General features: G+C 42.4%; 2 protein-coding genes across 2 annotated transcripts; both read right to left on the reverse strand.

Moving 5' to 3' along the window:
* Positions 1–12607: 12607 nt before the first annotated feature.
* Positions 12608–72484, reverse strand: MBTPS2 (membrane bound transcription factor peptidase, site 2). Its single transcript, XM_059680264.1, has 11 exons — positions 72239–72484; positions 64781–64929; positions 62604–62835; positions 53512–53615; positions 51254–51381; positions 40565–40683; positions 38786–38966; positions 22483–22577; positions 21280–21475; positions 16769–16844; positions 12608–15451 (listed from the first exon to the last, which is right to left on the reverse strand). The coding sequence occupies exons 1-11, from the start codon at positions 72311–72313 to the stop codon at positions 15229–15231; spliced, it is 1578 nt and encodes a 525-aa protein (XP_059536247.1). The 5' UTR covers positions 72314–72484; the 3' UTR covers positions 12608–15228.
* On the reverse strand, positions 44551–46397 carry YY2 (YY2 transcription factor). Its single transcript, XM_059680537.1, has one exon. It carries the CDS (start codon positions 46372–46374, stop codon positions 45589–45591), a length of 786 nt encoding a protein of 261 aa, XP_059536520.1. The 5' UTR covers positions 46375–46397; the 3' UTR covers positions 44551–45588.
* Positions 72485–138731: the final 66247 nt, after the last annotated feature.

A 138731-nucleotide genomic window follows, 5' to 3' on the forward strand; every position in this document is an offset into this window, starting at 1 on the left:
CTTTGGAGCAGCGGTCGCCAACTGATGGTCCACGGACCACTGGTGGTCCGTGAAGTCCAAAATGTTGGCGACCGCTGCTCCAAAGCATGCTAGAGGTCCTGCCAGGCTCAGGGGCACGTGGCTGAATCCCTTGGGTTGCACCTCCTCTGGTGCATAGCCTTTCTTCCTGGGAGAGGTGGCCTCTGCTTCTCGGGCGCTCACCGAATGTTCTGCTTCAGGAGTGGGATGGTGGCATGTGGTCCAGCAACAGCTCTTGCCAGACCAGGAGAGGAAGACCTTTGTGTCCTGGGGCTGCTCCTGACTTGGCCACATTCCCTGCTTGGCTCCAAAGCCAGATTTACCCTTGAAGCTCTGCTGCTTCCTAGAGGGGGGGGGCCTGGGTGTGTTAGTGGGAAGGGACTTAAAATAGCCACCTTCTTCAAGTCAAAGTGGGCAGAAGGCTAAAACCCAGACCCCAAATATTTCCTGTTCAACTTCTCCTTTTATCCTTGAATGTTTCCATGAATTATGTAATGATCAAATAGCATGACAATGCAAATGCGTTTCCAGCGCACTCACAGGACACCGAAGGCTGATGAGCAATCATCTGATAAGTTCATTCTTACCATAATGTGATGAGTCACTTTTATTTTCCTCAGGAGGAGAAAAACATTGCCGAACTTGCACTAAAAGAGAAGACCTTTTTCTCTATGTGCCTAAAATGCACGTGCTGCCATGCTTGCAACATGTGGAAACTCAAGTTCTGCCTGTCTCCCATTGCAATAGTACAGAGCAATTATGCTCATTTATCTCTTGCTCTCCAATAGCTGAGGATAGGAGTAAACTTGGAATGTACTAGTACAAGCATAAGAAGGGGTCGTTTTCCATTTTAGAGTATCCCATATCCATTCACAAGAGAGCTCATTGAGTACTGTTAGGAACTAGACATTATGAGGGTGGCCCTCAAGGAAGTTATAAACCAGGAAAGGAAATCAGACACATGAGGTCATAGGTGAATGTCATGGGCACAAATATTTATAAAACTTAAGTAGGACACATGCTACCAGAAAGATAAACCTTGGAAACATCATGCCAAGTTAAATAAGACAGTACGAAAGGACAAAAACTGTATGATTCCACTTATATGAGGTCCCTAGAGTAGTCCAATTCATAGAGACAGAAAGTAGAATGGTGGTTGTCAGGGGCTGGGGATATAGAGGAAAAGGGAGTTAGTGTTTAACGGGCATAAAGGTTCAGTTTTGCAAGATGAAGAGCTCTGGAGAGGGATAGCGGGGATTGTAGCACAACAATGTGAATGTACTTAATGCCACTAAACTGGACACTTAAAAATGGCTAAAATAGTAAATTTTGTTATGTATAGTTTACCACGACTAAAAAGAAACACTTGAGGAGAAATAACAAATAGCGGTGTAACATAAAGAACACAAGCCTTGGGCTAGAAGAACCTGCGTTCTCACCCTTGCATTTCTACTGACTGTGTGACCTGAGCCACGTCATTTAACTTCATTAAATGTCCTAACCTACCAGGTTGAGAAAATGATTGCTATAAGGTTATTGGGAGAATTCAGAGGTAATGCATAAAAAAGCCTTACCTCTTAGCTTAATGTATGGTGTGATATAAAATAAGTTGTTGTCGTGGGAATAATGAAAGACTTCATAAAATGTAAAACAAGCATGTGAATACCATATTAGGAAATAACATTGAGCGCCTACTGTGTTCTTATCTCAGTTTACAAAGCAAAGGTTTGTAGGTATTATCCTTGCAAAGATGAAATTAAGATACGGAGATATAATTTGCCTAACCCCCCAAAGCAGCTGTCTTTCAAATCCTTCATTCTTCCACTCATAGGAAGTTATGAAATAAAAAGGTGTTGAAATTAGAAATAGAATAAAATAGAAAATAAGGAAGGTGGAGATGATCAATAAATGCAGAAGCTTGTTCTTTTTTAAAAATAATTTTATTTTGAAATAATTTCAAACAAAACTTTCAAGAGTACAAAAAAACTCCCTCGTATTTTTCATCTGGATTCAACAATTGTTACCATTTTGACATATTTGCTTTATCCGCTCTCTTTCCCTCTTCAAGAGGAGTACAAAGAACTCCCTCATAACTTTCATCCGGATTCAACAATTGTTACCATTTTGACATATCTGCTTTATTTTCTCTCTGAACCACCTGAGAATAAGTTTCAAACATGTCTTTACTTTGTCAGAGAGAAAAAAACTTTTCCTCTACCCTCTCAAGTTAATGATTTGCGACTTGCAAATTAAGCTAACACAAGACAGATTATCAAAGAGAAAAAACAGATTTAATTACATACATGGGCCAGAAGTTCACAAAGAAATGTGACTCTAGGAGACCTTAGTATTTGAGGCTTATCTACCGTATTAATAGGTGATGGGGAGAGATATGGTGCCCTTCTAGCAGAACAAATGACTTCTTAGAAGGTGGGAAAGAAAGGGCACTTATGGGAAAAGAAATAACTGTGAAGATAAATGGGCCTTTAGAATAGGTAGGTGGGGAGATATACTCTTAAGGTTTTCTTAATTTTCCGAAGCTTCCTGTTTCCGCTTCCTTGTACCCCTTTTACCTAAATGCTGGTATTCCTGAGAGCTCTATCCTAAGACACCTTCTCGTTCCTTTTAATTCTTTTTTTAAAAAAATATATTTTATTGATTTTTTACAGAGAGGAGGGGAGAGGGGTAGAGAATTAGAAACATGGATGAGAGAGAAACATCCATCAGCTGTCTCCTGCACACCCCCTACTGGGGATGTACCCACAACCAAGGTACATGCCCTTGACCGGAATCGAACCTGGGACCCTTCAGTCCGCAGGCCGACGCTCTATCTACTGAGCCAAACTGGTTAGGACTCCTTTTAATTCTTCTACATTCTCCCAAGACTATCTATCCAATCCATGAGTTCAATTACATATTTGGGGTACATGAGCTTATACATCATATAGCCAACTAGTTTCTCCTAAGTTTCAGACCTATACATCCAATGGCCCACTTGAAGTCCTCCCAGGCATTCAAACTCAAGAGTTTCAAATTGAAATGCTCCTTTACTGATGTCCTCTGTTAATGGCACTGCCATCATTTAATTGTCCAAGCCAGAAACCTGAAGTCTTCTTGACTCCTTCGTGACCCGAAACTACGTGTAACCATCAAGTACAGTAGATTCTAATTTTGAGGTTTTCCTCTACTCTTTGGATCTCTACTCACTATCCTATTCTATATCACCACAATTTCTTGCCAAGATAACGGAAATAGTCAGTCTCCTAACCAATTTCATTGCCTCCAAACTTTCTCCTGGCTAATCCATATTTATCCTTGGCCAAGGTGATCTACCCAAAATGCAAATCTCATTGTGGCCCTCTCTTGCTTGAAACTTCAATGAATTCCTATTTGTGATTAGGCTTAAGTACATACTCTCTTTAATGTATTTCTAACATTTGGCCTCTGCTAACCTTAGCTTAACCTTTTGTCACCCATGCCTGCAACACTAAGTAGTACTCAGTGTATATTATTTTAAAAATAAATAATATGATGTTTTTTTCTGATAAAATACAAGAGAAAAATTGTCTTACTTACTGCTGTATCCTTAGAAGCCAGAACAGTGCCAGGAACATAGTAGGTATGCAAGAAATATTTCTTAAATGAATGAAAAAAATAAATATCAGTTCCAATGACTGTATGGGGATGAGCAATGAAATGGAACCTCTTAAATCCAATAAGCATCACTTAGAGTAGCACCTTTAAAATAGTCATACGCTAGAATTTGGCAAGTGTAAAAACTAACTACAATGATTGCAGAAAAAAAACATTTTAAATGGGAGGGGGGGAAAGCACGTTCAACCAACTTCTTTGAAACTGATAATTTATTATGAATAGAAAAAGTTGTTAACATTTTATAAAAAAATAAAGTATAAGTTTATAGTACCCTCATTACCTCTTATTTTCATGATTTTAAATTATGAATAAAAAGTAATGCATATATTTAAACAAATAATAAACAAGTAATCAGGGAATGTAGTGTTCCATATTTAATCATTATATAACTAAAAGAGATGAAGATACTTATTTTAAAATCAAAACATCTATTCCAAAGACACTTTTTTTAACCTTTAAAGACTAATATTAGACAATATACAGAGAGAACTAAAGCTTGAAAATCTAGAGAAGCAAAAAATATTTTATTAAGAAGTTGATAAAAAAATACCTTTAGATAATGCTATATATCAAGGATAATCTCCAGAATGCTACTCTGTATTGTTTAGGAATGAGAAATACTATTTCAATAAAAATAAAAATACTTAAAAAAAATTTAAGCACTCTATTCAATTAAAATACATGAGATATAGTCTCAATTCATTGTATTACTGAATTGAAAAAGTAAAGCAATAGTTGCCTCTTATATAAATAAGGATGATTTCTCAAATGAGAGAAATTTCACTTATTATATCTATTCTCTCCAAAGGATGTAAATTTACGCCTTCTCCTGGATGGTATGCAATATGCCTGGCCCTAGCCAGTTTGGCTCAGTGGATACAGCGTTGGCCTGTGGACCAAAGGGTCCCAGGTTCAATTCTGGTTAAGGGCAGATACCTTGGTTGCAGGCTCTTCCCTGGCCTGGGTCCTTGTCAGGGTTCACGCAGGAGGCAACCAATCGATGTGTTTCTCTCATATCAATGTTTCTCTCTGTCTTTCCCTCTCTCTTCTATTCTCCCTAAAAATCAATGGAAAACTATCCTCGGGTGAGGATTAAAAAAAAAAGCCTGCTTAGTTATTTGGAGATAACAAAACACAAGGTTATATCCCTGTTGTGTACCAACATCAAAATATAATTCATGTAGATCAAAGATTTGAATGTTTGAAAAATATGAAATCATAAAATTATCATAAAGTTGTTTGTGAATGTTTATAAAATCTTGAGACTTTAAATATATATTTTATTGATTTTTTACAGAGAGGAAGGGAGAGGGATAGAGAGTCAGAAACATCAATGAGAGAGAAAAATCAATCAGCCGCCTCCTGCACACCTCCTACTGGGGATGTGCCCGCAACCAAGGCACATGCCCTTGACCAGAATTGAACCTGGGACCCCTCAGTCCGCAGGCCAACGCTCTATCCACTGAGCCAAACCGGTTACAGCATAAAATCTTGAGAATTTAAAATCATATCACCAAAGGCAAACATAAGGCAGAGATTGACAGACCATGATATATAAAAACATAAAAATAAGCATTACATTTATTTTTATTATTATTTTTAAATTTATTTTATTGATTTTTTACAGAGAGGAAGGGAGAGGGATAGAGAGTTAGAAACATTGATGAGAGAGAAACATCAATCAGCTGCCTCCTGCACACCCCCTACTGGGGATGTGCCCACAACCAAGGTACATGCCCTTGACCGGAACCGAATCCGGGACCCTTCAGTCCGCAGGCCGACGCGCTATCCACTGAGCCAAACCGGTTAGGGCAAGCATTATATTTAAATAAAGTTTTAATATATTCACATGTAACAAATCAAACAGTAGAGTTCATAATGATAAAAAGCAGTAAGAAGACAATAATCACTCCCATGACAAATGGGCAAAGGATGGGGATTAACAAAAAGAAGACAATGGTCAACACATTTAAAAATGTTCAACCTTTTTTCTAACCAAAGAAATGAAAATGAAAATGAGATGCCATTTTAACTACCAGAAAAAACAGTGTAATGAGGCAATATGTATATATAAAACTTTGCTCACATTTCAAGATAGCAATTTTCCTCTTAAGATTATCTCAAGTTTCTAGAATATTTTAAAAAAATCATAATATCCAAAAATTTTAGTTATAAAGGTATTTCTTATAGATTTGTTCACAATATTGTGAGATTAGAAATCACAGAGGTTGATTAAATTATGGCATATTTAACCCTGCAATATTATATAGCCATTAAAATAACACTAGTATATTAATAACATTAAAAAATGCTTATAATACATTGTCGAGTTTAAAAAGCAGCTTACCGTCTTGGCAGGTGTTTCTTAGTGATTAGAGCATCAGCCTGTGCACAGAAGGGTTGCAGGTTCGATTCCAGGTCAAGGGTACATACCTGGGTTGCAGGTTTGATCCACGCCCCTGGTGTGTGTGGGAGGCAACCAATCCATGTGACAGTGTGTGAGGGAAGCAACCAATCCATTTCTCTCTCTCCCCGCTCCCAGTTTACCTAAATTTTGTTTTGATTTAACATGTTTTCTATAATAAAAGTGTATTTCTTTTCTAGTAAGAATTGTTTTTCTATACAGGACAAAAATTACATTATCTATCTCCTTCTGTTCCAATTATATACTTCCCAAGTAAACTTGTGACTACCAACCTCTTTTTCCTAGGTATTTCCATAACAGAAAAGGAGTGCCCTGAACTATAGATTTCTGGTGATAAAAACCTAGAAATAAAATTAGAAGCTATTTAAGATGGAAACAAAGTGTTTGAAATGGAAGAAAAGAATGCTAGGAATAAAATATGAAAGTCAGGGACCTATAAAAAAAGCTATGGTATGATCAAGTATGTTTGTAAACTCTGTAAAATTGTGGGTACTGGATGCTGAAAAGAAGATGATTATTACTGCAGGGAAGAATGGGTGAAGGATGTTGATAAAAAGATCTACAAAAGGGCACATTAAAAAAAGTTTAGCCCTAACCGGTTTGGCTCAGTGGCTAGAGCGTCGGCCTGTGGACTAAGGGGTCCCGGGTTTGATTCCAGTCAAGGGCATGTATGTACCTTGGTTGCGGGCACATCCCCAGTGGGAGGCATGCAGGAGGCGGCTGATCGATGTTTCCCTCTCATCAATGTTTCTAACTCTCTATCCCTCTCCCAAAATCAATAAAATATATTAAAAAAAAGTTTACCTAAAAATTCAAATTAAAATAAGCATGTTAAAAAGCTTATTTTGAAATGTGATATCCTGTACAGAGTAGGTAGCTTTGTATTGTCTGATTTAGTCCTGAAAGTCCATACTACCCTGAATTCTCTCCTATATTGGTTTATCATAGTACCTCCTCTTAAGTGACTGTTTGGGTCAGACCATATTTAAATGCCTATAGTACTATCAATGAAAACACCTATGAACACAAGTTATTTTGAACAAAATCCTTAGCCAACATCTTTAATATTATGATTTTAGGTCCATTTTGATTGGGGCGAAATTTTAAAAGGGCCAAGACCTGTGAGATCCTCTGGACAACCAGAGTCAGCCTGAAGGCCTGGAAGCCAGGAAGGTATACCAAGAGGAGGCGTGATCTAACAGAAGTGTAGACTGACATGTCAGGGCAAACTTATGTTACTATTCTGCATTCTGAAAGTTTGTCATTTAAGTACATAATAACTAGAGAATGTGAGTTTATGTAAACTTTTATCAATCTTATACAGGAAAATACTTATGTTTATTTTAAAGATCATTTACTTTATACAGAAAAAGAAACCTGGATTTTCCTGTCTTTCACCATATAGAGGATGGGGCAAAATTAGGTTTATGGTTGTGAGTATGTGAAACAGAATTTATTATTGTATTAATATTTATTAATTATTGTATTATTTTCCAAATGAACAACTGTAAACCTACTTTTGCCCCATCCTGTATTCTAGAAATTAAAGATCTCATTGTGGAAGTACAACTCTAAAGCAAACAGAAGAAAGTGTAGACTATTATGATTTTGAGATAGGGTAGGGCTTTTATAGTAACACTAGAGGTCTGGTGCACAATATTTGTGTGGGGGGAGGCCCCTCAGCCTGGCTTGTGCCCTCTTGCAGTCCGGGAGCCCTTGGGGGATGTCCGACTGAAGGCTTATGCACCCTCCCCACGGGGAGTGGGTCTAAGCCCATAGTTGGACAACCTTAGTGCTGCCACGGAGGTGGGAGAGGGTCCTGCCACCGCTGCTGTGCTCACCAGCTGTGAGCCTGGCTCAGGGCTTCTGGCTGAGTGGTGCTCCCCCTGTGGGAGCACACTGACCACCAGGGGGCAGGCACCCAGGATTCCCTCTGGCCCCAGCTTCGCCCAGAATGATGTCCGGTCTAATTAGCATATTATGCTTTCATTATTATAAACAATGAATCTAGAAATTAATGGATTTGACTACATCAAACTAATATATCCTTATTCAAGAAAGGAAAATTTATAGATGGATGATGGATTGGGAAAAATTACTTGTAACATCTTAAGTGGGTGAGATAGATATTTAGGACATGGGTTGTTCTATACCCAGTCAATTAGTAAATATTTTAGGTTTGTGGGTCATATGGTCTCTGTTGCAACTGCTCAACTCTGGTGTTATAGCACAAAAGCAGCCACAGACAATACATAGATGAATGAAAGTGACTATGTTCCAATAAAACCTTATTTACAAAAATTTGGCCTGCAGGCTGTTGTTTGTTAATTCCCAATATAGGATATACAACAAATCCCCATGGATCAATAAGAAAAATTTAAAACACTCATTGGAAAACCAGGCAAAGGATATCAACAAGCAATTGGAAGAATAAAAAATCCAATGGCAAAACAAGTTTATGGATGTGCAACCTGAATAATAGTCTGAGAAATGCAAATTAAAAAGAATTTCCATTTTGCATTCAACAGATTTGTCAGAACATGGAAGTCAGATAACTTAGGTGGAGTTAAGGGTGTGGGGAAACATGAAACCCTCATGCCTTGCCAAGGAGTGTTAGTTACGGAGGGCCATTCTAGAGAGCAATTTGGAAGTGCTAAGTGAAATTAAGTCTTCCTGTACTGCAAATAGAGGATAGCTCTTTGATAAAGGGCATCAGGCAACTTTATAACAACAAACATACTTTAAAAAAATACATTTTTATTAATTTCAGAGAGGAAGGGAGAGGGAGCGAGATAGAAACATCAATGATGAGAGAGGATCATGGATCAGCTGCCTCCTGCACGCCCCCTCACTGGGGATCAAGCCCATAACCCAGGCATATAACCTTGACCGGAATTGAACCCACGACCCTTCAGTCCACAGGCTGATGTTCTAGCCACTAAGCCAAGCCGGCTAGGGCACAACACACATACTTTAAAAAAATTCTGTAATTATAGACAATCTACATAAGCTTTATTTTTCTCATTTTAATAATAAACAAAAACACTATCATAGACTGCCATTAGTCTACAGGCCATATGTTATAGACTACTTTTTACCAATATATTTTAGACATGTAGAAAATCTCTCTCTATATAAAAGCCTAAGCGGCTGTTACGACTGAATGAGCAGTAGACCAGTCACTATTATGCACACTGACCACAGGGGGCAGATGCTCAACACAAGAGCTGCCCCCTGGTGGTCAGTGCACTCCCACAGCCAACCTCCCGTGGCCCCTTCCCCCGGCCAGCCGGCCCCCCACCTGTGCACGAATTTGTGCACCAGGCCTCTAGTCTTAATATAATTAACGTCTAATTCTTTTATCATTTAGTTTTCTATAAGAGGAGACCTGGCTTTACAAAGCCTGATTAATGGCATGCAAAATTCACATGAATTAAAAAAAAAATGAGCCCTAACTGGTTTGGCTCAGTGGATAGAGCGTTGGCCTGCAGACTGAAAGGTCCCAGGTTCGAGCCTGCAGACTGAAGGGTCCCAGGTTCGATTCCGGTCAAGGGCATGTACCTTGATTGTAGGCACATCCCCTGTAGGAGGTGTGCAGGAGGCAGCTGATCAATGTTTCTCTCTCATCGATGTTTCTAACTCTCTATCACCCTCCCTTGCTCTCTGTAAAAAATCAATAAAATATATTTTTTAAAAAATGAGACCTACCTGGCCAGTGTGGTTCAGTGGTTGAGTGTCAACCTACGAACCAGGCGGTCACGGTTCAATTCCCAGTCACGGTGCATGCCTGGGTTGTAGGCTCGATCCCCAGAGGGGGTCGTGTAGGAGGCAGCCAATCAATTATTCTCTCTCATCATTGATGTTTCTATCTCTCCCTCTCCCTTCCTCTCTGAAATCAATAAAATATTTTTAAAAATAATAAAATAAAGTGAGACTTCAATTTTGCAGGATGGAGAGCCAATTGCAGGATACTTCTCTTAGTCCCTTGTGGGTTTTCCCTCCTCAACAGTGTCAGGAACACTTCAGTAGGAAAATTTGAGAAACAGTTAATAAGCAGGGACAATTATTGAATACCCGTCAATCTTTAGCTACATAAAACTAAGGTAAAAGTATGTTTTCATCTCTCTTTAATGGGAAATTAAATTATACACACAATATTACCTGCTTGCTAACTAGAAACTGCAACTTCCTTTAGTCATTTTTTTCTACCTCCAACCTGAGTATAATCTATTGTAGCATTAGGTTCTGAAATACAGGCTTTCCTTTCATTCAATTAATTTGCCATGGTCTGATAAAATATACCATGGATTATTCAAATTAGTATGGCCTAAACAGGAAAGTAGCTTGCAAATGCACTGATTAAAAGGCTTATTGTCTCAAAGTATATCACATACTTCACCTTAAAAATAAATTTGTTGCCCGGCTGGCATGGCTCAGTAGTTGAGTGTCGATTTATGAACCAGGAGGTCACAGTTGGATTCCTGGTCAGGGCACATGCTTGGGTTGTGGGCTCGATCCCGAGTAGGGTGCGTGTAGGAGGCAGCCAATCAATGATTCTCTCTCATCATTGATGTTTCTATCTCTCCCTTTCCCTTCCTCTCTGAAATCAATAAAAATATATTAAAAAACAATTCCAGATTTTAAAAAAAGAAATTTGTTATTCCACTCTATGCTAGTGCTTAAAATTACTTCAAAGTTGAGATAGCTGTGACATCACAGAAACATTTTTCTTTCCAGTCTTATCACACGTTCATTTAAAGGTTCAATTATCCCTGACCAGTTTGGCTCAGTGGATAGAACATCTGCCTGTGGACTGAAGGGTCCCAGGTTCGATTCTGGTCAAGGGCATGTACCTTGGTTGCGGGCCCATCCCCAGTAGGGGGTGTGCAGGAGGCAGCTAGTCGATGTTTCTCTCTCATGATGTTTCTAACTCTCTCTCTCCCTTCCTCTCTGTAAAAAAAATCAATAAAACAAATTAAAAAAAATAAATATTCAATTATACTAAAGCATAGTCATTAAAAGAAAAATAGTTTACATTGAATTGCAAACTTTAAACAGGCAAACATTATGGTATTTAATTTTATCTCAATAAAGCTGCTAATAAAAAAGGTGGCTTAGATAACCAGTCACCTAGTCATGTTGCTCAAATACAATAAATTAAACAAAAAATGTAAAAACAACTAAGATCAGCCCTGGCCAGTGTGGTACAATGGGATCAGAGGCAAGGAGGAGAAGGAGAATAAGGCTAACCAATCAGGAATTGGGTTAAATTTTCAGCCTATTTTATCTGGCCCTTAATAACCTAGAAAGAGAATGTGTGCATGCATGGCTGTATGTGTGTGTACATATGGGAGTATGGGAGAGGGGTAGGCTCTGCAGACAAGGGAGGAAGCACGAGGACAAAAGGTCAAGAAGAACCAAATGTCACAGTTGAAGCACTTTCCTTTCATGAATTCCTAAAAATATAGACTAATTTAAAGAAGACTGTGACCTCCTGGTTCATAAGTTGACACTCAACTACTGAGCCATGCCAGCCGGGCAACAATACAAGGAAACATGATAATAGTCCTCTTTCTTCATCCATAAACAGGCCATTTCCAAAACAGTAGTGAGAGCACAGAAATCTTATTTTAAAGACTTCCTTCCATGCCAGCAAGGAGTTTCACATACAGATCACTTGAGTAAAAACTGAAGGCTGCTTTTACAATCAAACCCTGGCTATGTTTCCCAGTGGTTAGAGTGTCAGCTCACGCACCAAAGGGTCTTGGGTTCAATTCCTGGTCAAGGGCGCATACCTGGGTTGCAGGTTCAATCCCAGCCCAGTCGGAGGATGTGCAAGGAGGCAACCAATCAATGTGGCTCTCTCATCGATGTTTTTCCCTTCTTCCCTTCCACTCTCTCTAAAAAAACAGTGGGAAAAAATATTCTCAGGTGAGGATTAACAAATAAAATGAATTAAAAAAAAAAAGAATTTGAAAACAACTAAGATCAGCTCTGGCCAGTGTGGTGCATTTGGTTGGAGAGACATCCCATACACCAAAAGGTGGTAGGTTTGCCGAAACCGGTTTGGCTCAGTGGATAGAGCGTCGGCCTGTGGACTGAAAGGTCCCAGGTTCGATTCCGGTCAAGGGCATGTACCTGGGTTGTGGGCACATCCCCAGTAGGAGATGTGCAGGAGGCAGCTGATCGATGTTTCTCTCTCATCGATGTTTCTAACTCTCTATCTCTCTCCCTTCCTCTCTGTAAAAAACCAATAAAATATATTTTTAAAAAAAAGGTGGTAGGTTTGATTCCCAGTCAGGGCACATACCTAGGTTGTAAGTTCAATGCCTGGTTGGGGTACCTGTAGGAGGCAACTGATCAATGTTTCTTTCTCTCTCCTTTCCTCTCTCTAAAAATAAAAAAACAACAACACAACAGCTAAGATCGTACTATATGTAAAAGAAACAATTTTGACAGAAAAGAATACAAATATTTTTAAAAAGACAACACACAGATGATGATAAAATATAGACTGCTGGTACACATTTATTCTTTTATTGCTAAACATCAAATGCTAGCAACTATGGTATCTTCAAGTTAAATCCTATGAATGAATTACAACACAGTCAAAAGATTTAGAGAAGAAAATCTCTGTGCACCATTAGTATATGGACATTCAATAAATACCATAGGACAAACTGATGACTGAGAGCTACATATCCATGAAGTACAAGTTTACAATTTACTATTAGAACAAACAATGACCTACAAGAGTGATTATCAAAAGGTCAAGTTTAACTGCATGTCTTTTCAAACTGAGATGCTGAAAGAAATATATACATTCTTTACAGATCGTAGGTGATTTTTTTAAATCCTCAAAAATGTAAACAATGCAGAGTAGGAACACTGAAAATAAAATTTCACTGAACAAAATGACAACACAAAAAGAACACTTTCTTCAAAGCCTCAAAATAATTCAGTTTTTCTAATTGCTCTACAGAAATCAAAATGGATTATTTTCATAGAGATGATAATCTTCCAGGGACACACAGACCTTCCGAGTTATTTTTATGTTAACATATATTTACAGTAAATAGTCAATAGTTTTTATAGCTTACTTAAATAGATACATGCTTCCCTAATCCATAAATAACACTAATTATCACCCATTCAACCATATTTATTAAGTATTTATGATGTCTCATGCACTGTGTCAGGGATGCAAAGAGGAGTATGACATGGTCCTTGCTCTAGAAGTGCCCACAATCAAGCTGAAGAGACAACACGTAACATTTCTTTCCTTTCTTACAGGATGAGGCCAGTTGTATACAAAAAGGACTGATCTGCGCAATTCCCAAATCCTGACCCTATGGAGCAACAGACCAAGGTGTTTAAAAGCTACAAGAAAATAATGTGGTTGGAGATTTTTTTCACCCAGAAAACAAAATTAATGGGAAGGATTTTTTCTATTAAAATTTTTCCTCAGTTTTTAAAAAGCTGACCTGCACATATACATTTTCATTAGTAAATCACTTAGCTCACGTATTCGAATTAATTATGCAAGTATTTCATGGTATTCCCCAAGTTCTACCTGAACAGGTCTGAACATTACTCTGCTAATACACTTTGATCCTGAATGATTGCGTAACAAACAGAACAAATGCGTTTTTCCTAGGATAGACTAATAATTTGTATAGTTTTAGTAGTGCTAATAACTGATAACCTGGAGTCATTACTTAAATGTTAAAATCATACTCAATATATAATTCGTTTAAGAAGGCAGGCAAATGTGTAATACAATCTAAAGAGTTTGTTAAAAATGATTAAAAACTTTTAGTACCTGAACAGCAACTCATTAATCTGAAAAAGGTGAACCCCATGGAATACCTCACTTACTGAAGAAGTTAGATACATGTCTGTTAGTGTTCCTGAGTGTATGAGGAAAGGACATATTTGTCATCAAAGTACAGCATGCTCATACACTTCTGAACTAGGCGGGGCTTTTTCGGCACAAGAGTAGGTTCCCAGGCTCTGGCAAATCCACGTTGGTACTCATGTGAAGCCATTCTCACTGTGCTACCAAGTGTTCTGTGGACCCAGTGAGGTAGCTCGGGGGAAAGATGGAAGGCCAGGACTAGATCTTTTATTGCCCAACACAGAGAAACGTGGGAGCTGCTGGTGAGGACAGAGCATAGCTCAGAGCTTAAGGCAGTTGCTTCTCGAAGACAGGAACCTGGGAGCTAGGACTCAAATAGCCCCAGCAGCGTAAGAAAAAAGGTCTACCCTGGAAGGGTTCCAAGCTGTGAAGCTCTGCAGAGAGTGGTAATCAGGACCGCAGAGGTCCTGTGGTGTGGCTTGTGATCTGTCGAATGACCCAGCTTAGTTCTGAGGTTCAACCCTAACTGCTCCAGCTCACGTGCTGCAAGTGGGAGACACTTCCTGCAGCTGATTCTAAATGTCAAGGCCAAGTGCTGCTGTGAGGGAATGGGGATACATTAGCAAAGAGGTAACTTGTGGGGCAAAACCTGTTTCAAGGTATCATAGGCCCTACTTCTTACTTTGTTAATTATTTGGCATCATTTGACAAAGATTTTCCCTTTTGGGTCAGCAGATTTTTTTTATAAAACTTTATTAATTGTAATCAGACCTCAGTTATCAGAAGATAAAACAATACGCCATTAAATTTTAAAATACTTTTCAAACAAGACAAAGGACAAGAGGTATAGGCCGAGAAAATGCTCCACTTCCACTTGGCCAAAGTCTGGTCTCCTTCAAATACGGATTAATGATGGTTTTTCAAGAAGTTTCCCCCAACTAATTTTACCAAGTTCTGTTCTCCTTTTAAACTACTGAGACAATACGAAGTCACACAAAACGGTTTAACAAGAATCTGCGCTTGTTGAGAAATTGTTCCACAAGCATCTGCAGATTGTAAGTTCAGTCTTTGAAACTAGGATGTAGTCAAGGACTATACCTTGCGTTTCTTCTGTTTATCCCCATCCTAGCATTTGGATACTCTGGCTATCGGAGGAGCTTAAAAGTTGTTGGCTAAAATGTAATTTTAAGGGAACACTTTATATTTCATACCAAGTACTGGTTTTCAGTATTGTATATTGTAACTCACAGATTCTGTCAGATGAGTGCCAACATTACCGTGCTGTAACCATCCAGAGCCCCAGAGTCACATTGGCAGCCAAAAGTATACTGCCACCAAGCAAGATGAAAAATCCTATCAGATCTTTCACATCATTGTCTCCAATCACTGAGGTAAGAGTAGCATCCAGGAACGAGTTTAAAATCCACTGTCCATCCAAAGCAAAGCAGGGCACTGCATTAACAATAGCCAGAGCTCCTGAGAGAGAAATCAGGTACCTGGTTAAAATCAGTTAAGGAGCCGACTGTGAGGTCTGAGTGGAAATCCCATTTCCAGGATTCAGGAGAAGATACTTTACTAGGACTGGATTCAAGATGACAGGTGACTTCCCTCCCTTCTCTGAATCTGTGCCTACCAGTACAGGCCACTCCTTCTTGGATCTCTACTATTTAAAACAAATAACATATTATTTCTAAGTTCAAAAACCTTAACTAGAAAACTAAAGGCCAACCATTTGTAAACTAAGATACTCTATAATGAACTCTAGGAGAGACTAAGTCTTTTAATTCTTTAATGATACAATAAGGAAAGGAATTTGGAAGAAATAAGAAATAAAATTATTTTTAGATCCTTATAAGCATTATTTTCCATTAGGAAACAAAGGTTTTGGCCCCTTGAACGCTACATCATCTATAAGGTTATAGCATAAATATAACTATAATGTAAATATAACTCTATTTTACTCTCATCTATACATTTATAGTGCAAATCCCTGAGATAAAGCTGCAATCTACAAGATACAATCTTGCCCTAACCGGTTTTGTTCAGTGGATAGAGCATCAGCCTGCGGACTGAAGGGTCCCAGGTTTGATTTTGGTCAAGGGCATGTACCTTGGTTGCGGGCACAACCCCAGTAAGGGGTGTGCAGGAGGCAGCTGATTGATGTTTCTCTCTCATCGATGTTTCTATCCCTCTCCCTTCCTCTCTGTAAAAAATCAAAAAAAGAAAGATACAATCTTGATTGTACACATTTTTTAGTAACTGCTCATTTGTTTTCCATTTCATTGTTTCCCAAATCAGTGAGGAAAGGAATTAAAAAAAAATTGAAAGTGGCAAAAGGAAACCCTCCAAACTGTTCAGTTTATTCAAATTCTACATAATAATATATATTTTTTAAAAGTTCACCTTGTATATGCAAACATAATATGCTAAAGAACACAAGAGATTGTTGTCCTCTGAATCCTATTTTAGTAGTGGAAACGAGTCTGCTCTCCCTTATGTAGAGCTAGCAGGCCCGGAATAGGCAGAATTCATTACCTCACTAGTAACTGCAGTTTTCATCCTTTATAATTCAACTCTCAATTTGTATTCTGGGTTCCTTTCCTTTTGTGCCCTTAAACTTCCTCTTTCCCTTTCAATCTCTCTCCTCCCTCTGACTTCTTCCCTCCTAAGTTGAAGTTTTTCAACTTAAAGTCTCTTTTTTAGTTGTTAGTAATTAATTGATATCTGTAAGGTTTATGAATGTCTATTTAAGGTAAGAAAGATCAAGTTCCACATAACACATTTTTAAAAAATTTTCACACTGGAAAGGATACTTGACAAATGTCTCCACAACCACAGGCAGATCTATGCTTAGAAAGTTAAAACGTGGGATAAAACTGGTGATGCTCACTAAAAGGAAAAAAAAAGGAATAATGCATATTATTCATATAAACAACAGCATTATAAATTTTACCATATAATAAAAAATTGGGCTAGCCTATTAAATTGGTTGAGAAAGCCTTTTCCAAACATATGAGACAGGCTTTGTACTACATATGAAAACAATCAATTATTCTAAGAACATCTAATAAAAATACTGGAATACAGAAAATCATGCCCCAATACGCACTTATATTTTGAGGTGAGAATAAGATAAAGTTAACTATATACCAAATATGAATACCAAACACAGAGTGATTTAATAAATACAGAATTTACATCAAGAGTCCTTACCCTTTCAAAGAGGTATAATCTTAAAGTTACATTCACTACAACTATTAGGCTACTTAACCTTTTTGGTCTCGGTTTTTTCTTCATTGCTGAAAGGAGGATTAAGACTAGAGAATTTTTAAGGTCTCTTCCACTATGTGGATTCCAGAATCCTGTTTTTGTTCAAAATATTTAAAAACTTTCTTGTAGCCCTAACCGGTTTGGCTCAGTGGATAGAGCGTCGGCCTGCAGACTGAAGGGTCCCAGGTTCGATTCTGGTCAAGGGCATGTACCTTGGTTGCGGGCACATCCCCAGTAGGGGGTGTGCAGGAGGCAGCTGATTGATGTTTCTCGCTCATCGATGTTTCTAACTCTCTATCCCTCTCCCTTCCTCTCTGTAAAAAAATCAATAAAATATATTAAAAAAAAAAACAAAAAAACTTTCTTGTAATTAAGTAGAACCTACAGTATACACTTCTGCATTAATAAGAATGATTCAGGTTGTGCCTCAGGATATGACTATGATGCAATGAGAGCCTTTTAAAGAGTAACATAAAACCCACACGCCCATCAACGGATTAATGAATAAAGAAAATGTGCTATGCCCATACAATGGAATATTATTTGGCCATAAAAATGATGTACTGGAATAGGCTAGAACATTGATGAACTTAAAAACATTATGCTAAGTGAAAGAAGCTGGTCACAAAATACTCCATTTATGTGAAACTCGAAGAACAGGCAAATTTATAGACAGAGAAATTAGATTAGTCGTTGCCAAAGGCTGGGAGATATTGGGGAAAAATGATGAGTGATTGCTTAATGGGAATGGGGTTCCTTTTTGAGGTGAAAATATTCTGGAACTAGATTTTTGGTGATGGATGCACAATTCTGAATATATTAAAAGCTACTAAATTGTATACTTTAAAAGCATGAATTGGCCTGGCCAGCATGGCTTAGTGGTTGAGCCTCCATCTATGAACCAGGAGGTCATGGTTCAATTCCTGGTCAGGGCACATGCACGGGCTGCGGGCTCAACCCCCACAGTACAGGAGGCAGCCGATCAATGATTCTCTCTCATCACGATGTTTCTCTCTCTCTCTCTCGCTCTCTCTCCCTTCCTCTCTAAAGTCAATAATAAAAAAATATATATTTTAAAAGCATGAATTGTATGGTATGTAAATTATATTTCAGTAAATTATTTAAAAAAGGAACACTAAAAAGCTTAGACAACAAAAGGAGTTAGACTATAGGATCTTAAGCCACATGGAGAAGCTCTATACTGTTCAAATAATTATGCTGCCCAGTTTTGAAATTATGTTCACATAAAATTCATGTGTCATGCACAAATTACTTTATTGTCATATGTCTATGATCTCTGGAATTCTCTGGAGTATGCTGCTCTTGTCACTACTTTTGGGTGCTTGGATAAAATTTAATAAACTTTCACAGAATATCTAAGGGACCAGCTCTATGACTTGGGCATAAGTGGAAGAGAAGGAAAAATGTATTACTTTCCAAAGGCAGACATGGGATTCAGTTCCATCTTGCTTTTATAAATTCAGACTATTTTCCTACTGCCTAAATTTTATTTAATACTTAAGAATAAGTTAGCAACACCTGAAACTAATATAAAATTGTATGTCAACTATAACTGATAATTTTTTAAAATTAAAAATAAGAACAAGTTAACAAGACTTTGAAAAGTGAGCAAATTTATAATAAAAACTGCCGGGAGCCGGTCCATCCTTGCTGTTTCAAGGGACCTGGCATATATGGCATACGGTTCTTAATATGTTTGCTCACCTTCTTGGTGCTGTGTTTTAACCAAGGTCACCTCTCCGAGAAAGGTTGAATCCCCAGGTAGGGATTTTCCCCTGAAGTTAGGGAGGGAATAAAACCCCTCAACTAAGTGCCAGGCGGGTAATTAATCCCTTTAACTACAAACAATCATGCTTAAACTACATAATCTTTTCTCCCTGGAATGGAGATAAGAAACGCCCTAACCTTTGTAATAGAGATTGATAGGATTCAATCAACTGGTATAAATACAGTTGTAACAAGACAGAAACACTCAGAACTCAGAACACAGAATTTAGAACACAGAACTAGAGACAGAAGAACTTCGCTGGAGAGAGCATGCCGGAGGATCCTGGAGAGGGACTGGCCTCGGAGCCTAGAGACAGAGCCTAGCGGGAGAACATGGCAAGGGATCCTGGACTGAACCTGACTACAGAGATTGGCAGGAGAACCTGACTGGAACCTGGACACTGAACCTGACTGGAGTACCTGGACAGAACCTCTCTGGAGATTGAGACCAGAACTTGGCTGGAGATCCAGGCTGGAGATCCTGGCTAGGCTGCTGATCAACTGAACGCTGTCTCCGTGTCATTCCTTCTTCGCCGACTCCGTCCACACCTTTGGGGACCCCTGGACCCGCTGGGGTTGGACCCCGGCATATGGCGCCCGAACAGGGACCCCTAAGTAAGCGCCCCGCACTCGGGACGGATCGGACTCCACCGTAGGAAGAGGGTGGATAGTCTTCGCCGACTCCGTCCACACCTTTGGGAACCCCTGGAACAGGATTCCCCTAGGTAAGCCCCCCTCCCCCATTGAGAACCCCCACACTCGGGACGGATCAGACTCCACCGTAGGAAGAGGGTGGATAGTCTTTGCCGAATCCGTCCACACCTTTGGGAACCCCTGGAAAAGGATTCCCCTAGGTAAGCCCCCCCCCATTGAGAACCCCCACACTCGGGACGGATAGGACTCCACCAGGGTGCTACAGACCCCCCTATAGAAGATAAGTAGGGTAAGAAGGTGGATAGTACAGAACTTAGATTGAGAAGATGTGCCATACTGAGTCCAAAGAAAGAAGACTCTGTATTGATCCTTAGATTGAGAAGATGTGCCATACTGAGTCCAAAGAAAGAAGACTCTGTATTGATCTTTAGATTAAGAAGATGTGCCATACTGAGTCTAAAGAAAAAAGACTCTGTATTGATCTTTTAACATATATGCTTGCTAGCAGAGGAATTAAGGTTACTCCCAGTCAGACAGAACGTTTTATACAAGAAGTATGTCCATGCTTTTCTGAGGAAGGAAAGGTAAATGTAATGGCATGGGAGAAGGTAGGCCCAAGGAGCCTTATCCTTAACCCCACTGCAGCCTTTCCACCCCGGGAAAGTGCAGGATTGGCAAGCTCTCCCTGGGGTGATAGATCAGGACTCAGATAATAGCGGAAAGCGCCAATCCTACTCTTAAAATGGATATAAGAGAGCATTTGAGGTTTTTCTTTTTAATGCCTGCTTTTAAAAAATAAAAATGGGGGAATTTGCCGGGAGCCGGTCCATCCTTGCTGTTTCAAGGGACCTGGCATATATGGCATACGGTTCTTAATATGTTTGCTCACCTTCTTGGCGCTGTGTTTTAACCAAAGTCACCTCTCCGAGAAAGGTTGAATCCCCAGGTAGGGATTTTCCCCTGAAGTTAGGGAGGGAATAAAACCCCTCAACTAAGTGCCAGGCGGGTAATTAATCCCTTTAACTACAAACAATCATGCTTAAACTACATAATCTTTTCTCCCTGGAATGGAGATAAGAAACGCCCTAACCTTTGTAATAGAGATTGATAGGATTCAATCAACTGGTATAAATACAGTTGTAACAAGACAGAAACACTCAGAAATTAGAACAGAATCAAGAAGACAGAATCTACACGGAGCCTAGAGACAGAAGAACTTTGCTGGAGAGAGCATGCCGGAGGATCCTGGAGAGGGACTGGCCTCGGAGCCTAGAGACAGAGCCTAGCGGGAGAACATGGCAAGGGATCCTGGACTGAACCTGACTACAGAGATTGGCAGGAGAACCTGACTGGAACCTGGACACTGAACCTGACTGGAGTACCTGGACAGAACCTCTCTGGAGATTGAGACCAGAACTTGGCTGGAGATCCGGGCTGGAGATCCTGGCTAGGCTGCTGATCAACTGAACGCTGTCTCCGTGTCATTCCTTCTTCGCCGACTCCGTCCACACCTTTGGGGACCCCTGGACCCGCTGGGGTTGGACCCCGGCAAAAAACTAATGCAATATGGCATCTTAATGATTTTCTGAGGATCTACCACCATAATACTCACCTGTGTAGTGCAGGTGCAGAGGATGTCCTACGTACAACATATCGATTTGGGGTGGGTGTTTCACTTTTATTAAGCGGGTGTGAGTTTCCAAAGAAGGGATTATGCAGAAACTTGAACTTGAGCCTCTTTTACAGTCTTTATTGGTTCTACAAACTTGGGTGGCTTCAACTGCTTTCCGCGCAGGTAGACATGTATGCTATGAATAAAATATTAGTCAATACTAAAAATGATTTATTAAAAGAAAATCACCAAGTTACAAGTCCTTCAATATCTTTAATGTCACCTAGCATATTAGGAAAGAATTTCATGTAAAAAATGCCATTTATGCGCACCTATTGTAAGTCAGATTCAAGTATTTTACTTTGTCCAAATACAATATTACCACTATAAATTTTTAAAGATTCTCAGATGAAATGTGACACATGAAATGCAGAGATTTTAATAAAATGATACAAAGTAAAAGGGAGAGAAGTTTTCATAGATTCCATTTTAGCTCTATCTGCTTATCCTAATATATAAAAACCCTGTGAGGAGCCAATGGCTGCCTAAAAGGCAGAGCTTTTGATGCTGACTGGCATAGAAACCAACCAATCAGAACCAAATCAGGGTGAAGTGTGAGGATCCAATAGCTGACTAGGAGACAGAGCTTTTGACGCTGACTGGCATAGAAACTGACCAAAAAGAACCAATTGGCCAGCAGAGGAGAGCAGTTGGGGGCGAGATCAGGCCAGCAAGGGAGGGCAGTTAGCGGTGATCAGGCAGGCAAAGGCAGTTAGGAGTGACAGGCTGGCAGGGAAGGGCAGTTGGGGACAAGATCAGTCCAGCATGGGAGGGCAGTTGGGGGTGACCAAGCCATCAGGGGAGGGCAGATGGGGACGAGATGAGGCCAGCAGGGGAGAGCAGTTGGGGGCAACCAGGCCGGCAGTGGTGGTCAGTTAGGGGTGATTGGGCTGGCAGGAAGAAGCAGTTAGGGGCAATCATGCAGGCAGACAGGCAAGCAGTTAGGAGCCAGCAGTCCTGGATTGTGAGAGGGATGTCCAACTGCTGGTAAATCGGCAGTCAGACATATCCCGAGGGGTCCCAGATTGGAGAGGGTACAGGCTGGGTGAGGGACACACCCCCAATACACGAATTTTGTGCACTGGGCCTCTAGTTATATAATAATTATATCAGACAAGCAAGACAGCTTCAGAGACAACTTACCAAACGCTTATTAAAATTATTTCTGTAGGAAAAGCACACATCTGTGAGGCTTTGGTTGTTACAGCATTCGATTGAACCATCTAGCCGTTTGTATGCTAAAGAGAAATAGTTTATTAGAATCTGTTATATAGAATGACATTTGTCATAAAAATTTTGCTTTCAAGACAACAACAGTAAGATGCACATGAATTCAGAAACAACTGGATAATTCAGAGCTCAGCTTAATGGCTACTCACTGCAGAGTTTGGTTTTACATTATAAAAGATATATATTCAATCTGGAATTAAGAAGCAGCACTTACTCTAGGTTAGCTGTCTTCATATAAACTGACCCACTCGTAAAGCTGGAGCCCCAGTCTCAGTGGGCTTTATAATAACTCCGGCTGGTCAAGTACAGACATTTAATGAGCCACTGTTAGCTGCCCTAATGTCACTGATCCAATATCACTACTGATCCCCTGCATGGCTGTATTAGCAAACAAAGTGGGCCAAAGGATGCCCAAGAGACTCTCATCCCTAAGGAAATCTCTATTATATCACATACCTACCTCACCTCCAGGCTTACCTTGGGGCTTTCCTTCTGGAACCAGGGCAGCCCAATTTGACCCCACAGATGTGTACACATTTGCCTATACGCCAATAATCCAGTTACCATTTTTGAACGATAATAGAAACTGTTTATTCCCACTATTCATTTATTGTTTTAAAGTTCTTTGGTAGACTGCTTCACTGGTATCTGGGGCAGAATAAGGAAGCTAAATCACCAACACAGGTGGTATAAAAAGTATTTTCCATGTATTTATATTTTGGAAGTTTCTCGGCATTCAACACATCAAACTTGTAAAGAATAAATTGATATATGTGAAGGACCAATTAAATTTAGAATCTTACATTCATACAGCCATATACTCAAATGGGCTGAAGAAGACATTCAAGAACAAAGTTACTATAGTACTGCAAAAAAAAGTACTCTTTCCAGTACAAAAAAAAAAAACCACCAAAAAACCAAAAAACAAAAAAGGTTTTCTATTTCAAGAGTGTCTTCAGGAACACTGGCATGAAAATGTTAGTTGATATGCAATGTAATTTTATAAGGACACTGTATTTCAGCCAAAGGTTTTTGGTTGTTTTTAAATAGTTTTTTTAAACTAGATTATTTAAGAATGACATCTTGTACTGGCTACACTGGATCTTCCCCAGCCACTGCTGCTCTCTCTTCTTGGCCAATACAAAATAAAGAACAAAACAGGTGAAGCAAACTAACCAATGCATCTACTTCTCCTCTGCAATGGTTGGCTACATGGGCAGTTTTTTTTTTAATCTCTTTTTAATTTTTTTATTGGTTAAGGTATTACAAATATGTCCTCATCCCCCCATTAACCCTCAACACCGCCCCCTCATGTTCTCATCCCCCTGTTGTCCATTGGTTTGGCTTATATGCATGCATACAAGTCCTTCGGTTGATCTCTTCCCCTTACCCCCACCCTCCCCTACTTTCCCTCTGGGGATTGATAGTCTGATCGCTGTTTCTCTGTCTTTGGATCTGTCCCTGTTCATCAGTCTATGTTCTCTAGTTTTGTTTTTTTTATCATAACTGAATAGATATTGAAATCTGGGGTGACAAATCATATTTAAAATATGAAAGCAAACTGCGAATATGTGACGGCACTGATAAACCTGTGCCTACAATCACTCATCAGCACAATGATAAAGTATAAGGCAAAAAGTTATTAGAATTTTTTTAAAAAAATCAACACAAGCTAAAACCCTCAGTGTTCATTTTGGTCAGTTGCCAAGTCCCACCAATATTTAACTCCTAATCATTTTTCTATCACCCTCTGTTCCCACTTGAGTGTAGACTCCAATTCCTTCTCACCTCACCCATCTGAACAAAGTCCTAATGAGTCTTATTTGCTTATCATCTAGCTCGCACGTACAAACCTGTCCTACATACCGAATGTTTCAAATTAACCTGCCAAGGTAGAACTACAAGAATGTGACTCTTCTAACGTAACATTTCCAAACACTCTGCACTGCTCCAAAATAAAGTCTAAATTTCATAGCCTAAAACTTAGCCTTTCATTTTTTATCATCTTATCTCGTACTATTCTTTTGCTGAACCAAATTCTTAGCAGGTCCTTGAGCACCTTCTAGTCTTATGGTGCCATGGTTCATTTCTAGCTTGGCTTCCTGAAATTAAACTCACTGTTGAGGACCAACTCAGGACTCCTGTTATGAATTTTGCCCTTAACTTCTCAGTTGAGACTGACCACAATTGTTCCCACAACTCCCAATGTTTCTGGTCATTACTTACATTTAACCTTGTACTATAATAATGTAGGCATACTGTTTCTTTCCCTAGAAGCTCCTTGAGAAAAGGTTTCTCAGAAACTTATATAAGGTAGATAAGTCAATATGCATCAAACACTTAAATGATGTTCTATACCACTTGATTTTGCTAATAATTATTTTTTAAAATTTACATCTGGCCCAGACCGGTTTGGCTCAGTGGATAGAGCGTCGGCCTGTGGACTCAAGGGTCCCAGGTTCGATTCCGGTCAAGGGCATGTACCGGGGTTGCGGGCACATCCCCAGTGGGAGATGTGCAGGAGGCAGCTGATCGATGTTTCTCTCTCATCAATGTTTCTAACTCTCTATCTCTCTCCCTTCCTCTCTGTAAAAAATCAATAAAATATATATTAAAAAAATAAATAAATAAAATTTACATCTGATGCTTGATCACTAACTTTCCTTGGAGGATAGTATACACTATAGAATGAAAGTCAAGAATTTGATATTATTACAGAATGTGTTGATAAAGCATGTGTGATAACCCAAATGCTTAAAGGGGGCAAGCAAATCCTATATAATAAAAGCCCAGCGACTGAACGACAGAACGACCAGAATGACTGGTTGACCAGTCGCTATGACTTGCACTGACCACCAGGGAGCAGACACTCAATGCAGGAGCTGCCCCTGGTGGTCAGTGTGCTGCCACAGTGTAAGCGCCGCTCACTGACCAGGATGAATGGCTGCTCCTGCTGCTAACCCCAGCCGATGGCAGGAACCCAGGCTGCGATCATCGCCTCCTTGCCCCAGGTTCCTCCTCCTCATTCCCTGCCACCTCTGGACTCGCAGAGATGACCCTGGAGGCTAGGAGGTGGGTTTGTGGCCGCCGCAGGACTGAGGCCTACTCTACCGCCTCTCAGTGCTATATTTGTCCCTGGGCCCGGCCCGACCAGGTCCCCTGGAGAGGCGAGTGCTCCGGCTCCATGGAAGATGCCGGACCAGGGAGCAGCCGCTCAGAGGGCAGGTCCACATCTGCTTGGCTGACCTGGATGAGAGGTGCTCCCACAGCGGGCTGATCCCCACAGGCTAGCCCCCACCAGTGCACCAATCCCAGGCACCAGGCCTCTAGTATCAAATAAATTAAGTGGATAGTATGTGGAAAAAATAGGAAGTCATGGGGACTGTAATGAATTAGAAAATATATATACTATTCTAAGGGGTTAGCAGCCAGGCCACTCAACTTGGGGCCCAGTCTTGATAGTTCCTCCATTTTATTCCAAAAGGAATCAGAAATCTGGACCTTCATGTGAACCCTCTTGAATTTTAAATATTAGCAGCCAGTTAAAATTTTTATAAATATATTGCAAGCCAAACCAAATACATGTGCCAAGGCTGGATTTGGCCTCTAGTCTACCACCGATTTTCAACCTGTGGGTAATGGCTGATTCTTATGGTGATTTTTCCAACCAAAACATGAATCCATGGTTGTGGCTATTCTGACAAGATTAAGTATCTCCTGACATGCAGGGTTTTCCACTAAAAAGTTAAATATTTTGTTACCAGATGAGAAGTAAACTTGATATTTTTGTTTATTAACTTTTAAAAAGTTGTGTGTCTAAAATATCTTATTTTAGAATCTTTTCTACTGGATCATATTAAAGAACAAGTTGCTGAACCAATTTCTGGAACTCAATTCTTAACCTATAAAGTGGAGACGCCATAGAAAACTTTCACATTAAGGTACTTCTATTAATCATGAGAAGCCAATCCAATTCTGCTTTGGAAAGAACATTCAAGACTGCAACGGGAGGTCCTAGACTAGAGGCATTTATGGGTTCAATTTAACTTGAGTTAAAGATTAGAGTTATTCCATATATCTCCCCAGTCTGGGAGACAATTAGGAAATTTAAGACCAGATTAGTTTCATAATTTCACTATAGGGAGAACCTGCATATTCTGAATGTACCCTAAGATGGGGCTTAAGATAGTCTTAGACATCTCCTAGTTAGACCAGAGGCGATTTTGGAATATGGTTGGAGAGAAACTTTTTCAATCTGTAGTTCACAGTTCCTACTACTACTTTCTATATCACTAAAAGGAACTGAACAATTTTCTTACCCTAGCTCATTAAACACATAAATGTAGTTAGAGCTCCAACACAGGGAGAAGCAAACCTATTTATTCTTAGTTCTACAGCATCACCTAGTAATAAGTAGTTTAAAATTATTTATAACACACATATTCTCTTCAATTTAGGATAGCAAAGAAATCTTAGATTATTACTTGATGTTCATAATGGAAAAACAGACACCTTCCCCCGCCCCCCAAACATTACAGCAGATTTGGGCCTAAAAACAATCTGGGTATTTAAAATATGTGGAAAAGATCCCTGCAGTTTTCCTTTAATTATCTTAAAGATATGTAAGAGAATAATATTCCTGTTGCCAGGCAGTTATGGGCATACACCCTCACTTCTTCTGAACAGGAATATAAGTTATTCAAGGGGAATGTCTGAGTCTGGGCTCACAGCTTCATTTTAGGAAGCAGTTGCCTTCAGTATTCAGTATCATTCTCCTTAAAATGCAGTTAAAATGCTGGACTTGCTGAGTATAGTCTTTCTTACTCAAGATAGTGCTTTTAGAAAATAAAAAAGAAATTTTGCTTCATGCATATATGATATAGAATGTCCTCCCAAACTAAAGAGAGGAAAATAGCCCCCGCCCCAAAAGAGCCAGAATAGTTCTTGTCTGTAACTTTAGTTCCATTCAACTCACTAAGTGGCATATGAACATCCAGCACTATTAAAAGCAAAAAACTTAAATGTGAAAGGAGGGAAAGTTTTTGTTTTCTGTTCCGACTGCAAATAAACCAGAGATCTATTACAGGTGCAAAGAACTCTAAGCCCTCACCCACTGTCCTTTTTTGGGCCTCCAGGCAAGGCCATTCAGTCTCCAAGGAGTGTCTGGAATAAACTCCTTAGGCTTACCTCATGCATCAAGGGCAGAGGTAAAATTAACCAGCCTTGGCTCTGTTGGTGACATTCATAGTTCAGCAGGTTAATGTTTAAAAATAAAAAAGAAAGGATTAACAGGAAAAAAAAAAGGTCTCAAAAATTTAATAAAATATACAGTCATTTCAGGCAGATTAACCACATTTTTTTAATCTGTAAAAAAAGCCGTTAGTATTTTAAGGAGAATATCTAGTCTACTTAATATCTTAGGGAATATCTTCATAATTTTAATAATATACCAGGGAAAGTCAGGATATGAAATAAGGTGACAGAAATGATTGGTTGGGACAACTTATGAGCACTCAGAGTCACATCTTTCCAAGGTGCCTTTATCATTTTGAAAGTAATATAAATTCCTAGAATTTTAATTATGTATACTGAATTCCATTCTAAATTGAACATGAGTCACTTTTAGATTATTGGCTACTACGTATTAGCATATTTGGTTCTAGCACTCCCCTGCATTCATAATAAAAGATAACAAAGGTGTCAAGATACATGTAAAATACTATCAATCTATAGCTTTCTTAAATATCCACAGTCCGGGTGCTCAAGTCTGCCATTAGAATTAATCTAGGGAAGCGGGCTGGAAGAGGTTAATGGGGGTAAAAGGAAGACCTATGTCGTATTTTCAACAATAAAGATTTTTTAAAATTTAGTATATACTTTAAATTACACTTACAGCCCTAACCCATTTGGCTCAGTGGATAGAGTGTCAGCCTGCAGACTGAAGGGTCCCAGGTTAGATTCCGGTCAAGGGCATGTGCCTTGGTTGCGGGCACATCCCCAGTTGGGGGTGTGCAGGAGGCAGCTGATAGATGTTTCTCTCTCGTCGATGTTTCTGGCTATCTATCCCTCTCCCTTCCTCTCTGTGACAAATCAATAAAATATATTTAAAAAAAATAAATTACACTTACAGTTATTAAGATTCCTGTATACTGGCTATATATATATATATATATATATATATATATATATATATATATATATATATACTCAATTTAAAAATGGTTAAAAAGAGGTACAAGTTTATCAGATATAATCATAATGTAAAATCAATATGCATAGTGTACTGCAGCAACTCCTAAGGAGATGAAATTGATATTGAAGAATTATTTTGGGACTGATTTTTTTTATTAGTATGGAAGAGTAATGCCTGCCTTACTCTTAGGTTTTTAAAGAAATACTTCAAGAATATAGCATATGACTCATAATAGTGAAATATTCTAAAATTTAATAAGGAAAGAGTTTCAGAGTATCTCAAGGAAAATTTTCATTTACATTCTGACAGGAAAAGGAAAAAACCTCAAACATCTGGAATACAGATATCCTAAATAACAAAATTCTATTGGAGAGAACTTTATTTGTCCACTGTGTCATTTTGGCTCTTGTAATTCAATGTAGAGTATACCAAATTTAGAAAAATTGGAGGAAAATGATAAAGTACTTCAGAAGTAAGAAATAATGGATTATTTTTCTTAGAGGAGAACACATTGTGGGTTACATACCAACCTTCTGTCAACTAAAAATTTGGGAAGATGGTAAGTGGCTCTTGAGAACAGGAAAAATTGACAAATATTTCAACCTTAAAGAATCAGGTTAGCCTACTGAACAATCAACATAACCACGAGGGAGACAAGCAGACACTGTTTGCCTCTACAGGATGCGACAGGAAGTAATGAGTGCTACCTAGGAGTATTTTTGCCCCCCACCCCCATGGATCCTGATTATAATCAAGCCTCTAAAGGAAATACGGGGGACATCTGGATATATTAATGACATCATGAGGATAAGATATAAACAGATAAATTCAGAATATGGGAAATTCAACAAAACAAATGACTCCACTTTCTTCAACAAATATTTAAAAAAAAAAAAAAAGCCAGGAAGAATTGTTACAACTTAAAAGACATACCATCCAACTGAAACAAACCAACTATAAAAAAAATGGTTATGGAAAAATACCTAACAGGGAAAACCAACTAGATATTAGGAATTATTGTTAATTTTGTTAGGTGTGCTACTAATACTCTGGTCATGTTTAAAAAGTCACCATCTGTTAAAACATGATAAAGCTTATGGATGAAATGATAGGACGGCTAGGTTGTACTTTAAATATTCCCCACAAAAGTAAGGTGATTGAATAAAGAAAACTGACAAAATGTTGATAATTACTGAAGCTCAAAGAAGGATGCATGAGTTACTTTATACTACTCTCTTGATTTTTATGAATGCTTGAAAAAATTTTACAATAAGAAGTTATTTAAAATGGGTTATACATGCAAAATTATATTAAAACTTTAAAAATCAGTTTTTACTGCTTTGCCATTGTTGCACACAGCACTTTAGTAAAGTTATTCTTGATTATTAATCACCAGAGGCCAAGTGCATAAAATTCGTGCACTGGGGGAGGGGGGGGGCAGGAGGTGTCCCTCAGCTTGGCCTGCACCCTCTCCAACCTGGGACCCCTCAGGGTATGTCTGACTGCCTGCGGGATCAGGCCTAAACTGGCAGTCGGACATCCCTCTCACAATCTGGTACTGCTGGCTCCCAACTGCTCACCTGCCTGCCTGCCTGATTGCCCCTAACCTCTTCTGCCTGCCAGCCTGATCACCCTCTAACCCAGCCGTGGGCAAACTACGGCCCACGGGCCGGATCTGGCCCGTTTGAAATGAATAAAACTAAAAAAAAAAAAAAGACTGTACTCTTTTATGTAATGATGGCCCTCGAGTCAAAAAGTTTGCCCACCCCTGCTCTAACCGCCCCTGTGCCAGCCTGATTAATGCCTAACTGCTCCCCTGCCGGCTCTATTGCCCCCAACTGCCCTCCCCTGCTGGCCTGACGGAGCCTGTGATCCGAAGGCCTGGGCAAGGGCGGAGCCAGCGATCAGAGGGAGATGGAGGGGCCCCTGCCCAGGCCCTGAGGCTGTAGGCCTGGGCAGGGGCAGAGCTGGTGATCGGAGGGAGCCTTGGCCAGAGGCTTTAGGCCTGGGCAGGGGCCGAGCTGGTGATTGGTGTGAACTACAGAGGAAACACCTTTTCTGACTGCTCATTGGCTAAGCTCCCTGTATGCCACTGGTAATATTCTTAGTAACTTGGGTAATAAGAATCCAAATAGGTGATCTAGGGTTTTTCCACCACACTCCTGGAGAAAAAAATGAAGGTCCACTGCTGGAGGGCTAAGAAATGTCATATCCTGCCCTAGCTGGTTTGGCTCAGGGTCTGGGTTCAATTTTGACCAAGGGCATGTACCTAGGTTGCAGGCTCCTCCCTGGCCGGGGCCCAGGTCAGGGCCCATGCAGGAGGCAACCAATCAAAGTGTTCCTCTCACTTTGATGTTTCTGTCTTTCCCTTTCTCTTCTACATTCTCTAAAAATCAATGGAAACATATCCTCAGGTGAGGATAAAAAAAAATAATAAAGAAATGTCATATCCTATGAAAGACACATCTTAAAAATGCCCAAAGAAAGTTGTCATTTTTTCATGGTGAAGGGACTGGAGTCCGTGTTGATGAAAACACCTTGGTGGCTGCGGTGACTGGCAGTGGCTGCAGCAGCGGGGTGATGGGCCTGGTGCCTTCCCCTGATCAGCCCGGTCACCTCCCACAAAGGGAGGCCAGACTGCGGCTTAGGCTCACTCACCAAGGGGAGCAGGGAGCGGGCCTAAGCCATCAGTAGGACATCCCCTGAGGGCTCCCAGTAAGTGAGAGGGGGCAGTCTGGGATGAGGGACCCCCTCCCCCAGTGCACAAATTTCGTGCACCAGGCCCCTAGTTTTATATAAAGAGTTGGGAGACTGATTTTTCAGAGCTGAAAGAACTCAAAATAAATTTGGCAGCTCCTGAGAAGAAACTTGCTTCACCCTGCCACCTGCTACGCGGAACAACAGATCTGACTTCAGGGGATATTTTCGGAAGCCAAGATTACTTCCTTTGGATGCCTGCCACATAAAATAACTCTACCCCAAATAGCTTTGGATATGCCATCGTCCATATAGTACAGGGATATTTAATTACTGGAATTTAGTTAATTGGTCATGGTTGAGCTGGAATGCTGACTGAACCCAAGCTTTTTCCTTTAAAGAGTTTATTTAGAAAGTATCATAGTATAAGCAAATTGATTGCAAAGAACATACATTTAGCTATCTTAAGGGAGCCTAGGCCTACTGTTGCTTATTTCTAAAAGTGATAGTAAAAATGGCATGAATTATAAGGATGCCAGCATTGATGGTAGGTAGCATGGCCTATTTTTTTTTGCTCTGACTCAGCCCTGCCTACTTCCTTCTTTGGTTTTTAGGTTAAGTTAATCCCTTTTTTTTTTGGTAGAGAAGTTTTATTTATCACATATGTTAATACTGTATTTATAGCCCTGGCTGATTTGGCTCAGTGGATAGAGCGTCAGCCTGTGGACTGAAAGGTGCGGGTTTGATTCCAGTCAAGGGCACAGGCAAGGGTTTCCGGCTTGATCCCCAGTGTGGGGTGTGCAGGAGACAGCCGATAAATAATTCTCTTTCGTCATTGATGTTTCTATCTCTCTCCCTCTCCATTCCTCTCTGAAATCAATAAGAAATATTTAAAAAAAATACTGTATTTACTGCAGAACAGTCACAGAAAAGAGCAGGCAGCAGGCAGGGATTAGCAATGGCAGGGTTAGGCTAGCATCTAGTACACAGTAGTTGTTTAGTAAGGACTTGTCACTGCTTCTCAAATGCCAACTCTTGGTACAGTAAACTGACTGACTTTTTATGTAGATGCCTGCCTATTTTGGATGTCACACTACACTTTGAACAATTAAGGATTTTATTCCATTTGTGTTATTGTTTTTGTGACTTGTCTATGAGTTCATAGAATAGTCAAAACAAGCCTTGACCACTTTTTGGTGTTTTTTTTTCCCCTCTCCCTAGTTATCTTTAGAGGTTAGGTGTAGGCCCCCTCCCCCCACAACAGAATAGTATTCTTATTCGAAGTTCCTAATACAATTCCAGCATGCAAGAGCAACGGGACATAGCTGGAAGCAGATAAAAGGTAGCCATCACCTAAGGGTAATATTTCTATGGCTGTTGCACCTAGCATCCTGCGACAGACCAGACCGGGTCCTCTTCGTTGCCCTCTCCATTAAGCCCATTAACAGGCAGGATCCTCATTTGCTTCACAATAGTGCTTTTACCAGATTCTCCTGCACCCAGCAGCAGACCTGCTTGTTCTGCGGTTGCTTCTAGATCTTTTTATTGGCCTTCTTCTTGATGCGTTGGTCCTTGGTCTTACTGTTTCTGAGAGCCCATGGCGGCGCGGGGTGGGGAAGGGGATACAGGGAGGTGGGGGAGGGGAGACGGGGCGGGGGTGGGACGGGAAGATAGGTGGGGTGGGGGGCTGAAGAGGGAAGACAGGCGGGGTGGGGGGCTGGGGGAGAAGGCATGGCAGGCCCGGCAGGGGCTCTGCTCTTTGGTAAAGATTAAGATTATGACAGAGGGCAAGATGGCGGCATAGGTTAACGCCGGAGTTTGCTGCTTTGAACAACTACTTCAAAAGTGAAACTAAAACACGGAACGGACATCACCCAGAACCCCAGGAACGCTGGCTGAGTGGAAGTCCTACAACTAGGAGGAAAGAGAAACGCATACAGACACTCAGAGGAGGCGCAGTGCTGAAGTCAAATTCTGAGGTGCGGAGTGCGCGGTTGTTGTTTTCAATCGGGAGGGAGTCGCAGACTCTGAGCTCCAGATCCGGGCGAGTCTTTAGGGACCCAGACTCAAACGGGAGAAGCGGGACTGTCTGGCTTCCGTCAGAGCGAGTGCAGCTTTCTCTCCGAGCTTTGCAGCAGGGTGCTGGGACTCAGAGAGGCAGAGCCCCTGGGGACAGGACTGAGAGCCGCCATAACTGCTCTCTCTGGCCCACCCTGTTGATCCTGTGCGACCCGCCCCGCCCAAGCCCTGCACAGAGGCATTTGCCCGATAGCCTCAGGCAAAGGCTAGATTAGCACCTCCCTAGAGGACAGAAGTTCTCTCACCGCTGACACAGCTGATTCTCATAGCCACTTGGCCTGGAGGTCAAACCCTCCCTGGAATTAGCTACAACAATCAAGATTTATCTATAAGACTGCGAACAAAGACCACTAGGGGGTGCACCAAGGAAGCATAACAAAATGCGGAGACAAAGAAACAGGAAAAAATTGTCAATGGAAGATATAGAGTTCAGAACCACACTTTTAAGGTCTCTCAAGAACTGTTTAGAAGCCACCGATAAACTTAATGAGATCTACACGAAAACTAATAAGACCCTCGATCTTATATTGGGGAACCAACTAGAAATTAAGCACACACGGACTGAAATAACGAATATTATACAGACGCCCGACAGCAGACCAGAGGAGCGCAAGAATCAAGTCAATGATTTGAAATGCGAGGAAGCAAAAAACATCCAACTGGAAAAGCAAAATGAAAAAAGAATCCAAAAATGCGAGGATAGTGTAAGGAGCCTCTGGGACAGCTTCAAGCGTACCAACATCAGAATTATAGGGGTGCCAGAAGATGAGAGAGAGCAAGATATTGAAAACCTATTTGAAGAAATAATGACAGAAAACTTCCCCCACCTGGTGAAAGAAATGGACTTACAGGTCCAAGAAGCGCGGAGAACCCCAAACAAAAGGAATCCAAAGAGGACCACACCAAGACACATCATAATTAAAATGCCAAGAGCAAAAGATAAAGAGAGAATCTTAAAAGCAGCAAGAGAAAGAAACTCAGTTACCTACAAGGGAATACCCATACGACTGTCAGCTGATTTCTCAACAGAAACTTTGCAGGCCAGAAGGGAGTGGCAAGAAATATTCAAAGTGATGAATAGCAAGAACCTACAACCAAGATTACTTTATCCAGCAAAGCTATCATTCAGAATTGAAGGTCAGATAAAGAGCTTCACAGATAAGGAAAAGCTAAAGGAGTTCATCACCACCAAACCAGGATTATATGAAATGCTGAAAGGTATCCTTTAAGAAGAGGAAGAGGAAGAAAAAGGTAAAGATACAAATTATGAACAACAAATATGCATCTATCAACAAGTGAATCTAAGAATCAAGTGAATAAATAATCTGATGAACAGAATGAACTGTTGATTATAATAGAATCAGGGACATAGAAAGGGAATGGACTGACTATTCTTGGGGGGGAAAGGGGTGTGGGAGATGTGGGAAGAGACTGGACAAAAATCGTGCACCTATGGATGAGGACAGTGGGTGGGGAGTGAGGGCGGAGGGTGGGGCGGGAACTGGGAGGAGGGGAGTTATGGGGGGGAAAAAAAGAGGAACAAATGTAATAATCTGAACAATAAAGATTTAATTAAAAATTAAAAAAAAAAAGATTATGACAGAGGGGGAGAGGGAAGGGGAGGGGGAGGGGAAAGTCGGACTGAGGACGACTGCGACACTGACTGGCGGACTGAGACTGTGACGCGGACTGCAAGCAGCACAGGAAGGGTAGTATCGTGTTGGTGGGATGGAGGGGAATGAGCCGCTCCCTGGAGCAGAAGCCAAAGGGACTGATGGCTGGTCCGGGGCTGATGGCTGGTCCGGGCCCAGGCAGAGCATAGCAGCAGCGCTGCTGCTCTAATCCCACTCTTCATACAGCAGCAGAGGGTCAGCCTCCGGAAGGCAAATGATTCACAGTGAGCCTCTAAAAGGACTACCTAGGAGCAGAACTGAAACTGCTTCCAGTTAGGGCCCTGTAGTGGGGCTGCAATGTTCCCCTGGTCCCCGATACCAGGACCTGGAAAAGCTTCTCTAGTCCTCTTGCCCCAGAAACTTTCTATGAGTTAACAGGATAGTTAAGACAAGCCTTGTGGAACTTTCTATGCCCACGTTTTCCATGGGAGACATCAAATCTTAAACATGGACTGAAACATGGATTTTAAATTTTAAAAATCTTTTTTTAAAAAATATATTTTATTGATTTTACAGAGAGAAAGGGAGAGGGATAGAGAGTTAGAAACATCAATTGCAACCAAGGCACAGGCCCTTGAACGGAATTGAACCCTGGACCTTTCAGCCCACAGGCCGATGCTCTATCCACTGAGCCAAACTGGTGATGGCAATCGTAAAAATCTTTACATGGACCTTGACTTCGTGTTAACCTAACCAATGAAATCTTTCACTCATGAGAAATAAAGAGGTATCCCTCGAACAGTATTTGACAAATATCGACACACATAAGATTATGGAATCAGCGTTATCTTACGCAGGCATGCGGCAAAAGTACCATTGCTTCCATCATGGCAAACCTCTCCTGATGAGCAGTATTAACAGAAACAAAATCTAGGAGTGGCTGTGAAAATATCTTCCAGAGGCATGGGGTTTCAGTGTTTTTTAAATCTGCCCCAAGCCACAGACTAACCACATTATTAATAAGTCAATGGGACCTTCAGATCAGAGGAATATCAATACTGTCACATGGCTACCTTTCCAGACTTGTAAGCCGTTCAAAAACTGCTTTGGATGATGCTTTCACCAATATCACTCAGGAGGCAAAAATAGTCCAGCAATTGGATTTTCTTCAACTCTATTTTGGACTCAAAGGCAACCATTTCAATTTCATCAAGAGAAGGTTAAAGGGGATGATAGATTGCCACTGAAAATAGTTTTCAAAGTGATCATGAGTTACATGTTTAAAGAAACTTAATAAAGAATCTATAGAGTGTGTTGGCTTAAAAAAAAAAAAAGAGAAGATACCACAAGTTTAGTACATTCACCTTGAAACTCAGCAACATCAGCATGATTTAACTCTTCCCTAGGTGGCCAGGCATGATAGGTGACTCACACCTGCATTTTTGAAGTTCACCTTTTGCCCACTGCAGAACAAAGTGCCACGATCATACTCACCATTATACTCACTGACTTTGTATTTCTAATACTCATAACTATAAACCTACATTTGCCTACTTCTGTACTCTGTCCATCAGTACAGTCTACTTTAGTGATCTTGACCTCTACCAAACTAGGGAATTCTTTTTTAAAAAAATATATTTTATTGATTTTAGAGAGGAAGGGAGAGGAGAGAGAGAGAGAAACATCAATGATGGAGAGAATCATTGATTGGCTGCCTCCTGCATGCCCCCTACTGGGGATCGAGCCTGCAACCCAGGCATCTGCCCTTGGTCGGAATAGAATCTGTGACCCTTCAGTCCGCAGGCCAACTCTCTATCCATTGAGCCAAACCAACTAGGGCAGGGAATTCCTTTTTTTTAAAATTAGATTTTATTGATTTTTTACAGAGGAAGGGAGAGGGATAGAGAGCTAGAAACATCGATGAGAAACATTGATCAGCCGCCTCCTGCACACCTCCCACTGGGCATGTGCCCGCAACCCAGGTACATGCCCTTGACTGGAACCGATCCCGGGACACCTCAGTCCACAGGCCAACGCTCTATCTACTGAGCCAAACTGGTTAGGGCAGGGAATTCCTTTTTAGAGTTCTTCCAAAGTAGGAGTCAGATTCTTACAATGACCATACCATGGAACATAAAACTCACTGAAAGTTATTCTTTCTGCAATGGTGCCATCTAAGTTATTTTCTGTGAGTGCAACACTATGCCCTTGTCGGCCTTGGGCTGGGCAGCCAGCACCCAGACCTCTGAGGGCTGGACGGTCTCTGGGGCACCCCCATCTATACTCTGGAGTTTCAATTCCAGATACTCTTTCAGTGAGTCCAGATACTGCTTTCCCTCATACTGCTCAATTTTTTAGTGCTGCCGCCACGCCTGGCTCCTGGGCCCTGGTGCCCTGGTGCCTGCCACTGCCATGGCCAAACAGCAGCAGGGTAGCTGGGCCCAGTGGCCTGGGCAGAACTGGGAGAAGGTTCATGGGCATTTGGTGGGGCTGGCACATTCTCACATGGCAGCGGGTCCCCTCAGTGGCACCCACTCACCACCGCGCAGAGCACACAAGTTTTTTTTTTTTATATACAGAAAGAATTAGATTCTAGACTCCTGAAACTCAAATCTACACTAATAAAAGAGAAAAATGGTAATTGGTGTATGACGCTACCCTTTTCATTGGCTAATCAGGGCTATATGCAAATTAACTGCCAACTAAGATTGGCAGTTAACTGCCAACAAGATGGCGGTTAATTTGCATATGTAGGCACAATGCAGGGAGGCGAAAGGGAAAGCAGGAAGAAGCCCCCTGCCACTGACAGTGATCGGAAACCCAGGGGGGACCTAAGAGCTGGGGGGCAGGGCAAAGGCGGCCCCGGGGCCGCCTTTGCCCTGCCCCCCAGCCATGATCGGAGAATCAGGCGCCTTTTCTGCCCTGGCCAGTGATAGCAGGAAGTAGGGGTGGAGCCAGCGATGGGAGCTGGGCACGGTCGAAGCTGGCAGTCCCGGGAGCTAGGGGTCCCTTGCCTGGGCCTAAAGTGAAGCCCACGATTGCGGGGCCGCTGCAGCTGCGGGTCCCCGCTGCCTGGGCCGGACGCCTCAGCCAGAGGCCTCAGGCTTGGTCAAGGGGCCGAGCCAGTGATTGGTGATCGGAGGGTGATGAGGGTCAACTCCTCTGGCCAAGCCATCAGGCCTGGGCGGGGGCTGAGCTGGGGATTGGGGGGATATGATGGTCCCCTTGCCCAGGCCTGAAGCCTGGGTCAGAGGCGTCAGGCCTGGGCAAGGGGCCGATCCTGTGATTGGAGGGTGATGGGGGTCAACGCCTGAGGGCTCCCAGTATGTGAGAGGGGGCAGGCTGGGCTGAGGGACACTCCCCCCCCCACACACCCAGTGCATGAGTTTCGTGCACCGGGCCCCTAGTATGATGTTATAAAATTAGAGGTTCAATAACAATATTTATAATAAAAGAAACATACGTATTAGTATCCAATTCACCAAGAATGTTTACTAGTTTGGGCCTATTATTACTTTTCTGATTTGTTTCAAACAAATTAGAAAAAAATAAATTTATAGACATAATCTAAGATTTGTGAGTGGCAAGTACTACTGCTTGAAGCATTATCTTATACAGAGAGAAATATACACACCTCTAACAGGGAAGCTTAACTGCTGCAATGTTGCCGCACTTATGCAGTAACCAATCTGGGGTTCATAGGCGATGGTATCTAGACATTCATTCCAATCTTGTACATTAGTAACAGGACAATCCTGTAGATGGGTAACAAGGTCTCCCACAAAAAGACCTCTGGGTCCAACTGCAGGTGAGTCCTTGGGAAAAAGGCAAAAACAAATCAGAGAATGTGTGAAAACAAGCTATGACTAATCTGAGCAAATAATCGTTAAAGACACTGAATTGAGCCCTAACCGGTTTGGTTCAGTGGATTGAGCATCGGCCTGTGGACTCAAGGGTCCCAGGTTCGATTCCAGTCAAGGGCATGTACCTGGGTTGCTGGCACATCCCCAGTGGGGAGTGTGCAGGAGGCAGCTGATCGATGTTTCTCTCTCATCAATGTTTCTAACTCTCTGTCCCTTTCCCTTCCTCTCTGTAGAAAATCAATAAAATATATTAAAAAAATAAATTAAAAAAGACACTGAATTCAATAAGTAGACTATTTGAATAATATATAAAACAATCCAGCTTTGAATCCAAGATGGAAAACACTACAAAATTAAAACAAAACCCAGCCCTGAACGGTTTGGCTCAGTGGATAGAGCGTCGGCCTGCGGACTCAAGGGTCCCAGGTTCGATTCCGGTCAAGGGCATGTACCGCGGTTGCGGGCGCATCCCCAGTGGGGAGTGTGCAGGAGGCAGCTGATGGATGTTTCTCTCTCATCCATGTTTCTAGCTCTCTGTCCCTCTTCCTTCCTCTCTGTGGAAAATCAATAAAATATATTTTAAAAAAACCCCAACAATTATAGTTACTTTTCCTACTTCTACAAGATTTTGGAGTTTTTGCAACTGAAAAAACAAAATCCCACTTGCCAACTGTTAAGATTAAACTAATAGTTTTTGGGTAAACTGCTAATTATTTTTTGGTGTGAAAGTAGTCATCAGAATGCCTTCATTTTCCTATGTCTTCCGTGGATAAAATTGTAAAAGTCCTTATTTAGACACAGTCCCAAATATGCAGATGATACTGTCAGCACAATGCATATGTGAGCCAGTTACTCAGGAAGGCAATTTTCTTCTTCCCTAAGTCTGAATAGAAGACTTGATGCTATCTCGGTAGTTATTAAATAAGGGAGTAAAATACAGAATTGAAGACCTAAGCTCCCATGAATTGTTCTGGCTAGCTAGCTAGCCTAGGTTTCAAATGTGAAGAGACCTTTTACTAAAAAGCAGAATTATAAAAATAAACAGTAAAAGTAAATGACGCATTTTATCAACAAATTACAGGTAGAAAATCTTTATACTATTTTTGTAACTCAGAACAGAAACAATTTTTAGTATTTTTAAAAAGACAATGTATTCCACAAACTGTTCAATTTGAAAGGATTGGCAATAATTTCTCCAGGAGAAACGGACCATTCTGTCTAGGAAGAGAACTTTTGTTTTAGAGAGAAAATGGAAGGGAGGGGGAGAGACAGAGAGAAACATGGGTGTTAGAGAGAAACAGCGACTGGTTGCCTCCTGCATAAGCCCGGACCGGGGCTGGGGATCAAGCCTGCAACCAAGGTGTGTGCCCTCGACCGGAATTGAATAGGGAACCCTTCAGTCCGCAGGCCGACGCTCTATCCACTGAGCCAAACCATCTAGAGCTATGAGGAGAACTTGATTAAAAAGAACCTGACACAAAATGCTAAGTGTTACATCACAAAATCTGGTAAAAAAAAAAAAAAAAAAGCCCAAGTAATCCATTATTTACCTCAGCAACTTCAGTGATAAGCACCCCCACTCCAGTGTAGTAAAAGGGCAAGAGGATCACAGGGAGGAGGACAAGAGCCAAAATACCCAGGAGTGCAAGGACGAAATTATGCCAGATACCTGAAAAGAGAAAAAAAGGAATAAGCTGAACCAGGGGCAGAAGTGACATAGGTATTTGGACTTCATAACACCTGGGCTTACATAACCAGAAGAAGCTGTGAGGCACATAGATCTACTTATTAGTACAGTAGACGGATGTTCAGTTAGACATCTCTTCCATTTCATATATTAAAATGTAAAATAAGCATGTTAATACCACATTAAAAATACCACATGCTAATATGATTTAACACCAATAAAACCTACATCCTATTATATATACCTAATATACATATGTATATAACACAAATAGAATCTCTTCTATTTATTATAGCCTCTTTTTTCAGAAAATGTATGTATTATTAATGTAAACATACTTGTGATCTTTTTAAAAAATATGTTTTTATTGATTTCAGAGAGGGAGGGAGAGGCAGAGAGAGGGAGAGAAAGAAACATAAATGAGAAAGAACCACTAATCGGTTGCCTCCTGAATGCCCCACACTGGGGATTGAACCCACAACCCAGGCATGTGCCCTGACTGGGAATCGAGCTGTGACCTCCTAGTTCATAGGCCGACGCTCAACTACTGAGCCATGCTGGTGCGGGCTCATACTTGTGGTCTTTGAAAGGAATGTTAAAACTACCCACATAAAAGCTAAGATGGAATCAACATTCTTGCTGAACTGGGGTATGGAAATCCAAATGGTATTTGGAAAAAAAGAGATTGTTTTAAGAATAAAACTATTATAGAGAATGTTACTGGTGGGCCAAATAGAGGATGTACCTACCATCATGTCACAGACTATAACCACCTCCATCATATATACAGAAATGGTTAGATGAACTCAGTGGAATGCTGGAGTCTGTTTCTACCAGCTTGCCACAGACAACTATGCGCATCCCTTCCCAATTAGGAACTTCAGGTTGGCACCTTGAACTGGCCATGGTGGGACCACATATTTACGAGTCAGAAACCAGCAGAAGCTAAATATCAGAGCTCCCCACCCTCCCCTTCAGAGCCAGGTGCTAAACATACACTGGCACGCGGCTATATAACCCCTCCCTCCAAACTTATCCTTCACTTCTGCTAGTTTTTGTCATAGGCCAGGTCGGGGCACTCCTAGCACTCTGAGTAGCATGATTCTTAGTTGAGCAAGTCTGTCCTTAACATCACAGGATATTTAGCATGCCTGGCTCCATCCATTAAATACCGTTACTGCTCCCCTGTCAGACAACCAATGAATACCTCCTACCCCACACATTCCAAACATTCTCAGGAGGGTGATAGCATCAGCAGTAGAGAACCAATATTCTGTAATGATAGAAATGCAACCTAAAGACATTTCCCAGACTCTCAGGAAGCTGAGTATGGTTATATGACTGTTGTGCCCAAGAGGATGTGAGTGGAAATGATGGGAATATCCCTGTCCTACTGGCTGGAATGTAGCCATAGGAGGGAGCTAAACCTGAGTCCATAACATAGAAGCTGCATGTTGGGAACGGCAGAGCTAAGACAGAAAAGGCCCGAATCCCTCAAATCACAAAATTATATCAGCTTTGATTTACTTACATTTAGAATGTTTTATGAGAGTGTAAGCCTGTTACTTTTAGCTATTACAGCAGCCAGATACCTAGCTAATACATGTTCCATATACCTTATTCACACTGTAAGATGTCCCCTCTTTTTTGAGTATTATAAGCTAACAAGACAGAAAAGGCCTGAGTTGCCCAAATCATAGAATTATATCAGCGCTGAGCTACTTACATTTGGAATGTTTTATAAGAGTTTAAGCCTGCTATTTTTGGTTATTACAGCAGCCAGATATCTAGCTAATATGTTCCACACACCATATTCACATTGTAAGATGGACCCCGCTACCCCTATATGAGTGCTTTAAGTTGTTACATTCTAAAAATATCCAGAGCAAGTCTAGTCCAGGACACATGACAATATTTTCTGTTCTATACACAGTTCTTTTAAAAACACCAAAGGTATCAAATTACCTTTGCTTTTTCATTTATCAATTTTGGACTTTTCCCTTATCTGCACATTCATACCTATCCCATTTCTTATATCCACTACAGAGTAACCCATTTTTTTTAACATATTGACTTATAAGGTTCCCTACTAACTTTTTCATACAATGCTTCAACAGCTTTGCTCATATTGTTATGTACCTAATTAAATACGCATCTGTGAAGGTATGAAAAATTACAGATATGAAATTGTCGGGTCAAAAAATATGTGTATTAAAATAGACCTCCAGTGAGTTTGTATTATGTTCTCATAACTGGCATGTTTTCCCACTTTCGAAACAACACCAGATGCTATTGTAATTTTAGACTTTGCCATCTGCTAGGTGAAAAGTAAAATATTTGTTCTAATTTCTATTTATTTTTTTTAAAATCATCACTGGAGTACTGACTAAAAATCAACTTCCCATTGATTTTTAGAGAGAATGGAAGAGAGAGGGAAAAACAGAGAAATATCGATGTGAGAGAAACACATCGATTGGTTGCCTCCTGCGGGGCCGGGGAGGAGCCTGCAACCGAGATATGTGCCCTTGATCAGAATTGAACCTGGGACCCTTCACCCTATCCACTAAGCCAGTGGTCGGCAAACTGCGGCTCTCAAGCCACATGCAGCTCTTTGGCCCCTTGAGTGTGGCTCTTCCACAAAATACCAGTGCGGGCGCACACATACAGTGCGATTGAAACTTCGTGGCCTGTGCGCAGAAATCGGTATTTTGTGGAAGAGCCACACTCAAGGGGCCAAAGAGCCGCATGTGGATCTCGAGCCGCAGTTTGCCAACCACTGCACTAAGTCAAACCGCCTAGAGCTAGTTTCTAGTTCTTTAATTATGAGCGACTTAGAAGAGCATTTTCATGTTTGTTAAAAGGCTATTTCTATTTCCTTTGTCTGAGAACCATATCCATTCCCTATTTACATTTTTTGACTTGGTTGCTTTTTGTTTTACTAATATGTATATATTATTATTTGCAATGTACATATTAAGGACTTTGGTCTTTTGTAAGAGGCATCTAAATTTTTTTATCCAGGGTATTGTTTGGTTTGGTTTATAGGCTGCCTATGCAGACATTTTACTTTTTCAAATATGTATTTTTATTGACTTCAGAGAGGAAGTGAGAGGGAGAGAGAGACAGAAACATCAATGTTGAGAGAGAATCATCGATCGGCTGCCTCCTACACACCCCCACTGGAGATTGAGCCCCCACAACCCGGCATGCGCCCCTGACCGGAATTGAACCGGGGACCCCCTCCCTTCCCCCCCAGTCCACAGGTCCCTGCTTCATCCACTGAGCCAAACCAGCTAAGGCTGCAGACATTTTAAATGTTGGTGTGGTCAAATTGCTCCTTTGTACTAAGCCTTTCCCAGTTCAATATTATAGAAGATACCTGTGTTTTCTTGTATTACTTTCATGGCATCACTTAAAAAACACAATTGAAACAACCAAAAAAATCACTAATTCTTTGACCCACTGAAATTTACTCTAATGAAACTAATTTTGGAATACAGCTATAACCTCATCACCCACCAAGTTGCTAGTCCCAACACAATTCCACAAAACATTCCCACTGATTAGCTTTGTGACCATTATATGTGCTAAATTCAGCTTTTCCTTCCAAGCCAGGATAAAGAAGCCTACCAGGATTGCCTAGATGCTTGCATCCTCATTAACGCTCCCTCCGAACAAATCAGGGGGTAATTCAGCAGCACTGATTCCTGATTATTTGGGCAACCTCCTCTCCCCTCCTCTCTTGAGACAGGGATGCAACTTGTACCAGACCACCCCTCTAGAGTCCCAATTTGCCCATGATGGTTAAGAAGCAACAACGGTGGTTGAAAACACATTTCCTTTATTTAAACAACCTCTTGCCCATTAATGTTTATAAGTACATTAAAGGAATACATTACAATTTTACTTTCTCTAGAGCAGGTTTTCTTACTATTGGCATTTTGGGGCAGATAATTCCTTATGCATTGCAGGATGTTTAGCTTCTACTCCCCAGATGCCAGTAGCATCCTCCCTGTTTTCTAGCTATGGTATTTATACAGGCAAGTGTTTTTTTTCTTTATTTAGAACAGGTATTTCACTTTTGCTTTTTCTATTATATAAGGTGTACATATCAAATGTTATAAAAGTCATTATAAAAACAATACAACTACAATTGAGCAGCACTTTCTAACTGAAGAAGCAAAGAAATTACACTAAATAACACTATTTGGCAGTATTAGAAATAAAATGACTAAAATGGGTTTAAATTGACAAAAATGGGTTTAAATTGACTAACAGTACTAACCACATCTACTATTCAATACTACATATACATCATTCATGCAGCTAAAAGATAGTTATGCAAAATATGTTAATAGCAAAGAATAAAACCAAAATTAAGATAGCAAACAAAACCTATATAACCTCTTTTTAAACAGAAAAATACTTCATGTATGTATATGACCGTTCATTCTCATAAACAAAATCTACAGTAAGCAGTTATCAACTTCCATAAAAACCACACATAGATTAAACATATTCCTAAAAGTATAAACATGAACATTTGGAAAATACAGAACTTTAAAAATTTGTAAATAGGTGAACTTGAATATGAAAAGTCCCATTTTAAGCACAGTTGCATAAAAAGTCTTTCGATGTGAAGTCTATGAATTATCCTTTTTTGGGATCAAACTTGACAAAACACCATGTTTTCCAAATGATATTACAGAACAATGTAATCTTATACATATTTTAACCTTTTTTCACTTTTTTAACCTTTTACTACTCTATTAAAACATGACATCTTAACAATGTAAACATATATTTTTAACTTTTTAAACGAATCTATGAAAGCATGACCCTTAGATATTTAAGAATCAAAAAAGGATCTTTTCTCCTTTTCACTGGCTATTTGTTCTTAGCATGCGTTAAGATATGAGATTTCAGGTTAGTTGACTGAGCAAACTTCTTATCACAACCCTCGAAGGGGCAGGCATAGGGCTTGTCACCTGTATGGATTCTCACATGTGTACGCAAATTGAAATCCAGGGAAAAGTATTTTCCGCAGCCTTCAAATGTGCACTGAAAGGGCTTCTCTCCAGAATGCACCAGTTGATGCCGTTTTAGTTTTGAGCTCTCAATAAAACCTTTGCCACATTCTGCACATATGTAGCCTTTAGGACCGTGGGTGTGATGATGTTTTCTCATAGAAGCGGGATCCCGGAACATCTTTCCGCAGCCTTTATGAAGGCAAGGTACTGGTCTTGGAATGTCATCTTTGTACTTTTTGGGCTTCGCTTTAATAAATTCTGCTAGCTGTTTGGGATCTGATAAGTCAATGCCAGGTATTCCTCCAGGAGGAAGTTTCTTTCCCGTCAAATACTCTGAATAATCAGGAGCTAAGTCCGGTTCCGGTGAGTTCACCGGACTCTGTCCTTCAATCTCCTGACCGCTTTCACCAGCTTGGGACCCCTCGGAGACGGAGGACTCACCCTCTAGGGTTTTGGCCTGCACCTGCTTCTGCTCCCACTTTCTGTTGCCTTCCTCCGAGCCGCTGCCTCCCGCCGCCCCGGCTCCGCTTTTGGCGGTGCGTTTCTTACCCTTGCCGGCGGCGCTTTGCTGGCCAATGCGGAGCTTTTTGCCGTGGCTGCTGTGCTTCTTGCTTTGCTTACCGTTGCTGGTGGTGCTTTTCATACCGCCGTTAGTGGAGCTTTGCTGATCGTTAGTGGTGCTTTGCTGATCGTCGCTGGCGGCGCTTTGCTGACCGATGCGGAGCTTCTTGGGCGATGATGCCGCGGAGTCTGACAGGGAAGCCGGAGTTTCCTGGAAGTAGGCTTCTTCTTCCACCGGGACAGGCACCCACTGCTCCTGGAAGTTGCTAGCCTGCTCGTTGTCGGACTCGAAATAGCCCACGACTTCCTCCCGGGTCTGCACCATGATCATTTCCTGGTCATGGTTCCCTTTGTTCGGGTTAACCATGAACGGCTGCAGCGCCATCAGAGGTGAACTGTGGTGGCCACCGTGGACCCAACTGCCGCTGATATCCTGGTACTCAACGGTTTCCATTGCTGTGAGCTCTGTGGGAATATCCTCCACAGCGATATCCGCCAAAGGGTCATTTTCCACAGCGAAATTTTCCACAGCGACATTCACCTCAGAGATATCCGCCAAAAGGATATTCTCCACAGCGACATTCACCTCAGAGATATCCGCCAAAAGGATATTCTCCACAGCGACATTCACCTCAGAGATATCCGCCAAAGGGGTATTCTCCACAGCGACATTCACCTCAGAGATATCCGCCAAAGGGGTATTCTCCACAGCGACATTCACCTCAGAGATATCCGCCAAAGGGATATTCTGCACAGCGACATTCACCTCAGAGATATCCGCCAAAGGGATATTCTGCACAGCGACATTCGCCTCAGAGATATCCGCCAAAGGGGTATTCTCCACAGCGACATTCGCCTCAGAGATATCCGCCAAAGGGATATTCTCCATCACAATATTCTCCAAAGAGATATTCTCCCAAGAAATATTCTCCATAGCGATATTGTCCAAAGGGATATTGTCCATGGAGATATTCTCCAAAGAGATATTGTCCATGGAGATATTGTCCAAAGGGATACTCTCGACTGCGATACTCTCCATGTCAATATTCTCCACAGCAAAATTGTCCACAGCAATATCCTGTATAGCAATAGCCCCTAGGTGTACCTGGTGGAATTCCATCAACTCGACAGCCTCCTCCATGTCTTCTGGGGTGATGTAGATAAAGTTGTTTGAAGCCATGGCTGAGAGCTCTGACGAGGCTTTCACGGCTAGGCGCTTTCACGACAAGACTAGTCCGCAGCGCAGGGCGGGGCAGCCGGAAGGTGGCGGAAAAGCTGAGAGAAAGAGCGCGAGGCCCCAGAGGCGGCAGGCGGGGGAGGGCTCGCGCTCCGCTCCGCTCCGCGGAAAAGGCGCGAAGGGCAGAGAGTGACGCTGACTGGCGGTTTAGGCTTAGACGCGGGGAATTCTGGGAATCCTGGCACCCAGCGCATGCGCTTCCCGATACCCTGGCGCATGCGTGGGGTCACGTTCATACCAGGTCACGCTCATACCCGTATGCTACCCCTCCAGCCTCTTCGCTCCGTCTACCCGCTATCGCGTCTCCAATATAATTCCCAAACCGGCCGCTCCGTCTACCCGCTAGCGCGTCTCCAATATAATTCCCGAACCGGCTGCTCCGTCTACCCGCTAGCGCGTCTCCAATATTAATTCCCGAACCGGCCGCTCCGTCTACCCGCTAGCGCGTCTCCAATATTAATTCCCGAACCGGCCGCTCCGTCTACCCGCTAGCGCGTCTCCAATATTAATTCCCGAACCGGCCGCTCCGTCTACCCGCTATTGCGTCTCCAATATTAATTCACGAACCGGCCGCTCCGTCTACCCGCTATCGCGTCTCCAATATTAATTCCCGAACCGGCCGCTCCGTCTACCCGCTAGCGCGTCTCCAATATTAATTCCCGAACCGGCCGCTCCGTCTACCCGCTAGCGCGTCTCCAATATTAATTCCCGAACCGGCCGCTCCGTCTACCCGCTAGCGCGTCTCCAATATTAATTCCCGAACCGGCCGCTCCGTCTACCCGCTAGCGCGTCTCCAATATTAATTCCCGAACCGGCCGCTCCGTCTACCCGCTAGCGCGTCTCCAATATTAATTCCCGAACCGGCCGCTCCGTCTACCCGCTAGCGCGTCTCCAATATTAATTCCCGAACCGGCCGCTCCGTCTACCCGCTAGCGCGTCTCCAATATTAATTCCCGAACCGGCCGCTCCGTCTACCCGCTAGCGCGTCTCCAATATTAATTCCCGAACCGGCCGCTCCGTCTACCCGCTAGCGCGTCTCCAATATTAATTCCCGAACCGGCCGCTCCGTCTACCCGCTAGCGCGTCTCCAATATTAATTCCCGAACCGGCCGCTCCGTCTACCCGCTAGCGCGTCTCCAATATTAATTCCCGAACCGGCCGCTCCGTCTACCCGCTAGCGCGTCTCCAATATTAATTCCCGAACCGGCCGCTCCGTCTACCCGCTAGCGCGTCTCCAATATTAATTCCCGAACCGGCCGCTCCGTCTACCCGCTAGCGCGTCTCCAATATTAATTCCCGAACCGGCCGCTCCGTCTACCCGCTAGCGCGTCTCCAATATTAATTCCCGAACCGGCCGCTCCGTCTACCCGCTATCGCGTCTCCAATATTAATTCCCGAACCGGCCGCTCCGTCTACCCGCTATCGCGTCTCCAATATTAATTCCCGAACCGGCCGCTCCGTCTACCCGCTAGCGCGTCTCCAATATTAATTCCCGAACCGGCCGCTCCGTCTACCCGCTAGCGCATCTCCAATATTAATTCCCGAACCGGCCGCTCCGTCTACCCGCTAGCGCGTCTCCAATATTAATTCCCGAACGGGCCGCTCCGTCTACCCGCTAGCGCGTCTCCAATATTAATTCCCGAACCGGCCGCTCCGTCTACCCGCTAGCGCGTCTCCAATATTAATTCACGAACCAGATTCTTTACTGAATTTTTCTATATTTCATTTCCATTTATTTTATCCATCTCCCTCCTCGGGTGTATAACAGTATTGGTGGTGGGGGGGGTGGGCTTTTTAATATTCATACTCTTTTCCCTCTTATTTAATTGCACTGATTCACACTTATAGATCATTTAATAGTATCAGTGATAGTTGACAGCGGAATTGCTTGTCTTGTCCTTTAAATAGGAATGCTTCTAAGTCAGTGTTTTTCAACCTTGGCTGCACATTAGAATCACCTGGCAATCTTTTTAAAATCCCGATTTCTAATGTTGTGGCCCCACCCCGTAACAAAGAAACAGAATTTCCGGAAGATGAGGCCCAGAAATCAGGATTTTAAAAATTTCCCAGGTGATTCTAATGTGCAGCCAAGGTTGAGAAACACTGTCTAAGAAGTGTTATATCATTAGGAAGTATGCAGCTATTTCTACTTTCACTAAAGATTTTTGTTTTTTAGCCATTAATAGATATTGAATTCTATTAAATATGTTTCAATACCTGCTGATATGAGGATCCCCCCCCCTAAAGTTTAATAATGCTTCCCATATTCAAATAGACTACCTAATGTTGAACTATCCTTGCTTTGCTTAGATACATCATGTGACTGCAGAGTATTTTTGGTGCTTTTATTCGAGTTTTATTGGCCTAAGAAAAAAAATCTTAGTTTCCTTCTCTATGTGCTCTGGAAAGTTTATACTAAATTGGAATTAATAAGAAAAACCTTCTGCAAGATTTGAAAGAATTCCACCTACGAAACTTTCAGAGGCATCCTTCCTCAACTTTCTTAATTTCTCTCATTGTAATTAACCTGTGTATATATTTTTTTTCTATCTTTCTGGGTTTTATTTAGGCTATTAATTATTTTCTAAATAACTATCCAGGATTTTGAAAATTTTTTGCAGAGATGAACAAAGAGCCTTTTTATAATTTTTAATTTTCTATCAACTGTCATTCCCCAATCTGACTGCTAACTCTGTCTATAGAAGCTTTCTCCCATTGTTTTTTTTTTCCTTCAAAGAACTAACTCTTGGACTTTACAGTTTTTATTTTTTCCAATTTTTATTTTCCAATTATTATTTTCTGCCTATATCCTTACAAATTATAATAATTTCTGAACCATTTTATAGTTTTTTCCCCTCACTTCTTCAGTTGCTTATCTGATTTACTTTCACTTATTCCATAACTATTGAAGGCCGTTAATTTTCCTTTTAGCAAAACTTTATACATTATTTCATTTTTACTTTTAAATATACTACAATGATTGTTTTGAATGAAACTGGACAATTTTTAATGTATTATGAGCACTTGAAAATAAATTGTGGTACGATTTTGACATAATTATTTTTTTTTTATTAACAGCTTTTATGATTTGACTTTTTCATACCTATGTGCCAAGTATCAAGAGATAGGAGTCTCTTTTGTTATACCTGTTGCTTTCTTTGTACTTTCTCCATTTTCGTTTTGATGGTTTGTTACTTGATACAGTAAGACTCGCAGCAATTACATTTTCATCGTGGATTATACTCCATATGATTAAGTGCTCCTCTGTCTTCATTTAATGCTTTAGTCATATTTTCTATTCACATGGTATGTTCAACTCATTGTACTTTGTCTTTTTAAAATTATGTTGGTTTTAGTTGTTTTTTTAAAATATATTTTTATTGATTTCAGAGAGGAAGGGGGGAGAGAAAGAGAGAGAGAGAGAGAGAGATCAATGATGAGAATCACTGATTAGCTGCCTCTTGTACGCCCCCCTATTGGGGATTGAGCCCGCAACCTGGGCATGTGCCCTCGACCATAATCGAACCCAAGACCCCCCAGACCGCAGGCCGATGCTCTATGCACTGAGCCAAACCAGCTAGGGCTTGCTCTACTACTTTTGACTGAGATTCTTATAAACTGAATTTATCAACCAAAAGATGAGATGCTTTTAATTTGTGATTTGAGTATTTTCCATAAAACCACTAACAACACATAGAAGAATAAAAACATTTAAATCTGTTACCTGCACAAAATATCCTTAGCTGCTGGACTGGTGATATAAGTTGCAAATGAGTGGTAAACAGATCAACAAATGCTCCGGGATAAATAATGAAGAGAAAAATCCCAAAGCCATTAAATCGAACTTGTTCCCTAAGAAATCACATAGAGAAAGAAATTTAGCACTAGTATTGCACTTTTCAAATTAATAATGTACGTAATTTTAGTACTTCCCACTGTAGTGCAAATTCTTACTTGGAAAAACAAGTCTCTCTGGACAGTCAAAAAGTTATCCTACATATATGATTATCTATCATTTATCTCACAATTTTACAATAACGTACATATTTGGTCATCTATGAAACTGCATTTTATAAAATGAAATTCTGAAATAGACTTAACTTGAAAATTCTTAGAAACAAATATGCTGAACAAATAGCTTGAAATTAGTCATATATATATATGTAAAGAAAAGTTTAATATTTCTATGAGAAACTAAATAAAAAACATTTTTATGGTTTAGTCTGAATTATTTTCCGAGGACACAGTAGAAAATATAATTCAATTACATTGTCTAAATATTTATATTTGTCTTAGCTTTTATATTACTAGTATTTTTTTTTGTTAATCCTCACTCGAGGATATTTTTCCATTGATTTTTAGAAAGAGTAGAAGGGAGGTGGAGAGACAGAGAGAAAGAAACATCTATGTCAGAGAGACACATTGATTGGTTGCCTCCCACACATGCCCCGACCAAGACTGAGGAATGAGCCTACAACCAAGGTACGTGCCTGCCCTCGACCAGAATCGAACTCAGGATCCTTCAGTACGTGGGCTGACACTCTATCCATTGAGCCAAACTTGCTAGGGCTGTCTGTGCTATTATAAATGAACGTAGAGGTTTATTCACATTAAACGAGGTAGTGTTAAAAATGCATTATGCTCAGACTTTCCTTAGGAGAACTATATATCAATTCATTCTCTAAAAATGGAATTATACTTAACAGCCTCCTAAGACCAAATAGTTACTCTGAAAAAAGCACTATATAAATACACTGTGCTATCACTTAGTACTAAATACATCAGAGGACTGTATAATTCACTTTATATCAGCAGTTGTGATTTTATAAAAAAAATTAACCAGCCCTGACCAGTTTGGCACAGTGTCTAGAGCGTTGGCCTGTGGACTGAAGAGTCCCAGGTTCGATTCCGGGCAAGGGCATATACCTTGGTTGCGGGCACATCCCCAGTAGGGGGTGTGCAGGAGGCAGCTGATCGATGTTTCTCTCTCATCGATGTTTCCAACTCTCTATCCCTCTCCCTTCCTCTCTGTAAAAAATCAATAAAATATATATTTTTAAAAATTAACCACATTATACTGTGAATTATTAAACTGTTAATAACAATTCTTTTATATGTAAAACCCTTAGGGCTGCAAGGCTAAACATTTGGAAGCAAAGGTGAAAGAGATTTTTAAAAAGGGCAGCCACCCACTTAAACCACTACATAGCACATCTGTGTAGCAGTATGTGATCTGTTAAGATGAGGGTTTATGGCCAATCTATAGACTCTTGTTCATAAGCAAGTGGAAAGTAATAAGTGATTAAATCTTCTCATCTAAAACCTTTAATCAGGTCCATACACCGAAGGGATAAAACACATCCCCATCAGCATGTGTACTCCTTATGGCAGTAATTATCAGTGGGAGTGAAGGGGAGTTGTGACTCACCTTCTCGCCCATCATGATTTTATAGGTTTAGGATCCTTTAAAATAGCTATAATCATGATACATTTGGGTAATCACAACAAAAAGAGGGCATGATACTTGAAGGAAGTCCCAGTTCTCATCCTCCCTTATCTTCTTCGGTGTTTCGATAGGCTATGAAATTTGTTAACAAACCCAGAGCTTTCAATGTTCTTGCTCTAGTTAGCAGAGGCCATGAGTTAAAGCAGGAAAGTATTTCAACGAATAAGCCAAAGAAAGTACTAAGAAAGCAATGCAAAGGTATCATTCTGACCCAATGATGAATAGAAAGATTAGGTTTCAGGATTAGATGAAAATCATGAAGCACCATGAGGATATAACCATGCTGGTAGAAAGCAAAGGATAGAAAGATCCAGAATATAGTTATACATACGGTTAACTGAGCATATTCATTAATATATAAATCTCCTCTGCAAAAGAGAAGGTACCTCAAAATAATAATTACGGATAAAACTGGGTAGCATGCACAGAAAGAAAAATATCAAATGTAGCAGATATAAAAAGGTAAATATCATTACCTAATGGCTGCTATCCCGTGTCCAATTTCATGTACAACACCACTAATGAGGACTGCAGCGAAGAAATATGTCAGTTGATTGACGGGTAAATTTATACCAGGAACCTATAAATTTCATAGACACAATGATAAGCACACACTTGGGTAGCAAGAGAACATGATGTTCACTTTGTAATAAAGCTTAAACTTCGAAGCTGATAGTTCTATAAACTAAAAATAATGTGAATATCAATGGTTCATTTTTTCATTTCTATCATAATAAAAGTAAAAACACCAGTCATTTTGTGAAGTAGGCAGCTTTTGAATTAAGCAAAATACCAATCTAAAGAGAAAAGGAAACACCAGGTTAAAAAGCTGAAATTTTAGCTTCCTGTAGTTTTCACTACCGGAAAGAATTAGCCTGGCAAAGTGCCAGGGGCCAGGGACTGTGAAGCGACATTGAAGGAGTCAGCTGGAAGCCTGATTTGGGAATTCTTGTTACAATTCCTAGTTCTTCCTCTATTCCTCTATATTGTTATTGCAGGGTTCCAAGTACTTATGTGAGTAATATAGGATATCCCCACCCCCATCAATGAATTTCCTTTTAGTATTCTCAAGTTATATGAGAGTTGTTAATTAAAGGTAGTGTAATAAAGCGCCTTGTTGGTGTGGGAGCACTATACCTTCCATAACTTTGATTGTATCAGTTTGTCCAGTACATGGGTAGGAGCAAAGTGATACATAAATATTGTATTAAAATTGAAATTTAATGCAGAAGGTACGGCATTTGGAACATTCGTACATATTAAGGACCTGTGAAGAATCAAGAGTTGTCTTGTGCCCTAACCGGCTTGGCTCAGTGGATAGAGCGCTGGCCTGCCAACCAAAGGGTCCTGGGTTCGATTCCGGTCAAGGGCACGAACCTTGGATGTAGACTCCTCCACAGCCTGGGCCCTGGTTGGGGCTCCTGCAGGAGGCAACCAATCAATGTGTTTATGTTTCTGTCTGTCTTTCCCTCTGTCTTCCACTCTCCCTAAAATTCAATGGAAAAATATCCTCAGGTGAGTATTAACAACAAAAAGTTGTCTTGCAAACATGTGCTCCTAAGATGTTGTATAGATATAAATCATTGCATACACAAGGGAAGTCTGTGATTTAAGGGCTGCGTGACAAATTATCTTTTTCATTTTATTTTTAAAAAATATATATTTTTATTGATTTCAGGGAGGAAGGGAGAGGGAGAGATAGAAATATCAATGATGAAAGAGAATCACTGATTGGCTGCCTCCTGCCCCCCACGTTGGGGAACAAGCCCGCAACCCGGGCATGTGCCCTTGACTGGAATTGAACCTGGGACCCTTCAGTCCGCAGGCTGATGCTCTATCCACTGAGCCAAACCAGCTAGGGCTCATTTTATTTTTTAAATATACTTTTCATTGTTGATAGTATCACAGATATCTCCCATTTTACCCCCCTCTAAATTATTTTTTAGATACCCAAGAATCTGCTCATAAGATAAATAATCACTCCCAAGTTATGTTAATTATTAAGGAGAGATTCTATAAATTAGGCTAAGTGGGGCCCAACAGGCATCAATACTATACTGAGCATCTATTTCTCACAGTCCAGGAGTTGGGACCCTGAAGGTATTCTTCTGGAGGAAATTCCTCCTTTCTATTATTAGTTACTGTTTTAAGTTAATTATAAAATACTAGAGGCCCGGTGCACGACATTCGTGCACTGGGGGGTGGGGTTCCCTCAGCCCAGCCTGCCCCTCTCACAGTCCGGGAGCCCTCAGTGGATGTCCTACTGACGGCCACAGTCTGGCAGCAGAGGCTCGGAGCAGGCGTCCCGTGTGCGTGCGTGCGTGCGTGTGTCCGCTGGGGGCCTGCCCCCAGCCACATCGGAGGCTCCAAGCAGGCACCCCGTGTGTGTGTGTGTGAGTCTGTGTGTACCTGTTGGGGGCCTGCCCCCAGTCACATTGGAGACTCAGAGCAGTTGCCGTGTGTGTGTGTGTGTGTGTGTGTGTGTGTGTGTGTGTGTGTGTCCCTGCTGGGGGCATGCCCCCAGCTGTGTAGGAGGCTCAGAGCAGTCGCCCTGTGTGTGTATATATGTGTCTGTGTCTGCTGGGGGCCTGCCCCCAGCCACACTGTGGAGGCTTGTAGCAGGCGCCCTTCTGTGTTGATCTCTCAGGCTCCTGGCCTCCACTGTGTGTTGTTCTCTCCCTTGAGCTGTGGCCAGGGTGGGGTGCTGCCTGCAGGCCATGCTTTCCTACTCACGGATCACTGTGGAGACCCCGGGGCAGGCCCTCCTGGGTGCTGCCTACGGGCTGCACTTTCCTGCTCGTGGATCGCCATGGCGACCCAGGAGCAGGCCCTCCTGAGTGCTGCCTGTGGGCAGCGCTTTCCTGCTCATGGGTCGCTGCTGGCGGATCGCCATGGCAACCCCGGAGCAAGCCCTGCTGGGTGCTGCCTGCAGGCCACACTTTCCTGCTCTCGGATCGCCACGGCGACCGGGGAGCAGGCCCGGCTGGTTGCTGCCTGTGGGCAGCGCTTTTCTGCTCACGGATTGCCATGGCGACCCAGGAGTAGGCCCTCCTGGGTGCTGCCTGCAGGCAGCGCTTTCCTACTCGGGGATTGCCACAGTGACCCGGGAGCTGGCTCTGCTGGATGCCTGGGGGCAGCGCTTTCCTGCTCACAGATCACCGCTTGCAGATTGGCATGGCAACCCGGGAGCAGGCCCTCCTGGGAGGCCTGGATGGCAGCGGGGTGGCGATTGCCCTGCCACCCCCACCTCCGGTCGCACAGGGGAGGCCAGGATGGTGGCCGGCGGATCGCGCTATCCTGCCCCGCCTGCAGTATGCAAATTTAACGGCCATCTTTGTTGGGTTAATTTGCATACTCTTCTGATTGGCTGATGGGCATAGCGAAGGTACAGTCAATTAGCACTGTTGTCTTTTATTAGTGTAGATGTCTAAAGCAGGAAAACTTGAAAACTGAAAAGATAAAGAGAAGCCTATAATCTTGCTCCCAGAACACAAATAAAAAACCATTCTCAATGTTTTAATGCAGTCTTTCTATCTTGTTATGTACACATATTTTTTAAAATTGTGCTTTTATTATAAATACTAAAGGCCCAGTGCATGAAATTCATGCACTCGGGGGGGATGGGGAATGGGGAGGGAGGGCTCAGCCCAGCCTGCAAGCTCTTGCAGTCCGGAAGCCCCGTGATAGATTGCCCTGCAGAGGGAGGCCCCGCCCACCTAGCTGCAGTGCCACCGGCTGGGTAGCCTGGGCCTCCCTCTTTGGGGTGATTAATTGCAGGGCTCCGAAATTGATAGCCCCACAGAGGGAGGCTCCGCTCACCTGGCCAGGGCTCCATGATTGATCGCCCTGAAGAGAGAGGCCCCACCCACCCACTGCAGCCCGCTGGTCAGTGACCTGGGCCTCCCTCTTTGGGGCAATTGTCCCGCCGGCCGGTGGCCTGAGCATCCCTCTGTGGGGTAATTGTGGGGTGATGGCGGGGTTCCCTGACCAATTGAATCACACCCACCTTGGCTGGCCTGGCACCAGTGTGTGTCATAGTGTGGTTGTCCGGACAGTCATTTTGCTATTCTATTTGCATATTATTCTTTTATTATTATAGACTAGTGTCCCTCAGCCCAGCCTGCATCCTCTCCAATCAGGGACACCTCGGGCCTAAACCGGCAGTCGGACATCCTTCTCGCAATCTGGGACCGCTGGCTTCTAACCGCTCACCTGCCTGCCGGCCTGGTCCCCCCCAACTGCCCTCCCCTGCTGGCCTGATCGCCCCCAACTGCCCTCCCCTGCTGGTCTGGTCCCCCACAAATGCCCTCCACTGCTTGCCTGATGCCTCCCAAAATGCCCTCCCCTGCAGGCCTGATTGCCCACAACTGCCCTCCCCTGCCAGCCTGGTCCCCCCAACTGCCCTCCCTTTCAGGCCTGGTCCCTCCCAAATGCCCTCCCGTGCTGGCCTGATCGCCCACAACTGCCCACCCCTGCTGGCCATCTTGTGGTGGCCATCTTGTGTCTACATGGGGGTGAGGGCCAGAGAACCTGCAACCAAGATACGTGCCCTTGACCAGAATCAAACCCAGGACTAGTCAGTCTGCAGGCTGATGCAAAACCGGCTAGGACTAAGTTTTTGCTCTTATAAATACTATAATAAACATACTTGGATACATATATCCAAATATTTTTTGGGATAAAATATTAGACAAGCATGGTTGGTTCAGGTTCCAGAGAAATATTATTTCGGTTAGACAGTCTGCCTCCATCACTAAATAGCTAAGTGACCTGGAGGAAATTTGATTATTTCCCCAACACTTCAATTCCCTCATCATTAAAATGGAAACAACCACATTTATATAAGAGAGTAATTTTAAGGATTATATGAGATAATCCTTGTCCAATGTTTAAAATTATGCCTCACAGAGAGGGTAACAAATGCTATTATATCACAAAATCTAAAGGACTTTCATACATATCAAAGTGCTAACAGCGGACACTTCCATAACTTGGGCAAGCTCATTTTATTCAAATCGGCAATTTGAGAGAAATAAAAAGCATCCCACCCTAGCTGGTTTGGCTCAGTAAATAGAGTGTTGGCCTGCAGACCAAAGGGTCCCAGGTTCGATTCCGATCAAGGGCACATACCTTGGTTGCAGGCTCCTCCCCAGCCTGGGCCCTGGTCAGGGTGCGTGCAGGAGGCAACCAATCAATGTGTTTCTCTCACATCGATGTTTCTCTCTGTCTTTCCCTCTCTTCCACTCTCCCTAAAAAATTCAATGGAAAAATATCCTCGGGTGAGGATTAAAAAAAAAAAAAGCATCCCATTGTTTGATGTGTATTTCTTTGATCATTATTAAAGCTGCACTTTCCCCCTACTTCTGACACCTGATATGTCTTTTGAGGGTAGTCTATTCATGACTTGCCTATTTTTTTCTCTTAGAGTATTCATATTTTTCTTATTGATCTGTAAGATAACTTTGAATATTAATTATCAGTCCTCTGTTATACATCACAAATATATTTACAAGTTTCTTTGCCTTTTATTTAGTTTTTTTGATATATAAAAGTTATGTAATCAAATCTATCAATAATCCTGTTTTCTGCCATTAGTTTTATGCTTGTCTTCCTTATTCTGTGTTCATATAAACAGAAACCTGTTTTTTTCTTTTCAAGATCTTTTATGATTTCATCTTTTAATTTTAATTCATTCGATTTTAATTTATTTTTGTGTACAACAGAGGAATTTCACTTTTTTAATTTTTTAAAAAAATATATTTTATTGATTTTTTTACAGAGAGGAAGGAAGAGGGATAGAACGTTATAAACATCAATGGGAGACAAACATCGATCAGCTGCCTCCTGCACACCTCCTACTGGGGATGTGCCTGCAACCAGAGTACATGCCCTTGACTGGAATCGAACCTGGGACCTTTCAGTCCGCAGGCCGATGCTCTATCCACTGAATCAAACCAGTTAGGGCAGGAATTTCACTTTTACGTCCCCTTTAGTAACTGAGGAGGAGATTCAAACCATGCTGCATGGACAGCTTCCTAAATTCATTAGTAATTCCAAGTGTCTAAATGGCCTCCACGGCACAAAAAACTGGATTATCATGTCGCGATAGCGAGCACCATTAACTACTATTGCCTGAGCAGCAGCATTCGGTCATGGAAAATTTCAACAAAAGAGTGCGTATGTGCCAGCAAAGCCGTGGAGGCCATTTACCCGATATGCTATTCCATATATAACCCTATACTGTATACTTTATGAATCAATAAAAAATTTATAATTTTTAATTATAAACCTGTGTTTTCTATCAAAATTACTTCTTGCGTGAATTTTGGGACACCCTTTATTTATATAGGTCATATAATCGAGTTACATTTTATTGGTCATGTCACATAACAATGTTGAGTCTGACTGGTTAATTTTTGGCATCAGACATACTTATACACAAGTATAGGCACCTGATTTTTTAAAAAGTTACTTTGGAGCAAAAGGGTAGGTAATTATTATTATTATTTTGATAAATCGATCAAAATTATACTTACATTTTTTGCCAAATTGACAAAAATATATATTTTTCGGTGTGCCGCAGAATTTTAGTAATCATTGATGTGTGCCATGAGATGAAAAAGGTTGAAAATCGCTGCAATAGGACATTAGTTCTTTCTCTTTATTATTTTATAGATGTAACGATGAGATAAGGTAAGGATCTGAGCATGAGATTATACCAACAGATGGTAGGTCTTATTTGCTAAGCAAGAGTACGCAACTGCCCATCTGTCTTGGCCGTGATCAAACAGGGTATTAGATGTACCAGAATACTGATCTCTCAACAACAGAGTGCCAGGTTTGGGGGAATTAATACTGAACCAGACTGTACGGAATTATAAGGTAAACGGAAAGTATGTTCTCTAAGCTACCAGAGCTTATATCAAAGTCAGGAGATAACATTCTTAAACGTATACATAAATATGCACGGCGGACTATAGAGGGCAGTTGACTTCTTGCTTGTTCCAAAGCATGTCTGAGCTCTATGAATAAAATGAGAAGCAAAAGGAAGAAATTATTTCTTCTTTTCACAACATTCTGCCATTCTACTCCGAGCAGGCAGAAAGGACAATGGTCATATTTTCTCCAAATCTGCTTCTTTCTCTACTTGGCAAACAGTAACTAATTGAATAGCCTGAGAGTTATCCTAAACTCTTCCTTCTTCAGCCTCACATTCAATTAATGGCCAAGGCCTGAGAACTCCACTCCAGAAGATACCTTGAATCTACCCCCTTCATTCTACTTAACACTAATTTAGTTTAGATCTTTATCACTTCTAACATGAATTATTCCAACTGTCCTCTTAAATGGTTTCCCCATCTTACCTAGTTTGGTTCATTTTATCTATAGGTAAAATCAAAACTTCTTAGAATGGCCCTTCCTAACCCAGATCCTACCTATATCTCCCATCTTATCTCCTGTACCATACACCTTCCGCCATATACTTCCTAGACATAGGTCAAAGTTACTTTATAGCTACTTGAAGAATTATTGGTCTTTCTTAAGTGAGTAGAGCATGATGGCTCTGAGGTCAGTGGTGGATGAGTGACGGACCCCCTCTCCATTTCCTAGCTGTGACCATAGGCAAGTTACTTAACATCTCTGTGCATTGGTTTTCTCATCTGTGAAACTTATCTCCAGATTGTTACAAGAATAAAATAAAATGGGCACAAAAACCTCACACAGGAAGCACTGTATATTAACTAGGTTTTATTATTACTATTATTTCCTTCACCTTTCCATGTTATACAGTTTCCTCTGTTACTGGGATGCTCAATTGCCATCTTCCTTTCCCAGGCTATGTGAATTCTCTTCACCCTTCTCTACTCTCTCCCCAGTGGCAGGCCCAACTCAGCACGCCTTCTGTCCCCATAGCACCTTATGCTCTGTCCAACTGTAGCACAATCATAGCAGCTCTCCCTCTAAACTAAAACCTACATGACTACTAGGATTGGATTTTGTTCCCTGTATAAGCAGGACTCAACATAGGCTCAACAGGCAGAATACATGCATTAAATGTTTGCTGAAGAAACAAGTCATCTCATTCAAGGCCTCATCTGGAAAATTAACCTCTTTTAACCTCTAAGAAAGAGCTATTACCATAGGACAGATTCTTTTTAAAAAAAATATTTTTATTGATTTCAGAGAGGGAGAGGGAGAGGAAGAGAGAGACAGAAACATCAATGATGACAGAGAATCACTGATCGACTGCCTCCTGCACGCCCCGCACTGGGGATCAAGCCTGCAACCAGGCATGTGCCCTTGACAGGAACTGAACCCAAGATCCTCTAGTCCACAGGTCAATGCACTGTCCACTGAGCCAAACTGGCTAGGGCGTAGGAGAGATTCTTTATCATGCACTATAAATGACTTCTAAATTTTCCCATAGTGACTCAGCCTATAGAAGCCACAGATGAGTTTTAAAAAAATCTTAACAACTCTTAAACAGTCAATCAGTCTATCTATCTATCTATCTATCTATCTATCTATCTATCTATCTATCTATCAATCAAAGCCTAAGTGACTGTCGCAACTGAACAGATGACCAAACGACTGAGTAGCAGGCTGCATGGGGCGACCAGGCCAGCAGGGAGTTTAGTGAGGGGCAACTAAACAACTGAGCAGCAGGCTGCGTGGGGTGACCAGGCCAGCAGGGGGGGCAGTTGGGAGCGACCAGGCTGGTGGGGGCGGGGGGGAAGTTGGGGGCAACCAGTCTGGCAGGAGTGGGGGTAGTAAGAGGCAACCAGGTCAGCGGGGGAGGCAGTTAGGGGTGACCAGGCTGGCGGGGGTGGGAAGGCAGTTGGGGGAGACCAGGCTGGCAGTCAGGGCAGTTGGGGGTGACCAGGCCAGCAGTGGGGGCAGTTAGGGGCGATCAGGTAGGCAGGCAGGTGAGCAGTTAGGAGCCAGTGGTCCCGGATTGTGAGAGGGATGTCCGACTGCCATTCCCCGAGGGGTCCTAGATTAGAGAGAGTGCAGGCTGGGCTGACGGGACCCCCACCCCCTGTGCACAAATTTTGTGCACCGGGCCTCTAGTTCCATTAATAAGAATATGATTAAAAACATAACATTCACAATTCATGGAAATAAAAACTATAATTAAAAATTTCGAAATAAAAGTTAGCCAATGGAAAATCACCTTTCCAAACTCTAGAGACAGGAATTAATAAGGTATATAGGTTTACACAAGTGCTTTAAAATGAGAATTATTATAGAGATCTTAAATCACCATGCTTGTTCTTTTATAGTAACAATCATTTAACATCTCAAGACAACACATATTAAATCAACGTGTAATGTTGACAGTCTTAATGATGGCCCATTTGTTCTGTTAACACTATCACTGCTGCTACTACATATTGCAGCAATTCTTTGCTATAATCTTACTAATATTTTTGTTTAGGGAGATAATTTGAGAAATCATGCGACTTTTATTTTCATATTTATATTACAGATAGGAGTTATGCTATCCAAAAGAAATACCTTATATCTATGTTTCAAAAGTTACTTAAAGCAAAAAGAAGGCACTTACCACAACTTGTAGCACTTGTTCGTTGTGAAGTGAGGAGGAGGAGGAAGAGGACGAAGAGGAAGAAGAGGACGAAGAGGAAGAAGAGGAGGAGGAGGAGGAAGAGGAAGAAGAGGAGGAAGAATAAGTGGAGGAGTCAGCCATCATTTGTGCTAAAGTCTGCATCAACGTTTTCCCCAGGAGAAAAAAAGAGCTAAACATGGCAATTACGCCAAACACCATTCCAAAATTGAACCTGTTAAGAGGAAAAAATTGCATAAGTGTACAATTCTTCGTAATTCATGGGCTAAAAAATTTATTGACCAGGCACATTTCATAGCTTCAAAATGTGTAAAAAAATTTCAATACCCCTATCTATTTTTTCTTATCTGAACTCCAAATCTGTAATTGAAGCACAGGCTCTAGTCTATTTAAGCTGTTCTAATAACTTACATTTCTCTCATAACTGAAGCGGCTGAATATTCTTTCCAATAAAAAGTTTTATATATATATAATATTTTTTAATTAATTTCAGAGAGGAAGGAAGAGGGAAAGAGAGATAGGTACATCCATGATGAGAGAGAATCACTGAGTAGCTGCCTCCTGGCACGCTCCCCACTGGGTATCAAGCGTGCAACCTGGGCATGTGCCCTTGTCCAGAACTGTCCTTTAGTTCGCAGGTCGACGCTTTATCCACTGAGCCAAACCAGCTAGGGCCCAATAAAAAGTTTTGTTTCCTTTCTTTTGCTCATTTACATAGCATTGTTTTGCTCTTGTTCTCATATAGTTATGAAAGTTCTTTGGGCATTATATAGACATCCATTCTTTTTTTCCATTCTTTTTTATTTACTGATTCTATTATTTGCATCTTATTTTAGCTATATTTTGTGATGAGCTTAAATACTAACATGGTAAAATTTAATGATAGTTTTTTTCTATTGTTTTAATAATTAGAAGTTACCCTTATATCTATTACATTTTCTAACTTTTTGATAAGTTGTGTTTTTCAAGGAACTTGTCCATTTCATCTAAATGGTTAAATTTATAGGCATAGAATTGTTCAAAATAGTTTCATTTTTTTAAAATGTCTATAGGATCTGTACTAATGTTCCAATTTTCTGCTCTTTTTTATTTCCTGCTTTTTATTTTCTTTGATTTGCTGGTGCATTGACTGCTTTTTGATGATCTATTTACATTTAGCACTACACCATTTGGAGCTAAATTTTTAACAAAAAGCAATTTAGACAAAGGTCCCCTAACTCCCATATTAGAAATTCTCTCAATTACAAAACCTGTCTGTCTCTAAGGTATCCCAGAGATTATCGTAAACCCTTTAACCAAAAACGCTATAAATTCCATGATTTTTAATTTTTTTTTAAACTAAAGGAGTATGCTCGGCATTGCAAAGGGGGCTCCAGGACCCCCAACACTGCAATCTGGCTAGCCATTTGCACGTGGTTTGTCCATATGCCTTACTGGTTGTTAAATAGTTTTAAAATCCTTCTCCTGGAGAAATGTCACACAAAAAGTATAAGGAAAACAAAAGACAGGAATAGGACCCACGTTCCTATGTGTGATGATGGGGGAGAGAATTCTTCAGGATTATTTTCCTAATGAAAAAGGCTCCATAGGTTTTCAGCTTTTATATTAGTGTACAATGTACAGAATAAAGTGAACAAGTCTAAATTGTACAGCTCACTGAATTTTTACATATGTACATCCATGTATCTACCATCCAGATGAAGATATAGAACCTTGCCCTGGCTGGGTAGCCTACTTCCATGGAGCGGTGTCCCATGCACCAAAAGGTTGTGGGTTCGATTCCCAGTTGGGGCACATACATAGGTTGCAGGTTTAATCCCCGGTTGGGGCATATACAGGAGACAATCGATGGATATTTTTCTCTCACATCGATGTTTTTCTTTCTTTCACTCTAAACCTCTCCCTTCCTCTCTCTCTAAAATCAATAAAACCATATCTGTGGGTGAGGATTAAAAAAAGAAAAATATAGAATCTTGATTTATAATGTATGCAAAAGCACAATGATGCAATCCCATAAGTTTATATAAAACCAGAAAATTTCTACACTGTCAACATTTTAAAACTCAGGAGTTTGGAACATGATGGAAACAGTTCCATTAACAAGCATTTCTCATGATCACAATGACTAATTTAAACTAAAAAAAGAAAATGAAGAATACCATTGGTAAAGCATCCTTGCTTTCCGCCGTCCCCAACTATAAAAGGCACGATTGAAAACAGCAGTTTGCCATCTTATGTGAAAAGGGGAGATGCTCAAGCCATTGTTCTCCAGCCAGTCTTCATAAGAATGCTTAAAATACACAGATGACTAAAAGAGAAAAAGTTCCACATCATTCAATTTTGAAGGACAATTTATAATGTTTAAGAAAATAAAAAATTACTATTTTCTATATAGGAAAGCTAGATTCTGACTGCCCAAATGCTAGTAATTTTAAAGCTTTATGTTCATTCCTCAGTTAAAGTGAAGGCCTCACATTAGCTGGTTTGCTGAAGTTAGGGTCTGGTAAACTAGAGCCCATGGTTTTTATCTTTAAGAGATTGTACAAAGACAACAACAACAACAAAATTAAGAATATGTAACACCCTGTGTGGCCCACAAAACCTAAAATAGTATCTGACCCTTTACAGAAAAAGTTTGCTGACCTCTGCTTAGAACAGCATTGTCCAAATAGAAATATGAGCCACAAATGCCAGCCAAAATTAAGTTTGTGTAATTTCAAATTTCCTTGTAGCCAACATTTAGAAAGTTGTAATTAATTTAAATACATTTTCAACTCAAATCAATATAAAAAAATAGTGTACTGGGTGACATCAGAGGAATGGTGGCATGAGAGATCCCTGAAGTTTCAACAAAGGACTCCCTGCTCAACGCACAAACATGTCTGAGAAACCGCACACTGAAACATCTAAAGGTGGGCAAGTGGGAGCAAACTGGGAAGGCCGGAAGGGAAAAAGCTGAGACTAGCCACAGATGCAGCCCTGCAGCTGGGATCTCACAAAGGGGTTCAGCCTGGAGAGGGAAGGAATCAGGTTGTGGCCGACACTCCCTTCCGCCGCGAAAAGCAAAGCGATTTAATGAGCATTCCTGCAGGTGTGGACAGTACAAGCTGGAGCTGAGCCCAGTGACCTGGGCAGGAACAAAGCACAGAGCTGTGCCCTCCGTTGTCTGGCAATTGGCATTCCAGACAGAGAAACAAAGCCACAGAGCCCTTCCCTTAACCTCCCAGAGCTCGCCTCCCTTTACTATTGGTGTTAGGTTGCAGAGCAAATTATATGCATACCGAAGAGCTGGTACTACAAAATCATTTTTTCCCTGACAGGCAAGCTGAGACTAATCCCAGGGTCCGGTGAAGGCGTGGGGGGAGGGGGAGTGTCAGGGGGCGTGGGAACAATGCAAAGGTCCACCGGTTGGCACTGACAGGAGGGCAAAGCAACAAAAGAGGTGGCCGGGTTCCCCCACATCACCCCACTGCCATGCACCGAGGCTACACTGCCAGCAGCATATGGCTGCAGGGAACAGCACTGGGAATAAATAAATGGATAAATTCCTAGAAATAGATAACTTTCCTAGACTGAATCATGAAGAATTAGGAAACTTAAACAGACCAGTCAACAGTGAGGAAATTGAAACAATTATAAAAAACCTCCCAAAAATAATAGTCCAGGACCAGATGGCTTTGTTTTGAATTCTACCAAACATTCAAAGATTTGATACCTATCCTTCTCAAACTCTTCCAAAAAATTGAAGAAGAGATGATACTTCCTAACACATTTTATGAGGCTAACATAACCCTGATATCAAAACTGGGCAAGGATAACACAAAAATGGAAAACTACAAACCAACATCTCTGATGAATACAGATGCAAAAAAATCCTAAACAAAATACTAGCAAATTGAATACAACAATACATAAAAATAACAAAACACCATGATCAAGTAGGGCTCATTCCAGGGCACAAGGATGGTTCAACATATGCAAATCAATCAATGTAATACATCACACTAACAAAGCAAAGGATAAAAATCACATCTTATCAATAGATGCAGGAAAAGCATTTGATAAGATACAGCATGGATTTATGACTAAAACACTCAATAAAATCAGTATGGAAAGAAAGTACCTCAACATAATAAAGACCATATATAACAAACCCTCTGCTAATATACTCAATGGTGAAAAACTGAAAGCTTTTCCTCTAAAATCAGGAACAAGACAAGGATATCCACTCTCACTACTCTTATTCAACATAGTGCTGGAAGTCTAGCCAGAACAATCAGGAAAGAGAAATAAAAAGCATCCAAGTTGGGAATGAAGACTTAAAAGTGTTACTTTTTGCAGATGACATGATTTCATATGTAGAAAACCCTAAAGACTCCATCAAAAAAACTATTACAGCCCTACCTGCAGACTGAAGGGTCCCAGGTTCAATTCCGGTCAAGGGCACATGCCTGGTTGTAGGCTTAATCCCCAGTAGGGGGCGTCCAGGAGGCAAGCCGATCAATGATTCTCATCATTGATGTTTTTATCTCTCTCTCCCTCTCCATTCCTCTCTGAAATCAATAAAAATGTATTTTTTTTAAAAAAAGAGCAACTTCAAAACAAATAAAAACAAACTATTACAGCCCGGACAGCATGGCACAGTGGTTGAGCGTCGACCTATGAACCAAGAAGTCAAGGTTCGATTCCTAGTCAGGGCACATGCCCAAGTTGCAGGCTCCATTCCCAGTGTGGGGTGTGCAGGAGCTAGCCAATCAATGATTCTCTCTCATCATTGCTGATTCTATCTCTCTCTCCCTTTCCCTTCCTCTCTGAAATCAATAAAAGTATTTAAAAAACTATTACAAACAATAAGCAAATATAGTAACGTTATAGGATACAAAATCAATGTACAAAAATCCACTGCATTCCTATATACTAACAACGAAATTTCAGAAAAAAAAGTGAGAAAAGATTCTTTTTGCAATTGCAACAGAATGAATAAAATACCTAGGAATAAAATTAACAAAGGATGTGAAGGAACTATATATTTAAAATCACAATGCATTATTAAAGGAGATTGAAAAAGACACGATAAAATGAAATGATATTTCATGTTCATGGATTGAGAGAATCAACAGTTAAAATGAACATATTACCCAAAGCAATATATAGATTGAATGTAATCCCCATCAAAATTCCAATGTCATTTTTTAAAGAAATAAAACAAAAAATAATCAGATGTGTATGGAACTACAAAAGACCTGGTATAGTGAAAGCAGTCCTGAGATAAAAGAACGAACCTGGCCCTAGCTGGTTTGGCTCAGTAGACAGAGGGTTGGCCTGTGGACTGAAGGATTTGATTATGGTCAAGGGCACATGCACGGGTTGTGGGGGCTTGATCCGCAGTAGGGGGCATGCAGCAGGCAGCCAATCAATGAGTCCCTCTCATTATTGATGTTTTTATCTCTCCCTTCCTATCTGAAATAAATAAAAATATAACAAAAAAACAAAACAAAACACACACACACACACACACAAAGAACGAACCTGGAGGTATCACACTACCTGACTTCAAATTATACTTCACAGCACAGATAATCAAAACAGCATGGCCGAAACCGGTTTGGCTCAGTGGATAGAGCGTCGGCCTGCGGACTAAAAGGTCCCAGGTTCGATTCCGGTCGAGGGCGTGTACCTGGGTTGCGGGCATATCCCCAGTAGGAGATGTGCAGGAGGCAGCTGATCGATGTTTCTCTCTCATCGATGTTTCTAACTATCTCTCTCCCTTCCTCTCTGTAAAATGATCGATGTTTCTCTCTCATCGATGTTTCTAACTCTCTATCTCTCTCCCTTCCTCTCTGTAAAAAATCAATAAAATATATTTAAAAAAAAACAGCATGATACTGGCAGGAAAACAGTAACACAGACCAATGGAACAGAATTAAGAGCCCATAAATAAAACCACATATATATGGGCAAATAATTGTTTACATAGGAGCCAAAAATACACAATGAAAAGAAAGTCTCTTCAATAAATGGTGCTGGGAAAATTCAAAAGCCACATGCAAAAGAAAGAAACTAGACTACAGCTTGTCCCCATGTACAAAAATAATTCAAAATGGATCAAAGGCCTAAATATAAGATCTGAAACAATAAATTACACAGAAGAGAACACAGGTTCTAAACTCATGGACCTTGGTCTTGGAAAAGATTTTATGAGTTTGATCACCAAAGGCAAGGGAAGTAAAGGCAAAAATAAATGAATGGGATTATATAAAACTAAAAAGATTCTGCACAGCAAAAGAAACAAAAAGGAAACCAACTGAATGGGAGATAGTATTTGCAAACAGCAGCTCCGACAAGGGGTTAATATCCAAAATATACACAGAACTCATACAACTTAACACCAAACAAACAAACAAACAAACAACACAATAAAAAAAAAATGAGCCCAGCCCTAGCCGGCTTGGCTCAGTGGATAAAGCATCGGCCTGTAGACTGAAGGGTCACAGGTATGATTCCGGGCAAGGGCATATGCCTGGGTTGCGGACTCAATCCCCAGTAGGGGGCATGCAGGAGGCAGCTGATCAATGATTCTCTCTCATCATTGATGTTTCTCACTCTTCCTCTATGAAATCAATAAAAATATATTTTTAAAAAATGAGCCCAGCAGTGGTTGAGCATAGACCCATGAACCAAGAGATCCTCAGTTTGATTCCCGTCAGGGCACATGCCTGGATTGCAGCAGGCTCAATCCTTGGTGGGGCGTGCAGGAGGCAGCCAAACGATGTCTCTCTCTCATCCATGTTTCTATCTCTCTCCCTTCCTCTCTCTAAAATGAATAAAAACATTTAAAAATAAAAATAAATGGGCAGAGGACCTAAACCAGTGATGGCAAACCTATGACACGTGTGTCAGAGGTGACACGCGAACTCATTTTTTTGGTTGATTTTTCTTTGTTAAATGGCATTTAAATATATAAAATAAATATCAAAAATATATATCTTTGTTTTGCTATGGTTGCAAATATCAAAAAATTTCTATATGTGACACGGCACCATAGTTAAGTTAGGGTTTTTCAAAATGCTGACACGCTGAGCTCAAAAGGTTAGCTATCACTGTCCTATTTATAATTTAAATAGACCCCAACCAGTCAAACAGAGGAAACAGGTCAGTTGGAGTCAGCTTTCTATTCTTTTCCGAGCAACCCTAAGAAATTAGGCCTACTTTGATCATGTAAAAGTAATAAAAAAAAAACTTAAGCTCAGTAATTTCTCTTACATTCAGGGTTGGCAGGATAGCTGCTTAAATACAGCCTAATAAGAGTTTTATTTTTAGGAAAGTTTGAAGTCCTTAAGTACAGATTTTGGATAATGTAAGTCATTTTATATACACGTACCCCTATTACCTCAGTTACAGAAAGTACAGTTAGTATTTTGTCATATCAATGCCCATCCATTTGAGAAACTTATGTTTCTAGAAGAATATTTCACCCCATCACAGTCATAAAAAATGACCTGAGTCTGAATATAGGTATCTATTTGCCTTTGGATCTGTAATGTTCTCTGCTCTCAATCTTCAGGTGAAGTTCCTGAAACCTACCTGTTTTCCAAGACTTTTAAAGGAGACTGACACACCCCTCGACTAGATGTCCACAGAGAAAATCCTAAAAGAACCAAGGGTGGAATAGCAGAACAACTCCCTGAAACAGAGTTGAAGGTACAGACTCCAAAAGCTTTGAGGCCTTTGCATTCCCCAGGCAGAGATGCTGAATAAGAGGTTTTTTTGCTCAAGGAATAGGGGTCTTTTGAGCCAGGGGCTGTTACTGAACTTAAAATTCCATCCTGATCACCTCACACACTTGACCAGAGACTACAGAGGTTTGAAAAATCCCTTTTATTTTGTCACACATGCAACGTGAAGAAATCATGTGGCTTTGCTTTTTTTCTAAACAACAAAATCACTGTTTAAAGAAGCAGTGGTCTGTATTGCTTATGACATGCTAAGCACTATGCCAAGTATGTGCAGAGGAAGCACCTAGGAAATCCTGTGAGGATGCAGTCTGATTCTATAGTCCAGATATGAGGACTGAGATTCTGCATTTCTGAGAAGCTTCCAGATGATACAGGTGCTGCTGGTCCTTGAACCTCAGGTTGAGTAGCAAGGCTTTACGTGGATGTACTAATGCAATCTTCTCTACTATATCAGGAAATCTTTGCTATTATTACCCCTACTTTAAAGATGAAGAAACTGAAGCACAAGAGACTATTCTGCCCAAGCTCACAATCACTGGGAAGTGGAAGAGCCCAATCCTAGATCTAAGGACTCTACCGTGTAACCTCCTCACTTTGCAAGTTCAAATACAACAAAATAGAACAAATATTTCATTTTACCATTAAACCTAAAACACAAACGAAACTATTTAAGACGATATTCATGACAAGGTTTTACTATTCGTAATTAAAATTTTTATTAAGCATTTGAAAATTTATATGATTTCATTCCACACAGTTACCCCCACCCTTCAATATTCAATTCCAAAAGGTTGCTAGAAGCATATGGTCAAATGTTCATAATTTTTGCTACCCTTTTCAAATAACTGGAGAATGGACCATGTACCCAGAGTGTGTGTGTGTGTGGGGGGGGGAGGGAGAGTGTGTGTGTATGTGTATGTGTGGGGGAGGGATAGTCAATGTGAAGAAGGGTTGGTGGAGGATGCAAAGTAGAATATGAGAAGTCAGAATTCTAAATCCTTGCTGCTAAGTATTTATCTGAAGTATAGGCTGGTAGCCTGGGAAACAACATTTGCAGCGCTTGGGAACTGGTTGGAAACAGAGAACCTTAGGCCCCGCCCCAGACCGGATGAATCAGAATGTGCATTTTAACCGGAACCCCAGATGACCGTGTGTACTTTGAAGTTTCAGACTTAAAACACAACTTGATTTAGATTCACTCCCCTACCAGAGTCTCTAGAGCAGCGGTTCTCAACCTGTGGGTCGCGACCCCTTTGGGGGTCGCCTAAGACCATCGGAAAACACATATATAATTACATATTGTTTTTGTGATTAATCACTATGCTTTAATTTGTAACAATGAAAATACATCCTGCATATCAGATATTTACATTACGATTCATAACAGTAGCAAAATTACAGTTATGAAGTAGCACCGAAAATAATTTTATGGTCGGGGGTCACCACAACATGAGGAACTGTATTAAAGGGTCGCGAAGGTTGAGAACCACTGCGCTAGAGGGTCCTGGCCTCAAAGACAATGGGGGGTAACAATACCTTTCCTATGCGGACATTTCATTTTTAACCCTGGGGCACTGCCGCTGATTAAGGCATGCCCCGGCCCTCCCAGGACCACTACCATCGCCTCCAGGGCTGGACCCAAAGGCTGCGGGGCACCGCCCCGCAATGCGACTGCGGCTGCTGCGCGGATCACCACACCCCTCCCGCGCGCGGCCCGCCAAAATGTACTCCACGGGCCCGGGCACCACGCGGAAGGCCGCACGTGGACACCCGCCGCACGGCTTCCAGACCGGGAAACCGGAGGTAGAAGAGAAAAGGCCTCGGGCCATGCGCCCCAGTGCAGGGTGCCGCGGGCTTGGGCAGTGGATCGGAGGCCCTCACCTTCAGCACCAAATCGGTCAGGTAGACGGCAGTCCAGCCGCCCACCACCACCACCACCAGCGACACCGGAATCATGGCAGCGAGGGAGGCAGCGGAGGACAGGCGAGCCCCGGCGTCCTCCTCCCTGCGACCGTGCAATGAACCGGACGCGCGATGCTTACAACCACACCATCTGCACAGGAACAAGCCGGCCACCGGCTCCTTTCTCGCGATGGCGCCGTTTCCCACCGGCCTTTTCCGGTAAAACACGGACCGACGCATGCGCGCCGGAAAAGGAGGCGGGGGCTTATTTTCGTGGGACACTGGCGCGCTGACGTCCCGGCATCTGTTTGGCGGTGGCTGCCTGCCCTCTAGTGATTTCTTAGGCTTTGTCCCTCCCTGCTGTCTGCTCATGCTCTCTGGTTCCAGTTTAGGGTTTCCTGTTGCTTTTTAGTTCGGGGTTACCTGAAGTAATAATCGTCCCCACCTCCCAGACCTTGTTATAGGTATCCAGATTTAAGTTATTACTTTTATTTGTTCTTTTTATTGAAGTGTCATTTACATTTAGTGAAATAATACAGAAGTCAACTGTCCATTTCATTGAGTTTTAATAAGTTTTATTTGTGTAGCCTAATAAAAATAAAGAACATCTACATCTCAGGAATTTCCTTCCTGGTCAATCCCCTCCTCCCTTCTTTAAGTAAATAGAATCATACAATAGGCACGCTTGTGTCTGACTTATTTTGCTCAAAATACAGGATGGGGCAAAAGTAGGTTTACAGTTGTTTGTATGAAAAAATAAAACAATTGCCCTAGCTGGTTTGGCTCAGTGGATAGTGTCAGCCTGTGGACTGAAGGGTCCCGAGTTCAATTCCCGGTCAGGGCACATGCCTGCGTTGGGGGCTCAAAATCCAGTGTGGGGCATGCAGGAGGCAGCTGATCAATGATTCTCATCATTAATGTTTCTCTCCCTCTCCCTTCCTCTCTGAAATCAATAAAAATATATTTTAAAAATAAGTAAAACAATAAATAGCAATACAAGAATAAACTATGTTTCACATACTTGCAACTGCAAACCTACTTTTGTCAAACCCTGTATTTGAGAGCTGTAGCAGAGGAGAATTTGAGACCCCAAAATATGCCTTTTGGCATATTATTTTAAACTGGTTATTAAAAACAGACTTAAGAAAAGCTCTGACAACCAACTAGAAGTTACTCATTTCTAAGAGTTATTTACATTTATAAAGGAATCTTCATTTGCAAAGGTGTGGCCCTCTCTGTACCAGGAAGAGTAGGAGGAACACTTTATCAATGGAGAAGGCAAACACCTTAATCCTGCATAACACCTTATCCTTGTTTACTGTGCTTTTCTTGGTCACCTCCCATACTGGCCTCCTCCCAAACCCCAATATCCTTTGTCTTCAGCTGGAGATAATACTAAAGGCGGTGGCTTTAGCCATTTTGGAGATCTACTCAGTTTTCCTGAGTCTACAGGTTATTAAACTTTTTTAAAATCCTCACCCAATAATATGTTTTTATTGATTTTTAGAGAGAGAGGGAGGGAGAGAGAGAAACTTCAGTGTGAGAAAGAGACATTGATTGGTTGTCTCCCATACATGCCCTGACTGGGGATTGAACCCAAAACCTGGTATGTGCCTTGCCAGGGAATGGAGCCCAACACCTTTGGGTGCATGGGATGATGCTCTAACCAGGGCAGGTTTTTCGTTGTTGTTATTATTGCTGTTGTTGTTTTAAGTCCCACAGGAACTGTTGTTAAGCCCTGTCACTATAGGTCCTAAATTTGGCATTAGGAAAAAAAAAATCTCATCCCACTATTTCATATTTATTCCTATTACTGTCCAGTTAAAATTTCTTTTTAAAGTTATGTAGCTTAGAGCAATTGAATCAGAATCTCAGCAGGGGACCCAAGCATTAGTATTTTTTTAAGCTCCTTAGGTCATTCCACTGTGCAGCCAAGACAGAACCACTGAACTAGATGATCTCTAATGGGAAGGAAAACTAATATTTATGGAGTGTTTTCCTGCATTATCTTAATGTTCAAGCCTTTAGAAGTTATTTGTTCTACCTTTTCTGGAAAAGCATCATCAATAAAAATACTAATACCAGCCCTGGCCAGGTTGCTCAGTTGATTGGAACATTGACCATATAGCAAAAGGTTGCAGGTTTTATGCCCAGAGGGCTGGCTCACTCTCTTCTCTCTCTCTCTCTCTCTCTCTCTCTCTCTCTCTCTCTCAAAACAAAACAAAAAAAACAACCACAAAAAAATAATACTTATACCCAAATATCGAGGACATAATACTGTCTTAAGAACAAGTATCTCATGCCGAAACCGGTTTGGCTCAGTGGATAGAGCGTCGGCCTGCGGACTGAAGGGTCCCGGGTTCGATTCCGGTCAAGGGCATGTACCTGGGTTGCGGGCACATCCCCAGTGGGAGATGTGCAGGAGGCAGCTGATCAATGTTTCTCTCTCATCAATGTTTCTGGCTCTCTCTGTCTCTCTCCCTTCCTCTCTGTAAAAAATCAATAAAATATATTTAAAAAAAAGAACAAGTATCTCAAATAGAAATGCACCTCCAAAGCATCCTCTACAGGAAAAATAAAGTGTAATACTAGACCTATATTACAGATATTGCTACTAGTTTGCCTCACTGTCCATACTTTTCCTAAAATTTTAATAATTTAGCATCTTAACTCTCTATCTTGAGAAACCTTATGATTCAGCTCCTTGTATACATGTGTGTATATGTGTTACTATAAAATGTTTTAAATTATTTTAGACATAGCTGGGTGTAAATTATAAGAGTTTATAATCGAGCATCCTATGGCTTCACAGTTTTCCAGATACAGGTGTCCCAAAAGTCTTAGTGCAGTTTTAAGTTTTGATAATTTCAAAAGTATAAATGAAACATACTTACAAAAAAGCATCACCTGAATGTTTACTTCAATTGCTTCTACACTTACTCATTTTGTGAAGTTTAATTAATTTTAAATTTCAGAATTTTTACCCTCCCTAATAGAGGATGACAAATATTAACTGAAAGAAAAGTAATTGAAATACGTTTACTGTTCAAAAAATGTTAAGATCAAATAAGCATGAAGGGAATTGAAATAATTTTACTTTCAAATGATGTTTTGTGTAAGTTTGTAGAATTTGTACTTCTGACGTTATTAAAACCTAAAACTGCATTAAGACTACTGGTGCACAATTGTATTTGAGCTGACCTTTGCTCTTATATAACTCCCTGGGAGAAAAATATTAACTTAAGAATGGAAATGTCTTCTCTTTTGTTAGCCTGAAGCCTTGTCTGGACCACTTGCTGGGACAAGTACCAGCTGCTGTGTAGCTATCTGATTACCCAAGATATGAAGTAAATAAGTTGATTGTGTTTTTCTGTTCCAAACCTAAACATTTGCTTATTCAACTGACTTGGTATTCTCATCAGGGACCCATCAGTCAAAACAAAACATTGAATTGAATCCTGCTGGTTTCTGGAATTTACCAGTAGTGGAAGCCAGCTGGTGGCAGCAGAAGAGACAAGATAGAGGATGCAAGATGGCAGTAAAAAAAAAAAAAAAAAAAAAAAAAAAAAAAAAAAAAAAAAAAAAAAAAGCCTAAATTCCAGAAGATAAAGGTATTCTTCCTTAGAATAAATTTGTGACCTAATTACAAATCATTTCAGGTTTCTGTCAAGTAACTTTCAAGTAAAGGGTACATAACCAAGCTTTTATTCATATTATTTTGTTTAACACGTTAAGCACCCAGCCTGTTTTGTCTTTCAGATGGAAAGTATAGTGTCAGTCATTGGTGAGTGACTGGGTGCTTAATGTGTTAATATTTTTTAGAGGGGCACCAAATATACATTTTGGCTGAATACAAAATAGTTGCATGTTAAAGTCAATATTTGCATGAAGCAGACTATCATATATAGGGTTTATATATATAAAACCCTAATATGCAAATAGACCGAATGGTGGAACAACTGAACAACTGGTCACTATGATGTGAGCTGACCACCAGGGGCACACGTGGAACATGGCGGGCGTCAGCAGCAGGAGGCAGAGTGCGGAACATGGCAGGTTTCGGCCGTGGCAGGATGGTGGAACAGGTGAGCAGGGGCGCCAGACCAAGGTGGGGTGCCGGTCACTGTCTTCAGGGTGAGCCTCTGGTGGTTACTGAAAATTCTTTGCTCCCACGCACCTTGGTCCCGTCTGGTGCTCGCACCCGCTGCCGGCACCCAGCACTGGTCCCAATCACTCAGCACTGTCAGCGGGTGCTAGTGGTGGCTGCTGGCCCCAAATGCCCCTGGCTTCTCCACCTCCCCTTGCTCCTGAGGGGCGATCAGGGCAGCAGCCACTGCTAGCAACTGCTGATGGCACAGGCCCAGCTTGCATCCACTTATGGTGTCAGCCCAAATTGCTTTGTGCTATTAGCGGGTGCGAGCGGCAGTGGTGAGAGCGGGGCTGCTGGCAGACAGGGGACCAGGGGCTGTGGCATGAGGGGGGCCGGGTGGGGGCGCAGAGGATGTGTCGAAACCCGCCCCTGTGCCCACTGCAGCCTCACGGCCCACAGTTCCTTTCAAGGTGCACGAATTCATGCACTGGGCCCCTAGTTTTATAATAAACTTCTAAGATACCAGAATCACCATGAAATATTAAAATTAGATATTACTAATTTTAAAACTATTATTACAATGCTACTATTGAAATGTTAATATTCAGATTTTAAAGTTTGACATTCCATTCAGGAATATTTATTTCTCATCAATGTAAGCTTGCTTCTTGGGGTCATTATACTCTACATTTATGACACCAAATTACTAGTACACCAGTCAGGATAAGCTAGGCATTGTTCAGGTAAATCCTAGAATCCCAGTGGCTTAAAAAACAAAATATTTATTTTTGTTTGTGCTATGTATCCATCATGGGCTGGCAGATTAATGGAAACTCCACCATTTTCTCATGCTCACACCTCAAAATGAGGCTCAGGGTTCATTCACTGCAGCAGACTAGGGTGTTTACCAATGGCAGCAAAATGTTATGGCCTAGATATTCACAGGTTACTTTCACTCACGTTTCATGAGCCCAAAGTAGTCAAAATACCTGTGCCCAACTTTAAGGTCAGAATGAATGTAATCCTTTGCACACCTAAGAACAGAGAAGAATATACCTGGAAATAAACAGTAGTGTTATCTACCAAATGAAAAATGCTCTCTTTTCAAGGGGTTCAGAACAGGCCTCCCAAGACGTGCTGCTTGGCATGTGGATTATTTTGAGCTGAAGGCAATCATGCGAGACCCTGTAGGTTCTCCTTTAAAGAATTTAAATTAGAGCCCTTGCCCATAGTAAGAGTTATTACCAGAAATAACTTATATGACCAGGGAAAACTTCTAATTACCGAACATCTGCTCTTCTTATCTATCTGCAAGTAACCCTTCTCCCCTCTGAAGCCTTAGAGCAGTGGTTCTCAACCTTCCTAATGCCACGACCTTTAGGGTTGTGGTGACCCCCAACCATAAAATTATTTCGTTGCTACTTCATAACTGTAATTTTGCTACTGTTATGAATCGTAATGTAAATATCTGATATGCAGGATGTATTTAGGTGACCCCTGTGAAAGGGTCGTTTGACCCCCACAGGTTGAGAACCACTTCCTTAGAGCGTCTTACCTCATCCTTAGCTCAGATGCCATATATACCTCATTTTCCCTTTCTGTCCCTGAAACTCTCATGTATGTGGGGTCTCTGAGTTGCTGATATGTGTAGGCTTCCTATACATACATATGTAATTAAATTTGGTTATTTTCTCTTGTTAATCTGTCTCATGATGATTATTAGACCAGCCAGAAGAACCTAGAAGGATAGAGGAAAATTTCTTCCTCCCCCACACTTTTACCTATGGAGGGCACAGTAGCAGTTAGCGTTTGGTTAGTGCTGCCATTATGAGATACTGCTATGTTGATGCTGCCACAAAATTATTAAGCTTTCCTTTCTTTTTAATAGGAACAAATTAAAGTAAACATTGATCTCCATTTCAGTTGCTGATGATGGTGCAGTTTGGTTGAATCAGTCCTTCAAATAGAAGCTTCTTGCCTAAGCCGGTTTGGCTCAGTGGATGGAGCGTCGGCCTGCGGACTGAAGGGTCCCAGGTTCAATTCCGGTCAAGGGCATGTACCTTGGTTGCAGGCACATCCCCAGTGGGAGGTGTGCAGGAGGCAGCTGATTGATGTTTCTCTCTCATCGATGTTTCTAACTCTCTATCTCTCCCCCTTCCTCTCTGTAAAAAATCAATAAAATAAAATAAAAAAAGAAGCTTCTAGTAATCGTTGAAGAAAATATTTTCTGAAAGTGTTGTCCTCACATATTTTTTATTCCTAATAGATTTATGTTTGCCTGAAATTGATGTTTTACACATTCACATGAATAAAATTTGTCCTTAAACCTTGGGTCTAAAAATGTGGCTTTCAAGAAACCAACCATCTTAGTTTTCCCATCTGTGTATCAGTTTCATTTCATGTGCATTGTATTAGCATCTTCTTGGAGTAGAATAAGATAATCTTCCAAGCAGCTATCACATAAGAAATGCTCGCACTCTGAGAGCATGGTTTTGGTTACTTCTTCCTCGGGTTCCAGCGAGCAAAGTACTTTATTTGCAAGCAGTTTTAATAAATTAAGACATATTGTTTTCATCTAAAAACTTATTATTTTAGTTTTGTTCAAGATGACTTTTCAGCATGTAGTGGATGCTATTCCATCTTTTTGTTTTTGTTAATCCTCACTCGAGGATATGTTTTTCCATTGATTTTTAGAGAGAGTGGAATGGAGGGAGGGAGGGGAGGAGAGAGAGAGAGAGAGAGAGAGAGAGAGAGAGAGAGAGAGAGAGAGAGAGAGAGAGGTGTAAGACAATTGGTTGACTCCTGCATGCATCCTAACCAGGACTGGGGATCAAACCTGCAACCCAGGTACATGACCTTGACTAGAAATTAAAGCCACGAATCTTTGGTGCATGGGCTGATGCTCTAACCATTTAACTCAGCAGCCAGGGCTACTATTCCATCTTGTTTAAACACCGTTGAATATATTACAAGGCAATTCTAAAATCTTTGGACATCATGTATTTTTGTCTGACTGAAGTATGATGAAGTGGCTCACTATCTTTCTGCTGAGATTATAATTGCTTTCTGACTACAGTAATGAAGGGTGTATGAACAAAACATTGTATCCTTATAATTCCCAAATCACTCTTAGCCTTTGTCATATTTTTTCTGTTATCAATAACAATTGACATGTTTAAAAACTGATTTTCCAGTCTATAAATAGTTCTTCACTCAGAATGTATTATGTTATAGCCATGTGAGACATCAACAGTCTCTCAACAATTAAACAGAAGCAGAGCCTAGTTAATTTACAACACCATCAGATTTAAATGACTTGTAGTTGTTTCTGCATATCCAAATGTTTGACATCCAAGATAAAATATCACATTCAGTAATATACTTTTCAGTACACAGCAGAATACAATTCAAGAAGTGTTTTCATAACACATTTTCTAGAAGGAACTTAACTAGGAGTTATAGCTCCAGCATATATGAAAACTCATCTTCAACCACTAAAAATAGTTCACAGTCTATGGTAGAAGTTGTAAAATTATGGTCTGAGGATCAAATCCAGCCCTCTGGTTATTTTGTAAATAAGGAATATTACAACACAGCTATGCTCTTCTGTTTGCACTATCTATAGAAGCTTTGCATCACGACAACAGAATTGAGTAGTTGAGAGATCTAATGGCCTACAGAGCTTAAAATATTAACTATCTGGCCCTTAAAAGAAAAAGCATGCTAACTTGTGGTATGTAGTAATGTCATCAATAAGATTTTTATCTAAATTTTAGCTTTCCTAGATTATATATCCTATCTAATAATAGACAAACATGGTAATTGACCGTACCTTTGCTATGCCTCCCATTGGCTAATCAGTGTGATATGCAAATTAACCACCAACAAAGATGGTGACTAATTTGCATACTGCAGGCAGGGTGGGTCAGCGCCATCCCACCTGCCCTGCCGCCATCCAGGCCTGCTATTTGCCACCTGGGGCGGTGTGGCGGGACAGCGCCATCCCACCTGCCCTGACGCCATCCGGGCCTGCTATCTGCGAACTGGAGCAGCGGGCGTCCCATGTGCGACCTGAACCGGGGTGGCCGGGCGGTGCAGCAGCGATCGGCTGGCCTGCCTGGGCGTCCCGTGTGCAACCCGACCCCGGGGCGGGACAGCATGGCTCCTCTGTCACCCCAACTTCCTCATCACAGCTCCCTTGGGGGCCTAAGTCTTTATTCGGACATCCCCTGAGGGTTCCCTGACTGCCAGAAGGATGTCTGACAGCAAACTTAGGCCTGGTCCCCCAGGGAGTGGGCCTAAGTTGACAGGTGGACATCCCCCAAGGCAGGGGTCCTCAAACTATGGCCCACGGGCCACATGCAAATACAAATATTGTATTTGTTCCCGTTTTTGTTTTTTTACTTCAAAATAAGTTATGTGCAGTGTGCATAGGAATTTGTTCATAGTTCTTTTTTAAACTATAGTCCGGCCCTCCAACGGTCTGAGGGACAGTGAACTGACCCCCTGTTTAAAAAGTTTGAGGACCCCTGCCCCAAGGGGTCCTGGACTGCAAATGGGCACAGGCTGGGCTGAGGGATCCCCCCCCCCGAGTGCACAAATTTTTGTGCACCGAGTCTCTAGTCCTATATAATAAAAGGCTAATATGCAAATCAACTGAATGATGGAATGACCAGTTGCTATGATGCACACTGACCACCAGGGGGAAGATGCTCAATGCAGCAGCTGTCCCCTGGTGGTCAGTGCACTCCCATAGAGGGAGCGCCGCTCAGCCAGAAGCTGGGCTCATGGCTGGCGAGTGCAGTGGTGATGGTGGGAGCCTCTCCTGCCTTCTCAATAGCACTAAGGATGTGTGACTGCTGGCTTAGGCCCGCTCCCTGCAGGAAGCGGGCCTAAGCTGACAATCGGACATCCCCTGAGGGCTCCCAGACTGCGAGAGGGTGCAGGCTGGGCTGAGGGACCCCTCTCGCGCCCCCCCCACCCGCCCCAAGTGCATAAATTTCGTGCACTGGGCCTCTAAAAAAATTATATATATATATATGTATATGTATATATATATATATATATATATATATATATATATATATGTATGTGTATATAGATAGATAGATAGATAGATAGATAGATAGAATGGCCAGATTATTATGACCACCTGACATTTGTAGGCAAATTAGCCATACACTGCATCATATGGGATATGGAAGCTGAAGCCCTGTTCGAACACCTTTGCTGTCTGCAGTTACCAAGATAAAACATCTCCAATTCACACAGGAACACAAGGATTGGACAGTCGAGCTTTGGAAAAAAGTCATATGGTCCGATGAATCACATTTCCAGTTGCATCATGCAGATGGCAGAGTGAGAATGTGGCAGAAACAGCATGAAAGCATGCACCCCACATGCATGAGTAAAATCCTTCAAGCTGGTGGGGGCGGTGTTATAGTTTGGGGCATGTTTTCCTGGCATGATTTGGGCCCTTTAATTCATGTGGAATAACGTCTGAATAGCACAACATACCTAAGTATCATTGCCGATCAGGTTCATCCTATCATGTTGATGGCATATCCCAATGGAGATGGCTTCTTCCAACAAGACAATGCGCCATGCCACGGTACTCGGATTGTGCAGGAGTGGTTTCAAGGACATGAGGGAGACTTTACCTTGCTTAGGTGGCCCCCACAATCACCAGATCTCAATCCAATTGACTATTTGTGGGATGAAGTTAAAAGAGTCATCAGGCAGCTGGTTCCACAACCATCAAATCTCACAGAACTGGACAGTGCTGTCCATCAGGCATGGTGTCAGATTCCTCGCATCACCTTTCAACATCTCGTGGAGGCAATGCCAAGAAGAATCGCTGCACTACTGAAGGCAAAAGGTGGTCCAACGAAGTACTGATGGGATGGTCATAATAATCTGGCCACTCAGTATGTCTACACTAATAAAAGAGAAACATGGTAATTGGCGAACAACCTAATCAGCGAGATATGCATATTAACTGGCAGCCAAGATGGCCGCCAGCAGCCAGGCAGCTGATGCGAACAGGGAGGCTTGGTTGCCCCAGCATGAGCAAGCCAAGGTTCCCCGTCTGCAGCTGGGGGACTCTGAACTCCTGAAGCAACAACTCCAAAAGATACATTTCCATTATAGAAGCTAAAAGATGGCGGTTAATTTGCATACTCAGGACCCAAGCCCAGAGAAGCCAAACAGCCCTGAATCAGCAGGGCAGAGAGGCCTCAGGGCCCCGGGATCAGCGGAACCAAGAGGCCTCCCGGCACGGGACCAGCGGAACGGAGAGGCCACCCAGCACGGGCTATCAGTGGAGCCGAGAGGCCTCCCGGCCCAGGACCAGCGGAACCGAGAGTCCTACCGGCCCCGGTTATCAACGGAGCCGAGAGGCCTCCCGGCCCCGGGATCAGCGGAGACGAGAGACCTCCCGGCAGCGGTTATCAGCGGAACCGCGAGTCCTCAGGACCCCGGTTATCAGCGGAACCTAGGGTCCCCCCTGCCACAGGATCAGCGGGGCTGAGAGGCCTCAGGACCCCGGATCAGCGTTGCCGAGAGGCCTCCCGGGATGAGCGGAGCCCCAAGGCCTACCGGCCCCGGGATCAGCAGGACTGAGAGGCCTCAGGACCCCGGGGTAAGCAGAGCCGGGAGTCCTCCCGGTCCCGATGTCAGCGGAGCTGCGAGGCCTCCCGGTCCCGGGGTAAGCGGAGCAGCGAGGCCTCCCGGCCCCGGGATCAGCGGAGCCGAGAGGCCTCCCGGTCCCGGGGTAAGCGGAGCCGAGAGGCCTCCCGGCCCCGGGATCAGCAGGGCTGAGAGTCCTCAGGACCCCGGGGTAAGCGGAGCCGAGAGGCCTCCCGGCCCCGAGGTCAGCGGAGCCGCGAGGCCTCCCGCCACGTGGATCAGCGGGGCTGAGAGTCCTCAGGACCCCGGGGTAAGCGGGGCTGAGAGTCCTCAGGACCCCGGGATCAGCGGAGCTGAGAGGCCTCCCGGTCCAGGGCTCAGCGGAGCCGCGAGGCCTCCCGCCACAGGGATCAGCGGAGCCCTGAGGCCTCCCGGCCCCGGGATCAGAGGAGCCACGAGGCCTCCCGTCCCCGGGGTCAGCGGAGCCAAGAGGCCTCCTGTCCCCGGGATCAGCGGAGTCGCGAGGCCTCTCGGCCCGGGATCAGCAGAGCTGAGAGGCCTCAGGACCCCGGGGTAAGCGGAGCCGAGAGGCCTCCCGGTCCCGAGGTCAGCGGAGCCGCGAGGCCTCCCGGCCCCGGGATCAGCAGGGCTGAGAGGCCTCAGGACCCCGGGGTAAGCGGAGCCGAGAGGCCTCCCGGTCCCGAGGTCAGCGGAGCTGCGAGGCCTCCCGGTCCCGGGGTCAGCGGAGCCGAGTGGCCTCCCGGCCCCAGGATCAGCGGAGCCGCGAGGCCTCCCGGCCCGGGATCAGCGGGGCTGAGAGTCCTCAGGACCCCGGGATCAGCGGAGCTGAGAGGCCTCCCGGTCCAGGGCTCAGCGGAGCCGCGAGGCCTCCTGGCCCCGGGATCAGAGGAGCCGCGAGGCCTCCCGGCCCCGGGATCAGCGGAGTCGCGAGGCCTCCCGGCCCGGGATCAGCGGGGCTGAGAGTCCTCAGGACCCCGGGATCAGCGGAGCCGCGAGGCCTCCCGGCCCCGGGATCAGCAGGGCTGAGAGGCCTCAGGACCCCGGGGTAAGCGGAGCCGAGAGGCCTCCCGGCCGGGGATCAGCAGGGCTGAGAGGCCTCAGGACCCCGGGGTAAGCGGAGCCGAGAGGCCTCCCGGTCCCGAGGTCAGCGGAGCTGCGAGGCCTCCCGGTCCCGAGGTCAGCGGAGCCGAGAGGCCTCCCGGCCCCAGGATCAGCGGGGCTGAGAGTCCTCAGGACCCCGGGGTAAGCGGAGCCGAGAGGCCTCCCGGTCCCGGGGTCAGCGGAGCCTCGAGGCCTCCCGTCTCTGGGATCAGCAGGGCTGAGAGGCCTCAGGACCCCGGGGTAAGCGGAGCCGAGAGGCCTCCCGGTCCCGAGGTCAGCGGAGCTGCGAGGCCTCCCGGTCCCGGGGTCAGCGGAGCCGAGAGGCCTCCCGGCCCCAGGATCAGCGGAGCCGCGAGGCCTCCCGGCCCGGGATCAGCGGGGCTGAGAGTCCTCAGGACCCCGGGATCAGCGGAGCTGAGAGGCCTCCCGGTCCAGGGCTCAGCGGAGCCGCGAGGCCTCCTGGCCCCGGGATCAGAGGAGCCGCGAGGCCTCCCGGCCCCGGGATCAGCGGAGCCAAGAGGCCTCCCGTCCCCGGGATCAGCGGAGTCGCGAGGCCTCTCGGCCCGGGATCAGCAGGGCTGAGAGGCCTCAGGACCCCGGGGTAAGTGGAGCCGAGAGGCCTCCCAGTCCCGGGCTCAGTGGAGACTAGAGGCCTCCCGGCCCCCCTTATCAGCGGAGCCGCGAGGCCTCCCGGCCCCGGGATCAGCAGGGCTGAAAGTCCTCAGGACCCCGGTGTAAGCAGAGCTGAGAGGCCTCCCGGCCCTGGAATCAGAGGATCCGCGAGGCCTCCCGGCCCCGGGATCAGCAGGGCTGAGAGTCCTCAGGACCCCGGGGTAAGCGGAGCCGAGAGGCCTCCCAGCCCTGGGCTCAGTGGATCCGCGAGGCCTCCCGGCCCTGGGATCAGCAGGGCTGAGAGGCCTCAGGACCCCAGGGTAAGAGGAGCCCCGAGACCTCCCAGCCCTGGGCTCAGCGGATCCGCGAGGCCTCCCGGCCCTGGAATCAGTGGAGCCGAGAGGCCTCAGGACCCCGGGATCAGCAGAGCCGAGAGGCCTCCCGGCCCTGGATCAGTGGAGCCAGAGGGGTCCTGTCCCTGGGATCATCAGAGCAAGGAGACCTCCCAGCACTGGGATCAGCGTGACAGGGGGCAGCGACCAAACCCCTGATCACCCTGCAGCTCTGTGCATGACAGGGGGCGGCGCCCCTACTCCCCAATCGGTTCTGCTCTGAGCCTGACCAGGGGCTGCACCTAGGGATTGGGCCTGCCCTCTGCCATCCGGGAGCAGGCCTAAGCCAGCAGGTCGTTATCTCCGGAGGGGTCCCAGACTGCGAGAGGGCACAGGCCGGGCTGAGGGACCCCCCCCCTCCCCCCAGTGCACAAATTTTTGTGCACCGGGCCATATATATATATATATATATATATATATATATATATATATGTAGCTAATATGCAATGTGCCCCCTCAGGAGTTCCACGGGGAGACTGGGAGTTCGATCGCTTGCTATGATGTGTGCTGATCACCAGGGGGCGGCAGGGAATGAAGGAAGGCCCCATCCGGCAGCCGGGGAAGAAAGGCTCTGGCTGGAGCTGGGGAAGGCCCCAATCAGCCCTGATTGCTAGCCAGGCCTCAGGTCGCTAAAATCAGAATCATTAATGTTGGATATTTTAGGTTCTTGATTAAAAGTGTGGTGTTCAGTTGTGTTGTTCAACTGCTTCTGAAATGGCTCCCAGTAATTCCTGCCTCTTGGTAATCATGCCTTGTTTAATCCCCTCTCTTTGTGTGGGGACTGGATCTAGTGACATGCTTTTAACATTGAATATGGCAAAAAAGATGGGATGTCTCTTCCATGATCCTATATAATAAAGAGGTGATATGCAAATTAACCCTCACAAGATGGCTGCCTATGACAAGGCCAGCACGGGGGTTAGTGAGGGACGACCAAACAACTGAACAGCAGGCTGCATGGGGCAACCAGGCCAGTGTGGGAGCCATGAGGGGTGACCAGGCCAGCGGGGGGGGGGCAGTTAGGGGTGATCAGGCTGGCAGGGGGGGGGCAGTTGGGGGCAACCTGGCCCGGAGGGGGGCAGTAAGAGGCGACCAGGCCAGCAGGGTGGAGGGGCAGTTAGGATCGACCAGGCCAGCAGGAAGGAGGCAGTTGGGGGTGGCCTGGCTAGCACGCAGAGGCAGTGAGGGGCAATCAGGCCGGCGGGGGGGGGGGGCAGTTAGGGGCGACCAGGCAGGCAGGTAGGTTAGCAATTAGGAGCCAGTGGTCCAGAATTGTGAGAGGGATGTCCAACTGCCAGTTTAGGCCCCAGGGATTGGGACTAAACCCGCAGTCAGACATCCCCCAAGGGGTTCCAGATTGGCGAGGGTGCAGGCTGGGCTGAGGAATCCGCCCCCATGCATGAATTTCATGCACCGGGCCTCTAGTTAGATTATCAAAGTCTCTCTCGCTCCTCACTTGCTTGCTCTGATGAAGCAAGCTATTATGTTGTGAGCTGTTCTGTCTAGAGGCCCACATGGCAAGGAACCAACAGTAGCCTTTGGCCAAGAGCTGATGAAGAATTGAGGCCCTTAGACCAACAGTGTGAAGAAACTGAATCCTATCCACAACCACATGAGTGAGCTTGGAAGAAGATCCTTTTCCAACTTGAGCCTTGAGATGAGTACTGCCCAACTTGACCACTACCTTGTGAGAGACCCTGAACCAGACAACCCAGTTAGCTGGCTAAGCTGTCTGTGCCCAGGTTCCTGACCCACAGAAACAATGAGATCATAAATGTTGGGGTGATTTGTTATTCAGTAGTAGATAACTAATATACCAACCATGAGTGGTAACAGTCCCATTATATTCTGTGCAGGTTGAGTCAAATTTGTGTTACTATTTCCCATTATGGTTGTCACTCTTTTTTAAAAAAATATATTTTATTGATTTTTTACAGAGAGGAAGGGAGAGGGTTAGAGAGTCAGAAACATCGATGAGAGAGAAACATTGATCAGCTGCCTCCTGCACACTCCTCATTGATCAGCTGCCTCCTGCACACTCCTCACTGGGGATGTGCCCACGACCAAAGTACATGCCCTTGACCAGAATTGAACCTGGGACCCTTGAGTCCACAGGCTGACACTCTATCCACTGAGCCAAACCGGTTAGAGCATGGTTGTCACTCTTTAAGAGGATACTGGGACAAGCCAGAAAATACCCAAAGGAAACTTATTGGGAATGGGGTAAGAGGTAAAAAATCCTATCTAATAAAAGAGAAAAATGGTAATTGGTGTACGACGATACCCTTTTCATTGGCTAATCAGGGCTATATGCAAATTAACTGCCAACTATGATTGGCAGTTAACTGCCAACTATGATTGGCAGTTAACTGCCAACTAAGATTGGCAGTTAACTGCCAACAAGATGGCGGTTAATTTGCATATGTAGGCACAATGCAGGGAGGCGAAAGGGAAAGCAGGAAGAAGCCCCCTGCCACTGACAGTGATCGGAAACCCAGGGGGGAGCTAAGAGCTGGGGGGCAGGGCAAAGGCGGCCCTGGGGCCGCCTTTGCCCTGCCCCCCAGCCATGATCGGAGAATCAGGCGCCTTTTCCACCCTGGCCAGTGATAGCAGGAAGTAGGGGTGGAGCCAGCGATGGGAGCTGGGCACGGTCGAAGCTGGCAGTCCCGGGAGCTAGGGGTCCCTTGCCTGGGCCTAAAGCAGAGCCCACGATCACGGGGCCGCTGCAGCTGCGGGTCCCCGCTGCCCGGGCCGGACGCCTCAGCCAGAGGCCTCAGGCCTGGTCAAGGGGCCGATCCGGTGATTGGTGATCGGAGGGTGATGAGGGTCAACTCCTCTGGCCGAGGCATCAGGCCTGGGCGGGGGGCTGAGCCGGGGATTGGGGGGATAGGATGGTCCCCTTGCCCAGGCCTGAAGCCTGGGTCAGAGGCGTCAGGCTTGGGCGGGGGGTGGAGCAAGCGATCAGAGGTAGATGGGGGTCCCCTGCCCAGGCATGATTCCTGGGCCAGAGGCCTCAGGCCTGGGCGGGGGCCAGAGCCAGTGATCAGGGGGAGATGGGGGTCCCCTGTCCAAGCCTGACACCTCTGGCGGAGGCGTCAGGCCTGGGCAAGGGGCCGATCAGGCGATCGGAGGGTGATGGGGGTCTATGCCTCTGGCCGAGGCATCAGGCCTGGGCAAGGGGCCGATCCTGCGGTTGGAGGGTGATGGGGGTCAACGCCTGAGGGCTCCCAGTATGTGAGAGGGTGCAGGCTGGGCTGAGGGACACTCCCCTCCCCACACACACCCAGTGCACGAATTTCGTGCACCGGGCCCCTAGTATGTAATATAAGGAACAGTAAAATGAATTGTGTGTGTTCTACTTGAAAAATTGATCTATGGTGATTTTTCAAATTTAAAAAAAAGATGATGGAAAATAAGTCTGTTATAATAGCAATAGAAATTACCAAGACTTACAGGCTTTAAACCAACTAGAGGCAAATTCATAATCAGGAATTTTCATGGAAGACATTTTTTTCTCCTCCATCTATAGCCAAAGCCAAGAGAGGCAAGTTTTGTGAAGGTCACACTCTGGGGGTGTTTGGTCTGTTTTAGTTCACTCATTGAAGGTATAGTTTCCAAGTTTCTGGGCTTTGTCTTCTGTTCCTACTGAGGCCCATTAAAATAGGTAAAGCCAGCAGAGGACATCAGGGCAGTACCAGCTTGAGAGCTCACTCACCTCTCTGAATCTATGTTTTGTCATCCTGCATTTTTATTTTATTTTTAAAATATTTTTATTGATTTCAGAGAGGAAGGGAGAGGGAGCGAGAGATAGAAACATCAATGATGACAGAAAATCATTGATCGGCTGCATCCTGCACGCCCCACACTGGGGATGGAGCCCGAAACCCGGGCATGTGCCCTGACCATGAATTGAACTGTGACCTCCTGGTTCTAGGTCGATGCTCAACCACTGAGCCATGCTGGCCGGGCTCATCCTGCATTTTTAAAAACCCCTGATAATCCCCTTACTTTGTACTACCTCAAATATGTATTTGTAAAATTTTTAAAATACTTTATCCATTATTTTATGTATTTTTGTCTAGAAATTGCCCCCCCCCCATGTGTAATATGCCATATTGCTGGAAATGGAAGTCTCTATGGACCTGTTTTTTTAAACTGCGGAAATTATATATAACACAAAAATTACCATTTTGAAGTATACAATTCAGTGGTACTAAGTACATTCCCAGTGGTATGTAACCATCACCACTATTTCCAGAACCTTTTCATCATCCCAAACAGAAACTGTGAATCCATTAAATAATAACTGCCTATTCTCCCCTGACCCCAGACTCTGGTAACTTTCATGGGCCTCTTCTAAAGGATGTTACTGTAGATCTTTGAGAGTATATCTGTGGATCCCCAGATATTTTCAGACCCTAGGTTGAGAAAAATGGTCAAAGACTATACATTTAACATTGGGGACTTACTTCAGGGAAATGCTATTGATTACCTCTGTGCTCTGTGCCCATGACCAGTTCCTTTTAAAGTTGACATGTGCTGCCAATATTCATATTTTAGGAAACTGCAATTTGGCTTTTCTGCCATTCTCTAGAAGCTATGCTGCTTCCCAATTTTATTTTTACCATCTTCAGCACAAAAACATGCTGCATGGAATTCCTGGTATAGGCTAGTAGAGATTGCTAAGAAGAGAAAGACAAAAGTTTATTGCATTCTAGGTGAGGAGTCAGTTGTTTGTGCTGCTACTCAGTGACATTAAAAAGAAATAACTACTCAGTGGCATATTTTCCCTAGGAAAGTTCAATTAACTTCATAACTGAGGGTGAGTGAGGACAAGATACATTACTGTCGGAGCATCCTTGGGTGAGGAATAAAACATAATAAATAAATAAATAAATAAATAAATAAATAAATAAATAAAACACTTATCATGGTTCATGAAATATGGATTTCTGGTTCAATTTGGGACAAGCACACACTGTTTAGATATGATAATGAGGATTGTCAAAATAAAATAACTAAGAAGAAAATTCTGCATTTATTGTCTAATATTTTTGATAACCCCAAATGTTAATTTTTAAATTTTTATTTTTATTACTTTTACACAAAACATAAATTGTGTCAACAATAATTCTGATTGTGACTTGAAAAATATAGTTTGTACCTTCTATACAAATTCTGTACAATAGGCTGTATAATATTCACAGTGGACATTTTATCCATCTGGATTTAATGGGTTTTGGAGAGAATTGCAAACTCGATAGCAGCTGTACTTGGTACTTGAAAGTTTTCATCTACTTAATTTAGTTATCTTATCAGTGACATAATTATAAATTGCTGAATTATTATCCAGTCAGCTATAAAACTGCCAAAGGTCAAAATCTCTGATACCGGTTTTCAGCATATTACCAGGCCAAAGCAAATGATGCAAAAGTTTTAAAACATTTTCAGAGCCCAGCAAAATTGTGGCCAAGGGAAGTTTTCATGCAGGAAACATGATGCAAACATAGATTTTTTTCTTACACTTTCAGAAAATGGAATTGTTCATTATATAATAATACATAATTCCAACAAGCTTTTCTGCATTCAATTAGCTATACTAGTAAAAAGAACTAACCATCAAAATGCAATCATCTGTAGCAAAGGCATTTTATCTTTATAAAATGTCAATAAAGATCTCACTTCTTTTTAAAAATAGGTAAAGATTAATTTCCTGCAAAATATAAAGTCTCCTTGCATGATATAATGATCCAGGCTTATTTTCTGTTCCAATGGATAAGTGGATACATACATCAGCATCCCTTGTGGGGTGGGGGGAGGGCAGGGGGTATCTTCAAAATGACCCTGGTCCCTGACCTTGGCTGGATGCAAGGCTGAGATGCTCTGAGGCTGGAATGTAGACATGCCCATGTTTATATGCTCCCTAGGCTTTGCTAGGACTGCTGTTCAGGCCATATAGCAGTGTGGATAACCTGAACGCCCTTCTGCTATAGAACACCTAAAAGCCCGTAATTAGGATAGTAAGGGAAACACATCAGGGCCAACATCAGAGAAGCACCTACTATTCCACATGGTAAGCAGTTGATAAAACTGTTTCCCCTGGAGGAGGAAGAGAGTACTCTAATCTTTGTAACCAAGTACTCCTATCTCTGGGCTTGGGTTTTAACTGCTTTGGGGGGGGGGGGTCCGGAGAAAAGGCTCTGGGTACAGAGAAGATGGGGACTTGGAACTAAGAACCTTGTATAAACTTGGGACCCTGATTGGGCTACAGTGGAGTAGAAAGCAAAGCCATCCAACCAGCTGAGGTAAAACAAAACAAAACAAAACAAAACAAAACAAAACAAAACAATATATATCTATATCTCCATTGGAATGAATAACCACCACCTTTCCTCAGGTGGTGTTCAGTCTGAATTTACATTACCTAGGTATCCTGGCAGTCCCGAGCTGATAAATTAGTGTAAGAAATGGTCCCAGGCTGGGACACTTGCCAGGCTCCTGGCAAAAGTAACTGCAGGATTCTCTTCAGGAACGCACTTTCAAACCAGACCAAACTGGTTGCAGCAGGCAGTGGGGGTAACTTAAATAGAACCCAGGTGCTCCTGAAGGGCAGAGTGGCTGAAGACAGGGTGGAATGCCAGACTGCGAGCAATCACCCTGCTCCCTGCAGACCCTCATAGCTGATGGAGACTGCCTTCTCCAAGTGCTGCTTCTTTCTATGGTTCAAAGTACCTGACCCAAGAATTTGCTCAGTGCGATGTAGTCAACAGGTGACTATTTCACCATCCTGTCCCTAGCACATGATATTGTTGGTGCCTTGCATAAGGACTTGCATATTGGGAGTACTTTTCACTGCTTCCCTTGAACTTTGGAATTGACCTAGATTATGGGCTGGCCTTCAGCCATTACCTGTAGATATCATGAGGCCAAGTGGCCAGTACCTCCATGGGAATATGAGTTCATAGACCAAAAGAATGAGACATCTGAGAGGACAGATACTTCAAAAGAAAAATGGAAACCATGTACCAATTGCAGTAGAAATACTAAAAAACCATTCAACCAAGTATTCTATATGATAAAAGCCTAATATGCAAATTGACTGAACAGCGGAATGACAGGGGCAGACAATGCAGGAGCTACCCCAGCCCACAGGCCCCAGACCAGCCAAGGTGGGTGCCAGGAGGGATCTCCAATTGCCCTGCTGGTCACCCCACAGATTGGCCATGATCGCTGGTCAGGCCTAGGGACCCTACCTGTGCATGAATTTCATGCACTGGGCCTCTAGTTTTAAATAAATAGGGAAGGACTTCCCCATTAAGTTAGGAAATAGAAAGCTGGAAGACTGTCCTTCTCACCCCCCCCCCAGTTGATTCTGAAGTAACTGCCCATTGAAAACTGTTTCAATAACTGGGATAGCAGTAAACGTGTGGGTAAATGTCCATAGGCTAAGTGTGACAAGAATGGTGATTTATGGTGATATTTTTTACATGCTTGTGCGTACATTTTATTCAGTGCTGTGTAATATTTTGAAAAGCTGCTTAGTTGATTAGGGTTAGTTGGAGGAGATGTAAAAGTGAATACACCACTGGCAAAATGATTAATTACTTTGTAATCATTGGAAGACCGAGGATTGTTCAAATAGACAGTTGTGAAATTTTCCCCAATTAGAATCAGTGTGCCAGCATTGTGGTACTACAACCAGCTTTATGAGAAGAGCCAACCAAATTTATTATGATGATTATTTTTTAAAATATATTTTATTGATTTTTTACAGAGAGGAAGGGAGAGGGATAGAGAGTTAGAAACATCGATGAGAGAGAAACATTGATCAGCTGCCTCCTGCACACCCCCTACTGGGATGTGCCTGCAACCAAGGTACATGCCCTTGACTGGAATTGAACCTGGGACTCTTCAGTCCGCAGGCCGACGCTCTATCCACTGAGCCAAACCAGTCAGGGCCCAACCAGGACCCAACCAAATTTTAATTTCTTTAGCATTACTTCACTTGTTGATTTTTTTTTATTTTTTTATTTTTTACAAATTGCATGTTTATTCAACCTTTTGCATTGAAACATTCCACATAGGAGAGTCTCATGACCCTGATGCAGCGAATCACCTTCAGAGGCTTTGTGGAGACCCAAATGTCAATCAGAAACAAGGAGTGGCCAGCACTGGAGCCCTAAAGACAAGGAGAGCTAGGTAAACATGGACAGTGCCTATCTAGCCACTGTCCTAGAGAAAGGGTCCCCTATTTGTCTCAAGGGTCTAATACTCAAAATGCCTGACACTTCAAACCCTGATAATATGTCAGGCTAGGAGAACTTGATTCCCTTTCAACATCTACACCCTCTTTCTTTGCTCTAATTCAATATACTCAAGCCACCTTCAAGTCACTTTCTGATAACTAGACATTCCATATAGCTTGTTTAAAGGGAAAAAATGTATTGGTTAGGCAGATAAGATATAATAGTTCTATTTCTCAATTAAAATCAATCATGAAGCATATTGGTATTTAATATTTACTCTTTTGTGGGTTAGTGGGAATCAGGATCTCTAAAATAAAACTCATTGAGAGTAAAAACTGAGGGGCAGACTTAGACCAGGACGAATCTATTAAGGTAAAGGCCATGAAGGTAGTGGCCATCCTGCTAGCCTTTCTTGGCTGTGTGCCTTCTTTCCTGTATCTCTAGTACTTGTGGTGAATATTCTAATCCCCATTGGTGGAACCAAAAGAAGCAGGATGAGGAAGCTTGTGTTGGCAGTGTGGTTTGTTACCCCAGTACTCTATTTAATGTCTGTTCTCATAAGTCAACAGCAACCTACTGGTTGCCCAATGTAATATCTTCCCAGTCTTCATCCTATACTCTCTTTGTGACTTGAAACTACTGGCCATAATCTCAGTTCATGAGAATCAGAGGCAGTCCAAACTAGAAAGAGATAGAAATGTGAATCTGAGCCAAAGTTAAAAAAAAATTAAGCACAAAAACCAAATGTTTATTAGGCATCTTCTAATGATGGGTGCTAGGCATTTTCTTTTAGGTACCTGAGATATGTCAGTGAATAAAACAGAAACTCCTGTCCACAAGAATGAATATTCATGTCTCCAGGAACCCTAGAGCCCTATTCTCCTTTATGTTCCTGTAGGATTTATTTTCACTTTTATTACAGTACTTCTAACATATTATTGCAATTTTTTGTTTACATGTCTGTCTTTCCTTCCTGGACTGTGGGCTTTGGGGTGGCAGGGATGTCCTATCTTATTATTCTGACACATGGCAAGCATTTAATAAAAGGCAGTAGAATGAACAAATGAAGCTGGCTGGACTGCTAAACAGGCCATTGAGTTCTAATGTCTTAGAGAAATTGTGTTATCTTGGTCTTAGAAAACAAATAGGTTTTATATTAAAATAAAAACTCCACAAAATAAGAACACTGTACTAAAGAACTAAACAGGAACCAGTGCTTCTTTCTGTCCTCTACCCCTGACAGCCCAGGCAAGGCCACCAATATTTCTCTCTGGATTAACAAACTATTTCCCAATTGTTCTCTATACCATTTCTGACTGGTCTTCTTTTCCTCAATTTATTTTCCATAATGGAGCCAGGGAGCATTCTAACCTACAACTATGACCATGTCACTTCTGTGGAAGAAAAGGGGCCACATGCTAACCCAACAATCCCAGAGGAGGCCTGTGTGGTAGCCTTGCAAACCCAGAAACCCAAAGTAACCACAAAGGATGGTCTAAAGTTAAAACTTTTTATCTAAAAGCAGTTTATGGCAGGAAGTCATGTCCTAGGCTAGAATATTAACAGGCAAAGGTCTATCTTTACCTTAACTGAGCCTGACTATTGTCTTTTACATGTAAGATAACATACCTTTGGAATGTCAGGGTAACTTCCCCTTTTCCAGGGCACAACCACTGCACCAGAGCAGAGACTCTGAACCCCTCATTGTTATTTTTATGATGTTAATTGTTGACTATAGCTAACCTGTACCCACCTTTGTAAAAGAAGTGTACAGTATATCTATCATTTTACTTGTTAACCAATCCCAGAGGTCCCCCTCCTTTAAAAAAATATATTTTATTGATTTTCTACAAAGAGAAAGGGAGAGGGACAGAGTTAGAAACATCAATGAGAGAGAAACATTGATCAGCTGCCTCCTGCACACCTCCTACTGGGGATGTGCCCACAACCAAGGTACATGCCCTTAACCGGAATTGAACCTGGGACCTTTCAGTCTGCAGGCCGATGCTCTATCCACTGAGCCAAACCAATTAGGGTGGTCCCCTTCCATTTTGCTTTCTCCCGCCTCCCTAATTTATCACCAGTGAATTTCATGTAACCCACTTATGTCTTCTAATTGTAATGTCTAAAATAAGGTGCAAAACTGCCATTCTCTGGAGCATTATCTCAATCCATTGAGAATTTGCTTCTCAGCAACTCAAACAGTTTGGCTCACATAAACTCACAAAAATTCTTCACAGATTTGAATGTTTCTTATGTTGACACTCCCCTGTGGAAAATTTTGCCATCGGTTTGTGTTTTAGTCTGTTGTTGCTGTAAAGCAGCCCCCAAATCTCAGTGGTTTACCAAAATAAATACTTATTTTCATCCTCTTAGGTGTGTGGGTTGGTGGCAGCTTGGCTCACTGAGCCTGGTGTAGGTCCCCAGGATTCTGGTTGGGTTTAGATGTAGTTCATGGACTAGACCTAGACTAGGGCCCCTAGACTAAAGGAGTAACTGCTACCTGAAGCATATCCTTTTCATAGAGATTCCTGGGGTGCAAGAGGACAAGCTGGCCTTTTCTGCTAACACTAGAGGCCCAGTGCACACATTCATGCACCTGTGGGGTCCCTCAGCCTGGCCTGTGGGGATCGGGCTGAAACTGGCTCTCCGACATCCCCTGAGGGGTCCCAGATTGGGCCTCTAGTATGCATATAAGATCTTTGGTTAATCTCTTTCCGCCATCCCCTCTCCCCTCTTCCCTCAGATTCATCAGTCTGTTCCATGTTTCTATGCCTGTGGTTTCTGCTCCTGCATTGAGCATCTTCCTCCTGGTGGTCAGTGCATGTCATAGCTACCGGTTGGCTGGTCGCTTAGGCATATTCCATTGGCCAAAGCAAGTCACATTGCTAAACCCAGGGTCAAGGAATAGGGATGTACAATCTGCACACCATGAAGCCAGGGTCAATTCTATAACATGAGGGGAGTGAAAAATTTGGAACAATTCAGTCAACCCCACTTTTCCTAGACTTCAGGGTCAAGTCCAAACTCTTCACAATATGTTTTTTTCTTACTTTCCTCATCTTGCAATTTCTTTGCCTCACTCACTGCATTCTTCTTACTCTATTCCCCTGCTCACTCTTCAGGTCCAATGATAGGGCATGCCATCTCTTATTTTTAAGCCTTCATCCACGCTGTTGTCTTCTGACAGTCTCCCCTCTCTCTTCTCCACCTTTACTTCCTGCTTCAACTCACCCCAAAGTATTTACTTCTCCCAGCCATTAGTGTAAATGTCACCGGCTGTACAACTGAATTAGTTGCTCCCTCTCTGCATTACCAAAGCTCCAGTACTTGATTTTATCAGACCCTTTAGCACAAGGTGTTTTTTTTCTTATTTAATTGACTGTCTCCCTTCATGAGGTTGGAAACTGTGACTCTATTTTGCCATTCTGTCCCTAGCATCTAATATAGTTAGTGCCTTGCCTATAGGAACTACTGATTTTGTTTTTATTTAGTGAATGTATATATGAGCTAGAACAAACAAGTAAGAATACAATTTGATTTGAGGGTCTACTTAAAGTAGTTTATTTTGAAATGCTTAGTATATAGACATATCTAAAAGACACATGGTAATGAAATACATATGTGTGTAGCCTTTGCATTTCTTAAACTCCTCTCTGCTGTTGATTTTCATTATACAAATCTCCTTTTGTTAGGCTTTTGTCATGCACATACTACATTACATGACAGCCTACAGGTGATCCTAGTAGTTTGCAGAGAAGACATTACCCTGTGGCTATCATAAAAAAGACAGAACTGGGCTGATAATGTTTGCAGCCATTCAAAGGCTGCAGCCAGAATAATGATCAGCTCTTGGGGCTGATTGGATGCCAAAGGACAAAGGCATGCCCCTCCTCCCCCTAGGAGTCTTAGGATCTGCCTTTGTAAGATACACTGCTCCAAGTTATTTCTTTATAGCAAGAAGACTAATTCTTAATGGATGCATTTCTGAGTGAAGAGACCCAGATGTTGCATGCTAATTTTCTTTTTTAGAGTATGTCAATTTATGCAATTCTGGCTTGAGGCCTAGGAGAGTCAATCAGTCGCACCTGACTATCAGTTCTGCATGCAAACAAGAACAATAATGTTTTGTCTCTGGAATTTGAGGAAGAAAATGTCATTCCAGACAGGAACCATTCCTGGTCGCCAGTAAAGGGCAGATAAGAAGGCTGATTAAGGATTTGAAAGTGATAGGCTAGTGTGGTGTGGGGCCGGAGGGTGGCAGGTGTGCATAGGTGGGATGGGAAAAGTCATGGAAGAGACCCAAATCTTTCAGGGTCCCAGCATATGGATTTGTTGACTTTGAGAGATAATTGCCAGCTGAGGCCCATGTTCTTGTGACTCATTATGATTTCTGGTGATAGAAAAATTATTTCTTTTTCTGATGATGAGAAATGTGATCCAAGTTGTTGCATAGGCTTAGAAATGTCTATGCTCATAATCTGCTAAGTTTAAGCGTATAGGATTTCAAAATTAGATTCTCATTAAAGAAAAGCCATCTTGCTTATTTAGATAATTAGTCTTTTATTAGTCAAAATGGATTTGCTTCTGAGGCCTAAACTACTTGGACTCATTTCAGGCAATGTTTTCTAAGAGCTGAGTTCTTAAATGAAAGAGAAACATAAGCCAACATAATAACATATTTAATGAACTGCACGAATGCCTTGGAGAATCCCATCCTGGCTAAAAAGGATAACAGAAATCACTACCAAAGGTGCCAAATAGCTTCCATTTCCCCCAAAGGCCCAAATCATCCTGGTCACAGTACAGACTCATGCATTTATTGATTTTTTATTTCCTGAATTTCTTATATAAAGCCTAATTCTTTTAAAATGTGGCTTGATTTTTTTCTGGCTAACTTAAGGGCATGCTTGGCAACATCAAATGGATTATTTCTCTGATGAGATCCTGATCCTTTGGGAAGAGTATGTGTGTTTGTGTGTGTTGGGGAGAAGTGGGAGACAGGAAGAGACTTTGGAAACAACAATTTACATGTCCAATAGGGGATGTGGAGAACTAGAGATTGTATCATTAGCCTCTTCCTCAATGTGTAACAGCTCCCATCCTCTGTCTTATGACCCTTTTCTCCCAATTATTTCAAAAGGTGCCATGAAATTCTCAGCATAGCTGCTTGAACTTAACAATGGCCTTGAGGACCTCCCTTCTGCTCAGTGTGTCACCCACAGGACAGTGAATCTCTCAAAGTGCATGTGGGAATGTTCCAGTGGCCACAGGGAGGAGCCCGAGAAAGAGACATGGGGTTTGAGGGTGGTGATGAGGAAGACAGAGCTCAGGGCTGGAGGGAGGTGCTGTTCTGGGAGCAGGGCTACTGGAGAATCATGAACTGTAAGGTGAGGACATAGCTTCTTAACACATGTTTCCAAAGTTCCAGAAGGAGAATTTTCATGGATGAATGATCTGCTGACTATGCTCTTCTGACTAAATATGACCTTTGGCCTAGGGATTCTCTCATGGATGATGCTGCCACAACCAGCACCACTCTTAGAGCTCTTGTAGATGAATCTAAGTCTGTGTGGCTGCTTGGTCACCACCAGATTCTTTGGTTAATATAGGGAAACACTGAATGATCAGTGACAGATGAGAGGTATGGACTCCGTCATCATAGCCAGGTGGGATAGCACTGTAAAAGCAGTTGCAGACCAAATTCTGCCAAAGGCACAAATGCTTAGTTAACAGTCACCACACGGGCAATCTGTTCCTGTAAGTTCAGTGACCTTACTGTCAGTTTCTTAAGCAGTAGGACAAGCACCTGGCCCTAAAGGTTTAATCTAAGGTGAAACCTGCACTATTCTGAAGACAGGTGAGCAGGCCTTTTAGTCAGATTAGGCTTCATTGTCCCTTATGAAGGGAGCAGGACACTGGATCAAATGGAGTGCCTACATGTTAGGCTGCTGGCCGTGCTGGATTCTTATTTTCTCATTTATGCAAGAACTGTGAGGCTTCTGCAGTCTTTCTGGCGCATCACATATCTCACACACCATTTCACCAATGAGAAATTATGTCTAATACCCCTTAAGTTAATATAAAAGTCCCAGGGCAGGAGAACCAAGATGGTGGCATAGGTAAACACCTGTACTAGCAGCCTCCCACAACCACATCAAAATTACAACTAAAATACAGAACAACCATTATTCAGAACTGCCTGAAAGTTGGCTGAATGGAAGTCCTACAACTAGAGAAGTAAAGAAGAAAGTACATTGAAACTGGTGGGGGGGGCAGAGGCATGAACAGGCTGGTGTGACACCCACATGTGGCATGTGTTGTGTGGCATGTTTTTAATTGGGAGGGAGATCATCCCTGTGGAGGCTGCCCGGGAGGAGAAAGGGGTCCCAGCCCCACACCAGACCCCTAGCTCATGGTTCCAGAGCTGGGAAGAGAAGTCCCCATAACTTCAGGCTGTAAAAAAACCACAGACTCAAAGTTTTTTGAAACGGAAACATTTGACATTTACTAAAAACTATTCACGTGAGAAGAAAGGAGTAGAGCAGTACAAGACCAAGCCAAATGGCAATTGGCCTCAGTTCTTAACTCATCAGTTTTACCATTTCTCTGATGCATGAGTGCAATCTAAGATGCCCCACCCTGCTCCTCCTATCCCTTTCCAGGAATTGTTTTGGGTTCCACCAGGAATGGAAACTCTTGTATTCATAAACAAATTTATAAAACTTTGAAAGATAATTCAGGTATAAATTTTGAAAACAAAGGGAGTCAAATAAATAGAATGAGTATCCACCTGGAAAAAGATTCAGGAGATGATTTAAAGGATATCTGTAATACTGTCAACAGTAAAAAATCCTATACAATAAAAGGGCAATATGCAAATAGACTGAACAGTGGAATGACCAGTAGCTATGACACACAATGACCACCAGGAGGCAGACACTCAATGCAGGAGCTGCCCCCTGTAGTCAGTGTGCTCCCACAGGGGGAGCGCTGCTCAGCTACAAGCCAGGCGGGCTCACAGCTGGTGAGTGTGGTGGTGGAAGCCTCTCCTGTCTCAGCGGCAGCGCTAAGGATGTCCAACAGTCAGATATCCCTCAAGGGCTCCTGGACTGTGAAAGGGCACCGGCTGCGCTGAGGGACCGCACCGCCCCCCCCCCCCGCCCAGTGCACGAATGTTGTGCACCGGGCCTCTAGTAAATTTATAAAAAAGAAAGAGAATTATAGTGCTCACTCAGAAGAACAGGGGGATTAAACTAGGGAATAAAGCACTCAATAGCTACTTTGTTAGTTGGATTTTTAACTTTTGGGAAACATGACATAGAGGTCTTTTGCTTTGGGGATAGCTAATCTCCCTCAACTAGATGGAGGATGAGGGGCTGCATTTCCTACCTGGACAGGGACAAGATAACAGAATAGGAAGAACTATGTGAGTGAGAGTCAGCAAGAGCTGAACATTTTCTCAAGAAGTGGTCAGGAAATCATGAGCTGCTAGGAATTTGAAGACATTTGGGGACAGCATGGAATTTCTCACAAGTTTGGTGAGACTTGAGTTGAACTCCTCCAAATCCAAAGAACAGACAGACACAAGTGATAATTATAAGAGAGTTCCAAGAGAGAATTAGATCCTCATGTGCTATGGGCATCCATTGTTGTAGTGGGTTAACTTCTTTCTCATGCATCTAGAATGTTACTTTTTATCAACTCTCCTTTGGAGAATTGAGAATAGAGTCACTCAAATCACCTCTGTGTTCTGGGGTTCAGATCTAGAACTCCAGTTGAGATAACAGTCTTTTTATAGCCTAAATTAGGTACTTTCTGAGAAAGTTAGAAGAGTTTTATAGATTTTAGAGAAAAACTTTGGTGGTGTACTCCAGACCCTGGCTTATAAGAGGGTCCCTCTTCTAGTCTCTGAGGTGGAAGGCACCTTGAGAGTAATGGAATCCAGTCTCCTTATTTTGGAGTTGTTTTGTTACCACAGGCTAACTTAGCCTATCCTGTCAATACAGTTTTCTTCCACCTGGTAAGCAGGCCATCTTATTATTCATTGGTCTACCTGGAAGCTACATTTCTACTGTAAGCTATTAATTTGGAATGGTGCTACACAATTCATGTCCTATGAGTCTGGGTTGCTGAGCAGTGTCTGAACGGGTGTAATTGACCCAGATAAGTGGAACATCAGAGCCAGGAGTTTAGAAAAGAGACAGTGACCTTGAGGTCTTCCCTGACCACCCCTTCCTCCACTAGAGAGTAACTAAGGGAAAGAGGTGGGAGAGTGAGGGGAAGAGGGCCAGGCCAAGAAAGGGACATGGGGTTCGCAGGTAGGCAAAATTTCCTGACTGCATATTTGTGGATAGGCCCAATCTTGAGAATTAGCTCTGTACCTGAGCCTTAGAAGGTTCTTCCTTACATGGTACCATTCTATGTGGCCCACTTCCTCACAGGAGGCCATTTTATATCCTTAATCAAGAGCAGAAGGAACTTCAAAGATGGTGGCTTTTGGACTGTTTCTTAAATATGAAATTTCAGCTTCCATCTCAGCAATACAAAACAAAGTCTTCATTCTACCGTATATTGCTCATTTTTTTTTCATAATCAAGTTTTCAATGCTCAAAGAGGCTGCATTAGGGTAATCATTGTTGATTATCACATTATGTGTTATTGTGTGTCATTGAAGTAAATCACCTTCAAAGTGAGGTAATGGCAGCCCCATAACTGGATTATGTCATTAGAGAGTCACGTATGAAAATATTGTATACCTCCCCTGTGCTGCACACACCATCTAGAAGCAAATCCCAAGTACCCAACATAGGTGAAGTATTATTTCTGAACATTTAGAATTTTGGCATTCCCATTGACAGAGGCTGAGTTACCTCAAGGTGCTGCCAAAGTCAGAGGGTAATTCATTACAACTTCAAAATACCAGGTTATGAAACATTCCTTATATTTTAACCCCAATTTTCACACATTTTATAAAGTCATGAATAACCTTTCAAAGGAGCCCTGAAGGAAATCTATGTGCATAAAAGTCTTCTTGAAATGCATTTTATATTTGTTACTTCACAGACAAAAAAGGCACAAAGCAATTAAAACAGATAGGAGCAAGCTTTGTGTTTCAAATATTGGTACTTCATGACTCCCCCAACAGTTAAGACAAAAGCTATTTTCTGTCAGCATTAGGCAGGCAGCCATAAAATCTCTCAGAAGTAACTGCATGAGAAACAAGATGTTTTGTTTATGTATTGTAAAAAGTCCACAAAGGCTCCATTATGTAGGAATGTTAAGTATAACCCCAGTGACAACTCTATCCTAACACAAGTCTGTCTGATATTGCCTGGCCTAGAGCAGTCTAGCTATAGGGACTGCTCTTTGTACAAATATTTGGATTACACACTCTTCATTTAGGCTTATATTAACACAATATACCACTGTTCAGATGGAGTGGTCCTCACTGCCTGATCGGTACCATCACAACCTACCACAGCACTGGGTGAAGGCGCCTGACCCTATGGGCCAATGACTATGAATGACTGCCAGCATGCTTTTTTCATCCAGCGCGCTTCCTACTGCCTCTATGAGATGCATTTTTGCGATGTTTGGTTCAAAGCACTGCGTTTACTTAGATAAGAGGCAGTATAGTGGTTAAGAGCATGGATTCTGTGGCAGGTTGCCCACCTTCAAATCCTGGCTCTGACATTTACTATCTGTGTGACCTTGAGCAAGTTCCTTAACCTCTCTGTGCCTCAGTTTCTTCATCTATAGAATGGGTGTGATAATAGTACATACTCACAGGGCTGTTGTGAGGGTTAAGTGAGTTGGACATATTAAGGGCGTAGAACATGTTCCTGGCGCATAGTAAATGCTACATAAGTGTTAGCTGTCACTACTGCCTCCGGTTATAGTTGCTGTGATTTGGAATTGCATCTGTCAGAAGAGGGTCCATCTCCTGACACTCAGTTTATTGGAACAATCAGTTGCTAAGACACCTAGAAAACCTATCACAGGAACTAATTTGAGGCCATGAACTCCCAAGGAGCACTGGAGGAGGCTAGAACCTTAGGGGCAGTTTCACTAAATTTTGTCACTGGGTGGGGCTTGGGCAGCCCCAGCATGGTAATGCCTCCACTCACCTAAGTGAGTGGCAGGCCTGGCAGTTCTTTTTTTTTTTACATCTCTATCTTCATTTTTTTTTTTTTAATGCTCACCCAAGGACATTTTTTTCCATTGCTTTTTAGAGAGAGTGGAAGGGAGGGAGAGAGGAAGAGAGTGAAACATTGATGTGAGAAAGACACATCAATTGGTTGCCTCCCACACGCATCCCAATCAGAGTCCTGGCAGTTCTTGACCTCCATGCAAGATAGACAGTGAACTGGTGGCTGCAGCCAAGCTCCTGGAAGGACATAATGATGGACTTCACCATTATTGTTCAGGTGAAGAAAGATTTCATGCATGCAGGTTTAGGTTAAGAAGATTGTTTCAAAGACATGTCTGTGCTAAAGACCTTCACTAAAACGTTTAGCCTCATATAGGTCCAGAGCTATCTGAATAAGAGCATTAGAAGCCCATCCTCACTAGGAAATGAGGGTCTGGAATTGGTCTGGATTCCCAAGCCTGGTGTCTGGGATGATTGGTGTGGGGACCCTTGGCCCTAGAATATCCCATCAAGCTGCTGTGCCAGATGCTATTGGCTGGTTATCCTATAATCACCCCTCTTTTTCCTTTGTCCACCTCTACCTGTAGCAGTGCTAAGTCAAATACTACATGTTTTTGTGGGTAGTCATGTGACAGAGCTCTGTCCAATGAGACATAAAGAGAATTTATCTGAGAAATATTTTCCCCTACTTTCTGCCTCCAGGGGCAGTTATCTGAGGAAATGATGCTTATAGCTGTGGCAGTCATTTTGTCACCATTACATAGCAAATCCAAGGGCAAAGAAGCCAGTATGCTGAGGAATGGTAGAAGTAAAGGATGGCAACAATCTTAAATCTCAATGTCCTTATTGAGCGGCTGAACAAACCCTGGGACTGCTTATCTCTGGACTCTATTAAGTAAACAACAAATGCTCAGAAAGTTTAAGCCACGCTTAGCTGTTTTTCTGTTACGTAGAGCCAGAAGTATCCCCAAATGATACCTTAACTCTCGCCAGTGTGTCTAGTTTGTGTGCCTGAACTGCTGTTTTTCTCCACATTTGCATACCCTTTGACCAGGAATCAGGCTTTTGTTTGATCAGGCTTGCAGAGCCCTCCAGCTCTTATATTTCTCTCTCTCCAAGGTGCTGGAGGTGACTATGTTCAGCCATTGATTGAGACCCAAGGATACCCCACCCACTTGCACTCAGATGCAAAATCTGGCCCATGATTCTTGCTCTGGTGTCCCATTCACTGATGGCACCCCTTCTGTGTTAAAGTCTTTTCAGACCCAAGGCTTCCCTATTATTTGGAACTAGAGGCCCAGTGCACGAAAGTTGTGCACTCAAGGGGGGGGGGCCCTCAGCCCGGCCTGTGCCCTCTTGCAGTCTGGGACCCCTCACTCCTTACAGCCCGCTCTCATTGGAGGTGGGAGAGGCTCCTGCATTGAGTGTCTGTCCCCTGGTGGTCAGTGTGCAGCATAGCGACCATTCGTTCTGGTGGTCATTCTGCTGTTCAGTTGATTTGCATATTAGGGATTTATTATATAGGATATTGTGATTTGAACTATAGGCCACAGTTCTGCCTTACTCATGCTTCTATGATAAATCTTTTGCTGAGGCGCTATCTCAGAATGGCTGCCAGCTGGGCCCAACGCTGACTGGGACCCATACAGTCCACAGGATTAAGGCCCAGAAACAGCTCCTGTCATTCCTAGATTTTGAGTTCCAGGTGCTTTATCCCCAACTCCTTGGATGTTCTCGAGCTGCTGACTTGTCGGTTTTGACCTTGGCCATGAAATCTGATCTTAGTTCCTGCATTGCATCTGTTCAGAATGGTATTTTGGAAAAGAGGCCTGGATTTTAAGAGTTGGGAGATTTTGGCTCCAGTCCCGTGTCTCCCACAAACAAACCAAAGTGGGCTGCTACTGTTCCTTCCTGGGCTTCTATTTTCCACGTACGAAATGGAGTGTCGAGCCTTTGCCTGACCTTGCCACTTACATATATTACAAAGTAGAATTTAAACTTAGACTCTCAATAAAAATTATATTGCCCTGACTGGTTTGGCTCAGTGGATAGAGCGTCGGCCTGTGGACCGAAGGGTCCCGGGTTCAATTCCGGTCAAGGGCATGTGCCTTGGTTGTGGGCATATCCCCAGTGGGGCAGGGGGCAGCTGATCGATGTTTCTCTCTCATCGATGTTTCTGGTTCTCTATCTCTCTCCCTTCCTCTCTGTAGAAAATCAATAAAAATATATATTTTTTAAAAGATTATAGAGTACACCTTAAAATTATTTAGAACATTGAAAGGTATTTCTCATGATGTCTTTTTAATTTTGTTTGAGGTTTGGGAAGTATAATGGAAACTTCACTGGAGCCAGTCTTAATTAAAAAAAAAAAAAAAGAATCACATTAATTTCCCCCCAGTGCTAACATACCAGAAATAAATCCCAGAAATGGGAAAATAAAGCACTAAACAGTAATTTTGCCCAGCTGTAAACTTTGCTTTTCATGTGAATTAAGTATTTGATCCCTAAAAATCCATTTGCCCTTGGACGAGTTCCAGAGACACTGTTCTTTTGGGGAAGCAACGGTGCCAGGGACAGAAGGGCTGTTCAGAGATGAGGTTTCTCCTGCTATTGTACTGATCCAAGAAAGCAGCCTGAGGAAAGGGCGTAGGCAGGGGGGATGAGCTCAGTGTTCCCACTTGCTAGCATACGCAAGGTGCCTCCCCCCTTTTCAATGTTCTCTGCTGCTTCTCTCTGCCATCCTAACAAACGCAGTCCCTGACTCTTTCCCTCAGGAGTGTATTTGTCTTTGTTACCTTTCAAGGCCGTGGCAGTCCTGCTGATTAAACTCTGCTGGAAATGGTGAGGCCTTCAGTGCATAGTCGGTTTTATCCTTATGTAAGCTCATCATTTTTTGTTTTTTTTCTTTAACATCTGAGCACTTCTAAGTGCCATTTACTGTCCTCAGATGTACTGAGAGGCTGCAGGGCACCAGAAGAAGAAAGCCCATTTGGGGTAACTCATACTGTGCTGGTTAGAGATACTTTTTAAAGTTTTAAAAATTGTGGCAAAATATACATAACATACTATTTGTCATGTTAAGCATTTGTAAGTGTATGATTCAGTGGCATTAATTACATTCACAAGGCTGTGTACCTTTCACCACTATCTATACCCCCAAATTTTCATAGTCCCCAATACAAACTCTACCCATAAAACAGCTCCTCATTCTTCCCCAGCCCCTGGTAACCTCTATTCTGTTTTCTATCTCTATAAATTAGTATGTTCTAGATATTTCATTTAGGTGGAATCATATAATATTTGCCTTTTGTGTCTGTCTTCTTTCACTTGGCATAATGTTTTTAGTTCATCCATGCTATATAGCATGTGTCAGTTCTTCATTCTTTTTATGGCTGAATAATATTCCATCATATGGATATACTACAATTTGGTTATCCATTCATCTGCTGATAGGCACCTGGGTTATTCCCACCTTTTGGCTGTTGCGAACAGTGCTTCTGTGATTATTCATGTACAGAGGTCAGTCTGTATCCCTGTTTTCAGTTCCTCCAGGGGTGGGACTGCTGACTCATAGGGTTTTTACACATGGACATGGTGTCAGTAAGACCAACAGGCAGTAGAGGTTTTCAAAGGCAGAACATGTCCAGATTGCTGAGGCGAGGATTGGAACCAAGTACAAGAATGTGTTGGAAGAGGTGGACTATGTGGTTCTCCTATAAGCTGCTGCAATTGGACAGAAACAGATGCCAGGAACTGGGGAACTGTCTCTTTCTAGAAGGGCTGCAGGAACTCTAGGAAGGGTGGGGATGAGCAGACAGAGAGACTGAGCAGCCAGGGAGGTGAGAGGCACAGGGTCAAAATGGCAGCTGTGCAGTAAAGAAGATGAGTCCACAGAACCGAGTAGCAGGGTACAGTAGAGGCCAGGGGCCGCACTCGCTGTCCAGGAAGCACTAGGACCGTGGCAACTAACAAGCCTCAATCCTTTGGGCATTCCTCACATGCTAGCAAGCCTCTTAGGTCCTTCCTGCTGATAGTGGGAGAACAGCCTGATTGCTCTGGGTTTGTGGGGAGAGTATACAGGTAAGGGCCAATCCTGACCCAAGCCTATCTGTGGGAAAGGATCTCTGAAGCAGTTCTTTTTTGGAGACTGAAATAGCAGCTGAAGAATCAAGGTGATCCATCATCCTGGACTATATTATGAGCAACTATTATAAAACAGCACAGTTTTATTGCATGTGGCACACAAGGGTAAGTCTATTGCAGTATATTGCATGTGTACCGAGCAAAGTTTTCTGTTAGGAGGCCCAGAAACACGCATATTAAATTTGAGGTGATGACTAATTCCCAACTACTTGGCTTAAAAGTAACAGCAGAGGACATTCCAGGCCACTGCGGTCAGTAGTTTCATGAGGGCAGAAACCAGGTGGCGTCTTAATCCCCCTCTCCCACAGCCTGCTGGAAAGGGAGTTTATAAATCACTTCCAGGTTTATCCCTCGAGTAGGGCAACAATAAAAAAAGGTCACTTAGCCCTAGCTGGTTTGGCTCAGTGGATAGAGCATCGGCCTGCAGACCAAAGGGCCACGGATTCGATTCCGGTCAAGGGCACGTACCTCGGTTGCAGGCTCCTCCCCGGCTCGGGCCCAGGTTGGGGTGCATGTAGGAGGCAACCAATCGATGTGTTTCTCTCACATTGATGTTTCCCTCTGTCTTTCCTTCTCTCTTCCACTCTCTCTAAAAATCAATGGAAAAATATACTCGGGTGAGGATTAATAACAAATAACAAAAAACAAACAAAAAAGGTCACATAGTGAAGCTGGCCAGCAGAATAGGCACCTGGTATAAAGCTAAACAGGTGTGCTCTCAGGCCAGAACTGCACCGTTATCCACGTTGGGGCTCACCAAACGGCGCTGCACAAGTCTTGGATGGTGCGAAACCTGCTTGGTTGGAAGGTTCTCCCCTCTGCCACATCCTAGCCACAAAGAACTGGACCAGTGCTACCAGAAAGCACACAGACACTGCTTTGAACTTGCACAGTGCATAACCCAAACGGGGAGAATCCACAATGTGAGATCATCAAGTTCATGTTCCTCTCCTCGAGCATTCTAAAATAGGCCTGGATAGTAACAGGCCCAACTGTAGTCATTCTGACACTTTGAGAAAGCCCCATGCTTTGCAAACTCATGTGTTTCTGTATCCCAGGCCCTTTCTCTGGTGGGGTCCCGTGCCCTCTCTGTTGGTGCCAATCTGAGCTCCTCCAGGCTCAGAGGTGCCTTTCAGGAAATCTTTCCTGGGATCGCTTACTGCTCCCATGGGCCTCTTTCTCCTCTAAAACCTAAGGTCACTTTCCATATTCTGTTTTGTGTATCTTAAAATCCTCTCTACTATATAGTAAACTTCCTGCGATCACATGCTTTTCCTCCATTTTTCCATTTCTCCAGCATGTCTTATACTGAACAGGCATGCAATAGATATTTACAGAGATAGTTAATGAATAACCTCATGAATATAGAAGCAAATTATATTTAGCACAACTTTTTGGAATCTCTAATTCACCAAGTAGTGGCAGTATATTTGGGGGACGAGTTCCTAAGTATCTAACTTAAGTTCCCAACATTTCAATATATCTATTTCTCTTGTCTATTTCTTTTTTTACTAGTGTAAATTATCTTTTTTCTTTATTGATTAAGATATTACATATGTGTCCTTATCCCCCACTGCCCCCCCACCCCTCCACTCATGCTAAGCGAAATAAGCCAGCCAGAAAAAGATAAATATCACATGTTCTCACTCATTTGTGGAATATAATGAACAACATAAACTGATGAACAGAAACAGATCCAGAGACAGAGAAGCATTGATCAGACTGTCAAACCTCAGAGGGAAGGTAGGGGAAGGTGGGGAGGAAGGGGGAGAGATCAACCAAAGGACTTGTATGCATGCATTTAATCCTGTCTATTTCTTAATAGAAAAAGCACTATCTGCTATATAGCATTACTTAACTAATTAAGCGATTAATTAGGTCCCAAGTGCCCCTGCAGCTCCCCCTTTTTCAGGCTGGCTAGCTCTCATTCCTTTGTCCTCCATTTCTACCGCCTGTGCCTCAGTTTTCTCAGTGGCAAAACAGGTCAGTATACTAGTCATGGGGCTGTTGTGGTGAGGACAAAATCTGACAGTGATGTGGAAATGTTTGGGAAAGGGACTGGTGCCAGGTGAAGTGATACTGGAGTAGGGAATTTTCAAACCACCCTACAGAATGACACAGGTGGCTAGATGGGAGAAGACACCTTTTCTGTCCCACAGGCTGAGTCTGAAGTAAAAGAAGTTTACCTCCCTCAACTAGTCCATTATACCTTTCAGCTATGATGTCTCCTCTGAGGGCAAATATTTTCTTCTAAACCCCATGCAGACTTCAGGTTCAGATTTCTTAATGAAGTACAATTGTCCATTTTCTGAGTTCAACTATAACCCCTTGACAGTTCAATTCAGTTAAGCAGCTATTTATTATCCTATATAATAAAAGGATAATATGCAAATTGACCCTAACAGCTGAATGACCAGGAACGACTGGTTGCTATGAGGTGCACTGACCACCAGGGGGCAGACACTCAATGCAGGAGCTGCCCCTGGTGGTTAGTGTGCTCCCATAGGGAGAACGCTGCTCAGCTGACCAGGATGACCAGGAGCGGCTCCTCCCTGGCTGTCTGCTGCTTCCCACACTACTACATCCCTTGGGGGATGTTGCATGCTGGTTTCAGCCCTATCCCCACAGGCCACGCAGAGGGACCCCACTGGTGCACAAATCCGTGCACTGGGCTCTAGTTAGTCATAATGAGCTCTGAGGAGATCACGTGCCACCAGAGTCTAGCGAGGAAAAGGCAGGGAACAGGACTAAGGACGTTCCCTCCATTAATCTTGGTACCAGAACAGAGCTCTTCTTTGTATCCACTTCATCAAAACAGCTCACCCTCCCTCCAAAGCAGCCAACACCTAAAACACACAGCGTGTTATTTCAAAGTCACAGCAGTTACCTTCCAGAACAAGACAGTCTATTACAAAATGAAAAATGTGCATTTCTTCCTGGAAAGAACAAATCAATACCCCTCAGTGGCCCAGTGCCACACACCAGCCTCTGCACAGTGGCTTGCCTTTACGCAGAAGGAGGGCATGGAAAGGACAGCTTTTCTTTCCCCTCCCTCCAGCTTACCCATGTTGTCCCTATGGAAGCAACTCACATCTTTTCTGCCCCACAGGCTGAGTCTGAAGTAAAAGAAGTTTACCTCCCTCAACTAGTCCATTATACCTTTCAGCTATGGTGGGCCCTCTGGGGCAAATATTTTCTTCTAAACCCCGTGCAGACCTCAGGTTCAGGCTCTCAAAGAAGTACAGTTGTCCACTTTCTAGATTCAACTATAACTCCTTGACAGTTCAATTCAGTTAAACAGATATTTATTTTTCGGAGATTATATATATATATATATATATATATATATATATATATATATATATATATATATATTATTTCTTATCTCCTCTACTATGTAGCAGATACTGTGCTAAGCATTTCCTCTGAATTATGTCATCCAATTCTCTCATTTTATAAACAATGAGATTGATATCAGAAAAGTTAAAACACATGCCCAAAGCCACATAGTTGGCAAGTGGTAGAGCTGGGTTTTGAATCCAGATGTGTGTGGCTCCAAAGTCCTTCCTTTCTTAAAATATGTTTTTATGGATTTCAGAGAGGAAGGGAGAGGAAGAGAGATAGAAACATCAATGATGAGAATCATTGATTGGCTGCCTCCTGCACGCCCCACACTGAGATCGAGGGCCAAAGTCCTTCCTTTGAATTATCATGTTATACTGGTAATTTTTTTATGTGGCAAGCATGGTGTTAAGTGCTAGGGACACGGGAATGAACCAGGTTTGTTTCTTATCCCCAAGTGGGAGAACTGTGTATTATTGTACCTATCTTACCTATTCTCCTTCACATTATTACTGGATATTATAACCCACTGTGAAGGAGAAATTGAAAAGCCACAGAGCTTAAGGTCTTGCCCAAAGTAGGGTGAGTAGGTGACACAATAGGATTCAAACACAGGCAATCTGACTTCACATCCACACATCTAAGCACTGTGCCACATTTCCCCCTGCAAATATTTATAAACAGATAACTTATTTAACAGAGGTGAGTAAATGTATAGCACAACATAACCACTGCTTGGGGCAAGGAGTCAAGGACACTGGGTTTGGGGTTAAAATGATGCCACCAAGGGAGGTGGCAAAGGTGGGCCAGGCATTCCATGCAGGTGGCCCCCAAGAGCAGGCAGGTGTATCTGTGTCCATCACATACAGATCCTCACTTCTGTGCCCCATTCAAAGTGGCCCAATAGCCCAGACATTGCAGAGCAGTCCATCAAGACCAGTGCTTTGATTTGTAGTTTCTTTTGTTTCTTACTTTTTATTGAGGTTTACTTACAGACAGTAAAGTGCTCTAATCTTGAGTGCACAGCTTGATGAATTTTTACATAGGTATACACCCATGTAGACATAGCACAGAGTAAGATATCATTTCCCTAGCCCCAGGAGGTTCTTTCATGCCCGTTTCTAGTGAATACCTATAGCCCTTGCCTGAGATCATCAGTGTTCTGACCTCTATCACCTCTATGGGTTGGTTTTGCCAGTTCTTGAATTTCACATAAATAGAGTCAAACGATATGTGTTCTTCTGTGTCCAGCTTCTTTCACTCAACAAAATGTCTCTAAGGTTCCAATGTGTGATTGTGTGTAGAAGTAGTCAGATATTTTCAGGGCAGGCTCATTTCTATTGTATGAATAGACTTCAATTTACTTGTCCATCTTAATGTTCTTGGATATTGAGTTGTTTCTAGTTTTTGGATATCATGAATAAAAGTACGATGAGATTATTTTACATATCTTTTTGTAGACATATGCTCTCATTCCACTTGAGTATATACTGAGGAATAGAGTTCCATGTACACACATGCTCGCACACATATATATTTAGCTTTAGTAGGTATGGCCAAACTATTTTCCAAAATGATTGTATCAATTTATGCTCCTACCAGCAGTGAATGAAAATTTCAGTTACTCCATATTCTAACTGACATTTGAATGGTTCAATCTGATCATTGTTTTTTTTTTTAATTTTTAAATAAAGACGGATTAAAGAAAGCACAATCAAGATATAGAACTGTTCCATTACCACAAATATTTTCCTTATGCTGCCCATTCATAGTTTTACCCACCGCACTCCCCACACCATCCATTCCTTTGGCAATCACTAATTTATTCTCTGTTTCTATACTTTTATCATTTTGAGAACGTTTCCCCATGTTCTCCACTGACACTGAGCGGTGGGGGAGCCTCGTTACTGCTGGGTTGAGATGAAGGTCCTGGCTCCTCACTTGGCCTCCTCTGATAAACCCTGTTGGGGACCTTTTGGTGCCTCGTTACAGCCTGGTGTGTTGGAAGTATGGGTTTCCCACTTGGCCTTTGCTAATGAAAATAGGGGCTGCAGTATTCTCTATGATGTTTAGCTGGAGCAGAATGGTTATTGTCTAGAAGTTTTCTGTTTTGCTATGCTGTCCCTCTTGTGGTTCTTTGGCTAGAAAGGGAAGGCCTTTCTGTTTTTTTAAATCTTTATTGTTGAGAGTATTATAGATGTCCCCTCCTTTCTCCCCCTGACTGCCTCCACCTGGATCCCATCCTGCCCCAGGCCTTCACCACAGTATTGTCTGTGTCCATGAGTTATGCATATATGCATATTAGTTCTTTGGTTAATCAATCTCTTCCCGCCCCACTCTTCCCTCTGAGATTCTTCGGATCTATTCCAGGTTTTTATGCCTCTGTTCTATTTTATTCAAAAGTTTATTTTGTTCATTTATTTTGATTTTTAGCTTCAATTGTTGATAGGTATGTATTTATTGCCATTTTATTGTTTATATTTTTCAAGCTTTTTTTCCTCTTCTTTTTCTTAAAGAAAACCCTTTAACATTTTCTGTAATATTGGTTTGGTGGTGATGAACTCCTTTAGCTTTTTCTTGTCTGTGAAGATCTTTATCTGACCTTCAATTCTAAATGAGAGCTTTGCTGGGTAATCTTTGTTCCTTCTAAGATCTCAGAAGCAAAATGTTTTTGCTGCTTAAAAGAAGTTGGAAACCACTGCATACACTATTGAAAGTTCCTCAATTTCTAACATTTTGGTTTCCAAATGATGTCTCTCTCACTGTCTTTCACACCTGAAAGAAGTGCAAAAATCTTTTGTCAAAACCATGTGTCTATGTTTTAATTTGGGCAACATGATAGCCATAACCATATGTCATGAAAGCAAAGTGTCTAGGAAAGTCCCAGATATTTGCACACCTAACACAGATGTTTGTTTTGCTGATTTTTTCAGCTAGTGGAACAGGGGAAAGGGTTCAGCGTCTGGGGTCCAAATGCCTAGTCTGAGCCTGACCTAATTCCTAGCTGTGTGATCTTTTATAAGTGAGAACTTAGAGCCTCCATGTCCTCATCTGAAAACAGAGGTAATAAGGTCTAATTCATGCAGTAAGTTGTTATATGTGAATAGGTCATACAAAAGACACTCATTTAAAAGGCTGGCTTCTGCAATGCTGTCCAATACAGCAGCCACTAGCTATATGTGGCTATTGAGCATTTGAAGTATGACTAGTGCCACTGAGGAACTGAATTTTATTTTATTTGAATTAAAATTAAAAAAGTGATACTTGACTCAGTTATTGGAAAACTTTGTAGTATATTTGGAAGAACTTAAGTATGAGTATTTGGAACACTTTGAGTATGGAATAACTATAAATGTTACAAAATCTAAACACAGGTAAAGAATTTCTGATGAAAATTTAATGTCTGAGTTGCAATGTGCACAAAGTGTAAAATGCACAGTATGAGAAAGAGAATGTAACATATTAAAAAGTTTTTATATTTACTACATGTTGAAGTGATAATACTTTAGATATATTGGATCAAATAAAAGATATTATTAAAATTAGTTTCACTCAGTTCTTTTTATTTTTAAAATATGGCTACTAGACAATTTGAAATTACATAAGCGGCTTACATCATATTTTTACTGGTTAGTGCTCTAGAGTGACATATAAAACAGGTCAATTAACATCACATGCTTTTAACTTTGGTGAGACTGAGTGACTCCTTTAGTTTTATCTGCTGAAGCTGTTAAAATACATTTTCTGAAACAATTGTGAATTGAAGGAATATGTAGAATTTTTGCCTAAAAGTTAGCTGAATGAGGTTATAAGATATAAGCTCCTCTCATTATTGGTGGAATGTAAATTGATGTAATCCTTATCAGGTGATCAATTCATTCGTTCATTCAAGAAGTAGTTTTTCAGCTTCTGCTATGTGCCAGACGCTATGCAATGTTTGCAGACACAGGGGTAAGCTGATATGAGATGCCTGCCCTTGTAGAAGTTACTGGCTATAAGGAACATCTGTATTAGATGTGCAAATGTCTGGGACTTTACAGAACAGTTTTTCTTTCATGGCATATGGTATGGCTACCATGTTTCCCAAACTAAAAACACAGACACATGTTCTTGACTAAAGATTTTTACACTTCTTTCAGATGTGAAAGACAGTGAGAGAGATGTAGATTGGAAGCCAAAATGTTGGCACTTACTGACTACTTGGGAAGTCAGTGATTTGAAAAATAATTACAAGACTAGTCATTTAGTTGTACTTGTGGTAGCTTCTACAAAATAAAAACATACTTTAAAAAGCCCTTTTAAAATAAACATGCCATTTGCACAGAAAATTCCCTTCTTGGAATTTATCCTGGATAAATAATCATGGATGTGCCAAATGCATGTACAGGAATGTTCCCTGAAGTGTTAACATAGCAAAAATACCTAGAAATATCCCCAATTGTCAATGATTTGAGATTGGCTATCTAAATTAATCATTTGATGGAATGCTATGCAGCAGAAGAATCATGTTGAGAAGACACTAAATTACTTTGAAATGTGATCACAAAAGCAATGTCTACTATGATCCTGATTAAATAAAACATACAAATACACAGAAAAATACAGGAATGATCTTCACCAATGTATTAATAGTGTTTGTTTCTCTGGTGGGACTATGAGTGATTTTTCTTTCTTCCTTGGCTTTTGTGAAATTTTTACATTTATTTTACAATGGACATCCATTAGTTTACTATCCAGAAGATAAGATAAATATAATTTTTTAAAAAAGTGAGCTGATAGAATCAAGCTATGTATCATTAATTGTGTTTAGTTGGGACAACAGACAGGAAATGGAAAATAGGAGTCCTTTAGGATTTAATAGTCCTGTAGGATTTAATAGTTAATTTAAAAAGTTAGGCCACGTTTAGTTTATACTCATTGCTAGTTGGGATTAAAGTAAAAAGAAATTTAAGATAAATAAAAAAGATAGCAAACTCAGCAATCTGAGTGGAATAGGAAATGATTATTTCTTTTGTGCTTGGGGTTGTCATCATGAGCCAGATCTTTCTGTACAATTTGCTTTCTCAGGAGCCACATCTTGTAAATTCAGGTGCTTCACAAATTCACAATAAAGGTGTTTAACCAAAGCTGAGATTTATTTTATTTCAGAGTAAAGGCCCTCTCCAGAAAAATGGAGATTACTTCAGGTTTATAAATAGACTACAACACAAAAAGCAGTTTCCACTTTTCACCACTCCCCTGATACCATTTGGCTCATCCTGCAGGACCAGGATTTTGGTTCTCCCCCATTTTACCTGTTCCTTGGGCTGCTTTTTCCATTGCCCAAGCAAAAGGCTGCAGAGTCCTTTCCAGAACAGAGATTTCACCATACCACAATCTCTAAATACAACTGCCTGAGGACTTTGTCTTAAGCAATAATCCTACTTCCTCCCCTCAGATAAAAATACTTGTATTTAAGCAATGACTTAAAGGAGGTTGGTAACAGTTAAAGAGTGCCAATAAATTCACTTAGAAAAAAGAGTGCCAGTGGGGGGAAGGAGTGCCCAAGGAATCAGGGAAAGAGAACTCAGAATGAGGACCAAACCAAACCAGCTTCCTAACTGCTGTTTCATGAGCATGATACACATTTCTAATTGCAGGTTTTGTGCCCTGGGGTAAAGCAATAACTATGGTCCAGAAAACCTGGCCAAATAGCCCACCCCCAGAGATCTTTGAGGACATGTCCAGTGAGTAGGGACTGGGATCAGTGAGGGAAGATCATGAGGTCCTTGGCAAACAAAAGCACACCAATAATAATAACCACTACATTAACTGAATGCCTACTTTGAGCCACACACCCGGTGGGGACATCTATAATACTCAGGTATTTTAAATAAGTTATTTCATTTGAAAATGTATTCTCAAAACCCTTACAAAGTGAGTCTTATACTTCTCATTTACAGATAAAGAAAGTGAGGCCCAGAAAGGGTAGTAATTAATATTAACACTACTGCTACCATAGTGACTGCTGGTTCATTTTATTGAGCAAATGCTATGCACCAGGCACATGCTCTGTATTTCTTTTTTTAAAAAAATATATTTTATTGATTTTTTACAGAGAGGAAGGGAGAGAGATAGAGAGTTAGAAACATCGATGAGAGAGAAACATCGATCAGCTGCCTCCTGCACATCTCCTACTGGGGATGTGCCCACAACCCAGGTACATGCCCTTGACCGGAATCGAACCTGGGATCTTTCAGTCTGCAAGCCGACGCTCTATCCACTGAGCCAAACCAGTTTCAGCTGCTCTGTATTTCTTTACCTCATTTAATCCTGGCAACAACTCAATGGAATAGGCACGAGAACACACACCTAGTAACCTGAGATTCGTATCCCGGTGTGTTTGGCTTCAAAGTTTAACTCTTTCCATTGCACCATACAGTGTCATTCACCACCAATTGTCTCTAAAATGGTAATCTACACTAATAAAAGAGAAATATGGTAATTGGCGTACAACCGCTACCCTTCCCATTGGCTAATCAGCGAGATATGCAAATTAACTGGCAGCCAAGATGGCAGCTGATGCGAACAGGGAGGCTTGCTTGCCCCAGCATGAGGAAGCCAAGGTTCCCCGTCTTCAGCTGGGGGGCTCTGAGCTCCTGAAGCAACAACTCCAAAAGATACAATGTTTCAATTATAGAAGCTAAAAGATGGCGGTTAATTTGCATACTCAGGCTCCAAGCGGAGCGGAGCCAAACAGCCCTGAAGCTGCAGGGCAGAGAGGCCTCAGTGCCCCGGGAACAGTGGAGGAGACAGGCCCCTGGCCCGGGATCAGCGGAGCCGCGAGGCCTCCCGGCCCAGGATCAGCGGAGCCGCGAGGCCTCCTGGCCCCTGGATCAGCGGAGCCGAGAGGCCTCCCTGCCCAGGTTATCAGCGGAGCTGAGAGGTCTCCTGGCCCCTGGGATTAGCGGAGCCAAGAGGCCTCCCTGTCCAGGTTATCAGCGGAGCTGAGAGGCCTCCCGGCCCCTGGGATCAGCAGAACCGGGAGGCCTCTGGACCCCAGGATCAGCGGAGCCGAGAGGCCTCCTGGCCTGGGATCAGCAGAGCGAGAGGGGTCCTGGCCCCGGGATCAGCGGAGTAAGGAGACCTCCCAGAACCAGGATCAGTGTGACTGGGGGCAGCGACCAAACCCCTGATCGCCCTGCAGCTCTGTGCATGACAGGGGGCAGCGCCCCAACTCCCCAATGGGCCCTGCTCTGAGCCCGACCAGGGGCTGCACCTAGGGATTGGGCCTGCCCTCTGCCACCCGGGAGCAGGCCTAAGCCAGCAGGTCATTATCTCCCGAGGGGTCCCAGACTGCGAGAGGGCACAGGCCAGGCTGAGGGGCCCCCCCTCCCCCCGAGTGCACAAATTTTTGTGCACCGGGCCTCTAGTTTAATGATACAAATGATGAATAGCTAAAGAATAAAAGTTAACTTGATTTGTCTTCTAGTTCTAAATTTGATGTGGATTCCTTTTGGGGGATACTAATGTAATATGTATCACTAATTTTTATCCTCCTCTTCGAGGAGATAAATTTTGGGGGATTTGCATTTATTACAATGTTTATTTCCTTCCCATTCATTAAAGTAAGAACCCTTGGCTCCTCACTCGATGATCCTTGGGGCCAATCCTCAATCTATTCCCATCATGAGTCTCCCTGCCAACCCAGTTCCTCAACAAACATTGACCAATGTTATTATTTTCCTTAAGAGCTTGTCCAAAATCATATGGAAATTATTTTTCCACACTAAACCAGGACACTAGAGATCATCAATATATATAAAAGGCTAATATGCAAAGTGTCCCCTCAGGAGTTCCACTGGGAGATAGGAAGTTCGACCGCTCGCTATGATGTGTGCTGACCACCAGGGGGTGGTGTGGAATGAAAAAAGGCTCTGGCCAGCAGCCAGCAGCTGGGGAGGGAAGGCCCTGGCTGGCAGTGGCAGCCGGGGAAGGAAGGCCCCGGCTGGCAGCCAGAAGGCCCTGATCGGCCCTGATCACTAGTCAGGCCTAGGGACCCTACCCATGCATGAATTTCGTGCACCGGGTCTCTAGTAATAAATAACAGTCATCTAGTTTATTGGATTTGTCCCCAGTGAAGCAAAAGCAACTCCCAGATCCAGCCATATGTTTTCTTAGGTACATTTGCTCTGTTCATTTCTCTTACAAAACTTGTAGATCAAATGTTTATAGAAATTACTATTTTTTGAACCTGAAAAATACTAGATCATGCTGAGGTCATATTTAAAAGAAAGACCCAATCTCACTGTAAAGATTTCAAGAGTAATGGAGAACTTTATTTAATACTCAGCTACCTTTCTTTTTGTTTCTCCCTCCTTTCCCATTGTTTTCAGCTACTTGCTCTTACAAGTATGCATTTCTACTTAATCCCCTGATCACAATACTGAATATCACAGCAGCATAACGCCAGGCTTCAAGGGGCAGAAGAGGCAGAAGACAGACTCTGTATGTTTATAATTGTTGTGTCCCTGCCACCTTTTGAACAGTGTCTTTGTCCCTTCCAGACAGTGGTTCTCAACCTGGCTATACATTTGAACCACATGGGAAATTTTTATAAAATACCTTATGTTCCCAAACCCCATCCAGATCAGGTAAATCAGAATTTCTGTGTGGGACCTAGGTACTGGTTTGTTTGTAATTTTAATGTGCAGCCAAAGTTAAAACCTCTGCTTTAAGATATCTATGATTAGATTCTGCTGTTTCATCTCTTCCAGGACTTGGGAAGTTTTCTTTTCATCTTTCTTGTCTCTTGTTTTAATTTTCATATTTATTTTTCAACCTTTCACATCTCTATTCTCATTTATTCCCTCACAGCTACTTTCTTCTAATCAACATATGGGAGAGGGTGCAAGTACAAGTCATTTCTTTGAGAGGTGATCGATCCTATGAAATTCTAGTTCAGGGGTGGGAAAGTAAGACAGGGAAGGGAAGGCAGCCAATAAAGGATGCATTATCAAGGGTGTCCTCTCTGGGCAACTAGAGCTTAATTTGGTTGGGGATGTAAAACATGTATCTCAAAGATATTCCATTCATGGGGAAAGAGAGTTGGAGTATTGATCTACCAATTCCTACCAGTTTTTGGTTGAGGACTGCTGCTAGGGGCTTTGAATTCTCTGCCACTTCTAGCCTACACACAGAGAAGGGTATAGCAGCCAAAGAAAGCCCTCAAGCAAAAAGGCTACAGGTGCTGATGGAAGTCTTGCCCATACACAGCAGAGATAAGCTACACCATACTCTTGCTCTTAACCACTGGATGTCTGCATATACTCTGTTCTCCCTCAACTTTCTTTTGTTTTTCCTCATCATCTTAACACCATGATACTTCATACTCCATCTTTCCTCTCTGGCACTTTCCTTTGGTGTTTAAGGCTAGATCCTCTCCCTCCTGGAAAATTTGTGTGACACCCTGGTGGTTAGGTTTATGGTAAAGAGGGAGGTAATGAGCATGAGTCACACTGCCACCACCTATAAACACTGATGAGTTTCCAAGACATATATTTAGTTATGTCACTTTCCCAATTCTTTGTCCTCAAGATCTAGCCTCTCTTCCCTTCATGCCTTTACTACATTTTGCATGTGGCTAACGCATCCTTCAATACCTAGCTCAAGTATCACTTCCTCTGCAAAGTCACCTTGCAAAGTCAGACTAATCCCCCTTTCCTCAGTACTGTGTGCAAACCTTGGATACAGTATAGTGCTCATCACAATGTTGGTTTCCTCAGAAGATAAAATTTAGGAAGACATAAATTATTTCTCTTTGTATTCCTTCCCCAAGTGGAGTGCTCTATGAAAGTATGTGTTGCAAAAATATTTATAGGATTAAACAAAATTCAAATTGAGTTGAAGTTGGTTTTGGAATATGAAAACTTTCACAGATGTGCTAACAAGCACATTATGGAAGACTTATCTAATGGATCTAGTCAGAGAAGTTTTCATCAGAAATGAGTTTTGAGGATTGTCCTGATATCTGAGGAGTGACAATAAAAGTTAGGATGTGACTGAAATATGAGGAAATACAACTATATATATCCAAAGTACTCCTTGGAGAACAAATAATTGAGAAAATTATGTTAGAATAATGGTCAGAGTGAACAATTTGTTTATTATTTACATGATGAAAATAGAACATCAATCAAAAGAACACCAGGTACATAAGCCACAATAGCTTTCCACACAACAACAAGGTGAAGGTGACAGAGTGGTATTGGGAGCATCTTTGACTGAAAGAATTTGTAATACCTTAACCAATAAAGAAACTAAAAAAAAAATTATGTAAAAGAACATAATTCTAGAAAAGAATTTGAGTCAAATTCTCCATTGAAATGAAGCTATTTTCATTTCAGTCTTGTACTATATAGTTTTGCCTACAGAATTTGACCTACCTGATTTAATCATCAACTTATTAATTTAATATGAAACTTTTCTTCCCTGAGAGGAGAGAGAGAGAGAGAGAGAGAGAGAGAGAGAGAGAGAGAGAGAGAGAGATTTGTTACTCTCCTGCTTACACCCAGACTGGGGGAATGGAGTCCGGGGATGGAAACTGCAACCCAGGTATGCGCCCTTCATTGTGAATCTGACCCACAATCCTTTGGTGTACAGGAGGATGCTCTTACCATGAGCCATACCAGCCAGGGCTAATTTCAACATTCTTGATTGAGGAGGTGGAAGTTGGAGGGGTGGGGGTTAGGGTTCAGAGAGGGAAGGTATTGGTTTGGCAAATGGTTTGGAAGTAGACCAAGAAAAATTTCAGGATGTCCTAGGAGATCTACAATTTATGAGTTGGGAAACTTTTTCATATAAGGGATAGAAAAACGATAATCTTGCTCTTTCTTCTAATTGAATTTATTAGCTTCCTTAACCTTCACTTCAGAATAAATAAAATACATTCCTTTATTATTTTTGGTGTTAATTATTTCTTTTTAATTTTGAAAAAAAATAGATATATAGAAAATACAGAGACAAATTATAATAAATACCTTTGTACCTATAAGCCATAATTGCTAATGATTAACATCTTATCAAATTTGTTTTTAATATATATAGAAGTAATCATTATAGATAAACTTGAAATCTCTTTCCCCATTTTTTTCTCCCCTTTGTAGAAGCAGTTATTTCCATGTATTTTATTTGTATTATTCTCATTCAATTTTTGACTGATGTATTTAAGTTTACATTTCAAATTTTTAATCAATTACTCTTTCTGAACATTTTATAATCTCAAAGCTGGAGTTTTTTCTTCCAGGCTTCTCAACCTGGAAATCTCCTACTTATTCTTCAGGAGCCAATCCAAAAATGATTATTTCTTTGAAGTCTTTCCTAAATCCCTTAAACAGATTAATGGTGAGTTCCTCAGTACTTCCAAAGCATTCAGTTACTGCCTCTGTTATACCACCAATTTGGTTAGATTTATCTGTCCTTCTCACCCTGACACCCTCAGGGGGTCAGATCACTTCTTATTTATCATTGTATCCCCAGTTCTAATTCATTGTTCATCATATAGGAAGGTACCAATAAATATTTGTTGAAAAATACACTGAAACTAGAACATTTGAGCAGCTAACAATTGAATACACAATGATTTTACTAGAGGAAGAGAGACATTATGGAGTGGGAAGAATTGATGTATTAGATAGTCTTCAAAGACTGGGACTCATTTGGCTTAAGTTTCATTTGAGAATTAACTATGTTTACACAAAAATCAATAAAGGTAACTAACCCAAGTTTGGTAAAACTTTACATTAACTGTTTGAAATTTACTATGCCTACTTCTTCCATGATAAAATGGAAAATTTAAGATGCTTCCATCTAAGGGAGATGTATAAAAACAGCAAGAATAAAGTTATTATGAATATTCATGAGGGATTATTACTGTATTAATAGAAAAATGAGTCAGGCCCAAATTTTGTTCAATCTAGGTCAGAATAGCTCACTGATATAAAGTATGTAAGAAAGAAAACTGCCATTATAATTTTAACGAAAACACATTATCCTTCAATTAAAAGTACTCTGGTAACTACTTAGAGCAAATTCAAAGTTTTCTCCTCTTTTCTGGTGGGGTGGTCAGGAAGAAAGCAGGTCAGCAGCAACTCTGAGATGAGGGACAGCACATCTCACACCAGCCTCAGAAGTGCCAATTGCAGTTAATATCTTGCAAACCCCGTGGTGCACACTGTGCTGGCAAATGATTTTCTACGGCTGAACTTTCATATTCCAAATTGTTCCCTGAAATGCTTTATTTTTATTTTTCAAAGAGATTCTTCCTTTCTTTTTAATTTTTTATGGGTGGTTTTATTAAAGATAGGAGCACAAAATGAGGCATCAGGACACAGAACCTAAGTTTCACTGGCTTCACAATTTGGCCTTGGATTTGGGATAGGAATTAATCTATTTTTGTATAATCTGTGCCTTTGCCTAACGTTTGTTAGCTGCCTTGGAAAACAATGAGTCTCTCCTACTTAGGTCATAGATTTCCTTTTTACCTGTTATTATTAATGCTAAGTACATACAGAATCTTTCCTTATGGACTCTTTGTCTTTATAAACCAAATAAACCCTAGCCAGCTTGGCTCAGTGGATAGAGCATCGGCCTGCAGACCCAAGGGTCCCAGGTTCGATTTCTGTCAGGGGCACATGCCTGTGTTGCAGGTTGGATCCCCAGTAGGGGTGTGCAAGAGGTACTACTACCTTATAAGATTGTGCAATTGAATACTTGATACCACTAAATCACTTAGCATGCTCAATATAGAAAACATATATGTTTTACCTTATTATGTGTACATTCTTTCCATTTTATTCATGTCTTGTGAATTTGGTCATAGCCGAAGTCTCCATACCCTTTTCTCTCACAAAGTTGACTATTAATCTTTTGTTAGTATTCTTTCATTACTTTAATTTTACTTTTTGACAGAGAATTTGAATAATTCATATTTGAGATTTCTTTGGCCTGATGAAACAAAACTCCTTAAATATAGAGATTTGGTGGGTCCTTGTATATTTATTGTTCTCATCAGGAGAAAAATAATGAAATAGAAGTCGAGATTATAAACTAGAGATAATTATGCATATCCTGACTTAGAAAAGTATCATGTGAGTATTCTCGTTATCTGAAGTTTGAAACTAGTGTCCACCGCCCCCCCCCCCGCATCTCACACATTTGATTCATTCCAATCAAATGAGGGAATGAATGTATGTCTTTTAAAATTTACTAAAGAACTTTAGTTTGGAAGCCAGAAGTGAAAAATTAATAAGCTGAGAAATAGCTGCTTTAGTAGAGGAATGGAAAAGTGAACTAACCATTACCTTATATAGGAACACTAACTTAATACAGTTGACCTGAGTTTTCTCCAGAGTGGTCTGCAGAAGGAATGAACCTAGGGGGTTGCCCTGTGATCTAGAGTGGTGCTGACTGAGAATCTGATGGGAACTCTACTGTATAAAGTTGCTAGGGCTGCTGTAATAAAGCATCATAAACTATAGGGCTTAAGAGACAGAAATTTCTTATATTGCAGTTCTGGAGGCTAGAAGTTCATGATCAAGGTGTTGGCAGGGTTGGTTCTTTCTGAGGGCTGTGAGGGAGAATCTGTTCTACGCCTGGTTGACTTGCTGGCAATTTTGGGCTTTTCTTTGGCTTATGGGTACATTACCCGGGTCTCTGCCTTCACCCTCACATGACATTCTCCCTCTGCACATGTCTGTGTTCAAATTTTCCCTTTAAACAAGGACACCAGTCATATTGGATTAGAGGCCCACCATACTCCAGTATGACCTCATCTTAACTGATTACATTTGCAGTGATCCTATTTCCAAATAAGGTCACATTCTGAAGTATTGGGGTTTAGGGCTTCAATATGTGAATTTAGGGGGATAGAATTCAATTTATAATACCTACTACTAGGGAAAGTACCAATTCTGACTTTAAATCCTGGCTGTGCCCAGAAGTAGACTGCTAATGGGTAAGCCCTTCAGATAAAGTGTGGACATAAAATATATTCATAATTAGCAAGAATCTTTCTAGTACCTTTCTCTAACTAAACAGGATTCTTCCTTCCTTTGAACTGAAAACATCCCTTGCATCTACTTTCCAGAATCATCTTCTGTTAGTGCACATGTTTCTCCCTATAGCCTTTCTTACCCTAGGCTGCTTCTACGTTTCTATTTTGGGACAATATAAGGTGACCTAACACTTCCCAAACCACTCAATGGATGGTGACTAGAAGAAACTATTAGAAGAAAAGCCAGGGATTTGGGGAGGGATGTGTCCAAATGGCAATAATGAAGAAGACTGTGAATATTTAAGTATGACCATCTTTGGGATTTTCAAAACTAGTATTTGCTTAGTTCTTATTTCTTTAGGGCCTTATAAATAGTTTCCTAAGGTCTAGTTAAAAAAGAAACCGAAGGATTACCCCTCCCCCCCCCAAAAAAAAACCAACAACCTAATTCAAATATCAAAGGGTAGCGAACCTGCTGGTTCTAGGTGAAGTGATGACTTTTAGAATACAAGTGAAGTCCTCCTTGGCAGGGAAGAAGAAAGTTCACACTGTCATCTTGGTTAGGCCACATGGCTGTGGCTGCAGGTTTCTGATGATCACAAAGGCATACGTGGGATTAATCCAATGCCAACTAATATGTTAGTTTCTCAAACGGGTTTTCACTCCTGGATATTTGCTATATTCAAAGATTAAATGGTAACTGAAACCATCCTTGGGTCTAATGCAGCTGTCCCAGAGTTATATTTCAGTGTTTGTGTGGGCTACATTCATAATACACTTTGTAAGAGCTTAATATAAATTCCTGGAACTCAGATACTTCTATGTCTATTAAAAGAAGTTAGGGCTTTGAGATTTAAGATGAGGTTGCTTGGCAATAATAAAACAGAATAAAGCAAGTCATTTTGACACAAAGCAATTATTTCTTCTACAAGAGGGATTGTCAGAATGTAAGGAAAAAAGCTTGCATCTAGAAAAGAGTAGGTTACTATATGTAGAATACATTTTTTAATTTGTAAAAGAAAAAAGTCATCTCTAATAATCCAGGAAAATATAAAGTAATAAAAATAACTGTTTCTGTGTTAATTATATTAGCATGTAACTATCCTATATAATAAAAGGCTAATATGCAAACTGACTGAATGGCAGAATGACCGGTTGCTATGATGCATGCTGACCACCAAGGGGCAGATGCTCAATGCAGGAGCTGCCCCCTGATGGTCAGTGCGCTCCCACAGGGGGAGTGCAGCTCAGCCAGAAGCCGGGCTCATGGCTGGTGAGAGCAGCGGCAGTGGTGGGAGCCTCTCCCGCCTCTGCAGCAGCGCTAAGGGTGTCCGACTGCCAGCTGTCTACAGGCCAGGCTGAGGGACTCCTACCCCTCCGAGTGCATGAATTTTGTGCACCGGGCCTCTAGTAATTAAATATATTGTAACAACAGTTAAGAACATACCCTCCCATATTTTTCACATGATTATAAAGAAGTTGTTTGAATGAAGGTACCAATTTTCACATAAGAAAACATTTCCACCCCCCACAGGGAAAAGAAAGAAGAGTCAGAATTGAGTGACCCAGGAAACATTTGAATGACACTACAGATGAGAGGTTGACAAACTTCGCTGTGAAGGCCAGGTAGTAAATATTTTAGGCTTTGCAGGCTGTGCCTTTGTAGGGGGAAAGCAGCCAGAGATAGTATGTGAATGAACAGGCCTGGCTGTGTCCCAATAAAGCTTTATTTACAAATACAGGCAGCAGGCCATAGTTTTCTGACCCCTGCTGCATATCATTAGGGATACTATTATGATCACATACTAGTGAAAATAATATTATAGAATTCGGTGTTTTGTGACCTTTCAAATAGTTTCACATAAACTTTTCCATGGGCTAACTCCACTTTCAACTCTTCCTACCACTGAGGGGAGAGCTCTAATGAGTGCTGTATGAGAGCCCCTATCAGCTGTGAGTTCCCTGAAGACATGCTTCATATCTTATTTTCCTGTGCCTGACAGTGTGTATTGAATCAACTCATTTCCTGTGAATTCAATGCACACATTGTATTTCCCTGCCTATTTCACATTCCTTGCCTCAGTGATGCATTTTAAACTTCCAAGCAGCTATTCCTGTGACCCTTGTACACTTTTGGAGCTTCCATACTTACGCTGAGTATTTATACATACTCCTAAAGATATTTTAGTTGCCCTAAAGAATTAGGGTGGAGTCAAGGGCTTTTCCTGCTCTTATCTAATCTGCCTATGTGGATGAACCTAGTTGAGCATCCATCACCAGACACTGAAAAAGAAAGCAAGGACTATTCATGTGGGCACAGTGAACAAAGAAGGAAAAGACAGAAGTCAGTCTCCTATCCCACTATTCCCCTGACTTGGAAGCAAGGTAGGATGCTTTCTTTCTTGGTCTGGTCATATCCTTGAGATGTAAGAGGCTAGACAGGATGTTAGTGATTGTTTTTGGGTGAAGTTGTGACTGCTGCTGATCCCCACTTCGAGTCACTTATTCTTAGGCGGGAAGTATTTGAACTCACTAAATGAGATTTCAAAAGCTTCATCTAAACGAGAAGGTACCGTATTTTTCAGTGTATAAGATGCTTTTTTTTTTTTTCTAAAATCGTTAGACTGAAAATCAAGGGCTGTCTTATACATGGAAGTCGTCTGAGGAGGGAGCTGCACGGGTGTTAGTAACAGTAAGACTTCCTCTAATCACGAGCCTTATTGTTACTGACATCAGCTGATGCCGTAATTGGAGGTAGAGGTGGAGAGTGTGCAGATGCAACAGGGACTGAGCATTCTGAGCCCATACAGATGTCAAAAAATAAAAAGATAAATACCGGTAAGCAATTGTCTTACTCTGCAAAATTCAAACTGAAAGTAATCAGCTATGCAAAAGAGCATAGAAATAGAGCTGCAGAGAGACAATTTGGACCTCCTCCCACTGAGTGTATGATCAGACAGTGGAGAAAACAGGAAGAACAACTCCTTAAGATGCCAAAAAAGCAGAAGGCCATAAGAGGAAAACCAGCAAAATGTTTAAAATATCAATTTCTTAATTTTGGGTTGGAAAAGTGGGGGGAGTCTTATACATGAGGGCATCTTGTAGACCAGTGATGGCGAACCTTTTGAGCTCAGTGTGTCAGCATTTTGAAAAACCCTAACTTAACTCTGGTGCCATGTCACATATAGAAATTTTTTGATATTTGCAACCATAGTAAAACAAAGATTTATATTTTTGATATTTATTTTATATATTTAAATGTCATTTAACAAAGAAAAATCAACCAAAAAAATAAGTTTGCGTGTCACCTCTGACATGCATGGCATAGGTTCGCCATCACTGTTATAGACGAAAAAATACGCTATGCACTGCAGCAATTTCCTAATTACATAACTAAGCCTTCCTATTTTTTGCCTTTGCAGTAGATTGAAAAACATGGCCTTGCTATCTTGCAGCTTCTTCCATCAAGAGGTAGAGTTTTAGGGCTATGAATTTCCCTCTGACTGTGCCATGCACTGTTTTCACAATGGTTATTTTATAAAGGGCTGTTTTTGAATTTTGATTTTTTTCTTCTATCCCCAAGTTATTTAGAAGAATATTTAAGAGTCTTTTAAATAGTTGTCTTTCTTTCTTTTTGTTGTTAATTTCTAGTTTTTAGCATTTGGGTCAGACATTGTGGAATATAAAATTTCTAAATTTGGGGATTCAAGGTTTTCTTGATCTCATAGTACTTTAAACACGTTTGTAAATATTTCGTGGCAGTAAGAAATGAATGTTGAATTAAAAATTTATGTGTGTATGTATGCATATCTATACATATAAGGCCAAAGTGACTGACCGTTGGATTGTCTGATTGGTAGCTATGATGTGCACTGACCACCAGGGGGCAGACACTCAACACAGGAGCTGCTGAGCTGTGGTGACTTGGCAGCTGCGGCACAGAGGGAGTCCGATTCCAGGGTGCGCCACCCGAGAACTGCCCTCTAGCCATCCGAGACCCCTGGGGAGATCGGAGAGCTGGTTTCAGCTGAGGGACCCCACTGGTGCATGAATCCATTCACTGGGCCTCTAGTATATGTATAACACAGATATATAATGTAATGTAATATATCTGTATTATACATATAATCATGTATGTGTGTACATATGTATTCAATTATGTTTACTAACTGTAATATTACAATCTTTTATATCCTTTTTTTTGTTGTTGTTAATCCTCACCTAAGGATTTTTTTTCATTAATTTTTAGAGAGAGTGGAAGGAAGGAAAGGAGGTGAGAGAGAGAAAGAAAGAGAAGGAAAGAAACATTGATGTGAGAGAGACACATTGATTGATTGCCTTCCTGCACATGCCTCAACCAGGGCCCAGGATCGAACCTACAACCCAGGTACATGCCCTGACCAGGAATCAAACCTGTGACCCTTCTGTGCATGGACTGATGCTTCAACCACTGAACCACACCAGCCAGGGCTATATCCATTTTTATTTTATTGAGAAATGTTAATATCCATTTTTAAGTAAGTGGTTTTCCAAATTGTAAAGAGGTGTTTTGCCAAAAATTATTTTTGTATTTATAATAGTCTCTATATTTTGACAAAATTGTGTCAGTACTTAGACATTCATGACTGATATATTTTGGTGGCCTGTATTTGTATAAAAAATACTCTAACTGATAAATATATTTAAAATTATCTTTTAAAAATATATTCATATTGATTTTAGAGAGGAAGGGAGAGGCAGAGAGAGATAGAAACATCAATGATGAGAGGGAATCATTGATTGGCTGCCTCCTGCATGCCCCCTACTGGGGATTAAGCCCACAACCCAGGCATGTGCTCTTGACCAGACTCGAACCCAGGACCCTTCAGTCCACAGGCCCATGCTCTATCCACGGAGCCAAATCTGTTAGGGCTAAAAATTCTTATATATAATAAATGAATGAAAGAAGTAAAAACTGCAATTACTATTAACAGTAAAAATGATACCTATCCAGATGAAAATTGATCCTGGTCTCACTTGAAATTTATGACCACAACCTTAATTAGGCCTCAAGAGCTGCCTCATAGTCTTACTATATTTTTGGAATAATTCCCTCTCCCTCTCTGAGAGAGCTATTTTAAACCTTCTCAAAACTCCAAAACTTCTTCCTCACATCTCACTCTCAGCTGTCAACCTTGCTTCTTATTTCACTGCAAAATTATTCTCAATCAGAAGAGCACGTCCTTACCCTTCCTCTGGCAAGTGGACCAATCTGCTGACCTCTGCATCCACATTCCTTTTCTCCCTCCTGTCACACCCATCTCACCCGTCAGCTGCCCTTGCTTCTACAGAGGCCAGCCCTGCCGTCTGTGTAAATCAGGTCCCTGCAGCCTGTGGCTGTTCTAAATTATAATCATGGTGAGGTAGTTTTAAATATGGCCAGAAATTTTGTGGCACTCTTCCCATAGAGAGAGAGGCCTATGTCCCTTCCCTTGAATCTATATAAGTTTGTGTAACTGCTTTGGCAAATGGAGTACATCAGGAGTGATGCTGTGTGCCTTCAGGGTTAGGCATAAAAGGCCATGCGGTTTCTGTTCTTTTTACTGGATCACTTCCTCTTGGAACCTGAATCTCCATGTAAGAAGCCAACAACCTGAGATTACCATTCTGGAGAGGCCTCATGTAGGCATTCTGGTGGACAGTCCCAACTGAGACAGTCTTTCAGCCATCCCTGACAAAAGGTGCTAGATATGGGAGTGGAGCAGCCATCTTGGAAGTGGGTCCTCCAGCCCCAGCTGGCCCAATTTCAAGAATCCTATATAATAAAAGGGTAATATGCAAATCGACACAATGGCAGAATGACTGGTTGCTATGATGCACACTGACCACAAGGAGGCAGACGCTCAATGCAGGAGCTACCCCCTGGTGGTCAGTGCGCTCCCAAGGGGGAGCACTGCTCAGCCAGAAGCTGGGCTGACAGCTGGCAAGCACAGCGGCGGTGGTGGGAGCCTCTCCTGCTTCCGCCGCAGCACTAAGGATGTCCAACTACCAGTTTAGGCTTGTGGGCCTAAGCTGTCAGTTGGACATCCCCTGAGGGCTCCCGGATTGCTAAAGGGCACAGGCTGGCCCTGACCGGTTTGGCTCAGTGGATAGAGCATTGGCCTGCGGACTGAAGGGTCCCAGGTTCGATTCCGGTCAACGGCATGTACCTTGGTTGCGGGCACATCCCCAGTGGGAGGTATGTGGGAGGCAGCTGATCGATGTTTCTCTTTCATCCATGTTTCTAACTCTCTATCCCTCTCTCTTCCTCTCTGTAAAAAAATCCATAAAATATATTTTAAAAAGTAAATAAAGGGCACAGGCTGGGCTGAAGGGACCCTTCCTGCCCACCCCCCGCCCCGAGTGCATGAATGTTGTGCACTGGGCCTCTAGTGAGGCTAATAATTCCTTGTAAGTCAAACAATCCTAGGCAAGCTCATACTTCTGTAGCTTTACATAGTAAATGTTTATTTTTCAGAATCTGATATGGGTCCAGCAATCCTGTTCCATTTTGTAGCTATGAAGTCTAGGACTGATGGCTTCTAAGGTTACTATAGGAAGGAAGGAAGATCTGGATTGCACAGGATGTTTTCAAGGGTCAAGCCTGGAATGGGGTGCATTAGTTGTTCTCAAATTTTCTGAGGACGAGGTTTTAAAAAACATGTTAATCTATCATAGTCCAGTACTTTTTAAAAAAATGCAACAAAATAGCCTAACCGGTTTGGCTCAGTGGATAGAGCGTCAGCCTGCGGATTCAGGAGTCCCAGGTTCGATTCCGGTCAAGGGCATGTACCTTGGTTGCAGGCACATCCCCAATAGGGAGTGTGCAGGAGGCAGCTTATCGATGTTTCTCTCTCATTAATGTTTTTAACTCTCTATCCCTTTCCCTTCCTCTCTGTAAAAAAGCAATAAAATATATTTTCAAAAAATGCAACAAAATAAATTACTAGAAAAAGGAAATGCTGCTTGGATGTGGGGGCAATGACAAATTGATGTAAAAGACCCTAATTACTTTTAAATTTCTGTATTAGCTCGTTGCAAAGTGGTAGCAGTTTGCAAATGGGCACTGGTGTATGGACCATCCTTTGAGTAGCACTGGCTTACAGTATTTGGGCCTACATCCTATCAGCTATAACTCAGTCACATGACTCCTATCGAATTGTGAGTGAGCCTGAAAAAAATAGTTGGGAAGTAGAGACAGTGTGCTGAACTCAGTATTGCCCCTGTGACATGCTGTAGGTTAGTATTTTATTTCTTTTTTCTCTCTAGGAGGACCCAGTTGTTCACAAGTTTATTCTCTCATTTATGTTTATAGATTTAGATCTAGTTTAGTTTTAAAAAATTTATAGGGCAAGAGGGAAAGGAAACTGGAGAAATTGCCCTGTACAGTGCAATTGTGATTCTCCCCAGTTTTACAAATCTGGGCGTTGGGGGAAAATTCTAGTTGGGCAAAAATATTGTTCAAGGACACACAGGCCATGGTGAAATCTCTGTTACATTCTAGGTCTCTGGTGCATGTGCCAGGTGGCTACTGTTTCAGATCCTGGATGAGAACTCTCCCCCATGTACCATGTGTCACCAAAGTAGTAGAGTTGCCTCATTTTTAAAAAAGAGCCAGGTTATAGAGTTCTCATGTGACAGTGCAGGAAAATATAATTCTAAGTACACTAATAGGCTGTCAAAACCCTGCAAAAATAGTCTATTTTAACACTCATTAGAAAATTACTAATGAGTGGTCAAGATGTTGGGGTAGGTAGACCCGGTACTCAGAACCTCCCACAACTACATAAAAATTACAACTAAATTACAAAACAACCATTATGCAGAACCGCCTGAAATCTAGCTAAACAGAAGTCCTACAACTAAGGATATGAACAAGAAGCCAAATGGAGACAGCTAGGAGGGGCAGAGCTGAGGAACATTCAGGTCCCACACCCACATGTTGCAGATAAAAACCGGGAGGAATATCTTGGTTGCAGAGATCACCCCTGAGGAGCAAGGGGTCCCAGCCCCTTATCAGAACCCCCAGCCCAGGGTTCCAGTGGTGGTAAGAGAAGTCCTCATAACTTCTGGTTATAAAAACCAAAGGATATTGTGGCTGAGTGCCCAGCATTCCTCTTAAAGGGCCCACACAAATACTTACTTGGACTTGCTTGCTCTTTGTTCCAGCACTGCAGTAGAACTCGAAAGGCACCAGGGATATATGGGGAGGAACTAAGTTTCCCCACACATCGGGGCAAGAGCAGGAGGGGCAGCTTTTTCCCAGACAGAAGTGCTGGCAGAGGCCATTGTTCCTTTGATGAGCCTTCCCCCTCCCCCAGAGAGCCAGCATAGCTGAGACTCCAACCTAGCTCATACTGTTTGCTCCACCCTGGTGATTCCCCGAGACACCACCTCACCTAGCTTGCAGGCCTACCAAAGCTGTGGACTTTCCTAAAATATTTCAAACAAGTAGCATCTGGCATCTGTGTACCCCAAACCTCTCGCTAAATGACCCCAGGCCTGACACTAGTACAGCCAGCCTTCTTTTGCAGGTTGGTCTCTCAAGGGCACCTTCAAGCCCACCACAAATAGCAGTCATCTGCAGATAGCTTTGTAGCCCATGCTGGGTGGGCCAGGGCAGAACACAGGTGGCAGATAACTTTGACCTGCACCTTCTGGGAGGCCCCAGAGCTAGTGCAACTGGTGGACAGCTTCAGACCAGGTCAAAGCACCACCCCACTTCTCCCACAAGGGGCACACTCAAGGGGCAGACTCAGCGGGCACCAAAACCCCAATGAAGCAAGTCCTACTCCACGGGGTTGGCCCATGCACAGCAGTTCCTCCACTGTACTCGTAGCCAGTTATCAGCTGGGGAGGGTCAATCCCCTCCCCAGTGACATGCCAACAGCAATAAAAGATCAACTACAACAGGACACTGCACACAGCCCACACAGGGGGCACATATGATGCGCCCAGCTCAGGTGACTGAGGAGGCTGTGCCACTGGGCCCTATAGGACGTCTACATAAGGCCACTCTAACAAGTCTGGGAGACATAGCAGCTCTACCTAATAGAAACAAACACAAGGAAGCAGACAAAATGAGGAGACAAAGAAACAGGTCCCAAATGAAAGACTAGGAGAAATCTCAAGAAAAAATACTAAATGAAATGGAGGCAAGCAAAGTACCAGATATAGAGTTCAAAACAATGGTTATAAGGATGCTCAAGGAATCTAGAACTTCAACAGCTTAAAAAAGAACATGGAAAGCATAAAAAAGAACCAGTCGGAAATGGATATACTAACTGAAATGAAGAATAAATTATAGGGAATCAACAGAGTAGATGAAATAGAGAATCAAATAAGAAATTTGGAGGCAGGGTAGCAGAAAACACCCAATCAGAACAGCAAAATTAAAAAGAATAAACAAATCAGGATAGTGTAAGTAACTTATGGGATAATTTCAAGGATACCAACATTTGCCTCATGGGGGTGCTGGAAGGAGAAGAGATAGAACAAGAAATGGAAAACCTATTTGAAAAAATGACAGAAAACTCCCCTAACCTGGTGAAGAAAATAAACATACAAGACCAGGAAGCACAGAGAATCCCAAACAAGATGAACCCAAGGAGTTCCACACCAAGACACATCATAATGAAAATGCCAAAGGTTAAAAATAGAGAATATTAAAAGTAGCAAGAAAAAAGCAGTTAGTTACCTACAAGGGTGTTCACATAAGACTGTCAGCTAATTTCTCAACTTTGTAAGTCAGAAGGAATTGGTAAGAAATATTCAAAGTGATGAAAAGCAAGGACCTACAACCAAGATTATTTTACCCAGCAAAGCTATCATTTAGAGTCAAAGGACAGCTAGTTTCCCAGACAAGAAAAGGTATTAGAGTTTATCACCATCAAACCAGTATTAAAATAAATGTTAAATGGTCTTCTTTAAGAAAAAAAATTAAACACATGAATTATAAAATGGCAATAAATACATATCTATCAACAATTACTTTTGATGCAAACGGATTAAATAATCCAACCAAAAGATATACAGTGACTGAATGGAAAACAAAACAAGACCCTTAAATATACTATCACTTCTGATTAAAAGACACACAGATTGAATGTAAAGGGAAGGAAAAAAGATATTTCATGAAAATGGAAACAAAGCTTATAAAACAAAGAAGGAGCAATCAATTCCACTTCTGGGTATTTACCCAAAGGAACCCAAAACACTAAAACAAAAAGACAAGTGCATCCACATGTTTTTTTGCAGCATTATTTACAACAGCTAAGATATGGAATCAACCTACGTGTCTATCAATAGATGAATGGATAAAGAAGAAGGGTGGGGGGACAATGGGAAATAAGGACACATTTGTAATACCTTAATCAATAAAGAAAAAAATAAGAATAGCTTTACACCTAAAAAAAAAAAAAGAAGTGATATATATAATGGAATATGACTCAACCATAAAAAAAGAATGAAATGTTGCCATCTGCAACAACATGGATGGACCTAGAGGGTATTGTGCTGAGTGAAATAAGTCAGACAAAGACAAATGACATATGCTTTCACTTATATGTGAAGAAGCAGAACAGAAACAGACTCATAGATACAGAGAACAGACTGATGGCTGTCAGATGGGAAGGGGGTTGGGGGACTGGGTGAAAAGGTGTAGGGATTTAGAAGTACAAATTGGTAGTTACTGAATAGTCATGGGGATGTAAGTACAGCATAGGGAATATAATCTCTCTATATAAAAAGCCAGCAATTGGACCGCTGTAACGACTGGAACGACTGGTCGCTATGACACCCACTGCGGCCAGTAAACTGGCTGATCAGGGGTTGGGGGCCTGCTGGCCAACCTCCCGCGGCCCCCCCCCCCCAGCTGGCCCCACCCCCGATTGGCCTCTCCCACCCTGATCGAGGATGGGGCAGCCGGCCAACCCCCCCCCCCACAGCCCTTTTGGCCCCCCCTCAGCTGGCCCCACTCCCATCAGCCTACCCATCCCCTGGGCAATCAGAACTCCAATATTTTTAAACCCGGTGTTGGAGAAATCAATTTGGCAATCAATTTGTCACTCTCTAGTGAGGGCTGAGTTCTTGGTTCTAGTTATTTCTGAGGCCCCTGTGCACCCCTGCCTTTCCTTTCACAATATGAAACTTTCCCTATAAACCCCTTTGTCTTGGTTTGGTTGCCTCAAATCCAGACACTGAGACTAGGATTTGGTTGCAGGTGCTCTATTTGGGTGCTGATCCCAGAGAACACAAGTGAGACAGGGAAAGGAGAAAGCTAATAAAGTGTAATAATGAGTAGGTTCCTGCTGTGGGCAACTGGGGCTCAGTACTGATGGGGCCTCCGGGACACTGTAGACTATATCTCAGGATCATTCCACCAGAGAACAGAGAGGTTTTATCATGGACTTTTATCCCCATTGACAGAGGTTTGTCCCTAGTGGTATCTGTTCCCAAACACTCATGGGTCCTGCCTACAGCCCGCCCAGGCAAAATGCCTTGGAGAAGGAGAGAGCACCAGTGCGGAGAAGCAGAGAGATTCAGGCTTTTGAGCTGTGAAGCTGGCAGTGTTCTGAGAACTGTTTACAGCTGCAGTAGAACTCAGGTGGGCAGAGGCAATTTTGGGACAGGTATGAATAGTGTTTGCCACACCTCCTCTTGGCTTAAACTAGTTCACGTTGCAGCTCACCTTAGTTCTTCCCACAGAGGCAGCCATGCCCATGTTGGGCCAGCCCAGCCTTACGTACAAGGCATTGCCACCAGGAGCACTTTCCTTGACAATGTGCAACACCAGTAGCTATTAAGGGATGGTTGGGGACAAAAGGACTGTGTCGAAATTTATGGGCTGAGTGTAGGGCAAGGAATCAGACATGGCTCATTATGATTGTTCGTCCATGGAGTGATGTCACCTATTGTCTGGTGAAGAGCTCTGAACATATAGGATTAGCCAACCATGTGGGGAAATATTAGGGTACTCATTAGATAATCTTCCCCAATATAAAAATAATTTACTTTTGGTGCCATATGATCTCAGAGCATACTATCTAAACAAAATTTTAAAGACACGATTATTTTATTTTATTATTTTTTCTTTAACTTTTTAAAAAATTTTATTGCTTAAAGTATTACAAAGGGTATTACATATGTGTCCTTCCCCCCCCCCCAGCCCTTGACAATCCCCTGGCCTCCCCTACCCCCCAGTGTCTTATGTCCATTGGTTATGCTTATATGCATGCATACAAGTCCTTCGGTTGATCTCTTACCCCCGTCCCTCCTGCCCCCCAACCCTCCCCGGCCTTCCCGCTGCAGTTTGACAATCTGTTTGAGGCAGCTCTGCCTCTTATCTATTATTGTTCATAAGTTTATAATGATCTTTATTATCCATAAATGAGTGAGATCATGTGGTATTTCTCCTTCATTGACTGGCTTATTTCACTTAGCATAATGCTCTCCAGTTCCATCCATACTGTTGCAAATGGTAAGAGTTCCTTCTTTTTTACAGCAGCATAGTATTCCATCGTGTAGATGTACCACAGTTTTCTAATCCATTCATCTACAGATGGGCACTTAGGCTGTTTCCAGATCTTAGCTATGGTGAATTGTGCTGCTATGATCATAGGGGTGCATATATCCTTTCTGATTGGTGTTTCTGGTTTCTTGGGGTATATTCCTAGAAGAGGGATCACAGGGTCAAATGGTAGTTCCATTTTTAGTTTTTTGAGGAAACTCCATACTGTCTTCCATAGTGGCTGCACAAGTCTGCATTCCCACCAGCAGTGCACGAGTGTTCCTTTTTCTCTGCATCCTCTCCAGCACTTGGCATTTGTTGATTTGTTGATGATATCCAGTCTGACAGGTGTGAGATGGTACCTCATTGTTGTTTTGATTTGCATCTCTCGGATGACTAGTGACTTTGAGCATGTTTTCATATGTCTCTTGGCTTTCTGAATGTCCTCTTTTGAAAGGTATCTATTTAGATCCTTTGCCCATTTTTTGATTGGATTTTTATCTTCCTTTTGTTAAGTTGTATGAGTTCCCTATAAATTTTGGAGATTAGGCCCTTATCAGATATGACATTGGCAAATATGTTTTCCCACGCAGTGGGTTTTCTTGTTGTTTTGTTGATGGTTTCTTTTGCTGTGCAGAAGCTTTTTATTTTGATGTAGTCCCATTTGTTCATTTTCTCTTTAGTTTCAAGTGCCCTAGGAGCTGTATCAGTGAAGAAATTGCTTCGGCATATGAAAAGACACGATTATTTTAAATAGCACATGAATAGAACTTAATGGTGAATCCCAAACTGAGATGAACCACAATTATCTACCGACCTCCTAAGCTATTGGAAAGCTGGTATTCTTTTTACCCACCTGAAAACAAGCCAATTGCTCCAATTTCAGCTGCAGGGAACAGAAACCTGACTTTCTCATACTAATTGGAACTTCTTTTCTTCACATGAGAGCACTGGTAGGAGATGGCTTCTGGTGAGAGTTCAGTGTTTGACCATGAGGTCAGGGACTCAAACATGGAGTCATTTTCATCCAATGGATGAATTATAAATGTGCCCACTCTGTCTAACCTTTCTTCTGAAGGGAAGTTCTATGTAAAAGAAATTTCAGAGATTGAAGAAGCAAAAAAAGAAAAATTAAGTAATGTTAAAAATAATAAGCCCAAGGGCCGCGCCCCCCCATAAAAATACCT

Source organism: Myotis daubentonii, chromosome X (genome assembly GCF_963259705.1).
Source record: "Myotis daubentonii chromosome X, mMyoDau2.1, whole genome shotgun sequence".
Lineage (NCBI taxonomy): Eukaryota > Metazoa > Chordata > Mammalia > Chiroptera > Vespertilionidae > Myotis > Myotis daubentonii.

What these genes read in the sequence shown, in the direction of transcription:
- YY2 (XM_059680537.1), bottom strand. Translation starts at nt 46,374, where the DNA reads ATGAAAAGCACCACCAGCAACGGTAAGCAAAGCAAGAAGCACAGCAGC.
- MBTPS2 (XM_059680264.1), bottom strand. Translation starts at nt 72,313, where the DNA reads ATGATTCCGGTGTCGCTGGTGGTGGTGGTGGTGGGCGGCTGGACTGCC. An exon ending in AACAAGTGCTACAAGTTGTG is followed by an intron (nt 53,616 to 62,603) that starts GTAAGTGCCTTC and finishes TGAAATTTATAG; the next exon opens with GTTCCTGGTATAAATTTACC. An exon ending in TCTGCACCTGCACTACACAG is followed by an intron (nt 16,845 to 21,279) that starts GTGAGTATTATG and finishes TTTTCCTTTTAG; the next exon opens with TGAGCATCACCAGTTTTATC.